Source organism: Sphaerodactylus townsendi, linkage group LG05 (genome assembly GCF_021028975.2).
Source record: "Sphaerodactylus townsendi isolate TG3544 linkage group LG05, MPM_Stown_v2.3, whole genome shotgun sequence".
Taxonomy (NCBI): Eukaryota; Metazoa; Chordata; class Lepidosauria; order Squamata; family Sphaerodactylidae; genus Sphaerodactylus; species Sphaerodactylus townsendi.
This window is the reverse complement of record NC_059429.1, coordinates 8,195,071-8,335,375: the sequence shown is the minus strand read 5'-3', so window position 1 is coordinate 8,335,375 and position 140,305 is coordinate 8,195,071. Positions and strand designations below refer to the sequence as shown.

The following is a 140,305-nucleotide window of genomic DNA, read 5'->3' as shown; positions in this document are numbered from 1 at the left end:
GTTCATAGAACTCAGTACACTGCTAGTAAGAGAGTTGTTCCACAGAGCGGACAGACTCCACCCAAATAACTGCCATCTTGTGGAACAACTCTCTTACTAGTGCTGACATAGATTTTGGACGTTAATGAGACATACCACTTGCCCTTGAAGTCTCGTGCTGCTTTCAAGACTTGCTCTTCTTAGGGTTTGGGGATTCCCGTTAAATATGGTCAAGCAGCTGATTAGCACCTGCAGAACCCTACCCGACGCAGAACTTTCTTAAGCTAGGTTTAAGGTTGTGCCTTCTGCGTTACTGTGTGGAAGGTATCATAATGTCAGGAAGAGAGGCTATGTCCCTGGGGTGGGGGGTGTTGAAACTGTAATGCACATTTTCTTTTGCTGTCCTGTTTATGATGAGAAATACATCAATCCCACTTTGATCTATAGAGCTGGAGTTCATGATATTCTAAAGCTGTCTTGTTTATCGAACACTTCTGACCAAAACGTATGGGAAGACGTAGCTAGTTTCTTGCAAGCAGCAATAGAGTTTCGTCGTCGTGTTAATCTATAGGACTTCTTAGTACAGTTTCCGTATTTCTTAGTGATTCCAGGACGGATTTGATGGGTTTCTTTCCTTTTTTCTTGTAATAATATTGTATTTCGGAGTTTTAGAACTGAATTTTAAATTGTGCGACCCTATTTTTTGTGACCTGTGTGTTGTTAATACTTATGTGATGCCAATAAAGGCTATGGAATGGAATGGAAGTCTTGTACAAATTGATCATATCCGGACACTGGCTGTGTTTAGGGCAGTGGTGGCGAACCTATGGCACAGGTGCCAGAGGTGGCACTCAGAGCCCTTTCTGTGGGCATGCGTGCACAGAGTTCATCATGGGGGGGGGGGGCGGAAAATCACACACACACCCCTACACACACACATCTAGGTTGGCCTGGGCACGATCGTTTACCTGGGAGTAAGCTCAGTTGCTGGCAATGGGGCTTGCTTCTGAGTAAACCCTCCTAGGGTCATGATTCACCCATTCGAAGCATTGCACGGTGGCTTCACCAAGCTTACTCCCGCGCAACGCGCGCCTCAGAGCCAACCGTTTTTGCCATGTTGACACTTTGCGATAAATAAGTGGGTTTTGGGTTGCAATTTGGGCACTCGGTCTCGAAAAGGTTCGCCGTCACTGGTTTAGGGGATGCTCTTATCTGTACAGAGAAAACAATATTTAATGAGGCATTTTAATTGTTGTGCTCTTGGGAGTTTTCCAGTATATTGAGTTCTAGGAACCGGTCGCTTGAAAAAGTATGATTATCATACACCACTGTTGGTGCGCTTTTGAGCTTTTTTACATAGGTTTGTAAATAGATTATTCACCAAAGAATTTTAGGATCTTGTCCTGACTACTTTTAAAAGGTTTTTCACCTTGTAAATATATCTCAACTTACACAGCTGTTGCTGCTTAGCTGTGTTCAGCGCACTTTCTCTGTTTTCGGTCATTGATTGGACTGGTGTAATATCATGGAATGTTCATGAACATTCCTAACTTCTGTCCGTGAAGGTACTGGCAGCGTTTGCAGCCCACTGTATGGGAGGGCAGGGGAAATTTTGTCCGTTCGGCTGAGCTTAAAACAATGGGCGTGATGCCAAATTGTTTTTGGTCCATGTTGTTGGTGATGTGGTCGAGGAGGGATACACCCAGCGTCCAGCGAGTCATTGGCTTTTCCATGACACGGAGTCGTCTCTCAGCCGCTTTCATTACGGGCCGGCACTCTGACCCATAGAGTACTATGGGGCGGACGGTGGTCTTGCAGATTTTTGACTTCAGGTTACAGCAGTGGTGGCGAACCTTTGGCACTCCAGATGTTATGGACTACAATTCCCATCAGCCCCAACCAGCTGCCATGAATTGTACAGCCCTGTCATCCAAGAGATCCGGGTGCTAAGGCTGGAGAAGAGGCTAGATGAGAACTTGATGTATTTACGAGATGCGCTTCCTGAATACAGCGCTGTTGACGTTAACATGGTGCCTGTACCAGTTGCAACTAATGAAGAAGTTCCTGTCAACAAGATGAAGGTCAAGATGAAACCCAGACCTTGGTCCAAACACTGGGAACATCCAAAATTTAACATCCAGGGCATCAACTTTGACTTTTATCTTACGGAAAAAGACCACAAGAAAGTGAAAGCATGGAGCATGCCTTGGAGAGAATTTGATATGATGAAAGAATATGATACATCAAAACTTGGAAAAAAAATTTGGGAAGAAGTGAATGCAGAAGTGAAGAACTAAGTGATGTAATCCCGGAAGACTTTCTCCAGAAAGACCAACTCTGTCCATTTTAGTAGACTGCTGGCAGGGGCTGATGGGAATTGTAGTCCATAACATCTGGAGTGCCAAAGGTTCGCCACCACGGGGTTATAGGCGTTTTCTTGTCGCACAGAACACCAGCGACTCCCTTCCACCTCAACCATGTTTCCTTGGTTTCCTCCCATGTGTCAAATTTTAGATCGTGACCCTATCAGGAAAGGGTACTTGCATTCTGCAAAGCAGGGGGTTTGCAACATTTTAGACCAGTGGTTCCCAAACTTATTTGGCCTACCCTGTTTCCCCGAATATAAGACATCCCCGGAAAATAAGACGTAGTAGAGGTTTTGCTAAAGTGTGAAATATAAGGCATCCCCCAAAAGAAAGACGTAGCAAAGTTTTTGTTTGGAAGCATGCCCGACCAACAGAGCACAGAAAAATAAGGCATCCCCTGAAAATAAGACATAGCGCATCTTTGGGAGCAAAAATTAATATAAGACACTGTCTTATTTTCGGGGAAACACGGTATTACCCCTTTGCAGAAAAAATATTACTTAGCGCCCCCTGGAAATTAATTTTTTTTTAAATTTTTAATAGCAATTAAACAGAAAGAGATATGTATTAATGTTTCTACCTGTGGCCATCACCGCCCCCCTGGATCGCTGCAGCACCCACCAGGGGGCGGTGGCGCCCACTTTGGGAATCACTGTTTTAGACCCTGTGGGCATTTTTGGAACTCTGACGCAGTCGGCTGGGCGCGGCCACCCGATGGTGGGGGCAGGAGGTGGAGCCAGCCACAAAATGGCTTCTGCTTACCTTCAAACGCACAGTGCAGATCCTTGAGCTGCAGTGAGCAGCTGCTGTCAACACGGTTTTTTAAAAAATCTGCACAGCTTATTCAAAACTTTGCTGGGTAAAAGAAGAAGAAGAAGAGTTTGGATTTATATCCCCCCCTTTCTCTCCTGCAGGAGACTCAAAGGGGCTGACAATCTCCTTGCCCTTCCCCCCTCACAACAAACACCCTGTGAGGTGGGTGGGGCTGAGAGAGCTCTGAGAAGCTGTGACTAGCCCAAGGTCACCCAGCTGGCGTGTGTGGGAGCATACAGGCTAATCTGAATTCCCCGGATAAGCATCCACAGCTCAGGCGGCAGAGCGGGGAATCAAACCCCAGTTGACCCCACCCACTTTCTAAAAACACTGGGTGAGCGCCAGGAAAAGCGGCAAGCCCCTTGGGCCCCAGAGCCACCACGTTGGAATCCCTGCGCCGTGCTGCATCCATCCCGAAAGGATCCGACAGGGCAGGGCTGCTCTCTGAAACCTTGGAAAGTAGCCCTCCCTCCACCGAGCCACGGCGCAAAGGTCTAGCTCTGAATAACACATCTTTAAGAACATAAGAACATAAGAACAAGCCAGCTGGATCAGACCAAAGTCCATCTAGTCCAGCTCTCTGCTACTCGCAGTGGCCCACGCAGTGGCCCATCTTTAGACTCTATAAGAGAGCTTCATCCACCCTGAGCAACCCTTCGTGCCATTTTACTGAGCAGCTCCCTACAGGATCCCGCTTGTTCTTTGGAGGGGATGAGTCTGCCTATCGGAGTGAGGTGGACCGTCTGCTCTCATGGTGCAGGGAAAATAACCTGGTTCTTAATACTAACAAGACAAAGGAGCTTATAGTGGGCTATAGAAGGAATAGCTCAGAAATTCAACCCTTGACTATAAATGGAGATCAAGTAGAGCGGGTGGCTAGTTTTAAATTTCTGGGCGTCATGATTAAAGAGGACCTGACCTGGGGCGTACAGACTGCCGCGGTGGTTAAGAAGGCCCAGCAAAGACTGTACTACCTGAGACTTTTAAGGAAACAACAACTGGATGGAAAACTCCTGGTGCCCTTTTACCGCTGTGCTATAGAGAGTGTCCTAACCTACTGCATCTGTGTATGGTTCTCCAGTTGCACAGTGGCGGATAGGAAGGCGCTCCAAAGGGTGATCACTACTGCACAGAGGATTATCGGCTGCCCTCTCCCCTCCTTGGAAGAACTCTATAATTATTAATAATAATATGGGATATTGAAAGGGCCTAGATGAGAAAAGAAATTTATTTAAATTAAAATATGAAGGACATATAGCAGTATGAAATACAAGATATATTTGTAGGTTAAATATTGAAAATATGGAATGAAAAAATAAGGTAGTATAGTATAGATATTTAAGTTTATTAAAGCTAAAGAATAAATTACCAAAGAATAGTGAAGTAACTGATTTGATTTAGATGTATTGAATTATATGTTGTTGTTATGGGTAGTTGGGGTAGGGATAGATTATGTTTGGGTAACTGTAAATGTGGGTCATTTGTGACATGTTAATATTTGTTGATGTCTTCTGTGTTTCAATGGTTTCATGTCTGTTTTATGTTCAATGTGTTTTTTAAAGAAGGAAATTAATAAAAAGTATTTTAAAAAAAGAACTCTATTAATTCCCGAAGCCTAAAGAAAGCCCAAAATATTCCAAGAGACCCGTCTCATCCAGCACACTCTCTTTTTGAACTGTTACCATCCGGCAGACGATACAGGCCTATCAAAACTAGGACAAAGAGGCTTAGAGACAGCTTCTACTCTAGAGCCGTGGCTATGCTAAACTCCGTGGCTTCGTGTGGATGTGTTTGGGGCTGTGTAGGGATGGGTGGAAGAAGGGGAAAGTGAGGATGGGGTATGAGTCTGAAATTGTGGGCATCGAGGAATGCTGCTGTGAATTTCGTTGTGCGTGCACAATGACAATAAAATGCTTATGCTTATGCAGAGCCTGCTGCTGAGGAGAGCTGTCAGCAGCGACGGCTGATCACAGCCAGAGAGGCAGAATCAGGGGGGGCTAATGGCTTGCCATTCCTAGCGCACCCCCCCCCTCCTCCCAGTAGGCACGTCCTATTAGGAAAATCAGTGTCCGTTTTAGCAGAGAGACGTTAACAGACGTCCCAGCCCATCTGTCCCCGTCAAGCCATCTGCGCTGGTGGCCGTCTTGCCTCTCTGGAAACGCTTTGGCATGAATGATGCATGGAAGAATTTAAAATGGTGTGTGTGTGGGGGGGCGGGGGAGTCTGGCTTAAACAACCAGGTTAGAGAGACCGAGCAGTATGCATGTGCCCTAAATTACATTTCTAGTGTTCTAAAGGAAGAAGAAGAGTTTGGATTTATATTCCCCCCTTTCTCTCCAGTAAGGAGACTCAAAGGGGCTTATAATCTCCTTGCCCTTCTCCCTTCACAACAAACACCCTGTGAGGTGGGTGGGGCTGAGAGAGCTCCGAAGAACTGTGACTATCCCAAGGTCACCCAGCTGGCGTGTGTGGGAGTGCACAGGCTAATCTGAATTCCCCAGATAAGCCTCCACAGCTCAAACGGCAGAGCGGGGAATCAAACCCGGTTCCTCCAGATTAGAGTACACCTGCTCTTAACTGCAGCGCCACTGCTGCTCCAGTTGTGTGTTCTTTTATTAGTGAGTATCTGTACCTCCCCATTAATCAACCAGTGCTTCCCTGCAACATATTTACAAATGTAGGGAGTGGGTGGCGTGGATGGAGCAATTGCCAGCAAGGCTTCCAACTGAAAGGCGTCCGGTGAAATACAGCTTCTGCCTGGAATATAGAAGAGTTCCTGTCAGAATTATATACAATCTCATGCCCTGATATTTTCAGGTTGGCTCCAGTTCCTGGGGTGGCCATTTTGTGACTGTGCTCATCATCACGCACCAGAATCCCAGAGGGGCCCCCAGGCTCAAGAAGGTTGGGGAGTCTTGGTCTAAATGTTGCGATAAACCCTGCTACTTGTGGATACAGAGGTGGAGCGCTCACGGGGACAACTTTAAATGCAACCCTTGCTGAGGTCAGGATCAAGCTGAACAGCTGGGACTGACCAACTCCAGCTGTATACTGTTGGCTCTGCCCTGCAAGTTTGGCGGAGTGAGGCCCAATGGGCAGCGTTCAACTGTGTCCCCACCTGAAACTTCGCATGGCGTTCAGGGGCAGGACGAGCCTGGCTGGTCGGTATTCAAACTGCACCCCTGCCCCAAATTTTATTGGGAGTTTGGGAGCAGCGGGGCAGTTAGAGGGGAGGGAGCAGCTGTGCAATGCACCCCTGCACGATCCCCCAGGAAGCGACACCGGGGCTGTAGCCCCTCCTGTCCCCCTTTGCTACGCCACTGTCGGCTTGCTCACACACAGGCCGTTCCATTAATGGCCACCAACTGAGTGCTTCCCCCCACCCTTGGCAGTGAGTTATGGTGAGCGCTGGAAAACTAAGGAGGGGAGATGAATCTCCATTAGCAGAGACAGGCCTGTCCGTTTTCTGGGCTTGTCTCCAGCATTTTCCTGGCCGCTTCCCGACAGAGGGGGGGAGGGGGAAGCCACCAATTGGATGGCCGCAGCCTCCCAGCCTGGCTGTGTCTCCGCCGGGGCTGGAGGTCAATAGGTGATGCTGAGATTCTTCATGCGCCACTTCTCAAAAGCCTCCGCTGCGGCATCTAATGAAGTGTGTGGGCAAGTTTCCTCCAGCACGGCTTGCTGTCTGTTCTTTTCACGCTTGCCTGCAGGGCGGCGGCGGGGAGGGGCCCCCAAATGTCTTCAAGATAATGCCTGTCACTTGAAATGACGGAGGTGACATTCAGAAATCTGCACTTAACGAATCGGCAAGGAGTGGCAGATTGAAACCATGCTGAAATCAGGCCCACGTGAGGGAAAGGAAACCTCACCGAAACGGAAGATTCATTTTGCTTTTCACAGAGGGGTGTGTGTTTGTGATTGTGTGTGTGAGGCAGAACAAGCCATATACTGGAAGGAGTGGCGTAGGAGGTTAAGAGCTCGTGTATCTGATCTGGAGGGACCGGGTTGGATTCCCAGCTCTGCCGCCTGAGCTGTGGAGGCTTATCTGGGGAATTCAGATTAGCCTGTACACTCCCACACATGCCAGCTGGGTGACCTTGGGCTAGTCACAGCTTCTCGGAGCTCTCTCAGCCCCACCTACCTCACAGGGTGTTTGTTGTGAGGGGGGAAGGGCAAGGAGATTGTCAGCCCCTTTGAGTCTCCTGCAGGACAGAAAGGGGGGATATAAATCTAAACTCTTCTTCTTTTGGAGCAAAAATTAATATAATTTTCGGGGAAACAGGTTCATGCATACATACACCTTTATTTAAAAAATATAGACCATTTATTTTAAAAAATAAAGACTTCTTCTTCTTCTCCTTTTTTTTCATAATAAATGTTTATTTTCTCAACATAACCCCCTGCACACACACATACCAATTAATCAATAAGCCTTTATTGACACATAATGTAGATTAAAACAGATACATATTTAAAAAAGGATTTAAAAAGACAGTTCTTAAAATTAGATACTGTACAACATACCAAAAATAAATCAACGGTTCGTTTCCATTATTACACTGCTTCACGTTAAGTTCTTATTGTTCAGTAAGACGATAATTTTTTGTTGGACTGACATTTCAATATACTGTGATGTTAGGAATATCAGAAAACCTCATATACCGCTACACAGTCTCACATCTTCCATTACATTAATACAAAATAAAAATACAAAAAAAGCACAGAGAAAAATGAAACAAAAGTTTTACAACATCTAAACACAACCTATTATAAATAGCTAAACTAAACACCTTGAAACCATATAATGGCTTCCCGCTGTTTCATTGTTGAATTCCAATCCATTCTAGGTTTGTGCATATATTTAAAATGAAACAATCAAAAACACACTATATCATTACTATAGCAGCAGTGGCGTAAGAGGTTAAGAGCTCGTGTATCTAATCTGGAGGAACCGGGTTTGATTCCCAGCTCTGCCGCCTGAGCTGTGGAGGCTTATCTGGGGAATTCAGATTAGCCTGTACACTCCCACACACGCCAGCTGGGTGACCTTGGGCTAGTCACAGCTTCTCGGAGCTCTCTCAGCCCCGCCCACCTCACAGGGTGTTTGTTGTGAGGGGGGAAGGGTAAGGTGTTTGTCAGCCCCTTTTCCTTACAGGAGAGAAAGGGGGGATATAAATCCAAACTACTACTCCTCGTCTTCTTCTTCTTCTTCTTCTTCTTCTTCTTCTTCTTCTTCTTCTTCTTCTTCTTCTTCTTCTTCTTCTTCTTCTTCTTCTTCTTCTTCTTCTTCTTCTTCTTCTTCTAATATTCTAATTCAATCTGCTGTTTTCTTTTAGATCTCAAATCCTGCAATCAATAATTCTTAAAAGGTTTCCAGTTTTCTGCAAACTGTCTCTTAATGAAGCTGTTTTCTGCAATCTCTTAATAGTCATTAATTTTGCTATTTCTAAGCACACTGTGACTTTCAGTATCCAAATTTTTCTGTCTCCTGAGGGCTGGAATGCTTTTTCCTCTCCATTAAATCTGCCAATGAGTAAAATGGTTCTTTGTTCCTGATGTGATAGAGAACGCAGGAACCACCTGGGTTCAAGAGACTGGTTTTTCCCTCCTGAATTGGCTTTAAGTTTCCATGGGCCAGCTCACGTGTGTGTAAAGCACCATCAATGCGGCCCTATGAATGAATGACCTCCAAAAATGTCCTATCGTTAATAGCCTTGCTCACATCTTACAAAATGAGGACCGTGGCTTCTTTTACAGAATCAATTCATCTCCAGTTGAGCCGTCCTCTTTTCCCGCTGCCTTTACCTTTTCTTAGCATTATTCTCTCAGTCAGTGCCTTTAGTTAGCATAAAACAATATAATGTAAGATAATAAAATATCAACCAGCAACAATCTGGAGAACTGGGTTTGATTCTCCACTCCTCCACCTGAGAGGCAGAGGCTTATGTAGTGAACCGGATGTGTTTCCGTGTTCCTGCAGGGTGACCTTGGGCTAGTCACCGTTCTTAGGAACTCTCTCAACCCCACCTGCCTCACAAGGTGTCTGTTGTGGGGAGAGGAGGTTGTAAGCCAACTTGAGTCTCCTTACAGGAGAGAAAGGTGGAGTATACATCCAAACTCCTCCTCTTCTTCTTCCTCCTCCTCCTCCTAAGCTAAGAGCAGGTGCACTCTGATCTGGAGGAACTGGGTTTGATTCCCAGCTCTGCCGCCTGAGCTGTGGAGGCTTATCTGGGGAATTCAGATTAGCCTGTGCACTCCCACACACGCCAGCTGGGTGCCCTTGGGCTAGTCACAGCTTCTCGGAGCTCTCTCAGCCCCACCTACCTCACAGGGTGTTTGTTGTGAGGGGGGAAGGGCAAGGAGATTGTAAGCCCCTTTGAGTCTACTGCAGGAGGGAAAGGGGGGATATAAATCCAAATTCTTCTTCTGGAGAATTCAGGTTAGCCTGTACACTCCCACACATGCCAGCTGGGGGACCTTGGGCTAGTCACAGCTTTTCAGAGCTCTCTCAGCTCCTCCTACCTCACAGGGTGTTTGTTGTGAGGGGGGAAGGGCAAGGAGATTTTAAGCCCCTTTGAGTCTTCTACAGGAGAGAAAGGGGGGATATAAATCCAAACTCCTCCTCCTCCTCCTCCTCCTCCTCCTCCTCCTCCTCCTCCTCTTCTTCTTCTTCTTCTTCTTCTTCTTCTTGTCATATGCATTTCTTGTTAATGTTCCTTCCCCCACCTTTTCATTCCACCTTCATGTAAATTTAACCAAGCTTTCTTTGTGTTCTGTTCTGCATACAGATGAAGTAGATAGGAGCCAAAATGCATCCTTGTGTGACCCTTTGGCCAATTGGGAACTGTTCTGTTTTGCCTTATTCCATCCTAACAGTAGCCTCTTGTCCAAAGTACAGATTGTGCATCACAACAATCCCATGCCGTGGCACGCCAGTTTTCTTCAGAACCAAACATAGCTTTTCAAAGTCAACAGCTTTGCTGTAGTCTGTGAAACACAAGCAGATTTTCTTCTGAAATTCTCTCGTTTGATCTGGTAACCAGTGCGAATTTGCAATATGTTCCGTGTGTAAAGGGAGATGTGTTTCCACGGCTTTCTCTGAGCAAGACAAAAGTGCAATTAGCAGCGTCTCCTTGCACAGCCCTTTGACGGTTGGGCGGTTTATCAAATCTAAGTTATACCCCCAAATACGAGGAAGCTAGGACCAGGCTTTTGACTTTCCTTCCTGCTAAGTTTAAGGAATACTCTGTTGCTGGGAAGGTTGCATTCCTACTAAGCAACTCTTCTTCTGTGATTTTAAATTCTGTAGCTAGGTTCCTTTTAGGAACTTTGGAATACCTGTGATGGTTTTATGTATGGAACATTTGCCTGGATAATGCTGGTTGTTATATTGGTATTATGCCTAGTAGAGGTTTTTTATATACATACATGCACACACACACACACACACACATATACACACACACACATATACACATACACATATACATATATACATATACATATATACATATACACACACACATATATACACACACATACATATACACACACACACACATATATATATACACACACACATATATATATATACATACACACACACATATATAAGTTATAAATAAATAAATTATAAATCAATATAAACTCTCTCATCTGGATGCACCCTGCTCTGGAGGAACATGGATGCTTGGGAGGTTGGACTTTATGCCATCATGTGCCGCTAAGGTCTCTCCCCAGACTCCGCACCCCGCCTCCAGGAATTTCCCACCCTGGAGTTGGCAACGCTGCCATTTACGCAGCTGGGCAAACTCCCCTGGGATTCTGGCCCCTTAAGCTGTTATGTGCTTTATTTGGACAGTTGGACTGTGTTTACAGGGCTGTGTCTCAGCTGCTGGTTGAGGCTTGCAAAACATCTGCATTTTATGTTCGGGCCAGTAGGTGGCAGCAGCTGGCTGCAGTTCCATCTGGTTGATTGCGCCCAGATGCGCTCAACCCCCTAAACCCCAGGGTTTTCCTTGAGTTCTGCCCCTTGTCTTCCCAATTTCTGCAAGTAGAACTAAGAGTATTTTTGACATTCTCTTCCTCCAGCTTCCTGCCCCCGCCCCCCAGGTTTCGCCATTCCAAATTATCGGAGCTAAGAAGCAGAATCATTGTGTTAGCGCACCCCATTATTTCCCCTTGTTTCTTCCAAATTTCATACGGCGCAACCTCTTCCCATTGGGCACAGCTTTCAAATCTGCTGTGTGTATGTATGCATGGAGACACTGCAAAAGCCATCTTTTTTTAAAATAATTTTTTTATTGTATCATTTGAATATTACATTGTATATTAATGCTTTTCTTCATTCGTTTTCAAACAATACATTTTCCCCTTTTTCCCCTCCCCCCTATATTGTTCATAGTCTTATCAAACAAACAGCAGAAAGTTCATTCTTTGTAATCTCTTCTCCCATTTCTCCTCACTGACTCCAGCTTCTTTCATCCAGTCCTCATATATGGTCCATATCGTCAAGATTTCGCTCTGTTTATCTTGCCACAGTTTATTCTTTGTTATTATTTCGAAATGTCCAGTGTCACTTGTTCCCAGATGTATTCCAACCATTTCTGGATTGTCCATTTTTTCTTTTCTTTCCAGCCTAAAGCTATTGTTGCATGTGCTGCTTTGATCGTTTTTTTTATACATATAGCTATATTTTTAATCTACTCTTCTATCCTCCATTACACCCATGAACATTAAATCATTATTTATCCCAATATTAATCTTGCAAAAGCCATCTTGAGATTTTGTGTGTGTGCAGCTATCAGATCAAGAGCACTTTAAAAAAATCTATATGCAGCTGCATGTCAATAGTGGGGGTAGGGTGGGATGGGTATAAAGGAACTGAGAGTAGATACAAACTGCATATACACCCATTCCAGAATTAATGCATTAATTGTCCTGGTCAAACTAGACTTCATGCAGCGGAGTGTGGCAAAGAGAGAAATTCTGCAACAGCAGCAGCTCGGAATGGGGGAAATCCGTTCCTATGTGCCACACGCTCTGTTTTAGCTCATGCAGGGGTGGTGGATTTTGAAAATAAAAACTTGCCACCTTGGATTCAGTGTGCTCAGAGGCAGCTTCTCATTTATAAACCTCTTCCCACCCCTGTATCGGGGTCCCTGACCTTTTGGAACCTGTGAGCACCTTTGGAATTCTGAGACACGGTAGAGGGCATAACCACAGAATGGTCTGTCATGATATATAAAAAAGAGGGAAAAGTTCACAAAAAGGTCATCTTCTAAGTTAGCAGAAGTTTGCGAAACCCAGAGGATGGAGACAGTCAGTCTAGGGGCAAAAGTAGCAACAATTGACTTTTAACATGATTGGTGAATTCAACAGTAATTCTAGACCAATGAGAGGTTATGGCCTGGGTGGGGGAAAATATCCTTGGATGTATGTATTGTATATGCTAAGTTCAGATAGAGTTCTGAGATAGAGTCTGAGTTCTGTGTGTGTTGAACTTTGTTCTTGCTGAAGAGTTCTGTATAGTCTGATAGTCTTGTATAGAATAGTCCTGTGTAACCTTGCAACTGCTAAAGTAAAAACCTTCCTATGGAAAGAACATCTTGCGTGGAGAGTATTCTTTTACTAAGTGTGGTAGGAGGTTGCAGTGAGTGCAAGAAGACTATAGACCTTCTCATCTTACCAGAGTGACTCCGCTTTAAACTCTGCTGATATGGTCTCCCTGGGAGGTGGGAAGGGAGAGAGAGACAGACAGACAGCAAAAAGCACCCCCTCTCCCCCCCCCCAAGTGCAGGGAACACAAGGAAATTTTTTTGAAAAATATACTGGGAAAAAGAGGTGTGAGAGAGGTTAAAAATCAACACTGTTATGACATCTGCAGCCAAAACAACATTGGTTTAATTTGTGTAGCCAATCAAAATAATTTAAATTATTTGAATCCCACCACCGGAACCGGTTGTTAGATTATTTGAATCCCACCACTGACTCAGTGGCCTCTAAGGCCCCATCCGGCGCTATGCCTTTCCCTTGCTCCCTCGGGCCCCAAAAGAAATCAAACCTTTCTGTTCTGCCCGCTGGAATTTCTCGCTGCTTGGGGATTTGACGGAGGATTTACGATCCTCATCAATACAAATTGAAACTTCCTCTCCTTCTGGCCTTGGCTGTGTTTTATGCATTCATTGATTCCCCCCTCTCCCCCAGAATGGCGGGCGGATCAGGCAGAACGAACCCAGGGCCGTGATGCCCTGGTGCCTCGTCTAGCTTCGGCCGCCAGGCAAGGAGGAAGGAGCTCAGTGCTCCAGACGGCTCAGCCATCCATCTGCCACAGCTGGGCTGCGTTCCTCCGGAGGCTGATCAATATAAACAGCCAGACTCCCTTAAATTCTGGGGCTTTCATGCTCCCAGCAAATGATGACTGGGGGTGGGACGCAAACAGCACAACGTGAAACCATGGCAGGTGTTTGCATTTCCCGAGCTTGGGTTGTATCCCCCAAATTTGGAAACGAGAAAGGGACTGAACCTGAAAATCCTGAAAATCCAAACTTCACATACACGCTACAGGGGTCAGTGCTATCAGTCACAGACCAGGAAAGGGATTTGGGCGTCTTAGTTGATAGTTCCATGGGAATGTCCACTCAATGCATGGCAGCTGTGAAAAAGGCAAACTCTATGTTGGGGATAATTAGGAAAGGAATTGAGAATAAAACTGCAAAGATTGTCATGCCCTTATATAAAGCCGTGGTGCGACCGCACTTGGAGTACTGTGTTCAGTTCTGGTCGCCACATCTCAAAAAGGATATCGAAGAGGTAGGAAAAAGTGCAGAGAAGGGCAATGAGGATGATTGAAGGATTGGAGCACCTTCCTTATGAGGAGAGGCTGCAGCGTTTGGGACTCTTTAGTTTGGAGAGGAGACGTCTGGGGGGGGGATATGATTGAAGTCTATAAAATTATGCATGGGGTAGAAAATGTTGACACGAGAGAAATTTTTCTCTCTTTCTCACAATACTAGAACCAGGGGGCATTCATTGAAAATGCTGGGGGGAAGGATTAGGACTAATAAAAGGAAACAATTCTTCACGCAACGTGTGATTGGTGTTTGGAATATGCTGCCACAGGAGGTGGTGATGGCCACTCACCTGGATAGCTTTTAAAAGGGCTTGGACAGATTGATGGAGGAGAAGTCGATCTCTGGCTACCAATCTTGATCCTCCTTGATCTGAGATTGCAAATGCCTTAGCAGACCAGGTGCTCCGGAGCAGCGGCAGCAGCAGCAGCAGGCCATTGCTTTCACATCTGGCAGGTGAGCTCCCAAAGGCACCTGGTGGGCCACTGCGAGTAGCAGAGAGCTGGACTAGATGGACTCTGGTCTAATCCAGCAGGCTAGTTCTTATGTTCTTATGAACCTCAGAAAAGTTACGCCCTCTGTCATGAACCCCAAATTCGAAAAGGTGCTATGCACTCCAAGGACTTGATAGTTACATCCTGTCAGTGGCGTACCGCCCATTGGGCAAAGTGGGCAGTTGCCCAAGGCGCAGAAATTTCTTGTCACATGGGGCGCCTGATTTCTAAGCCCCGCCCACTCTGGCTAAGCCTCTTCCACTATGTACGGTGGCCCACAGAGCAGGAGGACGGGGAGCTCCGCCTCCGGTGAACTTGAGCTGCTGGGGCTGTCCGGGAAGGGTGAGTGTCGCGGCCGGGCTGCTCCGCCCATGGGGGGGGGGCATCAAACTCAGGTTTTGCCCAGGGTGCCAGTTTGCCTAGGGACACCACTGCATCCCATGACAGTCTGTTTAGAGCTACACCGCTCTGCAAATCTCCGGTTTGAATACGGCCTTCTGCCTCCAAGTGGGGAAACATGCTTGGTGCCTTTCCTTCGCCCCAGTTTTAATATTGCCAAATCGGAGTTGGGGAATTCCTGGAGATTGGGGGGGGCACAGCCTGGGTGGGCGGAGTTTAGGAAGGGAGCTCAGCAAGGGATGATAATGCCATAAAGTCCACCCTCGACAGTGGCCGTTTCCCCCCCTTAAAAGCGATCAAGAGGTGTGCTATCTCCCTGGGGTGAAAATTCATGGGACTGGACTGGAGCACCTTCCTTACGAGGAGAGGCTGCAGCGTTTGGGACTCTCTAGTTGGGAGAGGAGACGTCTGAGGGGGGATAGGATCGAAGTCTATAAAATTAGGCATGGGGTAGAAAATGTCGACAGAGAGACATTTTCCTCTCTTTCTCACAATACTAGAACCAGGGGGCATGCATTGAAAATGCTGGGGGGAAGAATTAGGACTAATAAAAGGAAACACTTCTTCACGCAACGTGCGATTGGTGTTTGGAATATGCTGCCACAGGAGGGGGTGACGGCCACTAACCTGGATAGCTTTAAAAGGGGCTTGGACAGATTGATGGAGGAGAAGTCGATCTCTGGCTACCAATCTTGATCCTCCTTGATCTGAGATTGCAAATGCCTTAGCAGACCAGGTGCTCCGGAGCAGCGGCAGCAGCAGCAGCAGGCCATTGCTTTCACATCCGGCAGGTGAGCTCCCAAAGGCACCTGGTGGGCCACTGCGAGTAGCTCCGAGCTCCGAGAAGCTGTGACTAGGTGGGGCTGAGAGAGCTCCGAGAAGCTGTGACTAGCCCAAGGTCACCCAGCTGGCGTGTGTGGGAGTGTACAGGCTAATCTGAATTCCCCAGATAAGCCTCCACAGCTCAGGCGGCAGAGCGGGGAATCAAACCCGGTTCCTCCAGATTAGATAAACGAGCTCTTAACCTCCTATATAGACACCCATATAGCAGAAATCCAAAACAATAAATAATGTTGTGTTATCCAAAAACTTGCATCTTTAAAAAAATAAATTTTATTGATTTCCGATATAAATACATAGGAAAGCTACGCTACACAACACAATGCAAAACCATACAATATCAAGCAAAACACGGGACAAAATTGTGCAACGTAAACTGCTGTCTTAGCGAGTCACACATGTGGCGATCCTATCCTTTCTTCCCAGGAGTCTGTCAGACGAGGAGTCTGTGGACAATTAATTCACAAACATCACAAACATCGCCCATGTCTACAGAAACCCGCAAAAATTCAATTACACAACGCGAACCGGCATCTCAGCGAGTCAAGCAGATTATAAATAATTCTGTCATATCATTTCTTGCTGGGCTCAGTGGGACTAGCAGCCCATAAATAGGCAAGCCGCGGGACCCAAAAGTTGCTTCTGCGCAGCATGTTTAACATTCGCACGCTGGGTGCAAGCGAGCTGGTCACAAAGGCCTCCAAATTCTGAGCAAAGGCATCCTCGTCTTCTCCTGCTGTGTTCCGGCTGTCCCGTAAAGGTTACTTTCTCAAAGGATGAAGGTTTCCTTGCTGAGAGACGGCCACTTTGCCGGCGACAGCCAGGGAGTCTGCCGCAGCGCACGTAAGATTTATGCGATTAGGAATATGAGAAGGCAACCGGTTTATTAAGTTACTTAGTTCAACCTTCGGTCAGAGCCTCTTGTCTTCCTACACGCTTGCTTTTATTTCCAATTGTGTTTCTGCAAAAACAGGAATCTTTTGTCCTGGGGATCTTCATCGCAAAGGTTTGCAGGTTGGATTGCAAGAAATTGCAGCCCGAAAGGTCACACATTTTATGGCCAAGAGGCATAGGTATATTTATAGGGGTGTCTACCTAACAATTTCCTGGCTGTCGTTTGTGCGTCTGGAAAGACATCCATACAAGGGCAGCGACCGCAGGAAATGAAAATCAGAGGAGAATCCCAAGAGGGCCATTTAGGGAAAAGGACACTCTTTTTCTCTACCTTATATTTCAAGCCATGCGAGATTTTCCTCATGAAGGGAAAGCAAGCTTATGGGGCCGCTCTAAGCAGAGAAGCACTCTTTGGAGCTCGTTGTCTTCGATGCACTGTTCGTGAAACACTCATACAACCGTGTCTGGATGAGCCAAGACTTGCCCGATCTCTTCAGTTTTCAGAAGCTACGCAGGGTCAGCCTTGGCTACTACTTCGATGGAAGACCATCCAGGAAGCCCTGGGACGCTGTGCAGAGGCAGGCAATTGGAAACTGTTTCTGAACACCGTAGGGCAGCGATGGCGAACCTTTTCGAGACCGAGTGCCCAAACTGCAACCCAAAACCCACTTATTTATCGCAGTGCCAACACGGCAATTTAACCTGAATACTGAGGTTTTAGTTTAGAAAAAAACGGTTGTCTCCGAGGCGCATGTTACCCGGGAGTAAGCTTGGTGTGGCAACCGTGCAACACTTCGAATGGGTGAATCACGACCCTATGAGGGTTTACTCAGAAGCAAGCCCCATTGCCAGCAACCAAGCTTACTCCCAGGTAAAGGATCATGCCCAGGCCAGCCTAGTGGTGTGTGTGTGTGTGGGGGGGTGATTTTCCGCCCCCCCCATGATGAACTCTGTGCATGCATGCCCACAGAAAGGGCTCTGAGTGGCGCCTCTAGCACCCGTGCCATAGGTTCGCCACCACTGCTGTAGGGGATCGTTTTAAGTTGGCTGCGACTTGACAGCACTTAAGAACATAAGAACATAAGAACACGCCAGCTGGATCAGGCCAGAGTCCATCTAGTCCAGCTCTCTGCTACTCGCAGTGGCCCACCAGGTGCCATTGGGAGCTCACAGGCAGGATGTGAAAGCAATGGCCTTCTGCAGCTGTTGCTCCCGAGCACCTGGACTGTTAAGGCATTTGCAATCTCAGATCAAAGAGGATCAAGATTGGGAGCCATAAATCGACTTCTCCACCATCAATCTGTCCAAGCCCCTTTTAAAGCTATCCAGGTGAGTGGCCATCACCACCTCCTGTGGCAGCATATTCCAAACACCAGTCACACTTTGCACGCACACGGAGAGCCATTGTACCCCAAGTGGACCTGGATTCCACAACCTGTAACCACAGAGCGTGGACGACAACGATAAACAATACAGTCTGGAAGGGACTTGAAATTCAGCTGACTCCAAATACAGGGCTCTTCAAATGCTTGGCACATATGACCGAACACCATCCTTCCTTCCTTCAGCTCGACCGTGTGCTAGACGAAAGGCCCCGGGTCTCGAAATGACATGGTTCCCCACCGTGGTCCTTTGTACTCCCCGCATCTCTTCATTACCTCTGGCAATCTCTGTTCCCGCTGTTCCAAATGGATCCCCCCCCCGCCCCAATCTGCGCTGTATTCCCTCTGTGGCATAGCTGCCGGCGGCTTAGCATGCCGCGTAATAAACCAGTATGTTCTGTAGATTTTTTTTTTATCGCACCGGCTGGCGGAATTGCATTAGTCCCTGTTAAAAACGGCTTGTGGCGGGGTAATAAATTGGATGTGTCAGGTCCGTTTGCTTCTTCATCTCCTTTCATTACCTGGAGTGGTAATCTATCTCCACGGAGGCTCTAGTGGCCGGGAGAACGGCAGACAGCTCAGTCAGTCACCGGTGCCTTCCGGGGCATCAGGGGTTTGGGCCCACAGGCCGGGAGCAGCCGGGCGGGACAGGGGCTGCTTTTGAAACGAGAACTGAAACCAATTTGCTTGCGACCATTCAGGTTAATATTTGCCTTATTTCTTTTTTTAAAAAACCAGCAATTTAGTATGTGGTTTAATTTAAGCCTCTCTCTTGTTTAAGCAGGAGAGAACCAAGGTGACACATTTTTTTTGTAGGGAAAGAACCAATGGTGCCACCGCAGCAGTGGTGCAGTGGTTAAGAGCAGGTGCACTCTGATCTGGAGGAACCGGGTTTGATTCCCTGCTCTGCCGCCTGAGCTGTGGAGGCTTATCTGGGGAATTCAGATTAGCCTGTGCACTCCCACACACGCCAGCTGGGTGACCTTGGGCGAGTCACAGCTTCTCGGAGCTCTCTGAAGATGTTATATTTTGCCGGGTGGAATCCAGCATAGCCTGTTAGAAGACTTGAAGAACGGCACAGATGTGCTGCATCAGCAAACATATAAACCAAGCAAAACCAAGAGTCTCAAAGAATTTTCCAACATGTAAATAATATTTAGTTTATGACACCCAATAATAATTGAATAAATATGGTTTACTTCCTAGAAAATTTGCAGCTCAAAATGCTTCAGATGAGTGCCGTATCTCTCCGGCAGAGGCGTATGGGGGGGAAATGGCACCCGGAGACAGCCGTTCTCTGGGCGCCTCTTCAGCTATGCCTGGGTTGGGGCTCAGGGGGTGGGTCCCACTCCTAATCCCTGCACCCTGGCCTCATTCCCCTCGTGGCTTCCGGCTGGCAGCCAGCAGTCTCTTCTGCCTTCCCTTCTGGGGACAGCAGATGCAACTTCAAGGCCCCATCCTCGTCTCCTTTGCTTTTATAAGCCTGGGGGCGGGGCTTGGGGGAGGGCAGAAGGGACTGCCAGCTACCGGCTGGGAGCCAGGAGGGTGTGAGGCTTGGGGGGGGTGTCCTTGGGCTTCCTTGGCCCTGCCCACGTCAATGACAACATGGGTGGGGCTGAGGGCGCCCAAAGATGATGAGGTAACAGGACTTCCTGCTGCCTTGCCGTTTTCCTGGTCACGTGGGAGGCCGATTTTGTGCCCCGCACGTGACCAGATTAGTGGCACCTGGGGACAGAGGGTAATCCCCCCCTGTCCCTAGGAAGATACACCACTGCTCTCTGGTCATAAGGAAGCCTGCCACTGGTGTCAGTGTGAGACCTGTTAGGGAAAGATTTGCTTCAGGAAGTGCATAAGATTGGCAGATATCTACTACTGTGTTTTCCTGAAAATAAGACAGTGTCTTATATTAATTTTTGCTCTCCAAGATGCACTATGTCTTATTTTCAGGGGATGTCTTATTTTTCCACTCCACAGCTGCATGCTCTGGTGTTCTGTTCGATGGGCATGCTTCCAAACAAAAACTTTGCTACGTCTTACTTTCGGGGGATGCTTTATATTTAGCACTTCAGCAAAACCTCTACTATGTCTTATTCTCCGGGGATGTCTTATTTTCGGGAAAACAGGGTAGCTATTTGAAAAAGCTCCCAAAATGATGGCAGAAATTGCCATCAAGTCTCTACCAACTTGTGGCCACCCCTCACGGCGAGAGACAAACAGAATCGAAGCTTACAAGATCTGAACAAGATTGGGTTAGCCTGGGCCGTCCATTTTCAAACATTTCTGTTTGAGACTCCCACGAGCATTTGCAAGACCAACGAGAGAAACTATTATTTTAATAGACTTCGCTTACGTTTTGTATCTGATGGTAAAAAAACAAAAGGAAAACAGCGGGCCGTTCTAGGGGAGCATTGTTCTCCAATGCGGAAGCAATTAAAATAGTGGATATTAGCAGAGATAAAATTCAATCAGTTATGACTTTCAGTGTTGCACTCTCCTACTGTTTTTCTGGCTAAACATTTGAATTATCCGTTACTCTGATGGCTCCAGGTGCAATTTATTTTCAGTTGGCAAACATACACCCACCATCAGTGATATTCTGTGGGTTTAGACTTCCTCCCTGAAATCTTCCTGCTCCGTCTTTTCCAATTCCTGGCTGCTGGTGAGCCTCGAGTTCAAAAACCGCCCTATAATCTCTTCCCTTGGCCTTCTTCTTCTCTACAATGCAGGTTTGGTACAAGTTTTCAGCCTCTTGTATTGAAGGGTAGTGCTACTGTTATCTGAGTGGTGTGGTAAGATAAACCCAACCATTTTCTTTCTATTTCATTGGCCCAGCAAGGATATGGCTGGCTGGCTGGCTGAATTGGGGGTGGGGGGTAACTTACAGAAAAAAACCTCACAGTGTATGAAGTCACAAGAACATAAGAAGAAGAAGAGTTTGGATTTATATCCCCCCTTTCTCTCCTGCAGGAGACTCAAAGGGGCTTACAATCTCCTTGCCCTTCCCCCCTCACAACGAACACCCTGTGAGGTGGGTGGGGCTGAGAGAGCTCCAAGAAGCTGTGACTAGCCCAAGGTCACCCAGCTAGCGTGTGGGGAGTGTACAGGCTAATCTGAATTCCCCAGATAAGCCTCCACAGCTCAGGTGGCAGAGCTGGGAATCAAACCCGGTTCCTCCAGATTAGATACACGAGCTCTTAACCTCCTACGCCACTGCTGCTCCAAGAAGAGCTTTGCGGGATCAGAACAGTGTTCTGTCTAGTTCAGTATCCTGTCTCATATTATATCATATCATATTGGCCGACAGCAGTGGCGTAGTGCCCACGGGACAGGAGGACGCAATGCCCCAGGCGCAGCAGAGGTGGAGGTGTGGCCAGGCCGTCAAGGGGGCATGGCAGGGGCATGGTGGGGGTGTTCCAGAGCGGGGGCAGGCGACGCCGTGGCAGGGGTGCAGTTTTCCCTCGCTCTGGCTTCTGGTACTGGGATTCAGAGAGCAGTGTCGTGAGTGGTTAAAAGCGGTGGTCTCTAATCTGGGGAACTGGGTTTCATCCCCCACTCCTCCACATGAGTGGCAGGCTCTTATCCAGCGAACCAGGTTTGTTCCCCCACTCCTCCACATGAAGCCTGCTGGGTGTCCTTGGGCTGGTCGCAGTTCTCTCAGAACTCTCTCAGCCCCACCTACCACCCAAGGTGTCTGTCGTGAGGGGAGGAAGAAAAAGGCATTTGTAAGCCTCGCTGAGACTCCTTACGGCTGAGAAAAGCGGGGTATAAACCCAAACCCTTTTTCTTCTTCTGGGTGTGTGGAGGTTCCCTTTAGTCATGGCGGCTGGTATCACTTCTCCATGAAGCCCTTTTAAGCTCTTTTAAAAGCCATCTCTGTGTAAAGAAGTGTTTCTCTTTGGCTGTCCTGAATGTACAACGCATCAGCTTATGAGACAAGAGCAGGGTTAGCCTAACCCCCCAAAAACTTGCCAAACCACAAGGAAGCAATGAAGAATTGTTAACTATAATAAAACATTGTACTCATAGACTAGCAAGCAGTAAATGAACAGATAATAATCATATCATGAGTCCATGAAGTTCTTCTGATCGACTTCATACGTTTCTATTCATTCATAGTTCATTGGAAAAATAAGTCGAAGTATGGTGGAGTTGAATTCGTAGTAGCCAGAGGTAACATCCGGTGAAGGATTCGTAGCACAGACTGGTAGCTAGTAGCAATAATTGAATGATTGGTTGGAAAGAAGTATTACTGCAACCTATTTGCACTGAAGAAGACTTGCGAAAACGCACGTTAGCGCACAGGCGTTTTTAACGCTGCGTCCTTGGACTACCACCGCCGTTCAACGCTGCGTCTTTGGACTTACCAACTGGCGACAGATTTCTTAGTCATCGGTGCTTATTGGCGGATTGGTGAGTGGACCGCGGCTCCACCCTACTTCGACTTATTTTTCCAATGAACTATGAATGAATAGAAACGTATGAAGTCGATCAGAAGAACTTCATGGACTCGTGATATGCTTATTATCTGTTCATTTACGGCTTGCTAGTCTAGGAGTACAATGTTTTATTATAGTTAACAATTCTTCATTGCTTCCTTGTGGTTTGGCAAGATTTTTTGGGGGGTTAGGCTAACCCTGCTCTTGTCTCATTTATTGTATTCTTGCCTTTGCTTCGTTTTCCAACGCATCAGCTTCACTGGGTGCCCTCGAGACTTCTAGTGTTTCGGGAGACGTGAAAAAAGTTCTCTCTTCCCACTTTGTCTACCGTATGCGTCGTTTTATACAGTACAATACAATAAACCTTTAATGGCATATTATTGCACAAAAAGAAATATAAATGAGTTAGAAAAATGACCTGTATATTACATACATAAATTAAGATCGCTTATTGACAACCAATTGGAAAAACCTTGCAGTCTGTTCTAGTGTAGGCGCAGAAGGCATGAGAGGGATATATTTTATTATATGCAGAGGTTTTCTTCTTGCCCCCCATTGCTTTCTTTCTGTAATGGGGAGTTGGCAACCATAATGTAGCTGAGCAAAGAAAAGATGCAGGCCTGAAAGTCTATTCTCTTTCTGTTACTAGGCAAGCTTGATAGTTTAAGCAGAGTGCCCTTTGTCCAGAGTTATACAAAATGTGCAGAGCCAACTGTTTTAAGGTCTTAGATGCCTTGAATTTGCCCTTCTTCTGGAGACAGAAGAAAGAAACATGAAAATGTTTAGGCTCTTTTCCTAGGAAGAAGGACTTAACAAAGGTGAAATAGAGATAGGAAAAGAGAACAGGTCCCTAGTTCATCTTGCGTCAAAGGATCAGATGCTCCCATCTTCCAATAAGGGTCTTAGAATACTCAAATGTTTTAGGGAAAGGGAAAATCTCCACCTTTCTTTATGACTGATTGATGATGATGAACTTTGGGGTGTATTCTTTTTACTGCTATTCTGAGGTAACCTATAAAAGTAAGAACACCCTGTCATCTTATGTGGTTCCCCTGATGCTGTTTGCCCGGTTGTTGGCATGAATAAAATATTAAATTTTATTCCTTTGTTGGCTTAAGCTTTTTGGCTTAAATATTTTGAACCTGTTACCCTGCTGTAACACTAGGATGACTCCGGAGTTGTTGTTTAGTAAATACAGTCTTTTGCTGGTCAGTCCAGCTGTCTGTGCCAATTAAATAGGGCAGTAGTCGTGACATTCTTGCCTCTGTATAAAGGGGGCAGTGATGCAAAACTTGGTCCACAGATTCTTCACAGTGCGTCTCACAGACGCACAGTCTTTCGTGGTGTGGTATTCCCCCCCCCCTTCTTCCCTGTCTTAAAGAGGAGGGCAGGATGTTACAGCCGGCTAAAGAAAAGACCCGGCGGAGTTTGGGATCAGGAAGGACAAACAGATATTCAGCCATGCCTGAGGAGCCATACAGGATACCAAGGAAAAGAGGGAAGCAAAATTTTCTGGCCTATGGCAAGGAGGGATCAATGTTCAGACTCATACAATCTGCGCATCACAGTGTCACAACTTCGAACAGTGGCTTGGAACATTCGCCCTGCAGGATTCTTTGTTCAGCCTCCCTCTTCTTTATAGTACTTACTGAACTCGGAGGATTTCTAAAAATGTATTCTGGGTATCAGACTGTGCACATCGTTTCCTGTTTCTCGAGATCACGCATGCCTTTCTGCTCTCCGCTGCATTCCTGATGCACACAAGCGAGTCAATGCCATCTCGAAAGAGTGGCACCTGGATGTGATTGCACTGAGATTCTTTGGATATTCTGGTTTTTAGATACGGAGGTGTGCGTATCAGTGGAACGCCACACAAAAAGAATCTTGATGCAATCACGTACAGGGGCATGAAAATTGCCTCCTGGCTGCGTTTGATCAGTGCTCGTGATAATGCAGAGGGAGGGAGATATAAAGGAGCTGAAAGGTAAGCTCGAATAGTGCGCTGTATGCAATTGGGAAATAAAAGAATGAACAAAGGGGGATTTTTAGTGCACCACTCCCCCTTAGAAAATGAACCCAGGTAATTCAGAATGCATATGAGGTAGCATTCTTTTCTCATAGTTTCTTTTGTTAAAGCGGTGTAGTGGTGAAGACCAGGTGGACTCTCATCTGGAGAACTGGGTTTGTTTCCTCCACATGAAGCCTGCTGGGTGACCTTGGGCTAGTCACAGTTCTCTCGAGACTCTCTCAACCCCACCTACCTCACAAGGTGCCTGTTTGTGGGGAGAGGAAGGGAAGAGGGGTTTGTAAGCCAAAGTCTCCTTACAGGAGAGAAAGGCAGGGTATAAATCTCCCGTATATACTCGAGTATAAGCCGACCCGAATATAAGCCAAGGAACCTAATTTTACCACAAAAAAAACCTGGGAAACTTATTGACTTGAGTATAAGTCTTCAAACTTGACTCAGTCGCAGCTAAAAAGAGAAGATTTGGGAGCAAGATGAGATAGAGTTGCTTAACAGAGTTTGCATTAGGGATGAGCAGCTTTCCAGCACTCTAGGAACACAAATGAACCACTGTTTTCCTCCAAATGTAGAATAATTCTGGGATTCATAGCCATGCCAGACTAAACTTTGCTCCAAAGAAAATCTTTGTCTTCAGCAACATCAGTATTTGGCAGTAAACTACTGTATGAAGAATTGTATTCATCTAGAATGCAACGCACCAATCACCCTTAGGAGAGAAATGCCTCGGTTTCTTTTACCACACACACACACACACACAACCTAGTTGTAATGCTTTGCAGTCTGTCCTTACAGCTTGTTTTTATGGCTCTCTGGTGAGTTAGAAAAAAACAGCAACATGCTTACCTGATCCCCACAGAAGCACCAGCTCCGGCCACCATCTTGGAATAACTGTATATACTCAAGCATAAGCCGAATTACCATATATACTCGAGCATAAGCCGAATCACCGTATATTCTCGAGCATAAAAAACGTGCTGAAAAAGTCAGCTTATACTCGAGCATATATGGTAAATTTCAGCCATCTTTCACAACAAACCTGTGAGGTAGGTCAGGCTGAGAGAGATTCACAGACCCAGAAGCATTTTAGGGCTGATCGGGGATTTGAACTGGAGTCATATCTATCTGTCTAATGCACATTTCTTTCTGTAAGAATTCAGGACAGTATATACCGTCTCCAATCTTTCATTCTACCCTCACATCATCCTTCTGAATAGGGTAGCCAAATCCTGGTTGGGAAATACCTGGCTCTTTTTGGGGTGGAATCTGCAGGGGGTGGACTTTGAAAAGAGGGTGAGCCTCAGTGCAGTTATTTTTTCTAAGGGAACTATAGTTTGGACATCAGTTGTAAAATCCTGGGAGGTCTCCAGGCCCCATGTTGGCAACCCTATGTTCTGAATGGCTACCCCCAAGGTTACCCCTCACAGTTCACATCAATGCAGGGGTTGGAATCTGGATCTCCTTGATCTTATCCTCCATGCTATCTTGTACCCCACACTAATTCTCCTCCCCCTTTGAAGAAACTCTGCACATGTTCTGAGAAAACAGCCCTAAGCGTCAGGGTTTTGTGTGTGCGTTTGAATCAAAGATGCCAGTCCTGTTGGTGCTGAAATTCGGGATGAGCCGTGCAAAGTGCCGGGAGCATCGGAAACATTGTTTACGGATGCAAACAGCATTCCCCAAAGATAGCCATCTGAAACGACCATCAAATATTCCATCCACTCAGTAGGTAAGGCGAGATGTGGGCTGCGTTATTGATCCCAAGTCAATGCTATCAAGTCGGAGTATTGATACTTAGGTTTTAGAACGTGGCCCCTCGCCCCCAGTGTGAGCCACTGGGTTTCTAATTAACAAGCCACTTTTTTTTTCCTTTGAAAAAAGAAAAACCCTAATTAACCTTCATGTAAACCCCCCCAGCAAACAGGGACCCCTTTCCAGCTGCGTCTGAAGAAGAAGAGAAACAGACAGGTGTTTGGGGGATGCAGGAGAAACCATGTTAACTGCTCGTGTTAAATGGGGCGGGAGAGAGGGCGAAGCGTGGCTCCAGATAAAAGGCAGATAAAATCCTCGATGCATCTCGATTTTCCTCTTAGGCAAACGATTAACATTCTCGACATACAAATTATCATCAGAGTCCTCTTCAAATATTAATGTGTTAGAAGTTGGGGTATTTATACAGGGCTGGCATTTATATTTGATGAGGACTGTCAACAAGGATATGAGGATCTCTCGCTTCCCTTTCATTCTTTTGATCCTTTCCCCCCCTCCACCCCATATTTCCAGCCGCGCACATAAAATATAACAATTAGCCTGCTCTTGCTTTTTATTCCCCTCAGAAAGACACTTAGTGCTGTGCACGCCGTTGTCGATCGGTGGGAAGGAGGGAGGGAAGATCTTTGTTCGCAGCAAAAGAAATATGAAGATGAGGAAGGAATATGTTATTGTCCCGGGGGTGGGGGGGGTGGCAGGCAACAGTGTTCTTTTATGAACGTGAAACACAAAAGACTACACGGGGGTCGTGACTGAGGCATATAGAAGCTAGATTGCTGGAGGTGGAGGGGAGGGAATCTCTGCCTTTAAAGAACGTGTGTCTCGATGGAGGAGTCTGGAGAGGCAAACAGACAGAAATATATTCACGTTTGAGGATTCTGAATTGAAAGGGAAAGGCCTGGCATTTTACTTTTAATTTAATGTAATTTTAAAAAATCAAGTGGTCTACGTATATATATATTTTGTGATTGCTATACAAGTGTAGTTTGGCTTGCTCCAAACTGCTGTTTCCGTCAGATGGTCGGCAAGCAATGGGATCCAAGGAAGAAGATGCTAACCATCATCATTTCCTTTATTAAAAGCTCTGTTGAACAGAATCTTTAATCTTAAAATGGTTGCACTTTTGGTAAAATGCCAACAGAAAAAGGGTCCAAAACTTAACTTCAGTACCAGAGGAAAAGAACCAAAAGCTAGGACCAAATTGGGCAGATAGAAAATGGAAACTGCTGTGCAGCAAAAATGCAAATGTGTTTATTCAAATTAAAATCAACACATCATAGGAAGAAGAAGAAGGAGGAGGAGGAGGAGGAGAAGAAGAAGAAGAAGAAGAGGAGGAGGAGGAGGAGGAGGAGGAGAAAGAAGAGTTTGGATTTATATCCCCCCTTTCTCTCCTGCAGGAGACTCAAAGGGGCTGACAATCTCCTTTCCCTTCCCCCTCACAACAAACACCCTGTGAGATGGGTGGGGCTGAGAGAGCTCCGAAAAGCTGTGACTAGCCCAAGGTCACCCAGCTGGCGTGTGTGGGAGTGCACAAGCTAATCTGGTTCCCCAGATAAGCCTCCACAGCTCAGGCGGCAGAGCTGGGAATCAAACCCAGTTCTCCAGATCAGAGTGCACCTGCTCTTAGCCACTTCGCCACTGCTACACACATGCTATTTGCATCCGTAAAAGGCGGGCTTTTTGTTTTGATTTTAATTTGAATACACACATTCTATTTTGATGCAAAACAGTTTCCATTTTAAAAGGCCCAATTTTGTCTTATCCTTTTGCACTTCTAGTAGCACAGGTGGCTCAACCCCCCCCCCCCCCGAAATTTTGCTTTCTACATTCGAGTAGTTGCACCAACCAGGTTTTCAGGATATAAAGTTATGAGCGCTGAACCTCCCCTTGAAAGTTTATACCCCGAAAATCTTGCTGGCCTCTGAGGTGCTACTGGACTCGAAACCAGCTATTCCACTGCAGACCAACCCTCTGAAATGTTGTCCTATAACCGTGGTGGCGAACCTTTGGCACTCCAGATGTTATGGACTACAATTCCCATCAGGGGCTGATGGGAATTGTAGTCCATAACATCTGGAGTCTCGCCATGTCTTCACCACCGCGCGTTGAGGTGAATTGGCCATGCTGAAGTAGGCTGATGGGAAATTTAGTCCATAACATCTGGAGTGCCAAAGGTCTCGGCTTGCCACCACCGCGTGCTGAGGGTGAATTGGCCATGCTGGCAGGGGAGCTGATGGGAATTGTAGTCCATGAACATCTGGAGTGCCAGCGGTTCGCCACCACTGGCGTAAGGAGGCGGAATTGGCCATGCTGGCAGGGGGGCTGATTGGAATTTAGTCCATAAACATCCGGTTGCAAGGTTCGCCACCACTGCGTGCTGAGGTGAATTGGCCATGCTGGCAGGGGCTGATGGGAATTTTAGTCCATAACATCTGGAGTGCCAAAGGTTCGCCACCACTGCGTGCTGAGGTGAATTGGCCATGCTGGCAGGGGCTGATGGGAATTGTAGTCCATAACATCTGGAGTGCCAAAGGTTCGCCACCATCAGCGCAAGCTGAGGTGAATTCAGCCAGCGCTTCGGCAGGGCTGATGGGGAATTTTAGTCCATAACATCTGGAGTGCCAAGGTTCACCACCACTGCGTGCATGAGGTGAACTGGCCATGCCAGCGGTGGGGCTGATGGAACTGTAGTCCATAACATCTGGAGTGCCAAAGGTTCGCCACCACTGCGTGCTGAGGTGAATTGGCCATGCTGGCAGGGGCTGATGGGCATTTTAGTACATAACATCTGCGGTGCCAAAGGTTCGCCACCACTGGCGCTGCTGAGGTTTGAATTCGGCCATGCTGGCAGGGGCTGATGGGAATTGTAGTCCATAACATCTGGAGTGCCAAAGGTTCGCCACCACTGCGTGCTGAGGTGAATTGGCCATGCTGGCAGGGGCTGATGGGAATTTTAGTCCATAACATCTGGAGTGCCAAGGGCACGCCACCACCGCGCACTGAGGTGAATTGGCCATGCTGAAAGCGAGGGGCTGATGGGGAATTGTAGTCCATGAACATCTGAGGTGCCAAAAGGTTCACCACCACCACTGCGTGCTGAGGTGAATTGGCCATGCTGGCAGGGGCTGATGGGAATTGTAGTCCATAACATCTGGAGTGCCAAAGGTTCGCCACCACTGCGTGCTGAGGTGAATTGGCCATGCTGGCAGGGGCTGATGGGAATTTTAGTCCATAACATCTGGAGTGCCAAAGGTTCGCCACCACTGCGTGCTGAGGTGAATTGGCCATGCTGGCAGGGGCTGATGGGAATTGTAGTCCATGAACATCTGGAGTGCCAAAGGTTCGCCACCACTGCGTGCTGAGGTGAATTGGCCATGCTGGCAGGGGCTGATGGGAATTGTAGTCCATGGACATCTGGAGCACCATAGGTTGGCCACCTCTGATCTAAGGCAAACCCCTCTTCTGTGCTTGGATGGAGTCTCCTCTCACATGCAAGGGGAGCAATTTTCTGCAAAGATAAATCTGCATTTTTAAGGACCCCTTCCTGGGAATTAATCCTCCTGAATAAAATGAGGCTTATTTTGGAGTAAATTTGCTTAGCATGGTTTCCCTTAAACAGACTGGGCTTTCACGTTTAAGTCACTCAGTAATCAAGGGTGTAATTTCTGAGAGCTGAATGCCAAATGTGATGCACCCTATGGTCAATGTGAAAGTTCAGTTAATCTGTGGCCCACACAGCATGGCTAATGGGTAGAGAATCATTAATGGTCTAAATGCCACCGGTCAAGAGTAGCCAAGCGTGACGTAGTGGTTAAGAACGGATGGACTCTAATCTGGAGAACTGGGTTGGATTCCCTGCTCCTCCACATAAGCGGCGGACTCTTATCTGCTGGACTGGATTTGTTTTCCCCTCTCCTCCACATGAAGCCTGCTGGGTGACCTTGGGCTAGTCACAGTTCTTTGGAGCTCTCTCAGCCCCACCGGTCTTACAAGGCATCTGTTGTAGGGAGAGGAAAGGAGTTTGTAAGCTGCCTTGAGTTTCCTTACAGAAGAGAAAGACAAGGTGTAAATCCAAACTCCTTCCTTCCTTCCTTCCTTCCTTCCTTCCTTCCTTCCTTCCTTCCTTCCTTCCTTCTTTCCTCCTTCCTTTCTTTCCTTCTTCCTTTCCTTCCTTCCTTCCTTCCTCCTTCCTTCCTTCCTTCCTTCCTTCCTTCCTTCCTTCCTTCCTTCCTTCCTTCCTTCCTTCCTTCCTTCCTTCCTTCCTCCTCCTCCTCCCTCCCTCCCTCCCTCCCTCCCTCCCTCCTCCTCCTCCTCCTCCTCCTCCTCCCTCCCAGGAAGGGCTATTCCCAAGGCAAATGAGGAGGCAGAGTGGTTTGCCATTGGCCTTCCTCCTGGCAGTGGCTGTGAGGTGGCTAAGAGCAGTGGCTAAGAGCAGTGCCACTCGGATCAGGGAGGAAAGCTTGGGCTTGATTCCCAGCTCTGTTGCCAGAGGTTGTGGGAGGCTTATCTGGGGAATTCAGATTAAATTAGCCTGTGCACTCCCACACACACACGCCAGCTGGGTGACCTTGGGCTAGTCATACACAGTTTCTCTGAGTTCCTCTTCAGCTCCCACCCACCTCAATAGCAGGGTGTTTGTAGAGCAGGGGAAGGGCAAAGGAAGTGGGATTGTCAGCCCCTTTGAGTCTCCTGCAGGAGAGAAAGGGGGATATAAATCCAAACTCCTCCTCCTCCTCCTCCTCCTCCTCCCTCCTCCTCTTCTTCCTCTTCCTCTTCCTCTTCCTCTTCCTCCTCCTCCGCAAGAGGGCTTTCCTTTGTGGTCGGTCCACTCATCCAGGGGCCAACCTGTAGTAGCTTCTAAAGATCTCATTAGGAGCTGCAACCAGACCAGGAGCTGGAACCTCAGGGATTTCCAGATGTTCAGGAACTACAATTCCCATCAGCCCCTACCTGCATGGCCAATTGGCCCATGCTGGTAGGGGCTGGGATGGGAATTGTAGTTCCTGAACATCTGGAGAGCCACTGGTGTCTCCCTGCTACCCCTGGCTACATACCACATGCTGCCTTCCTTCCCCTTCAGTATTAGGGTTATAAACATATAGTTCCAAGGGGCGGGAGGGAGAGCATGACACATCAGGGCACGCACTCCTAGCCTGTGGGGGTGTGGCTAGGTGGTGTTCTGGGGGGCTGCCTCCGGCACGCCCATGGCGGAAGTGCCTCTGGAGAGGCGCCTGAGGCGGGATGCAAGCTGAGGCCACTTCACTGCACTCCGGTTTTCCCCCTTGCTACACCTCTGGTTATACATATGTAACAAATAGGGCCTCCAGCTCTGCCCCAGTGTCCCACCAGTCAGAGAGTTGAATGAGGATCAGGGAGATCCAAGTTTGAACTCTGATTCAGCCAGGAGCTGATAGCCTATAAAGGTATTCATAGAAACCTATAAGATCCTGGGTATAATAAGCGATTTCAGGTGATTCAGTGAGAATGTGAATCTCAACTACTATGAGGACTATGCACAGGCGTGGCTGCAATGAGCACATCTGGGGCAGTTCCACTGCTGGCACGTTTCGGGGGGGTGTCCAGGACGGGGCGGGACATGTCGGGGGTGGGGAGGGAGGGGGCGCTCGGGCAGTCCATGTTTGGTATTTCTGTGACTCACTGTGGCAAAGAGGTCACAGCGCCAAATGCCTTCATAACAGGAATGCCTATTGCTTTAAAAGCTTTCCTGGACCCAGGGGTGGGATCCAGCCTTTACTAACAGGTTCCTATGGTGGTGGGATTCAAACAGAGTGGCGTAAGCGCCAATGGGAGCTGGGCGCGCACAACTTGGGGGCGGGTGATTCCGGGAGCGGGGAGCATTGCTGCTTGGGTGCGGCTGTGGCAAAGTGACGAGCTGCGCTTCAGTCACTTGAGGCGCGGGAAATGAATGCACGCAGGTGCAGGCTGCCACGCACGCCGGTGCACCTCCTGCTAGACTGCTTCAAGTTCTGCGCTACTGCTGAGGAGCGTGGAAGGGCATAACTAAGGCCAAAATCACCAATTAGTAAACCCCCTCTCGGCACACACAAATAATTAGTAACCTACTCTCGGGAACCTGTGAGAACCTGCTGGATCCCACCTCTGCCTGGACCCTAAACACTCGAATTAACCTGCATAATTCAGAGTCAGGACTTACAGCGCTGGCCATTACTTTCCTGTGCTTTAAACGGGGATTAGGTCATTTCTCGGAAGAGCGGCTCATTCACGGCTGCTCTGCCTCAATGACTAAATGGAACTGTCATGATCAGGGGAAGTATATCTCAAGATGTCAGTTGCTGGGGGAGGCAGAGCGGTAGGGAGAGGCGTAGGCCTCCTTGCAGGTCTTCTGGGAACACCTGTGAGGTGTACTGGTTACGAGCAGGTGCACTGTAATCTGGAGGAACCGGGTTCCCATTCCCCGCTCAGCCACTTGAGCTGCAGTGCCTTTGGTCTGGTGAACTAGACAGCCTGGTGCACACCAACACACGCCAGCTGCAATTCTTTGGGCCTAGGGTCACAGTTCTGAGGCCTCTCTCCCCTTCCACCTCAGTTAGTGGGTGTTTTGTTATGGGAGGGAGTGAAGGAAAAGAGGAGATTTGAGTCTCCCTTTAGAAGAGAAAGGGGGGGGGATATAACCAAACTCTTTTCTTCTTCTTGAAGAAAACAGGATTCCTGCTTGACCAAGAAGCTGTATGCCAGATACAAACAATTCTCTTTTGCAGGTAGTGCTTGAGGAGGAGGAGGAGGAGGAGGAGGAGGAGGAGGAGGAGGAGGAGGAGGAGGAGAAGAAGAAGAAGAGGAGAAGAAGAAGAAGAGGAGGAGGAGGAGTTTGGATTTATATCCTGCCTTTCTCTCCTACAGGAGACTCAAAGGGGCTGACAATCTCCTTGCCCTTCCCCCCTCACAACAAACACCCTGTGAGGTGGGTGGGGCTGAGAGAGCTCCAAGAAGCTGTGACTAGCCCAAGGTCACCCAGCCATGCAGTGTGTGGGAGTGCATAGACTAATCTGAATTCCCCATTAAGCCTCCTTTACTATTCTGTATGCAGAGCTGGGAATCAAACCCGTTCCTCCAGATTAGATACATATTAACGAAGCTCTTAACCTCCTAATGTTTTACTGCTGCTCCTTTCAAGCCACTAAAGTGAGTGGCCATTGTCCATCCCGTGGAAGTGAGTTCCACAAGCTCCACAAAGGGTTTCTTTTTATCTTTCTGTGCTCTACTGCCCAGGAGCCTCTCGGGATACCTCCAGTTCCTAGTACTGGGGTGGAGAGTTCTCTGCCATTTTTTCCCATGCCACGCACTGTTGGATAAATACAGGGCGCCTGGGTCATTGTGACAGGGCATTTAATTTCTCTCTGCCTGATCACTTTCCCCACCCATGCCAAACAGCTCTATGAATATCTTTCTTCACATGACGCAATTCTCCCCTTTCCTGCTTATCTTTTAAAAATCTCCGTATTCTTTGTATTTCTATCACCCTATGTTTGCTCATACATCAGGTATGAGGGAGAGGAAACTCGTTTCTCAAGTACTGACCCACTCTGCCCTCAGGTTCTGTGATTCACCCATGCCCGTCCTGGGAGGGGGCCTGGGGAATGATTTTCCACCTCCACGACGCCACTGAGCCAATAGAAGCCCGCGCCAGCAGAGCTCCCTCCCTGTCCTATTGCAGCTTCATTTAATGTCATGCACATACTCTTATATTTCTCACCATCCCTAGGAACATAAGTAAGAACATAAGAACAAGCCCAGCTGGATCAGACTAAGAGTCCATCTAGTCCAGCTCTCACATTTCTTGCAGTGGCTCCACCAGAGTGCCATTGGGAGCTTCACATGCAGGAGGTGGAAAGCAATGGCTCTCTGTGGCTGTTGCTCCCGAGCACCTGGTGTGCTAAGGCATTTGCCGTCTCAGATCTAAGAGGATCAAGAATTGGTAGCCATAAATCGACTTCTCCTCCATAAAGACTTCTCCTCCTAAAGCTAATCTATCTTTCTTCCTTCCTTCCTTCCTTCCTTCCTTCCTTCCTTCCTTCCTTCCTTTCCTCTTCCCTTCCTCTTCCTTCATGCCCAGGGGTCAAGAGAGCCATGGTCAAAACTTGTTCCTCCAGGGGCAGGCATTGTGACTACAATAACATCTGTACATGTATGGGGGCTTTTAAAGCGCCCCACCCCACGGAAAAGGAGGAAGAGGAGAGGAGATTTGTTTATGCTCTTCTTTTCTCATATCTGTTAAATGCCTCCACCAACTTTTCTTTCTGCCGGTCAATATCCCAACCCCCCTTTTCCCAACCAGGGAGAAATCGAAGCTATAAAATGGCCATTAACTACAGTAGAGAGAACGGGGGGGGGGGGGAGATAATTTATTCTCCAGGGTTTACTGGTAAGGGAGAAAGGGAAGAAATGGCACCCCCCCCAACACACACACACGCAATCCAGTCAATACTCGCTTCCCCCCTACCTTGAGCAAATCAATTCCATCAGCCGCTTTTAAGAGGGAAAACGAGTGCCACCAAACAGAGATGGAGAGAATTGCCTCTGTTTTCCCCGTTTTTTGTTTTGTTGTCCCTTTGTGATGGAGAAAGGGCAAGAAATGTCCTTGCCACATTGTGCCACTCATTAAATAAAAATTGCTTCCCCTCTGTAACTTTGATTCCCCCCTGACTCAAAAACCAAACACATCAAGAGACTGTAAATTCAGTCTAGCTCACAAAAGAGAGTTTGCAGTGAGTGGAAGGTGGGTTCTTGTTACTGTTGAATTGGAGAGAGAGGAGTCGGGGCGCTAAAGGTGGGGGGGGGTGCCATCTTTTCTCTCTCTGGCAACATCTGTTCCTCTGGTGTGTGGGTGGTGTTGTGTGCGTGGGGGAGTGCATTTTCTCTGCTTGCCCTTCCTGATTTATTTCATCACCTCCCCCCCCCCCCCCCCTTCATGCCAGCCAGAGTAATTGAAAGTATGCAAAATAGATGTTCCATCAGCAGATACTTGTTGGGAAAGAGATTTGGGGGAGGGGAGGGGGCGGTATTCCTGTTTTTCTTCCATCTTAATTGGGGTGGGGAGAGAAAGGAGCAGAAACCCCCCCTCCCCAATTCTGTAGGAGAATAACCAAGAAGTTTAAAAGTTGATAGTGAAATAATCTTTCTTTGTGTTAATTTAATAATGCTGCATTTTAATGGGGTAGGGTTTATATTTATTAGAGCCTGTATTAATTGATATTTATCAGATTTTAATTCCGATATATGCTCTATTTATATAGTTGCTCACTGCCCTGATTCTTCGGGGAGGGCGGTCTAAAACCTAAATAATACACACAGAAGAAGAAGAAGAAGAAGAAGTAACCTTGCTAACATGGTGCACGTCCTTATAGTTTCAGCATTAAAGGAGGAAGGTGGGAAAGGTTTGCTTAACCCCCCCCCCCCACACACACACAAATTTAGGTAGGTGCATCTTTTCAGAGCATCTTTGATACCCAGACAGGTCTTCAGTTCAGCCCTTTTAAAGGAGGGGGGGGGGGGGCTGAGACAGATTGAGGAATGCAGATTTTTTTGAAACCGCTTATTTGCATTAGGAATATATATATTTTTAAAAAACATCCTTAAATCATGCAAAGAAATAACCCACTGGGGGCTGAAGCAGCCCCCCCATATGCCCCCCCCAAAGCACTCCCTAATCCCCCCCCCCCCAAAAGCTAGCCAGGAAATAAACGGGAAAAGGGGGAACACCTTTGCAAAGAGTTCCAGAGAGAACTGGGTTTCTGGCTGCTTGTATTCCTCCCCCCCCCCACAAAAAAAATTGGGGGCCCCTTTCCCTAAATGTCTCTCTCCACCTCCATGTTTTCTTCAACCTGTGCACTCCTTTGCCAAAACCTCTCGGTTAGGTGAGAAAAACAGGGCAAAAGCGGTGGCTGGTGCTTGGTGGATGGGGCATCCTGATTTTGGTTTTCTTCTTCCCCGGCGCAATTCTGCCTCTTTGCCAGAAAATCGCTGCTGGGATCAGGTTTGCTGGTAGCGGGGGGTCGTCCTCCTTGGACTGCTGTCTCTTCTGTCGCTAAGGGAGGAGCATGCTCAAGGGGAAGGTTTTGCTGCTCCCACACAAAGACGGGGAAAGAGACCCCCCCCCCAGCAAAGCCTCACTCTTTTTGGGTGCAGCAGGGGAAAACCCCCCGGGAGCGGGCAGCCAAACTCTTCCCCGCCGCTGCGTTCGTTGCAAACCTTTCCAAGGGGGTGTGCAGATCCCCGGGCTTGCAAACAGCCCGGCTTTGCGTCGCTTTTGGCTCATCCCCCCCCCCCCCCCCCCCCCCTTTCCCCTCTTCTTCTTCTGGCCGGTTTTATTTTTTTGTTCGGGCTCTTTGTAACAGATCAATAGAGCACCAAGCTACTTTAAACTGGCAAAATACCTATGGATGGTGTGCTTCGCCCCCGCGCGCATCCATCAAGCGCGGGGTTGGGGCTTAAACCCGTCTGCAGCCTGATTTATATATTTTGGGGAGAGGGAAATTGAAGCAAGGCAAGCAAGCGGGGAAGGGGAGAGGGGGGGCGTGCGCTCGGCTTCCTCTCCCGAGGAATCTGCGGTGAGGGCGATCCGATGCAAACAAAGGAAGGGATCTTGATCACGACTGGCCACACCCTCCCTCTGCAACTCCAGCGATTAAATCCCCGCCGGCTGCTCTGCCCTGAACTTTGAAGGCTGGGCTGGAAGGAGGCGCCTCGGCTCCTGGCGGCGGAGGGGAGGAGGAGGGGGCGCTTTTTGGGGGCGGCGGGGGCGACCCCACAAGCTTTCCTCCGCAGCCGGCAGAACCGTTTGGGGCCGAGTTCCCCGCTGGAGAACGAACGGGTAAATTGCATTTCTTCCATACCCTTCTCTGCAAGGAAATACTTCTTTTTGTAAAAAAAAATGTGCAGGGTTTGGACGCCGCTGCAAGAAAAATCTCCGCTGGACTTTGTTGGTGTGTGTGTGTGCGTGTGCGCGCGGTTGACCCAGGCAAAAAAAGTGCATCTGTCCTTATTTTGCTGGACCAGCAACCTGAAGCTCTTGCAGGTTTCTGAGCAAGTCCTGCCATCTTCCCAGGGCTGTCCCGGAGGAAACTGCACACTCCGGGCATGCTTGCTCTCAACGCTCATTCCCACTGTGACCTCGCAGGGAAAGGTGCATGGGGGCACGGAAGGTTGCGGTATTTGTTGCACGTGTTTGTTGCACGTTCCTGTTTCTGAGTAGACCTGTGCAAAGCAGTCCCATGCGCTGCATGCTGGCTCCGCGCCGTTGCAGACCTGGCTCCTCAAGGGGCTTGCTCCTCAAGTTGATGCATGTTTTTTCCTCCAGCATCTCGGTTTCTTCGCGGGTAATCCTGTCCTGCCTCTGCTCAGCCATTTGCCGAAACTGCCGGTGTGTTCCGTGGCGCTTAATTCCTGGGAAGTGTGCACGCTACTTTGCGGGATCGCAGCTCGGAAACGGGGCGGGGGGGCGTGGGGATTGTCTAGATCAAGCAGATGCGAATAAATGAATATTTCCACTTATGGGTAGCTGGGCACAAACCATTTTTTTTTTTGCAAGTGCTTTTAAGGGGGTGGCATTCCGCAACTGGTTAATGGGGATGTAATTGTATATTTTGAAAGAGTTGGGAAGGAAAGGGGGGAAGAGTTGAGCAGTGAAATCCTGGCACCTGAATAAATACTTTCTCGACTTCCCTCGCTTGCTTCCCCACCTAGACTAGGCTAGACTGCCTTTGGGAAGCGTGCTGACCAGCGTCCCAAATGCACTAAATAATGCATTTCAATTCTAGCATTGATGGCGAGTCGAAAGAACTGCATGGGCGTTATCCTGTTTGCCACTAAACCGCCCCTGCGAGGTAGGCTGGAGGCCCAAAGGTGGATTTATTGACTCTACGCTCTTTGATTGACATCCCATCTTTCTTCCGCGCAGGGACCCCTGAGTGACTTGGCCTCGTGTTCCTCTCTTCCACTTCATCTCCGCAGCTCCACTCCACTTCGTGTATCTAATCTGGAGGAACCGGTTTGATTTGTGCCTCCCGTCAGCCTGAGCTGTGGAGGCTATCTGGGGAATTCAGATTAGCCTGTGCACTCCCACACACGCCGGCTGGGTGACCTTGGGCTGGTCACAGCTTCGGAGCTCAGTGCCCCGCCTTAATCTCACAGGGCGTTTGTTGTGATGGGGAAGGGCAAGGAGATTGTATTCCCTTTGGACTCCTGCAGGAGAGAAAGGGGGGGATATAAATCCAAACTCTTCCTCTTCTTCTTGCACCAGCCCTGTGAGGGAGGCTGGTGCATCTAGCCTGCTTCCATGGCAAGGTAGGGTTTTGAACCGGGGTCTTGTGCCAACAATTGTACCCCCCTGGCATTAAGCCTGACTTTCCCTTGCAGAACACAAGCAATCGAGTTCATAGGTCCCATGTAGGAGCGTTGAGAGGTTGCTATAAATATCTTGCTGGCTGGTCAGGCAGCTAAGGACGCAGGGTGAAAACCAACACAAGGAGCCGTCCGCTACAGGATAAGATGAACCGATGTCGGAGGTTTGCTCTTTCTTCTTTGCAGCAGGCCTAGCGGAGACGGACGATTCTTAATTTGGATTATAAACTGCATTGACCTGTGACGGATTATCTGGTGGCGGTCTGAGAATCCCTTTCTCGCCCGGCTTCTCGTGCCAAGAGATACCGGTGGTTTGGCGGGAACTAGAAAGGACCCAGAGAAAGGGGTGGGGGGGACACCACCGATGGCCAAGTGGCTGAAAGACTACTTGAGTTTTGGGAGCAGGAGGTCTCCCCCGCAGCCCCCCAAGCCGGACTACACGGAAAGCGAGATCTTGAAGGCCTACCGGGCCCAGAAGAGCCTAGACTTTGAGGACCCTACGAAAATGGACAACAGCAAATCGGAACCAGCACCGGCGGGTCCTCTCGGCAAAGGCCGGCAGCTGTCTGGAAGGAAGTATGGCTCTCCCAACACCGCCTATCAAAGTGGACTCCTCCGATCTCAACCGGAGCAAAGCTCTCTTGGCTACTGCCGGGGAGGAATCCGGAGCGCTGCTGGATCAGGTAGGTTGCTGGCAGCTGGCGGAGCACCCCGCAGGGCAGGAGGGTGTGGGAGGCGTGGCTCTTCCTACCTGGATCCCTGCACTTCAGGGTCAGGATTCAAGCCGCTTTGTGGTAATTTCTGTGGGATGGTTAAGGACTTCAGGGTGCTTCTCCTGTTTCCTGCCAGAAGACAGGGTTTTATGGTTGTTCTTTTATTTATTTATTTTTATTTTATTTATGGTTGTTTTTTATTATTGTTTTATGGTCGCTTATTTTCCGCTAAGTTTTGTAGCTCTGATGGTTTCAGGGTGCCTTTAAGTAGAAAGCAGTGGGGAACCAAAGGGTTGGAAGCGAGAATCTTTATTTATTTTATTTTATGTATAATTATTTATATACCGCCTTCCTGGCGTCACGGTGAACAACACCATAAAACAACAATTACATTAACACCCCATTAAACAATGAATTCAACAAAATTACATTGGCGCCCAGCATAAAACTTCATAAACCCAATTCCTGGAAGAAAATAACAAGATAAGAGAGTGGAGGGCCCCATAAGTATTAAGAGATCCAGAGTGTAAAAAAGGGAAGAAAAGGGGAAGGAGCGCCATCGACGGTCGCCCCCCCAAAGGTCTTCGTGGAACAATTCGGGTTCTACAGGTCTCCGCGAACTCTCCAATAGCTGATCAAATCCACCGTATTCTCTTTGCTTGCTTCTGTCCCTATAATTGTCTCAAGGTGGGCGCCCCAACGCTGGAAGGAACCTAGAGGCCATCCAGCCTGACCTCTCCTGGTGAAATTGAACGCTTGACATAATACTCTTGTGCAGGTGGCCGCTTGGCCTCTGCCCAAAGACCCTGGCAAGGGAGACTGCCTAGCTGATTCTATTAGATCCCCTAGGAGATTTCTCCTACCTTCCCACCTTGCTGCAAATTCCAACCCTTTACTAGACCTTAGCTGTGAGAGCACATAAATCTGACTTGTGCAGGCTCAGACGATCAGCCTATCTGGATTCGCCGGTGTATACTGAGGCTATCTGATCCTCTTAGCCAGGGGTCTTCAAACTGTGGCCCTCCAGATGTTCATGGATCATAATTCCATCAGCCCTGCCAGAAGGCCAAGTGGGCAGGCTGGATGGGAATTGTAGTTCATGAACATCTGGGGGGCCATAGTTTGAAGCCCCCTGCTCTTAGCTGTAGATACTGCCAAGGGTTGAATCAGCATGCGAAATGGATGTTCTTCCTCCATTCCTTAAACATCCCTTGATGAACGCATGAACAAATTATGCTTCAGAGCGTTGTGCTGTCTGTGATGCAAAAGGTTAACTGGTGGTTGTGGTGGGGCTTCTTCCCGGCCGCGGGTCGCGGTCTGCGGATCTTGTTCTGACGCTTCGCTTCGCATCTGTATCGGCATCTTCAGAGGTGCATCACAGAGAGACTTCAGGTTACACACTGTGTCCAGCAAAAAAGATGCTGGGTGCGTGTGTGCGTCACACATCCAAACGACCTTTGGGTGCTCCAGCTGGAGCCACATACACACCCACCCAAGAATCCAAACTCGGCCTCAGAGGCAGTCGGTGAAAGATGGGCTATTCAAATCCACGGCGAGGATTGCTTTTGATGCTCTGCTTGCCATGATAGTTAGATGATGGGGGGCGGGGGGGGGGGGCCTTTATGTATGTTCTGGTTCTGGGAAAATCTGGTTGGCTTCTGTCAATGACATGCCGGACTACAGTGACCTTTGGGAATAATTCTGCAGGGGGCTGTTGCTGTCTAAGTATGTTTCTAGTCCTCACTGCAATTGAAGAAGAGTTTGGATTTATATCCCCCCTTTCTCTCCTGCAAGGGGGTGACAATCTCCTTGCCCTCCCTCACACAACAAACACCCCAGGAGGTGGGTGTGGGGCCGAGAGTCTCAAGAGCTGTGACTCAGCCCAAGGTCATTCAGCTGGCGGTGTTGGAGTGCACAGGCTAATCTGAATTCTCTCAGATAAGCCTCCATTGTGCTCAGAGGCGGCAGAGCGGGGAATCAAACCCGGCTCCTCCAGATTAGAATGCACCTGCTCTTAACCACTATGCCGCTGCTGCTGAGACATTTTGAAGCTTCAAAATCCCAAGACATTTTGAAGCTGTGGGGGAGGCACATGTCAAACAACGAAAGTTTAAATTAAGGATTGTCTGGTGCTGAGACCCAGAATCAGACCTGAATTTTATGTTATCCACTAAGGGGGAAGTGGTTGTCCGCTCTCCCAGGCTGAAAGATCACAACGGCACACCAAACGCGACATTTTCAACCGACCTAATCTGGTTTAATTTTGTTTTGAGGGCCAGCTCTCTAGTTTTCCAGTGCCCTGCCCATGTTTGTTAGACAGAGAAAAGCCATCCCATTGAACCCTGCTAAAGGGGCAAACTGTCGTTGGTAGTCAGTATAAGGCGGAGCCTTCACCCAGTGCAGGCTTGTTCTCTCCCTGACTCTGTCCTGGACAGTTGCCCCATTTTGTGAGCCACTGGCTGCCTTTCGTGACTTCCCTAAGGGTGCCATTGTTTTCAAGTGCAGGGGGAGTTCTTTGTCCTCCCACCTATCAGCAGTGGCGAGGGCTAAAGAGAGCAGTGGCAGAGCAGGTGCACTCCTGATCTGAGGAACCGGTTTGATTCCCAGCTCTGTCAGCCTGATGGAGCTGTGGAGGCTTATCTGGGAATTCAGATTAGCCTGTGCACTCCTGGGCACTCCAGCCGGTGACCTTGGGCTAGTCACAGCTTCTCGGAGCTCTCTCAGCCCCACCTACCTCACAGGGTGTTTGTTGTGAGGGGGGAAGGGCAAGGAGATTGTAGGCCCCTTTGAGTCTCCTGCAGGAGAGAAAGGGGGGATATAAATCCAAACTTCTTCTTCATCATCATCATCAAACCAAAGTTGTCATCTTGGCTGGTTTTTGGGACAGAAGTCCCCAGTTCATGTGCTTAGCAGAAGAGTTTCAGCGGATGGATTGTCAGCTCCGGTTTGGGAAATTCCTAGGGAGGGTGGGGTTTGGGGAGGGATCTCCGTGGGGCACAATGTCAGACAGTTGCCACGCTACCGGGGCAGACTTCTTCCCCTTGCAAGCTCTTTTGAACAGAGCTGCTCAAGACGTGGGAGTTAGAGGGGGGACTCTAACCTGGAGAACCAGGTTTGATTCCCCCGCTCCTCCGCTTGAGCGTGGCCCCTTCTCTGATGAACTGGATTTGTTTCCCCCTCTCCTCCACATGAAGCCTGCTGGGTGACCTTGAGCCAGTCACAGTTCTCTCTGAACTCTCTCAGCCCTACCTACCTCACAAGGTGCTTGTGAGGAAGGGAAAGGACGGGGGGCCGCTGGAGATTCCACAGTTGGAGAAAAGCAGGGTATAAATCCAACTCTTTCTTGCTTTTGTGTAAAAATGCACGAAATAGGTTATACCAGAGGTCTGCAACCTATGGCTCTCCAGTTGTTCATGGACTACAATTCCCATCACTCCCTGCCAGCATGGCTAATTGGCTCTCCAGATGTTCATGGACTACACCCCATCACCCCCTGCCAGCATGGCCAATTGGCTCTCCAGATGTTCATGGACTACCATTCCCATCACCCCCCTGCCAGCATGGCCAATTGGTTCTCCAGTTGTTCATGGACTGCAATTCCCATCCCCTGCCAGCATGGTTAATTGTTTCTCCAGGGTGACTACACCCTTATCACCCCCCCTGCCAGCATGCTGGGAATTGTAGTCCATGAACATCTGGAGAGCCTTGTATTGCAGCCCCCGATCCGGAACCAACCCCACTATTAACTCAGAGGGGCATTTCCAAGAGCAAGATGCAATTCCTTTCCATCGTCACAACTTCGAGGCCGGTTCTCAAACATCCCTCGGCAGGAGAGACACTTCTCTTTCTGCCCTTCCTATATCAACTCCTGCGATCACTTCTTGCTCTTCTGCCCGAAGTACGACAGGCCTGACTTCTCTGCCTTAACCGCGGTTGGGTTCTCGGATCTTTCCACCAACGCAAAGATGCTCAACGATTGCTCAACAATCCTGAGGATGAAATAGCTGAGACGGTCGCCAGATTTTTACTGCGTGTTTTGAACTAGATATCCTGGGCTTCTGCTCTCATGACCTTTACTGTTTTTTTACTGGATTTGCTTTCCAATTCTGTCCTTTGTTATGTGATATACCTATCAAAGGTCTCTTGAATTCTGAAGTCTCTGCTTACAAGCACTAGTAGTGTAGTGGCAGTCCTGCAGGTACCAGTATGAGGGACCTACGTGAGGAAGGTCTTTGTACGTGACAGCCAATACCATGAATTGTACCTGGGAACTGATGGACAGCCGGGGGAGTGATTTGAACGGATAGACCTTCACACAACTTAGGGGAGTGAGATGACAGGGGGTCTCTGATCATCAGAAAAAGGGAAATAAGTAATTCTGTGACGCTGTGAAGGCTTCCTAGAGAACACTGGTCTTTATAGAACCAGGGGGCATTCATTGAAAATGCTGGGGGGAAGAATTAGGACTAATAAAAGGAAACACTTCTTCACACAACGTGTGATTGGTGTTTGGAAGATGCTGCCACAGGAGGTGGTGATGGCCACTCACCTGGATAGCTTTAAAAAGGGCTTGGACAGATTTATGAAGTTGATCTATGGCTCCCAATCTTGATCCTCCTTGATCTGAGATTGCAAAGGCCTTAGCAGACCAGGTGCTCCGGAGCAACAGCAGCAGCAGCAGAAGGCCATTGCTTTCACATCCGTAATGCGATTCCCAAAGGCACTCCAGGCCACTGGCGAGGGTAGCAGAGTGCTGGACCAGATGGTCTGATCCCAGCAGGCTTATTCTTTATGTTCTTAGTTGATTGTGGTGGAAGTAGTGGTTCATAGATCCTTTGACGCCAAGCCGCATCCGCATGGGTATCTTCAGAGGTATATCACAGACTTCTCGCTGAAGATGCCAGCCACAAATGCAGGCGAAATGTTAGCAACAAGATCTACCAGACCACGGCCACACAGCCCGGAAAACCCACCGAAATCCGAAGGTTGAATCTTAGCCGAAAGCTCTTCTGACAATACACTAATTGGTCTTTATTGACATGTGTAGTGTTGTGCTTGACACATGTCTGCACGTTGGCACTATGGATATCGAATTCATCGACAGCTACTTTTGAATGGAAGAAATGAGTTATGAAGGGCCAGATCCAGTGTTCCTGTGTTCAACTGCTTCAGTGCCAGAATCAGATCTGTACTCTAGTAGATCAGAGCCCGTCCGTCTCCACGCCAGTTTTTAATCTGTTTTGGCTCCTGTCTCCACCGCCTCTTCTTTAGTATCTCCCACGATTTCATCTCAGAGTTCAAAGGGAAACATCTTGCAGGCATGTGGATCAGGAACAGTGACATGGCTAACCTCGGTCGACCGAGTACCCAAATTGCAACCCAAAACCCTCTCTTATTTATCGCAGTGCCACCACGGCAATTTTAACCTGAATACTGAGGTTGTAGCGTTTGTAGAAAAATGGTTGGTCTCCAAGGCGTGTTACTCAGGAGTAAGCTTGTGGTAGGTCGGTGGTTTTGCTTGAAGCCAAATCCATGCAACTCTTTCCAACAGGTGAATCACTTAATTCTAGAGGGAATTTTACTCAGGAGCAAGCCCCATTGCTAGTTAAACCGAGCTTACTCCCAGGTAAAGGATCACGCTTTAGTTCTTCACATGAAAATCAGTGGGGTATAACAGCACAACAGGGTTACCTACACTGATTCCCCAAAACTAGGTCTAGGTTTAATGCTAATAATCGAGCCCAGCTGTCCAGGCTACAGCCTAGATGTAAGGCACTTCTGGTTTGTGCTGCGTCTACAGAGAGGGCTCTTGAGTGCTGACCTCTGGCACTCCGTGCTATGGGTTCGCCTACCATTGATTGGAGGTTTTTCAAGACATTACGTAGAATAACGTACTTCCAATCCACCTTCCAATGCACTTTTGCAGCTGATTTTACTGTGCGGGAAGAGCAAAAAATCCACTTTTTTGCAAACAATTATGCGAAGCGATTGAAGTAGCGTTATTCTTGCATAAAGGAAATGGCTCTCAGCTACACATCTGGGGACGCAAAATACTTTGAGCTGGGGCCCCCCCCCCCCCCCCACAATCTTCCTAATTCCCTCTTGCAAAAGTCCATAGTCCCTCGGCATTGTGTGTATGAATAGCCGCTATTTTAGAGCAGCCGGATCCATTATGAAATTACATTTTCTCTTCCACCTTCCTTAACTCACGCAAAAAAGGAAATGGCAGTAGATAATGAATGAAAACTGGTCTTTGGAGTTGAATGAGCCAGCTCGGAATTGTCTTCTGTGAGTGGCAGCAGCTGTCTGGGGTCTAAGGAACGGTCTTTGCCAGTTAAAGGAACACACACCGCTACACTTGGGATTGGACATGGGTCTTTCTGAGACAAAGGGCCCAGCTTCCAATTTTGAAGTGTGAAAGGGTGGAGGACTCATTAGTCAGCCCCGCTACTATTAAAATATTATCGATTTTAGCCTGGTTTTAAAATATCAACTCAGAAGGCTCTTTATTATAGTCCGTCTCAACAAAATTGCAACAGAAAACTCTAAATTAAAAGAAAATGCTAAATACTAAGAGATAAAACTACAAAGGGTAGGAGAAATTTAAAACTTATCTTTAAAAGGTGGAGGAGCTCAACGAAGAGCAACCGCTCGGCACCAACTCAGGCACCAACTCATAATTAACCGTCTGCAGCATAGCAGTTTTGTGACGAAACCTTTGCCTCGATATTGTAAGTTTGTTTGTGCTGAAAATATCCTTTTTTAAAAAAAGTATCTCAGACAATCTGTCATGGTTAGCTGAGCCCTGAGATCATGTTTCAGATCCCAATAGTTTGCTCGGGTTGCAATGCATACCCATGTTTCCCCGGACATAAGACCGGGTCTTATATTAATTTTTGCTCCAAAAGATGCATTAGGGCTTATTTTTCAGGGGATGTCTTATTTTTTCCCCATGATTTTGCGGCCCCCACGAGACCAGATCAGCTGCGCCGGGGAATCTGTAACTAGGGCTTATTTTTGGAGTAGGGCTTATATTTTAAGCATCCTCCAAAAATCCAGAAAAAATCACGCTAGGGCTTATTTTCGGGGCTGATCTTATTTTTTGGGGAAACAGGGTAGCCGTAAGTCCTGTAGACATCTGGGGTTACCCACTCTGGTTTGAGGAATTTATGGAGCTTTTCGGGGTGGAACCTGGCAAAAGTGTGGCTTACGGTGGCGTGACCTTAGTGATGCATAATGTCATAAAATCAATCCTGGCTATAACTGATTTTTCAAATACGTATATCTATATACATGAGTTTATATCATTGTTCATATTTTTTATATTTCATTAGTTATAAACATAATCATTTCTTGCCAACAACATCCAACAGGTAAGTTCAACTTATTTTTAACAATTAGAACAGATAGATTCAAGGTCATCCATATTAATTCAGGTAAGTATTTAGTTCATACTCTCCCATCAGTTCAACATCCATAAGGTACCCTGTTTCCCCAAATATAAGACATCCCCGAAAAATAAGACATAGTAGAGGTTTTGCTGAAGTGCGAAATATAAGGCATCCCCCGAAAGTAAGACATAGCAAAGTTTTTGTTTGGAAGAATGCCCGAATTTAACAGAACACAGAAAAATAAGACATCCCCTGAAAAAAATAAGACATAGCATCTTTGGGAGCAAAATTAATATAAGACACTGTCTTTATATTAGAGAGCTCAGTTCATCTTTGACTATCAGTATTTATATAAACTACAATTGTGTAAGTATTCTACTTGAGTGGGGATTTATATAAAATGTTGATGAACCAAGATGGACTGAACACATATATTTATGTATATACGTGCTTTCGCATTACCTTATAGAGTATTAATATGGATGATCCTGAATCTATCTGTTCTAATTGTTAAAAATAAGTTGAACTTACCTGTTGGATGTTGTTGACAAGAAATGATTGTGTTTATAACTAATGAAATATAAAGAATGTGAACAATGATATAAACGCTATTTTACATATAATGTATTTGAAAAATTAGTTATGGCAGCCCCAGAGTGCAACAGTAGCTGTAGTCCTATTATTAATATTTACTGTTGCCCCCCCCCCCCCCTTTCTTATATAAAATCAACCCTCCCAAACAGACATTTTGTCCAGATCTCTTCAGTCTGGAGATCAGTTGGGATTCCAGGAGCGCTGGCAGCCCTCCCCCAGTCCATTGAAGCTTGCTGTCCAGGGACCCACTGAGTGCATTTTCAATAAGGTGATACAAAAGGAAAGGTTTATTCCTACAAGTGATGGATTGCCTGCTGCAGGTATGTGTGAAAGAGAGAAATCACCAGCAAATCCTGCAATATGTTTCCTCTTCTCCCGTCTTCCCCATTTTTGATTTGTTTCTGCTCTTTCCAAACAGGGATGCATAGCAGATTACATTTGCATAATGCTGAATCCTAGCCTTAGGAGAGCCATATCAATAGCTAGCTTCAGTGTTCTGCCCTCAGCGCTGCTACCGGTATATGGTAGATTTTTAAAAATAGAGGGTGCGAAGAGATTCTGCTCCTGTAACTTAATTCATCTGGAAACTTTAGCCCACTCCCTCTTCCGTTGCACTAAACGCAGGAATTAGGGGAAAATAGACAAATGCTCTTTTCCTGAACTGTGAGAGGATATCAGATGCTCAAAAGATCTTATACTTGCTAAATAATTCCGACCCTGTAGTTTGTGAATCGGTGGCCAAGTTTCTACTAGAAATTATATACTCTAAAGGACAGGTGTCAAACTCGCAGCCCTCCAGATGTTATGGACTACAGTTCCCATCATCCCCTGCCAGCATGTTATGGACTACAGTTCCCATCATCCCCTGCCAGCATGTTATGGACTACAGTTCCCATCATCCCCTGCCAGCATGTTATGGACCACAGTTCCCATAATCCCCTGCCAACATGTTATGGATTACAGTTCCCATCATCCTCTGCCAGCATGTTATGGACTACAGTTCCCATCATCCTCCGCCAGCATGTTATGGACTACAGTCCCCATCATCCCCTGCCAGCATGTTATGGACTACAGTTCCCATCATCCCCTGCCAACATGTTATGGATTACAGTTCCCATCATCCTCTGCCAGCATGTTATGGACTATAGTCCCCATCATCCCCTGCCTGCATGTTATGGATTACTGTTCCCATCATCCCCTGCCAACATGTTATGGATTACAATTCCCATCATCCTCCGCCAGCATGTTATGGACTATAGTCCCCATCATCCCCTGCCAGCATGTTATGGACTACAGTCCCCATCATCCCCTGCCAGCATGTTATGAACTACAGTCCCCATCATCCCCTGCCAGCATGTTATGGACTACAGTTCCCATCATCCTCTGTCAACATGTTATGGACTACAGTTCCCATCATCCCCTGCCAGCATGTTATGGACTACAGTTCCCATCATCCCCTGCCAGCATGTTATGTGATCTACAGTTCTTATCATCCTTTCTGTTGGTGATAGTTAGAGGATCATAGTTCCCATCATCGCTGGCATAGGATGATGGGAACTCTGTAATCCATAACATCTTGGAGAGGTCATGAAGCTCTGACACCTGTATGCAAAGCAAGGATAGCTCTGTTCTTTTTAATTTTGTCGTGTCACTCTGTCATTAAGAGATTCTCTGCTATTATTTTATTTGGGGATTGTTTAAAATTTGGTTTTTGCATCCTACCTGTATCGTTCTCTATGCCGATAAAGGCGTGGGGGTGGTTTGTTTCTGCTCCATGTTGCTGCCTCCCCCCCTTCTACGAGTAGCAGTGATCCACGGGGAGGTGTAAATTGCTCCCCCCTTTCCCTGCTTCCTGGGATTTTGCAAACCCCTCTTCTCCCCTTTCCCTTTCCCTGCGTGCCCTCCGTTCAGGCAGAAGTTGCTGTTTGACAAATAATTTTGCACCCTGCTAACAAGATCGCAGCTTGAGTTTTCATACCTTCTGCTTAACACATTTCTGGTGATCCAGCCCTCTCCCCCACGCCCCGCCAAGTTCTAATGAATGCAGCCATAGAACAGTTGATGTGTTAGTGAGGCTCGGGTGGTACAGGTAGGCATGATACACCACCCTCGACGCTTCAAAGCATTTGCTTGCTGAAAACTGAACGCGGTAATGCGACTCAAGTTGCTACCAGTGGGTTCTACCAGACTAGGGGTCTGCAACTCAAGGGTTCGACAAGCATGCGGCTCTTCGGCCTTATACTGCAGCTCCACGTGGCTGGGAGGCCGGAGGGTAGCGTGGGCGTGTCCCTCCAGCCCTCCAGAGCAGTGCTGGAAGGAAAGGTGAGTGGAGGCGCCGAACCGCTTGAGCGGGTGGGGAGGCTGGGGAATTCAGATTAATAATCTGGGGAATTCAGGTTAGCCTGGGCACTCCCACACACGCCAGCCGGGGGACCTTGGGCTAGTCACAGTTCTTCAGAGCGCTCTCAGCCCCACCCACCTCACAAGGGGTTTGTTGTGAGGGGGGAAGGGAAAGGAGTTTGTAAGCCCCTTTGAGTCTCCTTACAGGAGAGAAAGGGGGGATATAAATCCAAACTCTTCTTCCCGTTGGATCCTCTCTCACATGCCTGATTCCACCCACCACAGCCTGCCTTTCCCCCAGAGTCAGAACTAATGGGACCAGTTCTGCCCATTACCAGAGACAGGCCTAACCATCGAGCCCTCTCTTCTCCAGTGGATGCTCCTGCTCTAGGGACAAGGTACCTCTATAACTCCCCGGATGCCCCCCCCATTTGGTCACGCAATGCCAACATTTCAGGGTCCTTTGTGTGTTTTAAAAATTTTAAAGTGTTTTTTCACGTTCCGGCCTGCAGGGGGCGCATTTTTAAGGCTAGCGGCACCAAAATTTCAGGGTACCATCCAGAGAGTGGGAGGTGTTTTGTGAGCTGGTACAAAAAAATCATTGTTTGGTCATGGTGAGGATGGGTGGCCGCCCATACGCTGGGCCGGGGCGGGGGGGGGGGGGCGCCAAAGGATTTGTCCCCGGGCCCTAGTTTGCCTGGGTACGCCCCTGCTCTTCTCCCCCAGAGATGGAGCTCAGCTACTGTGCCCTTCTACCCGGCAGAACGGCCCTTCCCTCTGGCTGATTCCCCACGTCAAAAGTGAAAGTAGAGGCAAACCGGTCTCTTAAGAATTGGGTGCTTGTGAGCGCGCCTTCATCCTCCCCAATGCGGCTTGTCTGTTGGTTTGCAAAAAGGTGCACTTCCGACCGGGACCCTAAATGATGTGTGCTGAGGGGTGGGAGGAGCGGCAGAATCGGGGTGACTGCGCTGTCGCTGCTGGTGCAGAGGGGAGTTCTGCAGGACCCCGGGATATTTGTCGTGAGGAGCACGCATCAAATTGTGAGTGGGGAATCGACCTCTGTCTAGTCCTGAGCTATTGCTGCTGTCTCTTCCTGAGGCAGACCTGAACTCGGCTCTCTCTCCTCCTGTGTTCCCTCCAACATTTCATCCCCATTCTCAAAGGTAATAGGATACGGACAGTGGTGGGATCCAAACATTTTAGTAACAGGTTCTCATGGTGGTGGGATTCAAACAGTGGCGTAGCACCAATGGGGCTGGGCGGGGCACGACGGGGGCGTGGCCGGGCATTCCGGGGGCGGGGCATTAATAATTTCTCTGTTACTGTAAAAAAAAAGGTTCCTAATTTCCAGCTGGTATCTTTCTGTCCATAATTTAAACTCATTATAGCAAGTCCTATCGTCTGCTGCCAACAGAAACAACTACTTCTCTAATTGACTGCCTGTCAAATACTTCATACTTTCAAATACTTAATGTTGTTTCTAGAAATCAAAAGAAGGAGACTTTCCTTAAAGAAGGAACTTTACCATATTACTAAAACGTATTTTTAAAACAGCCCAACAGGGAGAATGATCCCGTTTTCTCCCTTCGCTAACCAGCCACATAGGAAACAACAGGACTGTATGATTTTTGGACCTAACGGAATTTCTAACGGAAAAGCGGACCCAATTAGTAACCCCCTCTCGGCACACACAAATAATTAGTAACCCACTCTCGGGAACTGGTGAGAACCTGCTGGATCCCACCTCTGGATACGGGAGCTTCACTCTTGTGATCTCAGCTCTATGGCTGATTTCCCCTACGAAACAGTACTATAGAAATAAACACTGCGTCATTGATATTTATTTATTCAGTCTTACCGTTAGTTGTTTGCCTGTCTCTTGTCAGATCAGCTGTCGTGGCCGCTGATCTGTCTGGATCGACGGCAGTTTGCACGGGCGCCTTTTTGCACAGCTTCCAGGGAGTTCTGGAGAACCACCCCAGGTTGCACAACAATCAGTCTCAAGAAATGTCTACGGGGGCATTATCACCACTCTGATTTTCACGTTCAGAAACGGTTCCTTTGAACAGATTGGAACTGTGAGGAGTAAGCCTGGGCCAACATTCCCTGTAAGCCGCAGTGCATCGCCACGCAATGCGGCCACCATGTTACTGCCATGTCAAAAGGGCACCTGAGAGAGCCTCCAGTCGGCCTAGGGAAGAATCAGAATTTTTTTGATTTGGAGTAGCTTGGACTTTAAAAATCCCCCCCCCCCCACAAAAAAATATGAAATGCTGGGTTTCAAACATTTCCCAACCTCTAGCTCAGTGGTGGCGAACCTATGGCACGGGTGCCAGAGGTGGCACTCAGAGCCCTCTCTGTGGGCACGCGCAGAGTCCCCCCCCGTCCCACATATCTAGGCTGGCCTGGGCCACTGGGCTCAATTATTAGCATTAAACCTAACACCTAGTTTTGGGGAGGCAGTGTAGGTAACCCTGTTAAGCGCTGTTAAACCCCACTGATTTTCATGCGAAGAACTAAAGCGCAGTCCTTTACCTGGGAGTAAGCTCAAGCTGTTAATGGCTATGGGGCTTGCTTTCTGGAGTAAACCTCCCAGGGTCGCGGATTCGTCAGAGTTGCACGGGGCTTCGGGGCTTCAAAGCCACGTACGATCACCAAGCTATATTCCCCGAAATAACGCGATCGCTCAGAGCCAACCGTTTTTTCTAAACTAAAACCTCAGTATTCAGGTTGAATTGCCGTCGCGGTCGGCACTTGCTACGACAAATAAGTAAGGTGGGTTGCAATTTGGGCACTCGGTCTCGTAAAAAAGGTTCGCCATCCCTGCTCTAGCTTTTGTATTAAGAATCCCACGCCACCTTCGATTTCAAGGCGGTCACGCCTTCAAAAGTATGGTGTTGCATTTTTTAGGAGAAATATTCCTCTTCTGGATTTCAACAGTCTGCATTTTTAAAAAAGTGTATTTAAATTTTAAACATTTTGGTTGTGGTTTCTGCTCATTTTTTTTAAAAAAAACACACCCTGCTCATTTCCTGCAAAAAAATTTCAATCTTGCATCTATTATTTATTTATTGCTGGTAAAAGGGAAGCCGTTAACTGTGAAGTACGCCAGGTGGAAAGACAGTTGGTGGTTGTGGTGTCAGCGCACAAAGGCTCCCTGGCAAACAAATTGTGTTCCCTAAACGCGCATACCGCATTTGTACTGTGTGGGAGCATGTTGCAAAACTGTGTGTCTCCTCTGTATCACCGCCTCTCTGTTTTAATTAAAATACCGGGCGGAGGATTCGTAGCCCCTGCGTTTCTGGACATACAGTGAATTCATAGGTGATAATAGATCAGCAACAGCTAATATAAATTGTGATGAATGCCGCCTCTCGGGTGGGTAGAGCAAGCAAGCGCGGTCCGTGAGCTGCAGAGCCGGGAGACGGGTTATTCCGCTATTGGCAGGCAGGAAACAAACAGGGAAAAGCCGTGGAAGGTTACGGGCGGCTGTGGAAGATCTTTCTATTCAAGCACGCAAGGATCTGGACTTGGATAAATACCTTTTCTATGGTTTCCAGCCTCCGGTAGTGGCTTGGAGATCTTTTCGTAGATCTATGCCTATTAAAGGTTATTAATAAAGATAAAGAAAAGATCTTTCAGAATCACAATAGATCTCCAGGACTTTATTTTCCCCTGCAGAAAACGGCTGCCTGGGAGGGTGGATTCGATGGCACTATATACCCCCTTCCCTCGGATCCATCCTAATTTTTTAGGGATTTTCTAACCTGGAGAGAAGAAGAGCTTCTGATTTCCTACCTCACCTTTCTCTCCTGTAAGGAGTCTCTTACATGGCCAGTTTAAGCCAACCTCTTTACTCCCCTTCCTCACCCCACCTACAGACACACCTGGAGAGGCAGGTGGGGCTGAGAGAGTCTCTGAGGAGAACTGTGACCGGCCATCCAGTTAAGTGGGCTTCATGTGCAGGAGAGGGGAAACAAATCCAGTTCACCAGGATAAGAGCCCCACCACCTCATGTGGAGCGAAGCATGAGCATTTTTTTTTATTGCCTCATTGTGCACTATCAACTAAATTTTAGGAGTGGGGGGAATCGAACTCCGTTTCTCCAGGATTAGAGTCCACCTGCTCTTAACCACTATACCGCTTTAGTTGCACTCCATTCTGTAAGGAAGGGGAAACTGTGGCAGGTGACAGTTTTATGGAAGAAGAAGAGTTTGATTTATCCCCCCCCTTTCTCTCCCTGTAGGAGACCTCAAGGCGGCTTACAATCTCCTCCTTTGCCCTTCCCCTCACAACAAAACCCCTGTGAGGTAGGTGGGGCTGAGAGCTTCCTCGGTGAAGCTGTGACTAGCTCAAGGTTGTCACTCCAGCTGGACGGTGTGGGAGTGCACAGGCTAATCTGAATTTCCCCAGGTGAAGAAGAGTTTGACTTATATCCCCCCTTTCTCTCCTGCAGGAGACTCCAAGGGGCTGACAAACTCCTTGCCCTCCCCCCTCACAACAAACACCCTGTGAGGTAGGTGGGCTGAGAGAGCTCCAAGAAGCTGTGATTCAGGCCCAAGGTCACCCAGCTGGCATGTGCGTGGGAGCGCACAGGCTAATCTGAATTCCCAGATAAGCCTCCACAGCTCCAGGCGGCAGAGCTGGGAATCCAACCCGGTTCCTCCAGGATTAGGATACACGAAGCTCTTAACCTCCTACTTCACTGTTGGGGACCGTTTCTTCCGGAAGACATCTTGATTTCTTTTATTGCTCGAATGGGTTGGTGTGTGTGGACTTGCTGCAGGAAACCATGAGACTCTCCTAAGCCCACAAAACCTATTTATGCAGAATAAATGTGGTACGATTGGCACTCCAGCAAAAAAAAGAGCTGCCCTCTCTTTTTTTGCTTTTGTTGTCTCGAATGCACGCTAGGCGCAGGCTGCCATGCATGTGCCGGGTGCACCTCCCAAGGCTAGACTGCTTCAAGTTCTGCTGCTTGCTGCTGGAGAGAGGAGGGGCGAATTCAAGGCAAAAAAATCACTGGGCAAAAAATCACCCATTAGTAACCCTCTGCACACACACAAATAATTAGTAACCTACTCTCGGAACCTGTGAGAACCTTGCTTTCGGGATCCCACCTCTGCTCTATTATCTTATAGGGTCATAGTGAGGATAGCATAGGGAAGAGAGAACTGTTTTATTCTAGTAAGGCTTCGGGCCTTGCTACACCTGGGACCTAAATCATTGGGACCGACTTGAGTTGTAAACGTGATGCAAGGGAAGTATCACGATAGGAAAGGGTTCCAGGAGTTATGACCTCCTTGGAGACTAAGGTCAGGACCCATGAATACAAGACCAAGTGAGTTGCAGAGAAAAAATAACAAGAAATGTTTCCTCTTCCTTCATATGTGGACTCTTGAAAAAAACAGACAGGAAACGTGGGAACCAGTGTGGCGTGAGTGGTTAAGAGCAGGTGCACTTCTAATCTGGAGAACTGGGTTTTGATTCTGCCTCAGCCTGCCTTGAGCTGTGGGAGGCTTATCTGGTGAACTAGGTTAGCTTTGGGCACTCCAACACACATGCCAGCTGGGTGACCTTGGGCTAAAGGTCACAGTTCCCTAGAGCAGGGGTGACCAACCTATGGCCTCCAGATATCCATAGACTACAATTCCCATCAGCCCCCTGCCAAAGCATAGCCTAGAGGATGTTGTATCACACTCCCTCCCAAGCTTCAACCCCAAATCTCCAGGAATTTCTCAACCCAGAGTTGGGAAGCCAGGCGGATGAGTACCACTGATGCATGCTACTGTGGAGCACCTTGAAAGAAGAAGAAATTAAAACACACAGTGCCAGATAGATCTTAGAAGAGGAATACCTGACATTGTCATGCCCTTTATATAAAACACGGAAGATGTTACGACCGCACTTGGAGTACTGTGTTAAGTTCTGGTCGCCACATCTCAAAAAAGGATAATGAAGAGATAGAAAAAGTGCAGAGAAGGGCAACGAGGATGATTGAGGGACTGGAGCACCTTCCTTACGAGGAAAGGCTGCAGCGTTTGGGACTCTTTAGTTTGGAGAGGAGACGTCTGAGGGGGGATATGATTGAAGTCTATAAAATTATGCATGGGGTAGAAAATGTTGACAGAGAGACATTTTTCTCTTTTCTTTCACAATACTAGAACCATAGGGGACATACATTGAAAATGCTGGGGAAGAATTAGGACTCATAAAGGAAACACTTCTTCACACAACGTGTGATTGGTGTTTGGAATATACTGCCACAGGAGGGGTGATGGCCACTACCACCTGGCTAGCTTTTAAAAGGGCTTTGGACAGATTTTGTGGAGGGAGAAGCTTCGCATCTATGGCTACCATAGATCTTGATCCTCCTTGATCTGAGATTGCAAATGCCTTAACAGACCAGGTGCTCGGGAGCAACAGCCGCAGAAGGCCATTGCTTTCACCTCCTGCACGTGAGCTCCCAAAGGCACCTTTCCGGTGGGCCATCATGAAAGTAGCAGAGAGCTGGACTAGATGGACTCTGGTCTGATCCAGCTGGCTTGTTCTTATGTTCTTACATCTCTTTTTTTTTTTTAAAGAAGGTTGTCAGGTCATGTCAAGTGTTTCCTATTGGCATAAGAGAAAGAAAAGAAAAAAGGTTACAATACATAAGAAGTCAGGAAATAATGACAAGAAGTTAAAATACAATGTATTAATCAAGGCTTTCAATACCGCCAGATTCAACTGGTTGTGGTGGAGTTTTCTCTCAGTAGTTAGGTATTCAGGATTATTTTTCGCTGAAGACTTTGAACGTATTGGTATCTTTTCAGAGGTGTACCACAGAGGGAAGTCTGTACAAGGTCTGGACACGTGTGTGTAACAGACTTCCCTCTTTGACTACACCTCTTGAAGCATGCCAGCCACGGATGCAGGCTTAAAACGTTAGGAAACAAGATCCACCAGTGACCACTAGCCACACACACAACCGGGTTAAAATACAGTTTGTAACTCTGAGCCGCTTCACTGAGTCTTAAAGAAGTTTGTCTCTTTTCAGATGTTTGGCCAGCGCCATCTGAAAATGGATTGTATACTTTTCAGTGACCTTTAGCCTCTCTTTCTTTATTTTTAGATGGTTTGGGTGAATAGTAAGATAAATCTGATGTAGTAGGTTAATATACCAGAATTTAAAGCTAAATAACGCTTTTAATAATTGTGGGACTTTTGAAATGTTTGTTTTCTTGGATCTGGCCTTAACTATATTGTAATGAGATAAGATTCAGTGTGTATATGTATGTATACATATACATATATATACATACATATACACACACACATATATATACATATTTAAAGCAACATATATATATTTAAAGCAAATAACGTTTAATAATTGTGGGACTTTGAAATGTTTGTTTTCTGATCTGCTTAACTATATTGTAAATGAGATAAGTATTCAGTGTGTGTATATGTATATGTGTGTGTATATATATGGGGAGCAGTATATGAGCATATGCGTGCAGGTATGTAAGTGTGTGTGTGTATGTATATATATACACACACACACACATATACATACATACATACATATACATACACATATATACATATACATACATACACACACACACATACACATATATACACATATACATACACATATACATACACATATACATATACATATATATATAGTTGTATATTCATTTATACTTATCTAATTTTAAAAATGAAAACAGAGGGGGCTTTTTGCTTCTGAGCAAGACTGGATTAGTTTCACATTTGCCCTCTTACCCGACTCGGATTTCTTTGGCTTCATTCCAGGGCCTTCCATATCTTTTACGCCTGTTGGGGAAGATGGGGCACAAGCATCTTCGTGGTTTTGTGGGGCAATCGGCCGGCATGCCTTTGTCATCGGGTGGGTATCGGTTCAGCGGGCGAAGTTGGGGCGGGGAAGGGGAGATGAATTCTTGCAGAACAATCGCCTTTGTCATTTTGCAGTCAAAACATTGCACATCAGGCATCGGAGAAAGCGTGATAGAAATCGACGCTGCCCCCCCCCCCCCACACACACACAATAATATCAATCGAATCACCTTTTTTCTCCCCCAAGCACCTCAATGGGCACTTAATCTCAAAGGCTAGGAGCAGGGTAATTGCTTTGAGGAGAGGCTGATAGCTTATTTCCATACGCCTGTCTCATTTGCTTTCCCGCAGCTTCTCAAAACATTTCCTCTGTGCTGTTTGAGCGCATCTAATGCGCTGGCTTAGCAAGTGGGGAACAACGGCAATTAGGAGGAAATGGGGGAAGCGGCGGGGGGGGGGGCTTCAGGAAAGCACAGCAAATGGAGGGGGAGCGGGAAACCCACTCAACCTTGTGGGTGTCCTCTCCTTGCCAGCCCAAGGCACGTAATGAGAGGGGGGGAATGTGCAATGGCTGGACGGTTGCGTGCGAGGACAAACCATTAGAGAGTGGAGCAGACTGGGAAATGGCCCTCGCCTCTGGAAATCCACCTGCAACCGGGGCCTCTCCTGCTGGGATCTCATCCTGTCTTGTCAGTTAAGCAGAGGAGGTTTGGGTTTAATGCCCGAGTGGGCAGTCCCCTTCCCCTGGCTTGACCCTGCAGCCGTGCATGCTGTGGCACTTCAATCCCAGCAGGGATTTCAGAGCTTTCGGCCACCCCGTTTCCCGCATCTGAAGCTCAGAATGTATATATACCGTATATACTCATGTATAAGTCGAATTTTTCAGCACATTTTTAATGCTGAAAAAGCTCCCCTCGACTTACATGCGGGTCATTAAATTTTTTTTTGTGTTTTTACTTTGCCGGCCAGCAGGGGGCACAGTTTTAATGCTAGCGACACCAAAATTTCAGGGTACCCTCAGAAGACACTCCTGATGGTACCAGCCACGTCTGGTAAAGTTTGGTTCAGGGGGTCCAAAGTTATGGACCCCCAAAGGAGGGTAGGCCCCCCATTCCCCATTGTTTTCAATGGGAGTTATTAGTAGATGAGGCTACCATCTTTTGAGGAGTTCATAACTTTGGGACCCTTTCTGAATTAGTCTTCATCAAACCTGGCTGGTATCATCAGAAGAGTCTCTTTATGATACCAGCCAGGTTTGGTGAAGTTTGGGTCAGGGGATCCAAAGTTATTGATCCCCAAAAGGGTGCCCCATCCCCTATTGTTTACAATGGAAGCTAATAGTAGATTTTCCATTTCTGATAATATCCCTCTTAAAATCTAAGTTGGGTTACATTTGGACATACAGATGATGATGAGGAATCCAGTTTTGAAGGATTTTAATTCCTGTGTTTTAGCTTGGTTGCTGATTGAGCTAAGGTTTTTGTACTTTTAAAGTTACTGTTGAGACCATATTGTTCTTGTTGACCCTCTTTTCCACTTACAGAGCCAGTTTACTGTTTTTCTTTGAAATAAATATTCAAAAACATTTAACCTACTGATGCCTCGATGTAGTTTTATTGGTATCTATTTTTATTTTTGAAATTTACCAGCAGCTGCTGCATTTCCCACCCTCCACTTATACGCGAGTCAATAAGTTTTCCCAGTTATTTGTGGTAAAATTAAGTGCCTCGACTTATATGCGGGTCGACTTATACACGAGTATATACGGTATATAAACCTTTGTTAGGCATAGAATCCATATAACCGCCAACATTGTCCAAACAAGTATCCCATATATGAGAACCATCGCAGGTCATCATTTCAAAGTTTCTATAAGGAACATAGCTACAAAAGTTAAAATCTTGGAGGCGGAATTGCTTAGTAGAAACGTAATCTTCCCCACAGTAGAGTGTTCATGAAAGATTACAGGACAAAGAGCAAAAAGTCTGGTCCTAGATCCCTCGTATTTGGGGCAGTCGAGCAATATATGTTCCATGGTTTGAATCGCTGCGGTACAATGAGGACATTTCCGCTCTTGCAGGTCGATTCTTTGGAACCTTCCTTGTAGCATAGAGCAAGGGAAGGAGTTACATCGAGCCCTAGTGATTATCCATCTATGCTTGGGCTCCTGAAGTAAACTCAAATAATCTGCCATGTGATTAATTTTAAATTTGATATTGAAAAAGAGGGGGGAGCAATTGCTTCTTGCCTTGTCCTGCAGAACTTGAAACTCTTGATCTAGCAGTCGCCTTTTTAATTGAGAGAAGATTTCAGAAGCAGGCAGCATTTGCAAGGCTCCCCAGGAAAATCCCAGGGAAAGTATTTTAGTTTCCACTGCCCGCCACCACTTGGATTCATGAAGCTGGGGGAGGAAAGCTCAGAATGTGTAAGAATCACACAGCCTTGGGAATCCCTCCCTTACTGACTGCTGCCTTCTTGGGACGGGAGTCTGGGGTCCGGGGACACTTCGTAACTTTAAGGCTACAGACCAATCGCAGTGCGAGCCATTGAAGCGAGTCAGGAACTTTCAATATTTGGCCCGAAATTGCCATAGTTCAGGCGCCCGGTCTATGCATAGGCAGTTAGCCCCGAAGAAAGCCAATATTGATCTGCCTTCCCTTCTTCGCTTGCACTTTAGTGTAGGAGGTCATTATGCCCCCCTTGCCCTGAAAGCATTTCATAGAAAGATGATGGCGCAGTTGTTCTGTTCTGCACCAGTTTGGATTAGTGGAGTATCTCAGGAGATGGATAGGCACCCGGCCATATTCTTAAAGCTGAGTCTAAAATTTTCTAATTGCGTCTCCAATGCAGTACAGTAGAACCTCGGTTTTCATTGCCTTCGGTTATCATCGGTTTCGGTTTTCATAGATTTTTTCAGTGAAAAATTTGCCTCAGTTTTCATAGATTTGCAGGAAGGTGCAGGGGTTTGTGGAGAAAAATCACCCAGACAAAGCTGTTGCGGGCCGTGTCTGCAGCTTGTTTCATGACAGCTTTCTGGTGCGACATTGGTCCACTGGCTCTGAAGCTGGTCCTAGTGTTATTGTTTGTTGCTGTTTTCAGCATTAAACACTATGTTTATTCACCAAAAAAAGTGTGCTTTTGGTATGTTTTTTGGAGTGCCTAGAACGGAAGAATTGGATTTACATTGATTCCTATGGAAAAGTTTGCCTCGGTTTTCATTGATTCTTTTCCGACGGATTACCAACGAAAACCGAGATTCCACTGTACTTGTGTTAGAAATGGGAGAACATCCCCTGACCAATGAAGCATGACTTGCATCCCCTGAGCATGTGGCTCAAGATTAAGATCTTTGCACAAGATCCAGGCTTATCAGAATTCCTAGCCCCAGGTGACTATTCTAGTGCAGGGGTCTGCAAACAGTGGCTCTCCAGGTGTGCATGGACTACAATTCCCATCAGCCCCTGCCACTTGGTCATGCTGGCAGGGGCAGATGGGAATTGTAGTATATGAACATCCAGAGAGCCAACGTTTGCAGACCCCTGTTCTAGTGGATGGATGAAAATGTCTGCACAAAAAGCCACCTGGGGTCTCTGCCCCTTTTCTTACTGTTTTGTGGCATGGAGGAGTCCTCTTCCCTCAGATGGACCCAGAAGACAGACAGGAAATGCGGAGCCCCGACTATTCTGACGCACGTGCACTAGCATTTGGGTCATGATCTAGCTATTCAATCACTGGAGCAGAGACTGGGGGATATAACATTAGCAGATCTTTGACCCTGTTTGCCCCAGTTTGCAATCTTTGGAGCATTGCCCTTTTAAGAAAGTCATAGAGACAGGCTGCCCGAGCTGCAGCTTCCTTAAAGCCGAGCCTCAGAGCCTGCGGGGAAAGGAAAAGATGAGTGAGTGAGGGGTACGACAGGCGGTGGCAGGCAGGCAGGCAGGACCCTGCTGGGCGCCCCACTGGCATGCGCCCGGCATCATGGATGGCCCCGGCTCTTCCCTGCCCCCGCCTGCTCTGGCGTTTCCTTGCTTGAAAGCAAGGAAGGCGAATGCTCTGTCTGGGGTTTCCTTGCTTGCAAGCAAGGAAACGCCAGAGCAGCCAAGGGCTGGGGCTGCTGTGGGGATCCAGGAGACGGCTGGGAGGGGGAGCAGCAGTGGCGTAGGAGGTTAAGAGCTCGTGTATCTGAAGGAACCGGGTTTGATTCCCAGCTCTGCCATTTGAGCTGTGAAGGCTTATCTGGGGAATTCAGATTAGCCTGTACACTCCCACACACACCAGCTGGGTGACCTTGGGTTAGTCACAGCTTCTCGGAGCTCTCTCAGCCCCACCTACCTCACAGGGTGTTTGTTGTGAGGGGGAAGGGCAAGGAGATTGTAAGCCCCTTTGAGTCTCCTGCAGGAGAGAAAGGGGGGATATAAATCCAAACTCTTCTTCTTCTTCCCCCCATTCTTTGGAGTTTCCTTGCTTGCAAGCAAGGAAACCCCAAAAGCAGGCGAATGCTCTGTCTGGCGTTTCCTTGCTTGCACGCAAGGAAATGCCAGAGCAGCGAAGGGCTGGGGCTGCTGTGAGGATCTTATAAGATGCCTCAATTAATGTGATTTTATCGGTATCTATTTTTATTTTTGAAATGTACCACCCTTGACTTATACACGAATCAATAAGTTTTCCCAGTTTTTGGTGGTAAAAATTAGGCGCCTCGACTTATATGCGGGTCGACTTATACACGAGTATATACGGTACTCCTCTTCCCTCCTCCTCAGTTGTCCTGCGGTCGCAGAGAGAGGCACCCCTGGTGGCTATGCCTCTGGGTGTGATGCTTCCAACTGGAGTATGCGACACAATGGTCCCTTCCGCACATACAGAATAATGCACTTTCAATCCACTTTCACAATTGTTTGCACGTGGGTTTTGCTATTCTGCACAGCTGCAAAGTGGATTGAAAGTGCATTATTCTCCATGCGCGGAAGGGGCCGACGTCTGGCTGTCTGATCTACTGCCAACCACTAATTTAGTTAGCTCTAATTGAGGGGCTAAGCACATGAGCAGAGACGGGAAGGGCCGTTTATGTCCATTACGAACGGACGGATGGAACCTTCATGTTGAGAGTTCGTATATCTCTAAAGATCATTTTGTGCAGGGAGCGAAACCGTACAATAGGATGCTGGAGGATTTGAACACTTGGCTTGATTCTATGTAGCTGCCGTCACATTCTGGCCTTCCCTTAATCTGCCGGCCGATCAGATCAAATGAAGTAATGATGTTGCGTGGTCAAGTCAGCAACAACGACTTTTATTTATTTGTTTGTTTGTTTGTTTATTATTTTTCAAACTTATAAACCGCCCAGCCCCCGAAGGGCTCTGGGCGGTGAACAACATAAAAATTCAAATACAGATAAACATTAAAAAATCAAATATTTAATTTATTTATTTATACTTTAAGCTTTTATACCGCCCTATCCCCGAAGGGCTCCGGGCGGTGTACAGCATGTGACAGAATACAGTCATAAAACCATCGTAAAACCTATGAAAGCAGCGGAAGACTAACTGTAATACTAATAATTATAAATGTAAGTGGCGCCCGACTACCCATTATTAAATCCTTTCCCAAAGGGAGGAACGGCGAGTCCCATCAGATAGTATAAGGCCCAGATGTAAGAGCCAAGAAAAATACAAATTAATCTCTAGATAATATAAATTAAAATGCAGCAATTAATACATCACAATGCCCGCAAAATCCCTCTTAAACCCTCCCAAGAGGAGAAAGAAAGGATAGGTCCTACAGATGGTAATGGACCCTAATTCCATAAGAATGGAAGGAGGGGGGGGGCACTTTCAGCGGCTGGACACTCCAAAAGCCCGGCGGAACAACTCCGTCTTGCAGGCCCTGCGGAAATCGCCAAGATCCCGCAGGGCCCGGACAGCTGGAGGAGGAGTGTTCCACCAGGCAGGGGCCAGGGCTGTAAAGGCCCTGGCCCGAGTGGAGGCCAGCCTTTATTGGCATATGGAAAGGTAAAGTTTCCCCTTCAGTCGTGTCCGACCCTGGGGTACCACTGCGAGCAGCGATTTCATAGGCAAACTGTTTTTGTGGGGTAGTTTGCCATTGCTTTCCCAGGCTGTTCTTTACCCCCGAGTTATGTGCTAGGTCAGTGATGGCGAACCTATGGCACGGGTGCCAGAGGTGGCACTCAGAGCCCTCTCTGTGGGCACGCACAAACAGAGTTGCCCCCCCCCCACACACACACACACATATCTAGGCTGGCCTGGGCCACTGGGCTCAATTATTAGCATTAAACCTAAGACCTAAGCTGATTCTGCATGGGCCAAAAACAGCGGTGTGAAAACAGTGTGAAAATAGTATAAACCCTTTTACACTGTTTTAAACCCTTTTACACCATTTTCACACCGTTTTCACACTGCTGTTTTTGGCCCATGCGGAATCAGTCCTAGTTTTGGGGAGGCAGTGTAGGTAACCCTGTTAAGTGCTGTTAAACCCCACTGATTTTCATGCGAAAAACTAAAGTGCGATCCTTTACCTAGGAGTAATCTCGTTTGCTGAAAATGGGGCTTGCTAGGGTCGTGATTCACCTGTTGGAAGAGTTGCACGGTTGCTTCAAAGCAAAGCCACCGACTACCATCAAGCTTACTCCCAAGTAATGCATGCCTCGGAGCCAACCGTTTTTCTAAACTAAAACCTCAGTATTCAGGTTAAATTGCCGTGTTGGCACTTTGCGATGAGTAAGTGGGTTTGGAGTTTCAATTTGGGCACTCGGTCTCGAAAAGGTTCGCCATCACTGTGCTAGGTACTCATTTACCGACCAAGGAATGGATGGATGGCTGAGTTGACCATGAGCCAGCTGCCAGGATATCTGACCCACAGGGGGCTCGAACTCCTGACTCCTGTGTGAGTGGCAGTGCAAGCACTTAACCACTACGCCACACAGCTCCTTTATTGGCATATAAGATGATACAAAAACGGTACAAAAACAAATTTGAAACGATCTGAAATATGTGAACTTGAGATAGGCTAGTTTGACGAAGCCTCATGATCATAATAAACTTTATTATGGTCTGCTGATCCAAACAAATAAAAATAACCCTGTAAAAATCATACAAAATAATGCCTTGGTTGAGTAGCCGAATAGCAAATAAAATATTATAAGCTTGCACAAGAAACAAACTTTTAATACAAGAGGAAGCGTCAGAGCATGCTGCAGGAACTTTGTAGCCTGTTCTGTTGAAGTTGGGTTCTGATTTGCCAAAAGAAATAATAGAAGAAGACTAGTTTGGATTTATACTGCCTTTCTCTCTTATAAGGAGTCTCAAGGCGATTCACAAACTCCTTTTTCCTTCCTCTCCCGACAACAGACACCTTGTGAGGCAGGTGGCTGAGAGAGTTCCGGGAGAACTGTGACTAGTCCAAGGTCATCCAGCAGGCTTCATGTGTAGGAGTGGGGAATCAAACCCGGTTCTCTTGATTAGAGTCCTCCTGCTGCTAACCACTATACCAGGGGTCTGCAACCTGCGGCTCTCCAGATGTCCATGGACTACAAATCCCATCAGCCCCTGCCAGCATGGCCAATTGGCCATTAAAAGTTTGTTTCTTGTGCAAGCTTATAATATTTTATTTGCTATTCGGCTATTCAACCAGGCATTATTTTTTTATGATTTTTACAGGGTTATTTTTATTTGTTTGGATCAGCAGACCGTAATAAAATTTATTATTATTATGAGGCTTCGTCAAACTAGCCTATCTCAAGTTCAGATATTTTAGATCGTTTCAAATTTGTTTTTGTACCGTATTTGTATCATCTTATATGCCAATTGGCCATGCTGGCAGGGGCTGGTGGGAATTGTAGTCCATGAACATCTGGAGAGCCGCAGGTTGCAGACTCCTGGATTATATCATGTTCACCATGCCAGTATGCCATTTTTCTTTAAAAAAGGAGGGCAGTTCAAAACTTGAGCCCAGATGTTAACATAGAAAAGGACAGCAAAAAAGGATGTCTGATATAGATTCTATGCAGTTATGCCTAGAGACAAAGCCTACCGTATATACCGGCGTATAAGCCGACTGGGCGTATAAGACGACCCCCCCACTTTTCCAGTTAAAATATAGAGTTTGGGATATACTCGCCGTATAATACTACGTCAATTGCTTATGACATGCAGCTGCTGGACGTCTCTAGGAGAACTCCAAAGAATCGTGCCCCGAACAACTTGGAGAAATTTTTCCACTCAGAGGAAGAGGAGAAACTTTCACATTCACCAAGTTTCCAGATCATCTCTCCCTCTGGGGGGGGGGCACTGACAGGGGCGAGGGTCTGGGGGGGGGGGGGGGGGGGGGGGGTTGCACTAGGATCATGGCAGGTGGTGGTGACGGGCTGCAGTTGCACAGGCAGAGAGGCAGGCAGGCGGCTGGCCAAGCTAGAGTAGGGCAAGTTTCAGGTTCAGGAGTGAGGAACTGAACCCAGTGCACGGGGTAGCGGTAGCAGCAGCAGCAGCAGCGCTGCTGCTCCAGATCCTGGGCGCTCAGTACCACCCGCTCAGTACCCCGCATATAAGACGACTCCAGACTTTACAGATGATTTCCCAGGGTTCAAAAGTAGTCTTATACGCCAGTATATACGGTAGCTGATTTTTTGTTTGGAATCTCCTGCATAATATAACTGAAGGTAGAGCATTAAATCTAGCTGACATAAAAACTCTGTGTTGCTACAGAACAGCTAAATGGCAAAAGCATGGATCTAGAGACCCTGAACTTGGAAAGATCCCTTTCAGGGGAGAACAGATTTTCCAGGCAGCGCCAATAGGTTCCTATTGTTCTGCATCTAACTGTAATCCCCTTTTGGGGCCGAGCTTGAGATCCTGGCGTTCCGTAGTTCCAATAGAATCAGGAACTGAGAGGTAGAAAATCAAAAGGGCTTACTTGGACTGCAGCATGAATAGGCTCTACGAGGCAGACGCATTGACATATTCAAGAATCAAAGGTTTTACAGGTACAAAACTGTCAGTCAAATCTGTATTATCAATTGCCTCATAAGAGCAACACTTTTACATGACACAGCAGGTTACCCCTATAACAAGTCACTATAGGGTGGAGGTTTAGCATCAAGGGGTTTTCATCTTAACATTTAAATGAGAACGGGGTCAAGCATTTCACCCAGAGCCTCCTGGCCCCATCCTTCAGAAGGACCCTACAACAATACCCAATCAGAACCAAAGTAATCTCCTGAAACTTGGGTGCTGTGTGGTTTCCGGGCTGTATGGCCGTGTTTGAGCAGCATTCTCTCCTGACGTTTCGCCTGCATCTGTGGCTGGTCCTCTGAAGATCCTCTGAAGATGCCAGCCACAGATGCAGGCAAAACGTCAGGAGAGAATGCTGCTCGAACACGGCCATACAGCCCGGAAACCACACAGCACCGAAGTGATTAAGGCCGTGAAAGCCTTCGACAATACAATCTCCTGAAAGTGAGAAAAAAACCTAATTCTTTGTTGGTTGTGGTGGGTTTTCCGGGCTGTGTGGCCGTGGTCTGGTGGATCTTGTTCCTAACGTTTCGCCTGCGTCTGTGGCTGGCATCTTCAGAGGTGTATCACACTGTGTCCAGAGAGAAGGAAATGTTTGGGGTATATATTGTCCATGTCCCAGGGTGGGGAACCAATCAGTAAGTGTTTGGGTGGAACTTGTTGTGCAAAGATGTGGTTGATAGTATTATATTGCGGGTGGGGCTTGTCAGTCCCGGGAGTGATTCACATTTTCATGCCCTGCAGCAGCAGTAGTATTGGCGAATGCAAATCCTGTGTTTGGATGGAGTCCGTTGTTCATGAACTTAGCACGCCCTTGGGGTTTGCTTTTGGTGTTTTTAAGTACTGGTAGCCAAGCTTTGCTAATTTTCAAACAAGATCCACCAGACCACGGCCACACAGCCCGGAAAACCCACCAGAACAAGTTGAATCTGGCCATGAAAGCCTTCGCCAATAATTCTTTGTTGTTCGTTGAGGAGCAGCAGTGGCGTAGGAGGTTAAGAGCTCATGTACCTAATCTGGAGGAACCGGGTTTGATTCCCAGCTCTGCCGCCTGAGCTGGGTGACCTTGGGCTAGTCACAGTTCTTCTGAGCTCTCTCAGCCCCACCCACCTCACAGGGTGTTTGTTGTGAGGGGGGAAAGGGCAAGGAGATTGTAAGCCCCTTTGAGTCTCCTGCAGGAGAGAAAGAGGGGATATAAATCCAAACTCCTCCTCCTCCTCCTCCTCCTCCTCCTCCTCCTCCTCCTCCTCCTCCTCCTCTTCTTCTTCATCATCACTTCTGCACATGCCGAATAACGGCACTTTCAATCCACATTCAGTGCACTTTGCAGCTATGCAGAATAGCAAAATCCACTCGCAAACAATTGTGAAAGTGGATTGAAAGTGCATTATTCTGCATGTGCGGAAGGGGCCTTGTCTTGGTGCCTGATTTCTCCTGCAACATCTCCAGAAACAAGGATGTTTCTCCCGACTGGGTTATTGTCTCAAAGACAGCTGAAATCATTGTGGTAGGAAAATTCCATTCTAACACTGCTCAGCTCTGTACTGTTAGATGTAGCGTGATTTAGTAAAATCTAGTGAATATCACTCAAAACGAATTCAGTTAGTAAACTACAAATCCTCTGAAGAGGCCAGCCACAAATGCAGGCAAAACATCAGGAGAAAATGCTACTAGAACACGGCCATGCAGCCTGGAAACCACACAACATCCCTTACTCGAAATACGTTTATCTCTTAAAAGTGGCTAGGCGTGGCACCAACGGGGCTGGGTGTGGTGCGACACCCCGGGTGTGCGGTGTTCCGGGGCAAGGGCAGACGGTGCCGCGCGCGCCTCGGGCGGAGTTCCTCCTCGCCCCGCCCCTGCTCTTAAACATGGCTACATAACAACCTGCTTTTTATTATTTCCTACACTGATGTTTCAGCTGCCACAATGAAAGGGTCCAAAGATTGTTTTAATTTGATGCTCGATACGGGTTTAATTCAAAAGGGGACTGATCTCCTCCGAGCAAGTGGGAAGTAAAGTGAGAACGATCAGACCTATTGAGTAGACGTGTCGCGAGCAGGGTCAAGTCAAGACAGTGGCGGGAAATGTTGCCCTTGGTCTGAATAGGCTTCGTAATGTTGCTAGGTAACCAGTCAGGATGTACAGCAAAATCACAAAGCCAAATCCGAGTGAGATCTATGTTTCTTGCTCTTGCTAAGTGAGAAGTTTTTGCTCTTCTTTTGCATCTTCAAGGTGGGAGGAAGGCAAAAAAAATGGTGGGATTGGGTACAGGCGCTGGTGGTGCATTTAATGCTAGCATGCTTTGCCATTTCTGTTGGGCCTGGGAACCCCAGCTATGATGAGCCAAAAGATCATGGAACTGTTACTACGGGGTCACGGTTTAAATAATAAAAGCTTAAAGAAGCTCACGTCGAAATGAAATAAAGTTCTGAAAGACTTTATTTAGCCAACTTGGGGCAGAGACAGGATCAGGGGAGCCACACAAAATGGCAGTGGGTTCTCACTTTTATAGTATTAATGACAGGTTACATCAAAATGGCAGCAAAGAATACACCCCAAAGTACCTACATCATCCATCAATCATACAAAAGGTGGAGATTTTCCCTGTTCCCACAGTATTTTGGGGTTGTCCAAAGTCCCCATTGGAAGATGTCAGCATTTCACCCTTTGACGTAAAGTGAACTAGAAACCCTTGTTTCCTCTTATCATTAATGTTTCTTGTTGCCCTGTTCCTTAAACAAGGAGTTTGAACATTCCCATAGGCCTTTCTATTGTTTTAGGAAGAGGGCAACTTTAAAGTATCTTCTGGGTACAACAGGGTCTCAAAAACAGTTTAGTATGCACATTTTGTATAACTGTGAACAAAGAGGCATCTTTGGAGCTATTTGGCTGAGTTAGCATTATTAGTAAAAAGAATAGGTTTGAGGCCTGCATGATTTCTTTGGTCAGCAGCTTTTATGGTTGCCAGCTCTCCATTATGAGGAAAAATAATGGAGGGAAAGAAAAGTTTATCTTTCCTTTATGAATCCAAAATTCTTTTCCCTTTCCCTTTCTGATATTTTCTTCATTGCTCTCACTTTCTCTCACTTGCTGTTTCTTTCTTTCTTTCACTCTTTTCCTTCTGCGCTTACAGAATCAGGTTGCTATTGTGTGTGATCCCTTCATTAACTGTTACTCTTTGTTAACCTACAGCCCCCTGGCGAGAGTGAGTATTCAGACCCCTTTGATGCTCATCGAGAGACGAAAGAAGATGGGGAGGAAGACGTGGGGTTGGAAAACAATGGCTACATGGAACCCTACGATGCCCAAAAGGTGGTGGTTGGTAAGTGTGAGTCTTCCAAGTTCAGGGGGATATGCGGGGGTGTGTGTGTGTGTGTGCGTGCGTGCGTGCGTGCGTGCGTGCGTGCGTGCGTGCGTGCGTGCGTGCGTGCGTGCGTGCGTGCGTGCGTGCGTGCGTGTGTGTGTGTGAGACACGGCGAAGGAAGAAGTGGATAATGCAGGCGACAGAGCCGGATTTTGGGAGTTCAAGGGCCAGTTTCCAGTGTAACCACATTTTTGTGTAGTCCACCGCTCTGTCGGAGAATCTAGCATGCATAGATTCTCGGCTTTTGTTGACGACCGACCTGTCAATTGCCTGGATCAGAACCCCATAAACCAGTGATAGCGAACCTTTTCGAGACCGAGTGCCCAAACTGCAACCCCAAACCCACTTATTTATTGCAAAGTGCCAACACGGCAATTTAGCCTGAATACTGAGGTTTTAGTTTAGAAAAAACAATTGGCTCCAAGGCGTGCGTTACTCGGGAGTAAGCTTGGCGGTAGTCGGTGGCTTTGCTTTGAAGCAACCGTTCAACTCTTCCAACGGGTGAATCACGGGGGGGGGTGGGGGGGGGGGGGGGTGGGTGGGGGGGTGGGTGGGGGGGGGGGGGGGTGGGGGGGGGGGGGGGTGGGGGGGGGGGGGGGTGGGGGCGGGGGGGGGTGGGGGGGGGGGGGGGGGGGGGGGGGGGGGGGTGGGGGGGGGGGGGGGTGGGGGGGGGGGGGGGGTGGGGGGGGGGGGGGGGGGGGGGGGGGGGGGGGTGGGGGGGGGGGGGGTGGGGGGGGGGGGGGGGGGGGGGGGGGGGGGGGGGGGGGGGGGGGGGGTGGGGGGGGGGGTGGGGGGTGGGGGGGGGTGGCGGGGGGGGGGGGGGGGGGGGGGGGGGGGTGGGGGGGGGGGGGGGGGGGGGGGGGGGGGGGGGGGGGGGGGGGGGGGGGGGGGGGGGGGGGGTGGGGGGGGTGCACTCTAATCTGGAGGAGCAGGGTTCAGTCCCCTGCTCTGCCACTTGAGCTGTGGAGGCTTATCTGGGGAACCAGATTAGCGTGTGCACTCCAACACATGCCACCTGGGTGACGTTGGGCTAGTCACAGCTTTTTGGAGCTCTCTCAGCCCCACTAACCTCACAGGGTGTTTGTTTGGGGGAGGGGGGAAGGGAAAGGAGATTGTAAGCCCCTTTGAGTCTCCTACAGATTGTAAGCTCCTTTGAGTTCTCCTACTTAAATTACCTTAGTTTTTATGTGTAAAATGTTGTTTTTAGCCTGCTGTGTTTAAGGTTATTATGTATTGTTGTTGCAGGCCTGCTGTACGCCGCCCAGAGCCCTTCGGGGATGGGTGGTTTAAAATCGAAGGAAGGAAGGAAGGAAGGAAGGAAGGAAGGAAGGAAGGAAGGAAGGAAGGAAGGAAGGAAGGAAGGAAGGAAGGAAGGAAGGAAGGAAGGAAGGAAGGGGGGGTATAAATCCAAACTCTTCTTCATTTGAATGTGGATCTCCATTTTGTTGGTCCCCAATTTGCGAGTTATATTTTCATACCCTGAAGCCGCTTCCATTTGATTTCCCAGAACCTAATTTTTTGTCTGCCTTGGCTTTTCAGATCTCCAGCGCAAAAATGACAGGGAGGAGCACCAGGTGAAGAAGTCCCGGAAGGGTCTACAGCTGTACGACACCCCCTACGAGGAGAAGGAACTGGAGGCTGACCCGGAGGGCGCCTCTGCCAACAAACCCCGCGAGAGCCGTCTGCCCCAGGATGATGAGCGGCCAGCGGATGAGTACGACCAGCCGTGGGAGTGGAAGAAGAATCACATTTCTCGAGCTTTTGCAGGTGAGGATCTCGGGTTGCCTGTCCTTTGGAGCGGGCCGTGTCCGAAAACTGCAGTTCTTGAGGTGGGGTTGTGTGTATGTTGCGATTCTCCAGAGAACAAAAGGACAGCACTAAATGTGTTGTTTTGGTGCAGAATTGAACTTCTTAGGAACTTTAGTATGGTTTCTCATTAAGAGTACATCAGTTTCTAGTCCTCGTGGATTCAGAGGTATGCTCAAAGGCACGGTGGGAGCCGATCACTGAAAGTATGCAGTGATTTCTTTAGTAGGCGCACAGGGCATCGTGTTCAAGTTCCTGAGCATCTCTTCTGTACATGTGAGCTTCTAATACTCAGGATTATGAAGAGGTATTTGAAAGTTGGAGGCATCTCTGCCAAAATCTCAGAAGAGTAGCTAGGTCAGATTTCGGAAAGCTTGATGCTCAGTTCACACACAGAGACAGCACCCACGCAACACACACAGCAAACAATACTTTATAGCTGTGAAAACACAGCATAAAATATGTGAAATGTGTCCAGTGGCACAGTTCGCTTATTTACTGCAGCATCCTTATCCCACTTGTTTGCCATAAAAGACTCAATAATCGTTATGCACATGGCAGAATCTACAATAGAACAACAACGGCCTAAAGCACGGATTAGAGAAAATGCTGTAACATTGTTCTCGCAATCGGGGATTGGGAAAGGGTGGCGGTCGAACAGAAATAAAATCTGGGCAGTTGGATGCATGTGTCGTGAGGCTGGGAGCCTGAGCTGAGAAATCTTTGCGTGCGAAAGATTGGGGAGGAAGTTGTGGTTAAAGCAATTCCAGTTGTGCTCCGAGTTCTACCATCGAAGATCAGTGGCTTAAATCTGAATCCAGTTGAGTCCTTTTCTCCTGTTGGGCTTCTGCGCTGTCTTTTCCTCAGATCAGAGGTGTAGCTGGTCATACTGCACTCAGTGCACACACTGTGTTTTCTGCCCCCCACCCCCTTGCCTTAGTTCATCCTGAAAGTCAGGCTTGGAAAAAGCGGCCTGTTCACTTGCTTGCAAGGTCTCCTGGGAAGTGTAGTTCCCACCAGGCCATTTTCAGCCTCAAGTGAACAGGCCACTTTTCCAGCATCCACCTTCAGGTTGAACTAAGGTAAGTGTGTGTGGGGCGGGGGGGGGGGGGTTTCTACCCCCCAGGCACACCTGGTGCAGTGAGCACCCCGCTGTCCCCTTGTAGCTCCGCCTCTGCCTCCCAAAGATCCTCTGTGACTGCCTTTCCAGCATTCCTTAGCTCCCCTAAAGTCGCTATTTATGGCTGTCACATGTCTCTGCCTCACTAAGCAAAGTTCCCTCTAGGAAGAAACTGCAGTTTTTTGTGCGAAAACCGTGTACTCGGCATTCGAGAGTCCCTTGTTTGTACAGCTCACTTGGACTGAAAAGGAACACCTTACCTGGATGCTTGAAACTGCCTTCTACTGAATCAGTGCATCTACACTGAGTAGCAGTGACCCTCCAGGGGCTTAAGCAGCTGTCTCTCTCATCACTTACTACCTCTTTGTTTAAACTAGCCCTACTGGGAATTGAACCTGAGACTTTCTGCATGCCAGTCAGAGGCTATGTCACTGAGCTGTAGCCCCTATTGTAAGGAACCAGTAAAGTCCAGGCCAAAAGTAACTTTTCAAGTTCTTTATTGAGCTGGCATTCTAAGTCGATCACAAGCAATGCGGGAACTGATCTCCCGACATTCGAACAGCCTCTTTTACGGGCACCCCACCAGTTCCCGCCAAAGTTAGATAAACACCTGTAGTTCCCATCCGAAAACCACATTGAAACTGTTTCACACAGACAGGCAAAAGAAACAGGAGATACAGATACTAGAAACTACAAATACTAGAAACACTCCCCAATCTGGGCGTCCCGCCAACCTTGTCAGACGAAAACCTTCCAAGGCTAAGCAGCAACCTTACACCTATCCATCTTCATGATGTGCTTATGTTCCAGAGTAGGCAGCCCTGTGCATAGTTTTGCATCTAGGCAGATGTGGCATTTGGCATGGTGGCTTCCTGTGAACGTGTGTTTGTGCAATTGAGGGCCAACTTGGGAAAAGGTTTCTGGTTTCTATTGTCTTCCCTGTTTATTTATATTCCCCGCCCTTTACCCTGATCTCCGTGTGAGTTAAAATAAAACCCAAATAACAGTAAAATCACCACAATAAAAATCCAACAACAGCACAATCACAACAATAAAAATCCAACAACAGTAAAATCACAACAATAAACATCCAACAACAGTAAAATCACAACAATAAAAATCCAACAACAGCACAATCACAATAAAAATCCAACAACAGTAAAATCACAAAATAAAAATCCAACAACAGTAAAATCACAACAATAAAAATCCAACAACAGTAAAATCACAGCAAAACTCCATCCTAAAAACTCAATACAATCTAAACTCTCTGACACCCACCCTCAAAAAAATGGAGGGGTATATGGACATCTTAGGGGGCCCCTCCCAGCTGGAGGAGTCAACCAAATGCCCTGGTTAAAAGGATGATCTTTGCCAGACGCCGAAACTCCCAAGAGAGTAGGCGGCCGGTGAACTCTGGAGGGAGAGCATTCCACGATGTAGGGGCCATTGCAAAGAAGGCCATCCTGGCTGCCTGCACCTGGCTATTGTTGCAGGGGCCCTGAAAAATCAGGTACCACAGCTTGTGTTTCAGGGTGTGAGATTTTAAGTGTTAAAGCTGAAGGGAGCATTTTCTCTCCAAAGCTCAAACACTGAAAATCTCGTGGGTCTCAAATCTGACTGTTGGTGTTCAATGGCATTCACGGTGTGCTCAGAAGCGACTGAATCTAATCGGCTGTTTATTGTTTGGGGTTATTTATCGTCCCCCTTTCTCACCGAGATTTAAGGCGAATTACATAGTGTAAGTCAAGCACGACCGACAGCATGGGGCATCCATTACAACAGGGAAATTGAAAACAAACGGACACCTCAAACCGAGGTGAGATAAGGTAGAAGCTTTTAGAAGAAGAAGAGGAGTTTGGATTTATATCCCCCCTTTCTCTCCTGCAGGAGGGGCTGACAATCTCCTTGCCCTTCCCCCCTCACAACAAACACCCTGTGAGGTAGGTGGGGCTGAGAGAGCTCCAGAAAGCTGTGACTAGCCCAAGGTCACCCAGCTGGCGTGTGTGGGAGTGCACAGGCTAATCTGAATCCCCCAGATAAGCCTCCACAGCTCAGGCAGCAGAGTGGAGAATCAAACCCAGTTCCTCCAGATTAGATACACGAGCTCTTAACCTCCTACGCCACTGCTGCTCCTTTTAAACATGAGATGTTAAGTGGGGTAGAAACTACCTAGTCTGGAGCAGACTTCCAGGGACAGGCAGCAAGCTTGTAGCGTTGGCCATCATTTCTAGCCCTTTCCCAATGCATCTTTTTGGCAGTTTCATTACAATACAATCCTATTTACTTGTGCAAAAAGCCCTCTTGAATAATTCCATTTTGCATAGTTTGTGGGAAATCACCCTCCATCCATCCCTCTCAACGGCACCCCAACGCTTCCCTCTGACCCTCCGAGAACAGTCCTGGCCGGGGCTCCAAACCTTCCCATCTCCTTGGCAGGAATCCCGAGGCCCCCACTGGGAACTACCTCCAACAGACTGGGGGAATTGACCCCTCCACTTAAAAAAAATAAAGTTCTGCCAGGGTAACATCCTTGAATCTCCACCCACCATGCAGTGTTCTCCCCCCACACACACACACCAGCAGAATCAAAAGACTTTTTAATTTTTGTTTACTGTTCCGATTATTTTTTAGCACAAGGATGGTGGAGGACATCTGGGAATGGGGAAATCCTTATGGGGACCTGCATACATAGAGCATTTTCAACCCATTTTTCAAACGTTCCAGGGGAGAAAAAAGCAAACGCTCTTTTCAACCCTCGACAGCTGTGTTTGCAGTTTGTATCCGGATGGCAATTTGAATGGATGGGAGACCAAGGGTCCCCGCGGCTGCGGCTGACAATGTATTTGTACACTGGGATGATTCATTCCTGATTCTTCTACTCCAAGTTTACAGCGTCCTTTAAAAAAATATGGCTCAGGCAAACAAATTAAAATCCGTGACTAGGGTGAAAAACAAATAGAGGGGGGGGGGGGGGGATGAAAATCTGTCGCAAAAATTCAATTTGAAAAAACTTGAGATGCCTGCCTTCTCAAAAAGAATCAAAACAGCGGAGCAGAAAATTGGATAAAACGGCATCACAAAAATACTGTCTGCCTCTCGAGCCCTGCTCTCTGTGTTCCCCGGCTTCAAGTGTGAGGCGGGCGGTGACTTGGGGCCGGGTATTTTCTGTGAGGACCCCCCCCCCCACCTTTGGAAGCCCCCCTCCCTTCAGGATTCACCTGGTACCTGCTTTTCTTTCTATCAGGTCTCAGGCTACAACCTTTCTTACCCGGATTTTTCATTTGGGGTTTTATGTTACCTGCCTTTTAATGCTTGGCTTCTGTTTTATGGATAGTTTTTATATTGGGGTGTTGTGTGTTTTCCGGGCTGTTTTTATATTGCTTTTGACCAAGGGGCTTGTGTTGTAATAGTGTGATTTCTAATTGAAAACCTCCCCTGTCTTGTGACAGCCAGCCTTCTTTGGCCTTCCTGGAGGTTGACAATTGAATGGGTGGAAGGGCCACTGTCACATACCAGTGTTTGGGGGAAAGACCAGAGGAGGGGGGGCTCGAACACTCTGAGTGATTCCTCTTAGAAGAAGAGTTTAGATTTATATCCCCCCTTTCTCTCCTGCAGGAGACTCAAAAGGGCTTACAATCTCCTTGCCCTTCCCCCCTCACAACAAACACCCTGTGAGGTAGGTGGGGCTGAGAGAGCTCCGTAGAGCTGTGACTAGCCCAAGGTCGCCCAGCTGGCGTGTGTGGGAGAGGGGAAACAAATCCAGTTCACCAGATAAGAGCCCCGCCACGCATGTGGAGGAGTGGGGAATCGAACCCGGTTCTCCAGATTGGAGTCCACCTGCTCTTAATTACTGTACCATGCTGGTTGCACTCATTCTGTAAGGAAGGGGAAACTGTGGCAGGTGATAGTTTCCATGAAGAAGAAGAAGAGGAGGAGGAGGAGTTTGGATTCATATCCCCCCTTTCTCTCCTGCAGGAGACTCAAAAGGGGCTGACAATCTCCTTGCCCTTCCCCCCTCACAACAAACACCCTGTGAGGTAGGTAGGGCTGAGAGAGCTCTGAGAAGCTGTGACTAGCCCAAGGTCACCCAGCTGGCGTGTGTGGGAGCGCACAGGCTAATCTGATTTCCACAGATAAGCCACCACAGCTCAAGCTGCAGAGCTGGGAATCAAACCCGGTTCTTCCAGATTAGAGTATCCTCATTCAGTCTCTGCTCTTTCTGGGTTTTCCACGCAAAGGAGTTGGGCTTTGAAATCCCAGGGATCTTTTTGAAAAGGCCTTCCGTGATTTGAGAGAAGACCCCCCCCCCCCCCCCCGCCTCACACACACACACAATCCCTCCCTCCCGAGCCATCTTCATCTTTCCTGCATTTCAGAATTGCTTCTTGAGACTCCTACCCTCTTCTCCCCTCGGAGTGACTTATCAGGGCCACCGACGACGATCGATCTGGCTCCTGCTGGTGATCAGAGAAGCATAAACAGTAGTTAATAAAGTCGGAGGCGTGGGGGGCATCTGGGGCCAGGTGGCTGGTGGCTGGAGGCAGGCGGCCACTGAACGGCTGGCCTTCCTCGGGAGGGAGGCAGGCACTTGGGAGCTCTTCTCTTTCCTTCTTACATCTCATCACGTCAAGTGGCTGTCTCTGCTCTTCACGTCACGGTGGAATGAGCAGGAAAGCTATGCAAAACCCCCGGCTGTTCTGGAGGTGGATGAGCCTTCTCAGTCCCTAACGTGCCAGGGAGAGGGTACACTTATAGGACAAGGAGAGCGCGGCCCTCCAGCTGCTTCTCCCAATGTCGACACGGGCGCATTATAAATTTCTCCCCCCTGCTTAGCAAATCTATACAGGAAAAGGGGCATCTGAATTCGAGCCACCCAGGGACGTAGGTATAGATTATAGAGCTTATAAAAGCAAGGAGATTGTAAGCTCCTTTGAGTCTTCTACAGGAGAGAAAGGGGGGATATAAATCCAAACTCCTCCTCCTCCTCCTCCTCCTCCTCTTCTTCTTCTTCTTCTCCTTCTTCTCCTTCTCCTTCTTCTCCTTCTTCTTCTTCTTCTTCTTCTTCTTCTTCTTCTTCTTCTTCTTCTTCTTCTTCTCCTCCTTCTCCTCCTTCTCCTTCTTCTTCTTCTTCTTCTTCTTCTTCTTCTTCTTCTTCTTCTTCTTCACTGAGGACTTCAGATTCTCCCTTTAAATCCATGCCAAAGGGGGTGGATTTAAAAGGAGAATCTGGGGAAATTTTTTTTGGGGGGGTGCCTGCTGTCAGGGGTGCAATTGTTAAGCTAGCAGCACCACATTTTTTTTAGGAGGAGCTTTGGGAGACTGTCCTAATTGCCACCATCCAAGGTCCTGGGTGAAGTTTTGGTTCCAGGGAGGGGGTCCAAAGTTATGGACCCTCAAAGGTGTAGCCCCCATCTATTAGCTCCCATTGGAAACAGTGGAGGATGGGGCACCCCCTTTGGGAGTCCATAACTTTAGACCCCCTGAACCAAACCTGGTTAGTATCATCAGGAGAGTCCCCCAAACAATCCCTGAAAGTTTGGTGCTGCTAGCCCAAACAATGCGCCTGGTGCAAACCAAAAACAAGAAACACTAAAAAATGTTTTTCGGAAAACCCACAAACTTGGTGGTGAGGTTCCAGTTGACATGAATGGGGGGGGTTGAACCCAGTTACCCCACCTACGTCCTTGATAGCCACCACCAGGCCACTTCATCCCTCCTGTGATTTGGTGAAGGATGTGACTTCCAAAATTTATCGTAATTGATAGTTAATGGAGCCTGTGTTATTTATTATCCTGCATCTTGCTTATTTGCTCCACCTGTTTTGGTTGCATATTGTTGTGAAAGTGTGTTGTGCACTGCCCAGAGCCCTCCGGGGGGGTACGGCAGTATATAAAACCCGATAATTAATTAATTGATTGATTGATTGATTGATTAATTAATTAATTAACTGTAGATCACAGCAAATAAATGTTTGCCCGCTCAGTCTCTGCACAAGTTACTAATTTGGGTCTTGTCTCCTTCCAAGCAGACTAGGTTAGGTTAGGGTGGGTAATATTTTGACCCATCTCTTTGTCAGGTGTGAGGACGCTGTTCATTTTCTCCCAATGCAGAGGGTCTGCAGAAGCGCCCGTCCTCAGAGGAGGCTGCCCGTTCTGACTCCGCATGAGTCACTGTTCTGTCTTGCCTTACTTTCCAGTCAGCCTCTGCGCACACACCCTCTCTTTCTCTCTATATGCAAATAGATTGGCTGGGTCTTCCCATCAGATCATTTAGTCACTCCTAATGCAGGCAATGGAATTACCCCACTTCAGACTTCCTGTTGAAACTCTTTCATAGGCCGTTTCTCCACTTTTAAAAATGACGGTTTCATCCGGTGTGGACCTTTTCACCGCGGGGATTGTGTTCCCCGGCTTCCCCATTGCCCCGTGGAGAGGGCGGGGTCATCAAAAGGCTCCGTTTTCCCAAGCCAGGCGCCATAAAATGACCAGCTGAGAGGTATGAGCAGCAGAATGCGAGGCTGACTGCATTGGCCAGCCACCCTGTGGTAGAGGGAAGTGCCAGCTCTGGACCCCGCGCTACTTGGCAAGAGTAGCGCGCAGCAAACGGTGAGTGGGGAAAGGCCCAGAGTCACTGTCTCCTTTGAAATGCGCAAAAAGATGCTTAATTCTTATGCATTCCTAAAGTTAACTCGTGTTCCTGTTTAGAGTGGTACATCTCTCCAATTGGAAAAGGGGTTGGGTGTGGACCCTATATCAGCTATCAGCGATTTGGGGGAAGTGTGTCACCGGAGGGCCTCAGCCAGTGGTGGGATTCAAATAATTTCACAACTGGTTGTTTGCAAACATCATTTTAACTGAGGCCAGTGGTGGGATTCAGCCGGTTCACACCACTTTGGTGCTTATAAACAACCAGTTGTTAAATTATTTGAATCCCACCACTGGCCTCAGCATTTACTGCTTTGACTTTGAACCATGCCAGTGTGGGCAATAAACTGATGTCCACTTTACTTAGCCAAAGAGATTCAGTGGAACCTCGGATTTCGCCAGTAATCCGTCCGGTGATTATCGACGAAATCCGAAATGGGCGATTTCCGAAACTGCGCTGTTTGCGCGTGTGCGACGTTCGTGCATGCACAAACAGCGTAGTAAATTGCGTAATTTACGCAATTTACGTTGGCGAAATCCGAGACTATCGGCGAAATCCGAGACGTTCTAACAGCTGGTGGCGACCGCTGAAAACCGAAATCGGCGATTTCTGAAGGCGCCGATTTCCGAGGTTCCACTGTAGTAGGTTTTTACACTTGGGTTTTGCATGTTTGTGGCCGCATGCTGTTTCAGCTTATCCCATGATTGTTTGTTGTCATCCTGGGTTTCTTCCAGCTGTTTTCAGACCACTTTCACTCCAATATTTTCGGAAGCTGATTTTGAATGGGCTTATTCTGAGCACGCAAGGCTTCTGTTGGTTTTCTTTGTCCTGCTCACATCCTGCCCGATTTCAAGTGATCTCATCATCTTTAAACTATTCTCTCCTCTCATGACTAGTGATTTCACTTTTTAAAAAATGGCCTGAACATATTGATATGCTGCCATATTGTTGTGATTGTAATTTCAGAAAGTTCTCTGCTTTTCCAGGTTTCTTTTTTTCTTTTTAAGTCTCCCATCTCCTTCCTCCCCAGAGATCTAAGGACAAAGGCTTGAGGGAAAAGGCTAGAGACTTACTTAAAAAAAAATTAAGCTAGGAATTCAGAGAAACCTGTCGAATGATCCTTACTACACGATGACGTTATATAGATGTTTTAGGGCCTTTAAAAAAAATAAGGGGGGGATGTATGACACCCCCAATAATGATACTGATGAAGACAGCCCTCTCCCTTGAAAATCCTCGTTACTGAAGGTACATGTGGGGAAAAAATAAACTGACTCTACCACAATAAAAATTCACATGGCGGCAGATATGCGGGGAAAAACTTTCCCAAACCAATTCCAATACTTGTTGCTGAACTCACAGGAAAATGTGGAGTAACTTGAGCATTCCCGAAAGATTAGTGTCTCAGCAGAAGTTGCCGTAGCGTTGGTGGATTTTCAGACAATGTGCACTTTCCCAGTCAAGCAGTGACGGACCCTGATCGGATCCTTCAAAAGAATTATGGGATAAACGCAGCAAGAACTATACCTCCTCAGTGGGGTGCCTGTTGCATCTCTACACGAGCCACTGCCGTGAGGTGCTTATCATGAGTCTTCTGCTTAACTTTGGAAGAGGCTGCCCGATGTATCTCTGCATGTGTCCCCGCTGTCCTCTTGTCTCTTTCCAGCAGATCCTTCAAGGACATGCCTTTTTTCCCCTATTTTGCACTGCAAGAAAGAAATCTATTGTTAATTCATACTCTCCCCCCCCCACTCCCCCCCCCGCAACCAATTATGTATAAGGCAGGGCCACATACAGCAAGATGGTATCTCATGGCAGGACTTTGTGGGGAAGGGGAGTCACTGGGGTTCGTGGCAGCGCAGAAGTCACCCCTGAACATTTGTGGTGAAGCTTTAGTGCAGTGGTGGCGAACCTTTGGCACTCCAGATGTTATAGACTACAATTCCCATCAGCCCCTGCCAGCATGGCCAATTGACCATGCTGGCAGGGGCTGATGAAAATATGAATCCTGGAATTATAAAGATCACTCACCACTGCCTACACTAGTAACTGAACTTCAAGCCAAGATGGTGAGGGTCTTGCTTGACCTTTTGAGCGCCACACCCCTACAGGGGTGTGGTGAGGGTTTTCCAGGGCGAGGCGGGGGCATAGCAGGGATGCAGGGCACACACGTGCCCTGGGCGCCGTTCCCCCTCGCTCCGCCCCGCCCCTGTGTGACTGTGAAGGAGGGAGGGACTGGGGAAGGGGAGGGCACTTGCCTTTCTTCCCTTGTCTGTCTGTCATTAGGTAGTTTCTTTTTATCATGTCTGTTTTGTCTCCCCCTTTCCTCTCTCATCTCTCTTTTCCCCCGCCTCATCTCTTCCTTCCTCTTGTCCCTTTTCCTCCGCCTTCTCTCTCTCCTCCTCTCCCGTGGTTCTTTCCACCTTCTTTGCTCTTGTCTTCCTGCAAACATCTCTCCCCTTTTCCGTCCTCGCTGGCATTCCCCGCTCAACCAACCCTCTCCTCTTCTCTCCTGCTTCCCACTCTTCCTGTCTCCTCTCCTGTGCAACCCCCTTCCTCCCTTCTCGTTCTCTTCCTCTCCTCTTTCCTCTGCCCCGCTCCCACTACAGTAGACGTTAAGGAGGCTAAAGTATTACCCTGGCCACCGCCGGTGGGACAGCTGCCGGGTACAGAGGAACCCCTAGATCCAGAAGGTGACTTCTTGTTTTACTCCTTCCCCAATGTTGCTGTCGATCCGTTTTTCTCACCTTCTTCCTCTTACATGCACGCACGGGGGAACACAAAAACGGCAATAGGTGGGAGGTGTGGAGGCAGCTATTACTGAAGTGGCAATTGCTTGACTCCAGTTTTGGAAGGTGACAGCTAGAGTGCTGTTTTACGCCCAGAGCTTTTATCTGAAGAGGCAGGGATTCAACAGATTCAACAGCTTTCTCGTGCTGGGTAAAAGGCAGAGGGCCTTTTATCGTTTGTCTATAAAGTTCTTTATTTTATTTATTTATCTCTCTATATATAAAACTAACAGTGTTTTTGTTGATGATAGTATAACTCAGTAACTGCTGGGCCAATTCCTCTGAAAATTCCCAGCCACTATAGTCAGCCAAGTGAGAGTGTTTTTAGATGTTCACATACCTGAAATTTCACACCTGGCCCAGGTAAAACGCCTTTTTCCTGGCTCTCCATGGTGAAGGACATGCAGCTGCCTGTGTGTAACTGTCACCCTTAGAAATGTGTTAGGAGTGCTGCTTAGGGGAGATGTTCTACTCAGACCCAGCCAGATATGAGCAGTGGAAGCAGTACATAGGCAGTAACTCGAGTGGAAGTGAAACACATACACACACATACACACACCGAGGGGAGAGGGAAGGGAGGGAGAGGGAGGAGGAGGGTGGTAACAATGCAAAGAAAGGAAGATAGGGGAGAGGAGAGGAAAGGGGGGGGCGAGGAGGAGGCATGCAAGGAAGAGAAGTGAGAGAGGGGAGACAGTGAGGGGTGGCATGCAATGGAGGAGGAGGAGGCAGGGGGGGCCCAGCATCTTGATATGACCCACCCACCCTAAGCGGAGGGAAAGGGAAGGGAGAGGGAGGGAGGGAGGGAGTGGCATGCAAGGGAAGAGAGTGAGGCGACATGCAAGCAGGGAAGAGGGAGGGAGGGCAAGGCACCCTAGATTCCCTGAATACTGCAGTTACAGTTAAGAAAACCAAGGCACGCATTACTCAGGAAGTAAGAAACAAATGGGTACAGCAACCGTGACATACTTTGAATGGCTTCATCACGCCCCTCAGAGGGTTTCCTCAGAAGCAACACCCATTGCCACCAACCAAACTTACTCCCAGGTAAAGGATCATGACCAGCCAGCCTAGATGTGTGGGAGGGGTGCCTTTCCATTCCCAAGGAATCGCGGGCACACACACATCAATGACATCGCATACAGTATCCAGGCCTCGCGTGTTTGCACATGAAGCACGTACGCTTGCTTTTGGCCTCTGCAGTTGATTTGCTGCTGCTGTTCCTTTCCCATTTCACCACAATAAGCCACAGCAACACGTGGCCGGGTCCTGCTAGTTTATATATTAAATTTGTTAAACCGCCCACCCCCAAAGGGCATGACGCCTGTGGGGAATGGGAGGGGCTACTTAAATAATCTTAAATAATCTCGGCATCCCCATGGAAACATGTATACATGCCCTGTTTCCCCAAAAATAAGACCTACCCTGAAAATAAGCCCTAGCATGATTTTTTGGGATTTTTCGAGGATGCTTGAAATATAAGTCCTACTCTAAAAATAAGCCCTAGTTATGGATTCCCCGGCGCAGCTGATCTGGTCACATGGGGAGCACAAAATCATGGGGAAAAAATAAGACATCCCCTGAAAATAAGCTGTAACGCATCTTTTGGAGCAAAAATTAATATAAGACCCTGTCTTATTTTCGGGGAAACGGGTTCATGCATACATACACCTTTATTTTAAAAATATAGACCATTTATTTTAAAAAATAAAGACCATTATAATAATTAAAAGGAGACACAGTTGATTAACATTAAAAAATAAAAAATAGAATGAAACACAAAATTAGATAAATGCATGTATTATATATTTTAAAATACCTAGATCAACACCTATTTCTTAACAACATGAAGGCTATTTAATAAAAAGGACATCAAAGATGCGACAGAGGAGTCGGCTCTCAGTGCAAGAATAGGGGTTAAGAACCGAACCCGAATCTCAGCACAGAATGAACAGAAGAATAAAGTGTGTTGTACTGTTTCAATAGTCCCTGAATCACAAGGGCGGACTCTTCCTGTATATGAGTCAGGGCAGATGGCATAGTGTTAAAGCTCTCAGCTCCACCCACTTCACCCACATAAGCTCTCAGCTCCACCCACCTCACAGGGTGTTTGTTATTGGGGTGTGTGTGTGTGGAGAATAAAGAGAATGTAAGCCCCTTTGAGTCTCCTTACAGGAAAGAAAGGGGGGGATATAAATCCAAACTATTCTTCTTCTATTTGGCCTGGTATGCTTGAGACTCTCAGACTCAATGGGAAACATGTCTTCGAGGTAGCACAAATTAAGTTTTGAGCCTCAGTTTGTTATTTTGGGCAACATCAGAGGATTTTTATAAGCAGTGAATTTGGGGAGTAAGTATATCTTGCCTCGGAAAGATTTCAAATCAGTTTTCAGAAAGGGCTCCTCGATCAAGTTTGGTCATGAAATGCAAGTATCGTAGAGCATTCGGTCAAGGAAGCTACCCTGTCCAGGAATTAGCCTGTAGAGTCCGCATCTCTTACTCTGGCTACGTGGACAAGCAAAAGGCTAACATGTCCACTTTTCCCTAAGGTCTCCATGGGGTCCTACTTCAGGATCCGCCTCCATTAAAGACGTGGAGGGTGGTTGCCTAGGATGGGTCGGGATCCGGCACAGAGTTTCCACCTGCTCTAGAGTTCTAGGGCTCAACAGAAATGCAAGGAGAAAGCACTAGGATGGGTGTAGTAGTTGCTTGTACTATGACAAATTCATTGCATTGTTCTTGTTTGCACAAGACTGATCGATCAATTGATTGATTGGTTATTGATTGGTGTAGTGGTTAAGCATAGGGGGACTCTTAATCTGGAGAACCGGGTTTAATCCCGCACTCCTCCACATGAACGGCGAACTTTTATCCAGTGAGCTGGATTCACAATCACAATCACAATAGACCTTTATTGGCATAAGGTATACAAGCGTGAATATAGACCGTTATTAAATTTAAAAGAATTGTACTTGCCGTCTATGAGTAATTTTACATTCTAAGATCACACTTCATTTATAAATATATAATATAGATTTAAAAAAATTGACCATTCCATTGCACACGGAATTGTGAACAGATATAGTACAACTACACTTAAAAGGCAGGATTAAGATATTTCTAGGCATTTCGTTATTCACAGCCTATTTACTAAAAAGGTATAACCTTCCCCAGGATCTATAAATGGTATATACTAATTAATGCTATAAATTAATTAAATGTCCATTAAAATGCAATAAATAACTATGAGCTCCTTGTGTACATCTTCTATAACAGTGGTGGCAAACCTATGTCACGGGTGCCAGAGGTGGCACTCAGAGCCCTATCTGTGGGCACGCGCAAACAGAGTTGCCCCCACCCCACCACACACACATCTAGGCTGGCCTGGGCTGCCGGGCTCGATTATTAGCATTAAACCTTGTTTTGGGGAAGCAGTGTAGCTAACCCTGTTAAGCGCTGTTAAATCCCACTGATTTTCATGTGAAGAACTAAAGTGCGATCCTTTACCTGGGAGTAAGCTCGGTTGCTGGCAATGGGGCTTGCTTCTGAGTAAACCCTCCTAGGGTCGTGATTCACCCGTTGGAAGAGTTGCACAGTTGCTTCAGAGAAAAGCCACCAACTGCCACCAAGCTTATTCCCAAGTAACGCATGCCTCAGAGCCAACTGTTTTTTCTAAACTAAACCCTCAGAATTCAGGTTAAATTGCCATTTTATACTTACGTATTTTACAGACCTCTCAAGGACATGACTTGCAGCAAATAATTGGCTATTCTCCCAAGTGTAAAAGGATCATTACTGTTTAGCAATTTTGGGATTGATATTTTGGGAGGCACATTTCCCAATATCGGTAGTAATAAAGCTTCCCTCTGTGGGTTATATTTTGGGCAATAACATAAAATGGGGTCCAATGTTTCCACCATGGTGGGAGAGCTGGATTCATTTCCCTGCTCCTCCGCGTAAAGCCTGGCGGGTGATGTTGGGCCAGTCACAGTTCTCTCAGAACTCTCTCGGCCCCACCTACCTTACAAGGTGTCTGCTATCCGGAGAGAAAGGGAAGGAGTTTGTCTGCCTCTTTGAGTCTCCTTACAAGAGAGAAAAGGGAGGGGGTTATAAATCCAAACTCTTCTTCTTATAGCCACCTTTCCCTGGTGGCTCAGGGCAGCTTCCAACTGTTCAATAAATACATAAAAACAAACCATAAACAATTTATGCATCTAAGAGCCTTTTAAAACTGGCTGGCACCCATAAAACCTAGCGCTGTATAAAATTACTTAAAAGCAGGAGGGGGAAAGTGTAGGGCAGCGATGGCGAACCTTTTCGAGACCGAGTGCCCAAACTGCAACCCCAAACCCACTTATTTATCGCAAAGTGCCAACATGACAATTTAACCTGAATACTGAGGTTTTAGTTTAGGATAAATGGTTGGCTCCAAGGCGTGCGTTACTCGGGAGTAAGCTTGGTGGCAGTCGGTGGCTTTGCTTTGAAGCAACCGTGCAACTCTTCCAACGGGTGAATCACGACCCTAGGAGGGTTTACTCAGAAGCAAGCCCCATTGCCAGCAACCGAGCTTACTCCCAGGTAAAGGATAGTGCTTTAGTTCTTCACATGACAATCAGTGGGGTTTAACAGCGCTTAACAGGGTTACCTACACTGCTTCCCCAAAACTAGGTCTTAGGTTTAATGCTGATAATCGAGCCCAGTGGCCCAGGCCAGCCTAGATTGAGGGGGGGGGGCACTCTTTGCGCGTGCCCACAGATAGGGCTCTGAGTGCCACCTCTGGCACCTGTGGCATGCTGCTGGCAGGGGATGATGGGAGCTGTAGTCCATAACATCCGGAGGGCCGCGAGTTTGACACCTGTGGTGTAGGGGAAGCCAAGTTTGGGGGGGGGGGAACGTAGCTGCCTCAACCATCTGCAGCCTTCTCCAAGACCGCCTCCAACTACTGCCAGATTCCTCATCCCCAGGTCTGTAGAGCACCCCTGTCAGTTTCCCAGCTGAGCTTTGCTCCGAAATTCTCCCACGAGGGATTCCGATCCCAGCCCAATAAGGCTGAATCCCTTCCGGGCGAACTGACGGAGAATCTTTCTCAGTTCCACCCGCCGATTTACAAACTTCAGAGTTAGAAGAAGAGTTAGGGTTTGTATCCCGAATTCCTTTCTCTTCCTCTCCTCATTACAGACACCCTTGGGAGGCAGGTGGGGCTGAGAGAGTTCTGAGACAACTGTGATGGACCCCGCAGGCTTCGTGCACAGGAGCAGGGAAACAAATCCAGTTTGCCAGCTTAGAGTCCACCTGCTCTTAACCACTATATCACGCTAGTCAAAATGGTCCTCCCGCTCCCCCCTGCAAGCGTGGCCATCCAATTAATTGCTGGCACTGGGCAAGGCGAGAAACCGGACTGGGCAGATTTCACACTTGTGCTCCTATCTCTCAGATATGCGAGGCTGTTAAGCTCGGTCCGCTTCCTGCTCCTTGTTAGTCACGAATCCCAGGATTGCTTGCAGCATCTCCTCTCCCGCGTTCACGGGTATCCCTTGCCGGCTGCGTGTCTTTTTGGGTGCCGCTTTGTGCTATAGAGTTCAGCATTCATGCAAGCCGGATGGATGGATGGGTGGATGGGTGGGTTGGGTTCGGGTTCGGGTTCGGGTTCGGGTTCGGGTTCGGGTTCGGGTTGGTGGATTGGGTTGATTGGTTTGGTTTGTTTGGTTTGTTTGTTTGTTTGTTTATTGTTTAGTTTTATATACCGCCCTATCCCCGAAGGGCTCTGGGCGGCGTACAACACAGTTAAATCATAATACAGCTAAATACAATCAAAAACTAAACAATTAGATTCCAATATAGGTTGCCACTTGCAGCCTGAAAGGGGTGCTGCCTAGGACAGGTAGCATTGCTTGGATTTTACTCCACAGGTAACCCAGTCTAGCCGCTGACAGCGTGCCTGATTGCAGCGTGGGCCGAGCCTCTGGCATTCCTATTCATTGGAAACAACAATAGCTTCATTATAAAGTGGCTCGTTTTTGGAAGAGAGGACCACAAACGTCTCCATTTTTCTCTTTGGCCCTTTCTTCCCCCTGCTCCCCGCACAGTGCAGTTTGAGACCCCGGAGTGGGAACGGACATCCTCGGTTTCCTCCTCTTCAGGGCACCTGGAGCGTTGGCGCCAGACAAAGCACCTGCCAGGGAATTCCAAATTTGGCCGCTCCCAAAGTCCAGAGGGGAGCCCCCCTGCGGCAGAACGTGTGGATCCCTCGCTATCACTGGAGAAGCAAGCGTAAGTGATTTGGGCGGGGGGTCTGGTTGATCTGGGTGGTGGTGAGATGAAGCAGCGAAGCTCAAAAACATTTTCAGGTAAGACGAGAGAGAGCTCAATGCAAACAGACAAGGTTGGACGTCAACCAGAGAGGCTTGAGTTCAAATCACTTTGGGACTGTCGCTGTCTCTTTTCTTGCCTTATCTCCTTCCCAATAATTTGTGAGAATAAAATGGCGGGGTGGGGGGTGTTTGCCAGTCTGATGTCCTTGGACAGGGAGCAGTTCCACAGCATGAGGAACTGTATTAAAGGGTCGCGGCACTAGGAAGGTTGAGAACCACTGGCGTAAGCAGAAGAGATGTCCCTGCCCTCAAGGAGCTTACAATCTGGTTTCCGGATTTGACTTTTTTCCTCAGAGAGAACAGTTCTTTTACTACAAGGGTGGGGAGAGAGAAAGAGGGGAGAGCATGTTTTGTCCTGCAAGCGGCCACCAAACGCTTTCAGTCCCCAAACGGGAAAGGCTTTCCTCTTGCCTCGGTTGAAACCAGGCTTCGAGCCAAAGCTCTCCATTCATATTGCGGCCCGTGGAAACAGAGCATTTCAAGGGGTGTCCTTTGTATGAGGCGCTCAATGCAAGGAGACATGTTCATGGGTTGCCAATTGCAGACGCATCTCATTGTGCCTAGCGGGGAGTGCAAATCGCTCTGCGTTCCTGTGAATTAAAACGGCTGGCCACAGGCACTCTTTGAGTTTTTGCTTCCTGCTAATACAACAGCATGGCTGTCTCTTCTGAGTATCCATGCTGGATTCGGCAACCACACGGAGACATTTGTCCTTTCCCATGCCAACGGCCTGCTCTGTGTTTCCTCAACTGTCCAAGCTACAGTTATCGTTTATGCGGGATGAGGCCTTCTCTATGTTAGCCGCAGATAGGGTTGCCAACTCTGAGGTGATATAGAGGGCGGAGCTTGGGGATGGCAAGGTTTAGAGAAGGGAGGGACATTGGCAGGGTATAAGGCAGTGGTTCTCAACCTTCCTAATGCCGCGACCCTTTAATACAGTTTCTCATGTTGTGGTGACCCCCAACCCTAACATTTATCCATTTCACAGATGGAGAACACTGATGCAGAGAGTCTTAGGCAGTGGTTCTCAACCTTCCTAATGCCGCGACCCTTTAATACAGTTCCTCATGTTGTGGTGACCCCCAATCCTAACATTTATCCATTTTACAGATGGAGAACACTGATGCAGAGAGTCTTAGGCAGTGGTTCTCAACCTTCCTAATGACCCTTTGAGTTCGAAACCATAACATTATTTCCGTTGCTACTTCATAACTGTAATTTTGCTACTGTTCTCCGACGGTCTTAGGCAACCCCTGTGAAAGGGTCGTCCGACCCCCAAAGCCACAGGTGTCAAACTAAGGCCCTCCAGGTGTTCATGGACTACAATTCCCAGCAGCCCCTGCTAGCATGGTCAATTGGCCCTGCTGGCATGGGCTGACGGGAATCGTAGTCCATGAACACCTGGAGGGCGTGAGTTTGACACCTATGCCCAAAGGGGTCGCGACCCACAGGTTGAGAACCGCTGGTATAAGTCTAAAGAATCCACCTTCCAAAGCGGCCATTTTCTTCTGGGGAATCGATTTCTATAATCTGGAGATCAGTTGTAATTCCAGAAGGTCTCCAAGCCCCAGCATGGTATAGAAGAAGAAGAGTTTGGATTTATATCCCCCCTTTCTCTCCTGTAGGAGACTCAAAGGGGCTTTCAATCTCCTTGCCCTTCCTCCCTCACAACAAACACCCTGTGAGGTAGGTGGGGCTGAGAGACCTCCGGAAAGCTGTGACTAGCCCAAGGTCACCCAGCTGGCATGTGTGGGAGTGTACAGGCTAATCTGAATTCCCCAGATAAGCCTCCACATTTTAGGCAGCAGAGCTGGGAATCAAACCCGGTTCCTCCAGATTAGATACACGAGCTCTTAACCTCCTACGCCACTGCTGCGTGAAGAGCAGGTGGTGAAGAGCAGGTGGACTCTAATTGGGGTGGACCCCAATCCTCCGCATGAGCAGTGGACTCTTATCTGGCAAACAGGATTTGTTTCCTGTTTCCTCCACATGAATCCTGCTGGTGACCTTGGACTGGTCCCAGTTCTCTCCAAACTCTCTCAGCCTCACCTGTCTCACAAGGTAGAACCTCGGTTTTCATTGCCTTTGGTTTTCATCGGTTTCGATTTTCATAGATTTTTTCAGTGAAAAATTTGTCTCGGTTCTCATCGATTTGCAGTAAGATGCAGGGGTTTGTGGAGAAAAATCACCCGGACAAAGCTGTCGCGGGCCGCGTCTGCAACTTGTTTCATGACAACATCTTGCCCCATTTCAGACAAATCTTAAAGAGGCATCAGAAACTGACCTCTTGGGACAGCTTTCTGGTGCGACATTGGTCCACTGGCTCTGAAGCTGGTCCTCATGTTATTGTTTGTTACTGTGTTCAGAGAGGGAGCTGGTTTTCTGAAAACAAAAAAAACTAAAAACCCCAGTACGTGCACCAAGCCCTGGAAATCCTCTAAAGTAGATCTTTGATACGAGCCGTTCGTGTGTCAAACAGGTTTTCTCCTTCAAGGAAAGGTTTTGGAGCAGTGTTGGAGTATGTTGTGTGCTGTATTGATTATTTAAGAAGCAGAAGAAGAAGAAGAGTTTAGATTTATATCCCCCCTTTCTCTCCTGCAGGAGACTCAAAGGGGCTTACAATCTCCTTGCCCTTCTCCCCCTCACAACAAACACCCTGTGAGGGGCTGAGAGAGCTCCGAGAAGCTGTGACTAGCCCAAGGTTACCCAGCTGGCGTGTGTGGGAGTGTACAGGCTAATCTGAATTCCCCAGATAAGCCTCCACAGCTCAGGCGGCAGAGCTGGGAATCAAACCCGGTTCCTCCAGTTTAGATACATGAGCTCTTAACCTCCTACGCCACTGCTGCTCTTAATGCATGTGTTTTGCCATTGTATCTACAGGAAAGGGTTGATATTTTAATTATTTTTCAGCCCTCATAATTTTTTCTTGTTAGCCATGTTATTGACCCAATTATCGGGCAGACCCGGTGCCAATAAATCATCATTCTAAAGTTGCAGGAAAACATCCACTGATGGACGTAGAGGGAGGATCTCAAACCTGCTGTCAATTTTGCCCTGTTGTATTATTGCGAGTCTTATTTTACGAACACTTTACATTGATTTTTTCCCCCTTTCGTTCAGTTTTTCCCCCAGTCTGCCAACTGCCTTCAGTATGCCAATAGAAAGTGAAGATGGAAACGACATAAATGAAGGCACGTTTTATAGTTGTACGCTACTTTTTCAGGCAAACGTTGGTAAAGCAGATTAAAGCCGTTAAAAAATGCAGCCCCCCAAATATAGATCTGGCCACTTTTATTTTTGGTTTTGTGTACTTTTGTCTCCATTGTGGTGACTGCTAATTCTCTGGTTTCCTTTCCATGGCAAGCAAGCTTGGTGTGGTGCTTAGAATAGGACCTGGAAGATCTGGATTCAAATCACTGCTTTGGCATGAAACTTGATGGGTGACCTGCAGGCGGTTGCTCTCTTCCTGCCTTTCTTACCTCACAAGGTTGTTGTGAGGATGAAATGGGGAAGGGTCACAATCTACTGAACTCTATATATTTATAGAGAGGGATCTATTTATAGTCTGCCTTTCTCGATGGGACTGTAAGGAACCAGTAAAGGCCAAGCCAAAAGTAACTTTTCAAGTTCTTTATTGAGCTGGCATTCTGAGTCAATCACAAGCAATGCGGGAACTGACCCCCCCCCCCAAATGTTTGAACAGCCTCTTTTACGGGCTCCCAACCAGTTCCCGCCAATGTTAGGTAAACACCCCTAAGTTCTCACCCAAAACCTCTTTGAAACAGTTTCACACAGACAGGCAGAAGAAACAAGAGATACTGATAGTAGAAACATTCCCCAGTCTGGGCTCCCCGCCAACTTTGTCAGAAGAAAACCTTCCAAGGTTAAATAGCAACCTTACAGGGACTCAGGGTAGACTCAATGGCGTAGCACCAAGGGGACGGGGGGGGGGGGCGTGATGCACCAGGTATGCACCGATACAGGGGCATGGCAGGGACGCAGGGCGCTATCAGAACCTCCTTGAACCAAACAATTGAAACAGTTGTGATGAACAATGAATTGTTTATTGTAGGTCAGATAAGTTCCATACACGGTCCAAGATGCCTCTGGCTTGACTCAGCCGAGACGTCTCAGTCATAAAGCACCCAGACATCCCTTCCCCCTCCCACCATACAGTTTCTCAGCAGTACTACTAAGAACCAAAGCATTTGGCCTTCAATAAGGCTGTTTCCACATGGGGGGAATACAGCGCCCCAGGGACGGGGGAAAAAAACAGTCCCCGGGGCGCTGTTCGCACAGGAGGCGCTGTTGCGAACGAAGATGCCGCTTTGAAACCTCGCTCCCTAAGCGAGGTTTTTGAAAAGCGGCGACTTCCCGCCGACGCGGTGTGAACCGCACTGGTGTGAGGGCGCCGCTTTTCGCCCCTCCAGTGCCTGCGAGGGACTTACCTTGCGTTCCTCTGCAGCTCCGAGCGGCTGGAAAGACACGCCCACGCTGCCTTGTGACCCCCGAGGGTTGGAGGGCAGCGTGGGCTTGTCTTTCCAGCCACCCGGAGCTGCAGAGGGACGCAAGGTAAGTCCCTCGCAGGCTCCCTGCGCGGCTCCATTTGGAGCCACCCCTGCAGGCAGTGGTGGCGGCAGGACTACCCGCATGGGACCATGCGAACGGTCCCGACGCTCCACCGGCTTCATCAAAGCCGGTGGGAAGCCGCTGCCTCTGGCCGTGCGGAAATGGCCTAAGAGCGGGAGAGATCAGCAGAGGCAGAAAGAAACAGCGGAATAGTTTCACACAGCAAATTCACACCAGGCAGAGATCCCATCCCCCAATACTCAGGCCATACCGACAGGCGCACGCGTGCCCTGGGCACAGTTCCCCCTCGCTACGGCTCTGGGTAGACTCGCAGCCAATAAAATCAACAGGGTGGGACATTCAGTAAAGCACAATGTTATTTTAAGATAAGAACATATTCCACAGAACTGGATTCCGCATAGTAGTGGGATCCAAAAATTTCAGTAACAGGTTCCTGTGGTGGTGGGATTCAAACTGGCGTAGTGCCAATGGGGCAGGGCGGGGCATGATGGGGGCGTGGATGGGCATTCCAGGGGCGGGGCTGTGGCAAGGACGCAGCTGCTGTGCCGGTCCTTGGGCGGGAAACAAATGCACGCAGGCGCAGGCCGCCACGCACGCCGGTGCACCTCCTGCTAGACTGCTTCAAGTTCTGCGCGCTACTGCTGAGAGGAGGGGCGTAACTAAGGCAAAAATCGCGTGGCAAAATCACCAATTAGTAACCCCCTCTCGGCACACACAAATAATTAGTAACCTACTCTCGGGAACCTGTGAGAACCTGCTGGATCCCTCCTCTGATTCCGCACAACATACGTATAACGGGTTGCAGTCGTTTTAAAGGAACCTGTTTTCCTTTTTCCCCATTCACCTGTATGCCCTTCACCTGTGTAGGCAGCGATTGGAGTCCACTGAAACAATCCGGGTTGTGGTTGCACCTTTCTTTTTTAAAAAATTCCCACAACACATGTGTAGCTATACAGGCATTCAGAAATGAACCCCTGCAGCCAAGCCGATCGCCCCACCGTACGATCGGCTGCACGTGTGTAACTGCGCATGTGCAACACACAAAAGAAAAAGGAACCTCCCTGCAACAGCATGGGTAATAAGAAACGTGTTGCTGTGGATCAGTCGTACTCACTGCCAGGGGAGAAAACGTGGTTGGGGGACTTTGTACCCTTTCAGGCGCTCAGAGAATCTGCCCACTGTTGGAATAATAACTCCTGGTCGTGGAGATTATTCCTGTTCACAACGAGCAGAGTGCACGGGAGGCTGAGAGCACAGCAGAAGTCTTACCTCGTGTGTGTGCAAGAGAAGGATCCCATGTGCATTCAAGCTAGCACAAAAGAAAGTTGGAGCCAGTTGTAGTTTCTGATCTAATAAAAAGAGTATTTATTAGTGAACTCCATTCTGGATAGAAAGGTAGGTAGATAGGTTCACTAATCTATCCTAATCTAGCTGGATGGTGATGGATGCACGGAGCACCCATCCTCCTTCTAGGTATGGTGAAAGTAAGATGGAGACGTCTCAAGAAGAAGGCGGAAGGAAGGAAGTCCTTCCCCCCCCCCCCTTTCTCTCCTGCAGGAGGCTCACAGGGGCTGACAATCTCCTTTCCCTTCCCCCCTCACAACAAACACCCTGTGAGGTAGGTGAGGTAGGTGGGGCTGAGAGAGCTCCTTAGAGCTGTGACTAGCCCAAGGTCACCCAGCTGGCGTGTGTGGGAGTGCACAGGCTAATCTGAATCCCCCAGATAAGCCTCCACAGCTCAGGCGGCAGAGCTGGGAATCAAACCCGGTTCCTCCAGATTAGATACACGAGCTCTTAACCTCCTATGCCACTGCTGCTCCTCAACATCAAAGGGATAGAACCAGCATGATAAAGGTGTCAATTCCTATGTCCCTATCTTGCCACTGGCTATCTAGTAAAACCCCCTCTGTAGGGTCAGGCAGGAAACAGCGTAAAGTCCTTCTCTTCCAACACCCAAAACCTGCTGGGTGACCTGCGCAGAATGGTGGACAGGTGGATTCTCCCAGACAGTGGACGGCAAAGAACTTAAAGTGAACAGGTGGGAGGGAGGGATCCTAGGTTGACGCTCTAACCGCTACACAACACTGCCTCTTAAGAAGCTTCCAAGAGGGGCATGGCTCTCGTCAGATAAGATCAGAGACAGAAATCTGCACCAGGTGATGTTTCTCTCTCCCCGCTCCCAACCAGGTGGTTCCACGGCACAATCAGCCGAGCGGAGGCTGAAGCCCTCCTGTCCCTCTGCAAAGAAGGCAGCTACCTGGTACGGAACAGCGAGACCAGCCGGAACGACTACTCCCTGTCGCTCAGGTGAGTGGACAGAAACCAATCCTCCCTGGTCTCTTTCCCACTGTTTCCCCTTTTCCTATATTGCCTGGCCTAGTTTTTCCTACCTTGACAATTCCTGCTGAATTGGTACAGTTGTGGGGGGAGGTTTGGGGCCAGGTTAAGGAGTGGACTTGCCAGCTCTGGATTGGGAAATTCCTGGGGAGTTGTGGGTGGGGCATGGAGCCACCTAGTGGTGGGATTCAGCCTGTTCGCACCAGTTCGGTAGAACCGGTACCTAATTTTTTGTTGAATTCAGAGAACCGGTTGTTAAAAGTGGTTTTCAGAGCCCTGGAGCAGCCGGGCACCTTGCCGCCCCGCTGCTCTGAGGCGCTAAAAGCCCCATCACGCCCTCACCCAGGGGAGCGAGGGGGCTTTTAGAGCAGCGGTGGCAAGGCCCTATTGCCCCTCTTTACCCCCGCAAGAAGTTCCTCTGCAGCAGGTAAATGGGTGGTGGGGGCGAACTGGTTGTTAAATTTATTAGAAACCCACCACTGGAGCCTTCTGTCAGGCTCTGGAACGTGGAAATAACAGAGACCGTAGGAAAGTCCTAAAGCAGTTTATTTCTACAACGCGTAGAGTAACAGAGAAAGCTGAATCTAAGCTCTCCCGCTTAGATCCAGAGATTATATCCTTCAATCCCCCCCCCCCATTTGATTCCCGCCAAATGTGTTTCACAAAGTGTATAACATTTGCACTACAGAGCTTCAAGAAACCTGGGAACATTCGCACCTTCCCGCAGGAGGGCTGGCGCCAGGGAATTGCCAGGGAGGGGAGAGGGAAACAGGAAAGCATTTACAGGAAACATTTGCAATTCTTACACAGCAAGACAACTGGGCATTGATAGGCTTGGTCCTGACACCTTCCAGGGGTTCCAGTCACCCAGTCTGGCCAAGTCACTTTCACCAGCAGCCATGGAATCAGGGACTGGTCATGTCTGGATGTCTAAGTAGCAGCCACCCTCGCAGTTGCCATCCCAAACTCAGCATCCAACGCCACAGCAACATCAGCATACATAAACCACACTGAGTAGTGGCTGGAACCTTCAGAGGTGTATCACACTGTGTAACAGACTTCTCTCTGTGATACACCTCTGAAGATGCCAGCCACAGATGCAGGCGAAATGTTACCCTGTTTCCCCGAAAATAAGACATCCCCGGAAAATAAGACATAGTAGAGGTTTTGCTGAAGTGCGAAATATAAGGCATCCCCTGAAAGTAAGATGTAGCAAAGTTTTTGTTTGGAAGCATGCCCGCCGAACAGAACAATAAGACATCCCCTGAAATTAAGACATAGCACATATTTGGAAGCAAAAATTAATATAAGACAATGTCTTATTTTCGGGGAAACACGGTAGGAACAAGATCTACCAGGCCACGGCCACACAGCCCAGAAAGCCCACCACAGCCAGTTGAGTCCGGCCACGAAAGCCTTCGACAATACATTGAACAGCCCATATTTTGTTTGTTTGCATTTATTCCCTGCTCTTTACTGCAGTCTCAGAGCGAGTTGCACTAAAAACCAGACAAAATCCAACAAACAGTAAAATCACAATAAAACCCCAAGTCGTGACCCCGGGACTGTCCAATAACAAGATTCTGTGTTCAGAGGATTTCTTTGTCATGAAACAGGATCAGGACTTCTTCTGCCAGAACTGAAGCATAAGCGGCAAAGCCCCTGATTATACCCCACCTCACACCCCGTCACCCCAACTACCAGTTCCCAAGGAGGGGTGGCACCCTGCCAGTCCCACAATCCAGAGGCAAGGCAGCCTCCCCTGGGGTCAAAACAATATGATTGAAGTCTATAAAATTATGCCTGGGGTAGAAAATGTTGACAGAGAGAAATTTTTCTCTCTTTCTCACAATACTAGAACCAGAGGGCATTCGTTGAAAATGCTGGGGGGAAGAATTAGGACTAATAAAAGGAAACACTTCTTCACGCAACGTGTGATTGGTGTTTGGAATATGCTGCCACAGGAGGTGGTGATGGCCACTAACCTGAACATAAGAACATAAGAACATAAGAACAAGCCAGCTGGATCAGACCAGAGTCCATCTAGTCCAGCTCTCTGCTACTCGCAGTGGCCCACCAGGTGCCTTTGGGAGTTCACATGTAGGATGTGAACGCAATGGCCTTCTGCGGCTGTTGCTCCCGAGCACCTGGACTGTTAAGGCATTTGCAATCTCAGATCAAAGAGGATCAAGATTGGTAGCCATAAATCGACTTCTCCTCCATAAATCTGTCCAAGCCCCTTTTAAAGCTATCAACCTGGATAGATTTAAAAGGGGCTTGGACAGATCCCATCGTTTCCAATGGGAGCTAATAGGAGATGGGGGGCCCCTGAACGAAACTGCGCCAAACCTGGGTGGTGTCACCAGGAGAGTCTCCTAAAGATACCCTGAATTTTTGGTGTGGCTAGCCTAAAACTGCGCCCCCTGCAGGCCAAAAACTGGAAAAAAAACACTAAACAATACAAAAAACACAAATGAACATGGGGGGAGGGAGACGAGGCACAAAACTCAGATTTTGCACCGGACTCCATTTCCCCTAGCTACGCCTCTGCCCACAAGTGAGAGCGCAGCTCGAGCGCAATGAATACTGCATCACGTTCATCACAAGCAGTGCACGGGGCACGGGGCCCCTTTGGGGGCCGCCTCCTGTTTTGCAGCTGACGATCAAATATTTATCCCAGTGCAATAAGGTCAGAGGAGGAATGTTTGCTTACTTGGAGCTGGGCGCCTCTTGGGACTCCTGACGGGACCGGAGAATCTCCTCCCCCTCATGATTGCTGGGTTGCATGTGAATGACTGGCTTCATGGCACCCCAGTTATTTTCTTTGAGCACATCTCCCTTCTTGATAGAGAAAACGATTCCCTCTGTCTGGCTTTGGGGTAACATTGACTTTTGTCATTTCATTGCTCCAAATTTTGTTAACTGCAGGTGTGTGGGTGGGTGAGGGGGTAGAACAGGATGTCAACACCGTGGCCTCCTTGAACAGAGTTCTGTTTGGGGAGTCCAGTGTTCAAGTTCTCCCCCTTCTGACTTTTTCTGCACAGTGATTATGCATAAAAGTTGTGTGTGTCTGTGTTCGTTTGTTTTGTGGTCACCCCGGGGTGTCCCACGAGGATCAAGACAAGCAAAGAGAACATTCTGTTTCCATTTCCCACAAAAGAGACAGGTCTGCGTCCCCTCCTCTCCCTTCTCCTACTCACGTGCTTTGATCGCACCAAGCCAGCCCCGCCGATCCTTTCATCTCCTCTTTCTTCTGTCAGATCAAAACTGCTTCTCCATCCCACACGACCTCCCCTGCCTCATGATCCACCCCCCCTCCCCTTTCTTGGATGCAGGGTGCCATTTGCTACAGCTCCGCTAGTGACCAGCAAACGTGAAACGAACGCATTTTTCCTCTTGGATCCCCAGTCTGTGTACATCTTTTGGAATGTCTCCAAAAAATACATGTGCAAAAATGTCTGTATGATTTCAAGCGTGCCGCCAACAACCATGAGGCCCTCCTACTTATATAAGAACTAGCCTGCTGGATCAGACCAAAGTCCATCTAGTCCAGCACTCTGCTACTCGCAGTGGCCCACCAGGTGCCTTTGGGAGCTCACACGCACGATGTGAAAGCAACGGCCTTCTGCTGCTGCTGCTCCCAAGCACCTGGTCTTCTAAGGCCTTTGCAACCTCAGATCAAGAAGGATCAAGATTGGTAGCCATTCATAGACTTCTCCATAAATCTGTCCAAACCCTTTTAAAAGCTATCCAGGTGAGCAGCAGTGGCGTAGGAGGTTAAGAGCTCGTGTATCTAATCTGGAGGAACCGGGTTTGATTCCCAGCTCTGCCTCCTGAGCTGTGGAGGCTTATCTGGGGAATTCAGATTAGCCTGTACACTCCCACACACGCCAGCTGGGTGACCTTGGGCTAGTCACAGCTTCTCGGAGCTCTCTCAGCCCCACCTACCTCACAGGGTGTTTGTTGTGAGGGGGGAAGGGCAAGGAGATTGTCAGCCCCTTTGAGTCTCCTGCAGGAGAGAAAGGGGGGATATAAAAATCCAAACTCTTCTTCTTCTTCTTCTTAGTGGCCATCACCACCTCCTGTGGCAGCATATTCCAAACACCAATCACACGTTGCGTGAAGAAGTGTTTCCTTTTATTAGTCCTAATTCTTCCCCACAGCATTTTCAATGGATGCCCCCTGGTTCTAGTATTGTGAGAAAGAGAGAAAATTGTGAGAAAGAGAGTGTGAGGTGCCCTTCTTGTTCTGTGAAATCCCAGGTGGTTTGGATATTAGATTTTGTGCTTCCCTGTCTCTGATCTTGTGCTTTCTGAAACCCTCCACAGGAGCAGCCAAGGATTTATGCACATGAAGTTTACCCGGACCAAGGACAGCAAGTATATCCTGGGCCAAAACAGCGCTCCTTTTGACAGCATTCCAGAGGTGATCCATCATTACACGGCCCAAGATCTGCCCGTCAAGGGTGCCGAACACCTCTCTCTGCTCTATCCAGTCACTGTTCAGACTCTGTAAAACCACAGTTGCTGGGAATAGGGGAGCTGCTTTCAATCCAAAGAGACCGGCAGGATGATTGTCCGGACCGCAGGGGGTATCTAGTTGCGCCAACTGACAGACAATCTCTCCTCTCCTGTTGGGAGAGCTGCGTGCTTCTGCTCTCTCTGATTTTTCAAGCAATAACAGTGCCAGATGCTTCCTGACAAACCCCTTGGCACCCCTTCCACCCACCAAGGAGCAACTTGTCTCCAGCAGGCTAGTGGAAGAAAATGGGGACAGTGTTCCGGGTTGGTCTAGCAACTCACCTCTTGCAAAGCTTATGTTGTTTGCGTGAAATGGTGGAGGAGGTGAGTTTTTGCCAACATGAATGGGCCCGGGGTAGAAACTGTGCGTATGGGGGAATTACTCCTTTATCCTGAGAAGACGTTCCATATAGCCCTTGCAGCTCACCTCTTGCAATGTGTATCTTGTTTTTGTGAACTGAGATGTTGAGTTTTTGCAACGAGTCCTGGAGTGATTTTTCCCTTCTCTCCAGAGGCCTTCCAGACAGTCCTTCTAGCGCTTGTCAAGCCCAGGTTGGAATATACCTGGAGATTTAGGAGTGAAGGGGAAGATTTTGGGGAGGAAAAAGAGCTCATCAGGGTATAATGCCACACAATCCCCTTTCAAAGCAGCCGTTTTCTCCAAGGGAACGGATCTCTGTGACCTGTAATTCTGGAAGATCTGCAGGCCCCTCCTGGAAATTGGCAACCCTAGTTTGCCTTAGTGTGCGGCAGAACGAGACTCTTAAAAGGAGATTTGGACTTAGCAGAAGCCCTTCTCCCACGACCCTGTTGTCAAATCTTCTCACATCCTCCTCTTCACGGTTTTTCAGTTTTCCATCGCTGCTCGGAGGCGGGGGGGGTGGGGGGGGGAGGGCAGACTGTGCATTTTGATAGCCCCACACAAACCTTGTCCTAGGAAAGTGCATTCCAGCACTCCTCCTCAACCTGCAGTAGTCTATCTGAATGTACACATCGGCCTTCAATTGAGTCCCGGGTAAGTCAGATGGTCCAGCTATACCACATAGCTGCTGAGCCCCAGAGAATGCCGTGGGGCCGGGGGAGAGAATCTGGAGCTGGTGTTGATTCCCACTCCCCCTGAACTTTGCAAAGCATTGCCGGCATGCTTTGGAGTCACGAGGACTAGGAACCTAGGAAGGTTTTCGCTGGTTTTCTGTGATGACATGTAAGGTTCCTGAGGATGCATCAAGCATCCCTATTTTGAACAGTTCTCTCCCCCACCCACAACACAAGCCTTTACTGGCATATAAAACAGGACAAACCTTTAAAACAAAACAAGGTTAAGAAATGCAGTTAAATGTATTGTCGAAGGCTTTCACGGCCGGAATCACTTGGGTGCTGTGTGGTTTCCGGGCTGTCTGGCCGTGTTCTAGCAGCATTCTCTCCTGACGTTTCGCCTGCATCTGTGGCTGGCATCTTCAGAGGATCTGATGTTGGGAAAGCAAGTGGAGTATATATATCTGTTGGAGTGTCCAGGGTGGGTGAAGAAACATTGTCTGTGAGTAACAAAGAAGGCAAAGAAGGTCAATAGTTGAGGGCATCTGAATAGAAGTATGAGTAACAATGAAGTCTATAGCATGGGAGTAACAATGGAGATAGCAAGGTCACTGGTGGGAGCATCTGACTAGAAGTATCCTGGCCTTTGTTTCCTTTGTCTATGGCCATCCTGTGTTTGTGTGGAGCTGGTTAGACACTGTCTTGACTCTAGTACTCATACTTCTATTCAGATGCCCTCAACTATTGACCTGGTTGCCTTCTTTGTTACTCACAGACAATGTTTCTTCACCCACCCTGGACACTCCAACAGATATATATACTCCACTTGCTTTCCCAACATCAGATCCTCTGAAGATGCCAGCCACAGATGCAGGCGAAACGTCAGGAGCGAATGCTGCTAGAACACGGCCATACAGCCCGGAAACCACACAGCACCCAAATGCAGTTAAAATTACTAATTTCCAGTATAAAATTTGCAACAGTTTCACAAAAGAGCACATCAGAGCTGTTCAGGAGATTGGGTATCTTATAACACTCATGCCACTGAGAACGTTGCAAGAAAATGGAATTCATGTATTTCATGCGTATCTCTCCACAGTCATTCTTACCATCTTTGTGACCTGTTTGCTCTAACATCTGTACGTGGGGCCGTTTTCCTCTGTTTGTCTGTGTTCTGGTGCAATATATGCCCCTCCCCCCCGCAATAGTGTTGCTTTTGCATTAAAACTCTACAATCCTTGTGTGTCTTTTTTGTTTGTTTGTTTGCATTTGCTCGTTACATGGGATGGGGTCTTCTGCTGCCTTGCAGAGTTCAGAAACCGGGCAACGGCCTTCTCTGCAACAGGGTTTCTCTCGCGCTTGAAATGAGGATGGGAGCGAAAATGCAGGTCTCTCCATGACTGTTAAAGACTCCGAATCCAGACAGAGGCCAGGACGCCATCATGAAAGGGGCTACAGCTGTCAATGAACTGGACGTGAGTTCACAATGCCCAGTGGGCACATGGGGCTGAAAAGTTTCTACCTGTCAAAAACTGCCCCCTATTGCCGATGTTACTGCATTTCATGGCAGCGGTGGTTCAATTGGAAAGTGTAAATGTGTGCAGTGGCGTACCACCAATGAGGGGAGGTGGGATGCCCCGGGTGCACACTGGTGCGTGGGTGTGGCGGGGGCGCACGAGTGCCCTGGGCACCGTTTCCCCTCACTCTGCCTCTGAATGTGTTGTACGGTTGTTGTTTTATTCAGACGGCAGTCTTCCTTTCCTGGGGGCCTGGTCTTTCTCAATTGTGCATCAGTGAAGTATAAACAAGGGTGCGTAGAATAAAAATGGCATTACGATGCCAACGTGGTGTAGTGGATAAGAGCAGGTGGATTCTAATCTGGAGAACCGGGTTTGATTCCCCACTTTTCGAGGCTTATCTGGTGAACCAGATGTGTTTCCACACTCCTACATTCCTGCTGGGTGATCTCTTTCAGCCCCACCTGGCTCATAAGGTGTCTGTTGTGGGGAAAAGAAGAAGAGGAGTTTGGATTTATATCCCCCCTTTCTCTCCTGTAGGAGACTCAAAGGGGCTCACAATCTCCTTGCCCTTCCCCCCTCACAACAAACACCCTGTGAGGTGGGTGGGGCTGAGAGAGCTCAGAAGAACTGTGACTAGCCCAAGGTCACCCAGCTGGCATGTGTGGGAGTGCACAGGCTAATCTGAATTCCCCAGATAAGCCTCCACAGCTCAGGTGGCAGAGCGAGGAATCAAACCCAGTTCCTCCAGATTAGAATGCACCTGCTCTTAACCTCCTACGCCACTGCTGCTCCCCAGGAAGGGACAGGAGAGAAAGGTGGGGTATAAATCCAAACTCCTCTTCTTCTTAAAGGGAACAAAAATGGGGAAATAGACAAAGCAGGCAGGGTGAAAACGGCATCCAGCTTGAAAATCAAAGGAACAAAAGTACATATTCACAAATCTCTCCCTAAATGTGTGTAAACACATTCTGAGCTGAGCTAAATTGTGCATACAGCCCATATGTATTAATCTGAATGAATTCGCACGTGATTTTTGTTTCCGCTGCTCATGTGCAGTTGTACAGAGGACTCAAGCGCTGGCTGAAAATTATGCGGGGAACATAGTGCCATCTGGATTCTCCGATCTTAATGAATGCTTTCATGCACTCAAATGTATCATTATAAATTTTGCTGTCTTTTTTAAGGACCTCACCACACAAAAGGACACAAAAATCATGAAAAAGGACGCAGGGATCTCTTGATTTATATCCTCAAATGACGCAGTGGTGAAAAATGCAGGAGTCTGGTCTTGTAAAGCTCCATTTGCAGATACAAAACTTGAGATATTAACTATGCCCATTTCCCTTGTTTTGGTGATTTATTTATTTATTTATTTATTTATTTATTTATTTATTTATTTATTATATTTATATACCACCCTCCCCTGGAGGGCTCAGGGCGGTGAACATGAATATACGAATAGAGCACAAAATAAAATCAATAAATCTCAAATAATTAAATAAATCATAATAAAATGGCTCTATACACTTTGAATAATTAAAACCCCATTAAAAGCAGCGTATTAGTATCAAAGTACAATAAATAATACAACAGGAGGCGATATAAGGTCTTTAAGAGTGAGAGTATGATTTTTCCTTCTGCTCCCCTTACTTGGAGTTAAAAAGCCAACCTTTAACTTGAAGGAATGTAAAACAACTGCTGTCGGTGAATTGGAAGGAAGTATCCTAGCAACTGGCCATTTTCCTTGATTCTGTTTCTTGGAAGGGATTGGGAGAAGCAAGCAGAAGTTTAGTAAATCTGCAGCCCCTCCGCACTGTAGGATTCGACCTTAGTTCGACTTGGGTCTGACCCGGGTACTCCGCACAGCCATAGCGTTGGACTTGTGTCTGACTCGACTCACCCCCCTCTCACCGTTAAATTTTTGAGCTCGACTGGGAGGTGCAACTTCCTGGTGAACTCGGGTTGCACTCAAGCCGAAGCCGGCGGAGTGCGGAATCTCCCTCGCCTCGACTCTGCCAGCCAGCCAATCACAGTGCAGTATTTTCGGCCATGCGCAGAACGGGAGACTCGTGGCGGCAGCCAGAAGCGCGCCTTTTAAAAAATCCTATGTAGCTCCTACGTCAGTAAACGAAAAAAAAGGGATGCGCACTCACGTTTCCCACCATAGAACGGCAGCCAATTGGGAATGAGGAGCGGAAGACGCGAGGAGGTAATCCCACCCTCTGAACTCGGTTCCGGAGACACGAGTCAGCTGCTGTGCGGAGAAACGGAGAAGTCGAGCTCAGGTAGCGATGTCTGCGGACACGAGTCAAACCTGAGTCGCCTTGTGTGTGCGGAGAGGGCCCTGGAGTGTCAGTGGAGCCTTACGTTGGCAATCTCAGAGAGGGTTTGGAGAAAATCTTTGGTGCACAGTTGCAGCCTGCAGAACTCCCTGCCACTCAGATTAATCGCAACAGGATCCATCTATCAAGTGCTGCCAGGGGCCTGCAAACTGCGGCTCTCCACATGTTCATGGATTACAATTCCCATCAGCCCCTGCCAGATATTCTAGTCCAGTGGTGGCAAACCTATGGCACGGGTGCCAGAGGTAGCACTCAGAGCCCTCTCTGTGGGCACTCGTACAGAGTTCATCATGTGGGAAGGGGGTGGAAAATCACACACACACACCCCACATACACACACATCTAGGCTGGCCTGGGCATTATCCTTTACCTGGGAGTAAGCTCAGTTGCTGGCAATGGGGCTTGCTTCTGAGTAAACCCTCCTAGGATCGTGATTCACCCATTTGAAGCGTTGCATGGTTGCTTACTCCTGAGTAACGCGTGCCTCGGAGCCAATCGTTTTTTCTAAACTAAAACCTCAGTATTCAGGTTCAATTGCCCTGTTGGCACTTTGCGATAAATAAGTGGGTTTGGGGTTGCAATTTGGGCTCTCAGTCTCGAAAAGGTTCGCCATCACTGTTCTAGTCAATGTTTATCCCTCTCTTCTTCCAAAGAGTGCAGGATGGCATACGTGATTCGCCAATCCTCTTTCAGACTTAACAACAACCCTGTACGATAGGTCAAGTAGAGAGAAATAGTGACAGTCCTAAGCTTCCTGTCACAGTAGGGATTGGAGCCAGGGTTTGCTAGACCCAATCCCCACCAGTACGTTGTGCATACACGAAGAAATGCCCTGTCTACGCTTGCTCGAAAGCTGTGGTCGGTTCCTGCGTCTTGCCTACGGCTGCTAAGGATGAAAATGGATAAAGGACGTTCCCAATGGCTAAGAATGAAAATGGATAAAGGACGTTCCCAACGGGTGTGAATCTTCTCGAGGGCTGTAATTGGCTAGTGGGATTCTAACCTAGCTGGACCACTTCACAGCCGATTCTTTTCAAGGTCACCCTCCCCTTTCAAAACCTGCTTTTCTGTTTGCCTCTTTTCTGCCATTTCCCCTGAGACTGGCGGCCGGGGGCGGGGGGGGGAGCGGGGGGCTGACCCAGCTTTGGCAATCAGAAAGGTAACGGGAGAGGGAGGAATGTGCATACAGATGCTAGTCCTTTTTAACCAACCTCTCTTTTGTGGGGGGGGGGGGGGCATCCCAAGGTGAGACTATACCGCACACGGATATGTGACACATCAGATGGGCAACAGGCGCCAGCCTTCCTTTCCCAAAGAAATCAGCCGTCTGTCTCACCTCCATCTTTATGTGCCCCCCCCTGCCCTGGCTCTGTCCCCAGTCTTGTCTCCTTGAGGACACCTGTCTCCATAGAAACCGGCAATCCCACCAATCGCCTCTCCTGTCATTTCAAGGTGAAAGAGGTACAGATCAGAGTTATGGCAGGCCTGGAGCTCCCTCGGTTGCAGGCTGAGAGCCGGCCGGCTCTTTATTTACTGGCAAGGAGCGGTGGTCTGCGTTGCGTCTCTCCCCACCCCCAGCTGCAGCTGTGAGACACGGTGTGCTTTTTCCTCCAGCAAAATGCTACCGAGGCTGCAGGCGTTATGAGTGCCAGCAATAATGCGGACGATTTAAGTGCAAAGAGCTGCAGGCTTCTAGGAGCTGGCGGAGGAGGAGAGCCAAATGACTCGGCGGGTTCTCGGTTTGAATCAGAAGAAGAAGAGAAGAGTTTGGATTGATATCCCCCCTTTCTCTCCTGCAGGAGACTCAAAGGGGCTGACAATCTCCTTGCCCTTCCCCCCCTCACAACAAACACCCTGTGAGGTAGGTGGGGCTGAGAGAGCTCCGAGAAGCTGTGACTAGCCCAAGGTCACCCAGCTGGCGTGTGTGGGAGTGCACAGGCTGAATTCCCCAGATCAGCCTCCACAGCTCAGGCGGCAGAGCGGGGAATCGAACCCGGTTCCTCCAGATTAGAGACACGAGCTCTTAACCTCCTATGCCACAAAGCAACTCCAGGTTAAAAAATCCCTGGAGACAGAGCCATAGCAAGGGGAAACTGCGCCCAGGGCACACGTGCGCCCCCGCCCCTCCGCCGGAATGCCCCCGCACCGGTGCGCACCCGGTACGTCACACAGACTCCTTCCCCCTTGGCACTATGCCACTATGGATCCTGAGGAAGATGGAATTTGGGGAGAGAAGAGACCTCACTGAGATATAATGCTGTAGAGCCCACCCTCCATAGCAGCTATTTTCTCCAGTGGAAACTAACCCCCGTAGTCTGGAAATCAGCTACAGTTCTCGGCGATCTCCAGGTCTCACCTGGCCGTTGGCAACCCCGACTGTTGTAGATTGGCAGGCGCTGCCCTTCCCAAAGAAAGGAGTGAAAAACACCAATAACAGAAAAGACTGTCCTCTTCCAGAGGCTCCTTCCGCACATGCAGAATAATGCACTTTTAAACTGCTTTCAGTGCTCTTTGAAGCTGTGCAGAATGGCAAAATCCACTTGCAAACAGTTGTGAAAGTGGTTTGAAAACGCATTATTTTGCGTGTGCGGAAGGGGCCAGAGTTAGAGTGTCAGACTAGAACAGGGGTCTGCAACCTGCGGCTCTCCAGATGTTCATGGGCTACCATTCCCATCAGCCCCTGCCAGCGTGGCCAATTGACCCGCCTCACAGGATTGTTGTGAGGCCAAAATGGGGGGAAGGGATGGTATGGGTGCTGCCCTGAGTGCCATGACTAAAAATGAGAGCTGTCTGTCAAATGTTATCTAAAGGGGCTTAAAAGACAGAATTGTTAAAAACAGCCAAATATTGAAAGCTTCAACTAATTTAATTCCTGCCAAGCGGTGGAAAGTTCTAGGGTTCCTCTCTCCCTCTCCCTCCAAGTCATTCAGGTGCAGGGTGTTAGAAGTAATAATGCTGAATTTCAAAATGAATTTCAACAGAGATAAATGTAAGATTCTACACTTAGGCATAAAAAAAATGAAAGGCACAGATATAGGATGGGTGACACCTGGCTTGACAACACTACATGCGAAAGGGATCTGGGAGTCTGAGCAGACCACAAACTGAACATGAGTCAGCAGCGTGATGCGGCGACCAAGAAAGCCAATGCGATTCTGGGCTGTATCAAGAGGAGTACAGCGTCTAGATCAGGGATGGGCAATTATTTTTTCCATGGGGCCGCATAAGAAACAGAAAATATTGTGGAGGGCCGGGCCAAAAGGCAGGGGGGCGAGGCGCTTTTGAAAGCCCCGCAGAAGCCGGCAGCCAAGGCAACCGGCTTCTGCGGGGCTTTCAAAGGCGCCTCGCTCCCCAGCAAGGCAGGGGGGCCAGTCAGGGTCATCCAGCGGGCCGGATGTGGCCCGCGGGCCGTATAATGCCCAGGTCTGGTCTAGATTGAGGGATGTATTTGTACCTCTCTATTCTGCATTGGTTAGACCCAGAGGTGGGATCCAACCAGTTCTCACCACTTCTCTAGAAGTGGTTACTAATTTTTTCTTGAGGGCCGAGAAAGGGTTACTAAAGCAACCTCCCTGCCCAATAGGGACTGGAGATGCGTGTGTGTGGCGGCCCCACTGTTTGAATCCCACCACCATCGGAACCTGTTATTAAAATTTTTGGATCCCACCACTGGTTAGACCTCACCGGGAATATTGTTTTTAGTTCTCGGCACTGCAATTCAAGAAGGATGTTGACAAGCTGGAACGGATCCAGAGGAGGGCAACCAAAATGGTAAAAGGTCTGGAATCCATGCCCTACGACGAGAGACTTAGGAAGCTGGGGATGTTTCGTCTGGTGAAGAGAAGTTTAAGAGGTGACATGATAGCCATGTTTAGATATTCGAAGGGATGTCACGTTGGTGATGGAGCAAGCTTGTTTTCTGCTGCTCCAGAGACTAGAACCAGGAGTATTGGGTTCAAGGTGAAGGAAAAGAGATTCCATCTAAACATCAGGAAAAGCTTCCTCACAGTAAGGGCTGTTGAACAGTGGAATGCACTATGTTGGAGTGTGGTGGAGTGTCCTTCTTGGGAGGTTTTTAAAGAGAGGCTGGACGGCCATCTGTCAGGAGTGCTTTGATGGTGTGTTCCTGCATTGCAGGGGGTTGGACTTGACGGCCCTTCCATCTCTTCCAACTCTATGATTCTATGTCTAGCATGCAAAAGGATTTAGAAGACGGTCCAGCAGGGGGCAGGTAAGTGGTCGGCTAAACAGGGCTGTAAAGTTAGAAACCTTTCTGTCCGTTCGTGTCACCTCTTGTCTGCCTTACACTTATCATCTCAAGGCTAAGTTCCTCCTTGGAAGTCTCCTCTCCCTCCTTCCCTAGCTAGTAAGGTAGCTGTGGGGCCAGGGGTCTGCAACCTGTGGCTCTCCAGATGTTCATGGACTACAATTCCCATCAGCCAATTGGCCATGCTGGCAGGGGCTGATGGGAATTGTAGTCCATTAATATCTGGGGAGCCACAGGTTGCAGACCCCTGCAAGCATGGGCTATCCCTGTCTCTCAGCCCTCTTATCTGAAATTTAGTTCCCCAATAAACATTTAGCTGTAAAAGGCGAAAGATTTATGCGATCTGAAGAGAAACCAGAGTATTGTGGATTGATAATCAATATTTGCTTGTGTTTTTTATATCTTCGGTCTTAGGCAGTTGGTTGTAATATTCATTTTTTTCTTTGAGATTAAATAACAGAACATATAGATCAAAGTTTGAACGAGAAGTCTCACTATCGCCAGGAATAATTCCAAACTTAAATATTAAGATCAACATTGCTCCTTTTTAATTTTTTCTTCTTTTCCAAGAACTTAATGTTAATATATGACAACAGTTTGTTAACTGATGAATATACCCTTTCTGTTCTTTTTTTCTTTCTGTAATTGCTTTTAAAACTTCCTCAATAAAATATTTTAAAAAGAAAAGGAAAAAAAACATTGAACTGGATTAATAAACATTTAACTTTACCATTAATCTGTGAGTTTGCGGCTCCTCTGCGTATCTAGCAATCTGCCAACTTTGGCTATGGACTCAGGGTCAGCTATACAGGAGCAGCAGTGGCGTAGTGGCTAAGAGCAGTGGCTAAGAGCAGGTGCACTCTGATCTGGAGGAACCGGGTTTGATTCCCAGCTCTGCCACCTGAGCTGTGGAGGCTTATCTGGGGAATTCAGATTAGCCTGTACACTCCCACACATGCCAGCTGGGTGACCTTGGGCTAGTCACAGCTTCTCGGAGCTCTCTCAGCCCCACCCACCTCACAGGGTGTTTGTTGTGAGGGGAGAAGGGCATGGAGATTGTAAGCCCCTTTGAGTCTCCTACAGGAGAGAAAGAGGGGATATAAATCCAAACTCTTCTTCTTCTATACAGATTAAGGGAAAGTTTGCTCCGAGACTCAGGAGAGCTAGCAGACTAAGGAACTGAGATGACCACCTCCAGTGGAGATCGATATGGCCCCTGCCTTGAGGCATTAATAGGTTTGAATGATGGCAGCTGGCGTGTTGAGATGAAAGCCTTTTTACAAGAAGAGAAGCTATGGAGTGTGATCTCTTTGGACAGACACGCACAAGAGGTCTTCCAAGTATTGTGGGACAAGAGAAACGACCAGGCCAGAATATTATAACTTCAGCTCTCTACTGGCTTGCTTATGGAAATAGCAGATGTTGAAACAATCAAGGAAGTCTCACATGAATTAGAGAAGGTGCTAGGAAAGGAGTCATCATGAAGAAGAAGAATAGTTGGAGTTATATCCCCTCTTGCTCTCCTGTAAGGAGACTCAAAGGGGCTGACAAACTCCTTTCCCTTCCCCCCCTCACAACAAACGCTCTGTGAGGTAGGTGGGGCCGAGAGAGCTCAGAAGAACTGTGACTAGCCCAAGGTCACCCATCTGGCGTGTGTTGGAGTGCACAGGCTCATCTGAATTCCCCAGATGAGCCTCCACAGCTCAAGCGGCAGAGCGGGGAATCAAACCCCGTTCCTCCAGATTAGAGTACACCTGCTCTTAACCACTGCTGCTCAAGAACAATAACGTTCCTCCAGCAAGAGTTATTTACTCTGCACATGCACAAAGGAAGTTTCATGATCAGATCCTGTCCAATCCTGTCATTTCTCCTGGCTGGGATGGGAGCTTGCACCCCCCATCCTGGGAAAGCACGCCCAAAAGGAACTGTGAAAGAGATAACTGTGGTAGAGATGGCCAGGCACTGACCTTGAGCAGCACCTGGTACAGTATAACATCACACAGAAGACAGTTAAAAGTCAGTTAGAAATGCAATTAACCCATTCCTCCACCCCCAGCATACAGAAAGCAGCAATAGCAAAATCCCCATAATAACAGGCACTGGCCAATCAGCGTTAGGCCCCTGCTGGCTTTTACACTTCAAAGTTGTGGGATATATGGGTTGTTTTGCTCTGGTGAAGGCCGTGCCTCTGCCTTCCCATGGAGAAGTGCAGCTCCCCCCCTGGGAAATGGTGCTGAGGGGTGGTGTCAAGCAATGTGGAGTGGGGTGGTGGTGGTGGAATGGAGTGAGGGTACAACGGAAGCTGTTTTGTCGCTTCATTCTTAGTACTGTCAATGGAAGTCTAAGTGCTTAATCCTGATGCTGTTTTCAATAAAGGAAATCATTTGAACACGAAGTCTTGTAACCAAACAACAGGGGCAGAGCTGCAGAAACATTTAAACCAAATGCTTAGCCTGGTTGACCAGCTTAAAACCTTAGGAAAACAGATTGTCTATGAGGACAACATTATTATTATGGTAGATTTCACAGCTGCCAGATCTTTAGCTGGTTGTTGGCCTTCATTATAATTCGAGCTTCACCCAGAGGCCTAGGAAGTTGCAATATATCAGCTTAGTATTCGTGCAGATCCCAGCAGGGCTGCCTTCTGAATATTATTATTGTTGTTGTTGTTGTTGTTGTTGTAGATTTCACAGCTGCCAGATCTTTAGCTGGTTGTTGGCCTTCATTACAATTCGAGCCTCACCCAGAGGCCCAGGAAGTTGTAATGTATCGGCGTGAGTATTAGATTGCAGAATCCCGGCGAGGGCTGCCTTCTGATCAATGGCCATTATTGCATTGTTGTTGTTGTTGTTGTAGATTTCACAGCTACCAAAAGATCTTTGGCTGGTTGTTGGCCCTTCATTACAATTCGAGGCCTCGCATTTGGGAAGTTAATAAATGTGTCGGTAGTATTAGATTACCCGAATCCCAGCAGGGCTGCCTTCTGAATTTGACAGAATGTTAATTTTGTCAATTCGAAGATGTTTTCTCAGAGTGCTGCCCTAGTGTTTTTTGGGATGGCTAGACAACATGCCGATTACCACTCGGGGCGACCTCAGCTTAGGTTTGTGCCATAGACGCTGAAGCCTCGATTTTTTCAAATCGCCGTATCTAGTTGACCTTCTCCTGTTGGCTTTTTCAATGACCCTGCTGTCACTCTTTTGGGGACTCGCTATAGCCGCATGATGATGGTCACTTTCTTGTGATCTTCGATCCGCCGGTGATGTCTGGTGTATTGTGTTTCAACACTTTGTCCATTTGGATTCGAAGAGTCCCACAGGATCTTGACCTTCTCATCTTGGCCACTGAGTTGTGTCTCTGTTTGTACTCAGTCTGGGCAATCTTTGCAGCAGCTGAGGACATATTGATCTACAGTTTCTTACTCAGCTTCCTTGCATAATCTGCATTTTGCATCATCTGAAGATTTTTCGATTTTGGCCTTGATCGAGATTTGTTCTGATGGTATGGCTTGCTCTTGAAGCGTGACTAAAATCGAGGGATTCAGTTTCCTTTTTCAGAGTTCCAGTTGTTAACCACGAAGCCAGGTCTTTTCGTTATCCACCTTGTCTTTGATTTTCTTCCAGAAATTACCGTGCAGCTTTGTTGTGCCATCTTTCAGTCCTTATTTTAATCACATTTTTTCTGTATTCTTGTTTGGTTTTCTGGGTTTTGCGAAAGCAAAAAATGTCTGTTCTTCACTTCCAATCAATGCACCTGTTCTTAACTTTCCTTCACATAATTGGCCCGAGTGCATAGCTTCTCTTCTTCCACTGCTTCTGCTGTACTTGCGAGTAAGCCCCTGCCTCCAGATCTCCGGGGAAGATATAATCTACCAGTATCATCCTAAGGCAAGTGTAAGGCATGGGGCATTGTCTTAAGCTTCCGTAGGGTTGTTCTATCTAATGCTTCCAATAACTCAGCCTGTGTCCAGTTGATGATTCCTGCAGTGTACCTGATGACCGGAGTAGGTGGCCGGAAGGTGTTAAAGATGGCCTTGATGGTATTCCCACCGTTTAATTTAGATTTTCAACAATTTTCCTGAACTCTCTGGTTATTAACTCTCTGTCGAGCAACAGTCTTCATACTCTGCCCAATGCTTGATGTTATCCAGCTGCAGAAATGCCCAGGTATTGTTATAAGCGGCCTCTTGGTTGCACTCCTGATGAGTTAATGCCATCCAGGGCATTCTCAATCCCATCACTCTCGGTGATCTTGCCCTCTTTATTGCCACCGTGGCACTTTTCCAGGCCAGAACTCCATCGAAATGTTCACCGGCTGAAATATTCAGACTGGATTTTACTAGGTATGGATTTCTGCAATGATCTGATTTCCCATACAGCTGAGTCCAAATTCATCCATGTACATTATTATTATTATTATTAATTATTATTATTATTATTACATATTATTATTATTGGTATTATTATTGGCCATTATTAGGCTATTATTATTATTATTATTAGTGCTAAATGTAGCCACTTCGACAATGCATTTATTATTATTGGCTACATATTATGCCATTATTATTATTATTATTATTATTATTATTATTATTATTATTGCCTGAAAACAGTTATACACACAGCAAACAAAGATCAATATGCAGAGGATTTTGTGATACGCATCTGCACGTCGGTTACTTCCCAAGCATCTGGGACACAGTGTGTGATGTATCGTGACTTAATAATGCGTGCAGAGCCGAGTAGGTAGATTGCCTTTTGCAGCTGACATATATGGGTGATTTTGTCAGTCAAGCGCTAGTGTTTTTTAAGTGCCGTCACCAAGATCTTTAGCACTGCGCCCAGATGTGCCGCATCACCACTGGGACCACCTTTTACTGGTTTGTGCCAGAATAACTTTGTAGTTCAATCAACTTAAATCCTGGTATCGTGTAAAGTTTTTTCCCAGGTTGCTTCTCATCAATCCTGCTGTCACCAGGAATTGCAACACCAACTATCCACACTGTCGCCTTTTTTTTTTCCACAATCGTGAGGTCCAGAATTATTATGTTCCAAAACTTTTGTCCCAGTCCTGAATTGTCGGAAGTCCCAGAGTAGTGAACATTACGTGTTCATTTTACCAGTGACCTTTTTCAGGTTTATTGATTCCACCAGTTCTTTGTCACAGGCAGATGGTAGATTTGTGGCACAAGTTCCAGTTGAATCATCTGAGCAACGAGTATTATGCCTAACTGTAATCCATCTCGCGTGGACTACAACAAAAGCAACAACAACAGCTTAAACCAACAAATTATTATTATTACGGTATTATTATTATTATTATTATTATTATTATTGTGTGCATTATTATTACATTATTATTATTATTATTATTATTATTATATAAAGGAAACAGTTATGCACAGCAAACTAAGATCAATATGCTGGATTTTTGTATTACATCACACGCCGTGGACACTTCCCAAGCATCTAGGACTGTGTGCTGTATACGACAAAATAATGCGTGCGGAAGAGCCGAGTAGAGGTGGCCTCTTTGCAGCTGACATATGGTGATTTTATCAAGCGCCCGGTGTTTTTTAAAGTGCCGCTTCAAGATCTTTAGGCACTGCACCCAGTCAATGCCGATCACCACTGGGACCACCTTTACTGCCTGGTTTGTATTGCCAGAGTCTTTAGTAGATTCAATCATGTAAATCCTGGTATCGTGTATGGTTTTCCGGTTGGCTTCTCATCAATCCTGCTGTCACCAGGAATTGCAACACCAACTATCCACACTTCCTTTTTTTCCACAATCGTGAGGTCAGGAGTATTATGTTCCAAAACTTTGTCAGTCTGAATTCGGAAGTCCCAGAGTAGTTTTACGTGTTCATTTTCAGTGACCTTTTCAGGTTTGTGATTCCACCAGTTCTTTGTCACAGGCAGATGGTAGTTGTGGCACAAGTTCCAGTGAATCATCTGAGCAACAGTATTATGCCTCTGCTTGTAGTCCGTCTGCGTGGACTACAACAACAACAACAACAACAACAACAACAAATTATTATTATTATTATTATTATTATTATTATTATTATTATTATTATTATTATTATTATACAAAACAGTTATACACAGCAAACAAGATCAATATGCTGGATTTTGTATTACATCACACGTCGGACACTTCCCAAGCATCTAGGACACAGTATTAACAACCCATCGATAAATAATCGTGCAGAGCTTCTAGTAGGGTAATGCCTTGCAGCTGACATATGGTGATTTTGTCGGCGCCGATTGTTTTAAGTGCGGTTCAAGATCTTTAAGGCTGCTTGCGCGAACTCAATGCCGATCACCACTGGGATACAACCTTTACTGGTTTTGTGCCAGAAGTCTTTGTAGTTCAATCCTTAAATCCTGGTAGTCGTAAGTTTTTTCCGGTTGCTTCTCATCAATTCTTCTGTCTGCCAGGAATTGCCAGCATCAGCTATCCACACTTCGCGCCTGTCCAATAATTGAGGTCAGGAGTATTATGTTCCAAAACTTTGTCGGTCACCGAGATTGCAGGAGTCCCAGAGTAGTTTTACGTGTCTTTTCATTTTCAGTGACCTTTTCAGGTTTGTGATTCCACCAGTTCTTTGTCACAGGCAGATGGTAGTTGTGGCACAAGTTCCAGTGAATCATCTGAGCAACAGTATTTTGCCTCTGCTTGTAGTCCGTCTGCACGGACTACAATTATTATTATTATTATTATTATTATTATTATTATTATTATTATTATTATTATTATTATTATTATTATTATTATTATTATTATTATTATTATTATTATTATTATTGATTTCACTCCCCAAGAGTTATTAAAATTTGGTTGCTATAATACAGACAAGGGAAAACCACTTTTGGCAGAATCATAGGAAGAGCATATTAGAAGATAATTCCTTCAAGCCCCAAATAGTCTCAGAATCTTAGTGGTGCTGATCAGCAAGCATCAGACAGCCATTTTCCTCTACAAACAAAGGGCAATAAATCTCGAGGAGAGCAACTCCCGCTGTGAATAACCATGCTGGATCCAAAGACAAACTCTATTAAAGAAAACTTTCATATTAATACCAGGAGAAATAAAATCAAACGTGTGGATCCTTGACAGTGGCTCTACAACTCCTTTATGTGGAGATAAAAATTTATTCGACAGTTTGGAGGAAGGTAAAATAGAAATGTTCTGTGTAGCAGATGATCACCCTGTAGAAATGGTGGAAGTAGGATAAGTTACCCTTAAGTGCTTGTTACCAGGAGGATTTGTGTGAGATATTAAAATCACAAACGGTCTTTTTGTCCCATAACTTACAAACAACTTGATTTCAATGCATTGTCGAAGGCTTTTGCAGTTGCAGAACATGTGTTAAACAAAACTGGACATAACATTTTATTTGAGAACACTGAAATTCTGGACAATTCGGAAGGTTACTGTGTCAGACTGCACAGGGAGGCCATTGAAATTCACAAACACCAAGACGACTTCAACAAGAAAGAAGAGACTTTGAAAATTAGCAAAGCTTGGCTCCTAGTACTTAAAAAATGGACTGATAACCCCATCCGTAATACAATGCACTCAACCACACCTTTGCACAGAAAGTTCCACCCAAACGCTAACTGATTGGTTCCCCACCCTGGAACATGGAGAATATACCCCACTAAACTTTCCCTTCTCACTAGACACAGTGTGAAACAGACTTTTCTCTGTAATACACCTCTGAAGATGCCAGCCACAGATGCAGGCGAAATGTTAGGAACAAGATCTACCAGACCACGGCCACATAGCCGGGAAAACCCACCACAACCGACTTGATTTCAATTAATGGTTTAACAGACAAGGGCATGATTAAAATGCATTATAAAGGAAGGGGCAGAAATGATTGGCACAAGAAAAGATGTTCTGGGGTGCTGTGTGGTTTCCGGGCTGTATGGCCGTGTTCTAGCAGCATTCTCTCCTGACGTTTCGCCTGCATCTGTGGCTGGCATCTTCAGAGGATCTGATAGTGAGTTTGCATTTTAAGATCCTCTGAAGATGCCAGCCACAGATGCAGGCGAAACGTCAGGAGAGAATGCTGCTGGAACACGGCCATACAGCCCAGAAACCACACAGCACCCCAGTGATTCCGGACGTGAAAGCCTTCGACAATAAAAAAGATGTTCTGTTTAAACTCGATCTATATGTGCAGAAAGTGGGTCTTATATTCAGAGATGCACTTATAGACAGTGTATAAATGTATGGCATATAGACCCTACGGACACATGCAATCAAGTAACTTGAAAGCCAGAATCTAGCTAAGAAGGTGCAGTTATTGGAATATTTTGTGTGTGAATTTATTACAGATTTATAATGGCATACTTTTATATACATCCTCCTTATCATTTCCCCTTTCTCCCTCACTCCAGCTGGCTATTTCTCTTGTAACGCGGCTTGGCGGTCCATTCTTTTCAATCTTCTTGTCCATTTTTCTTCTGTAATTCCAATTTAAAGGTTTGCTTGGTCAATAACGTTCATCGAAATACGCCAGTATCAACGCTCTTGCCGCTTATTTGATTTCTTGACATTGTGTCTTAGAAATTTCTGGTATGTTTTCATACACCATTTCCAGTACCATTTCTGGTACGTCCAGATTTTTTATTACTTCCACTTTTAGTATATTACTGCATGGACTCTAAATCATATGAATTTGAAAGTTTTCTTTTTTTCTTTGTTCTATTATGGTACCGTCACTATACCTAGAAATAGTAAATCTATATTTATCTTTATTTTTACCTTTTGCATATTTTTCTATATGATTTTTATACATTTTCCTGTTTTTGCCTATACATTCACAGCCACATATGGGTATATTGCATTTCTCTAATGCCAACATTTTAGGACTGAGCCACTTATCATATATGCCAACTGTTTTGATTGTTCTATGCCATTTTAATATTAATTTCTTCTCTAGTTCTGCATATTTATCTATTTTTTATTTTATTCGTATTATCATATAATCCTTTAGCCAGGTCCATATGTCTTTCACTCCATCTTGCCATTTTCCGTTATGATTCTTATGTGAATTCTTGATCTTCTATCATGTTTTTGTATATAACTCCTAATATTTGTCCTTTCTTTTCCTCATATATTTTTTATACAACTTTTCATTATCCTCTTCCTCCCTCTGGAGGCTTTATCTTTTCCGTTCCATAATAGTAACCAGTTTTCTTCCTCCCTTTCTCCTGCAGAATTGGAAGCGGTATTAATTCTCCTCTTTCATTGTACAGTTGTGCTACCTTGTATATTCCTTGTCTGTGTAGAGATCTTATTGTTTGAAGTATCCTTCCTGTCCAACCGTATACGCCCAGTGTACGCTACCAATAGCCCTAATGTTTTCTTCATTTCTGAATTTCCGTGCTCTTCTTTCTAGGGCCTTTTCATTTTTGTCTTTCTATTTTTGAACAACTTGAATATATTCCAAAGCTACCCGTGTTCAAGTTTATTTCATTTTCGAACTTCATCCATCTGTCTCTTTTATCTATTTGAATTCCCATCAAACTTTTTATTTGAGAAATGCCATAAGTATTCCTGTAATTTTGGAGCCACAAGCATTAGTTGCACTGGAACATATATAGGCTATTTTATTCATCACTCTTGGTTTCTTTTGATTAAATGCCCATAGTTTAATTTTCTTGTCCCATTCTTCAAATTGTTTTTTCTTAATCGCCAACTGAAGGTGCAAATTATTAGATTCCCCCCAGAGCAGAACTGTGCAATTTGCATTAAAGCAATTGTTGCAGCAGGAGGTTTTTCAAAGCTCCCAAACAAAAGCAGAACCCAATGGCATCTGAAATTAACAACAGTGATTTCTGTGGGCAGTTTAAAATGCAAATGTAACCCCTAACTGTGGGTTCTGTGGGGCAGTACTTGGAAGGAGTTGCAACAACAATTTTTTAAACAACAAAACGGTTTACTTTTCTTTACAATTTACACTTTTAAAACATCAACATTTAACGTTACAATTCAAGGTCCTGTTCAGGTTGCGTTTCAAGTCCTTCTATTTACAGTCTACTGATATTGCCAAGTCCCAATTCTTCTTTGCAAGTGGGCTGGCTCCTGAAGACTCCAAGGGCTGGATGAACAGGTTGCAACATGATGAAAGGTTTCCAGGAGAACTCTCACCCATTACAACCACACAAAAGAAAACCCTGAAACAATAAACTCCAACATTTACAACATAGCAAAAACAACTACCTTCCCAGTAGTTCCCAATAATATTGCAATTACCTTAACAAGGTGTTAAGGGCTTATAGAAATCAAGGTCCGAGTCTGGTAGCCTTGTCTTCTCCAAAGAGCTCTCTCCTGCAGCCTCTTGCTGCTCTGAGTCTCCACCCCTTACTGGGTCAACCCATTCTGGGCCAACCCATTCTGGGCATGGGGGTTACACAAACTCCATGTGAAAACAAATTTTTGCAAATGTTTATAGATGATTTTTCAAGATATACTGCGACCGACTTCATTAGACAGAAAAAGCAAGCACTGGACAAGTCTAAGCTTATATTGCACTGGTTAATAACAGATTTCAGAGAATACCAGTTGCAGTACACACTGATATATGAGATATGGAGGAAAATATGTGGGAAATGAGATGAAGAACGGGTTGGCTGGATATGGAAAAGACTCTCCATTTTTGACCAGAAATGAATGGAGTAGTCAAGTCCAAAAATTACTCCCTGAGATGGCTAGATGCTGCGTGAAGCAAAATGACCAGAAAAATATTGCAACTGACTTGCAAAACAGACTACTTACAAAAGATGCAAGTAGCACATCCTATGAACAGTGGTTTGAGCACAAATGGAGTATGAATCATTTCACAGTGTTTGGATCCAAAGCGTATGCTGACATCGCAAAGAAAAAGCTCTCCAAGATGGATCTTAGTGCGGAAGAAGGGATTTTTGTAGGCTATGCACTGGGATGCAAAAAGATTTCTTTAAAAATCCTCAACCCGCAACAGATATAATAAAAATCTGCAACGTGATTTATATCAGTGGTTCTCAACCTGGGGATCGGGACCCCTTTGGGGGTCGAACGACCCTTTCCCAGGGGTAGCCTAAGACTCTGTGCATCAGTGTTCTCCATCTGTAAAATGGATACATGTTAGGGTTGGGGGTCACCACAACATGAGGAACTGTATTAAAGGGTCGCGGCATTAGGAAGGTTGAGAACCACTGATTTACATTGATGAAAAGGAGACAGCAGATTCCAATGAATCTGCTTCAACAGAGCAAAATGAAGCACAGCTGCCAGACACAGTCTATCTGAGTACCATGGACAGTGTGCTTGAGGCACCTGCAGGTCAGTGCGCTTGAAGCATCTGCACGAGGCTTCCTACAGAGCCTGCGCAGCCAGAAGGGGGTGCAGAGCTGTGTGCCAGACGCTGAGCAAGATCAAACAAATGAGTATTACCTTTGAGATTCACTTATCTTGCAAAGGCTTTCCTATCTGAAATGTAGTTCCCTAATAAACATTTAACTTCAGTTTAATCCGTGAATCTCCTGCTTCTTTGCATAATGAGCGAGCCACCGGCATTAGGTTCTTTCTTTTTATTTTAGCCTCACAACCACCTGGGATATTAAGAAGAGAAGAAGAATTTGGATTTATACACCCCCCCCCTTCTCTCTTGCAGGAGACTCAAAGGGGCTTACAAACTCCTTTCCCTTCCCCCCCTCACAACAGGGGTGGGCAACTATGGCCCTCCAGATGTTTGTGGACTACAATTCCCATCAGCCCCTGCCAGCATGGCCAATTGGCTATTCTGGCAGGGGCTGATGGGAATTGTAGTCCACAAACATCTGGAGGGCCACAGTTGCCCACCCCTTCGCTGAGAGAATCCTGAGAGAATTGTGACTAGCCCAAGGTCACCCAGTTGGCGTGTGTTGGAGTGCACAGGCTAATCTAGTTCCCCAGATAAGCCTCCACAGCTCAAGTGGCAGAGCGGGGAATCAAACCCGGTTCTCCAGATTAGAGCGCACCTGCTCCTCACCACTATGCCACTGCTGCTCTTAAGATTGAGATCATCCTGGGAAACCAAATACTTGGTGTCCCCAGGGTGAGTTTAGTGCTACAGCCTCCACGCCATTCTAGCTCACAGCCACTCCCTCGCCACTTCCCACGGAGGCGTCCCGGTGGCACGGGGACGGTTAAAAAGGAAAAATGCCTTTCCGCCGTCAAGAAGCCTGCATGGGAACTGAGGGACCCAGCTGCCAGTGTAACCTCAACTTGTGGGTTCTGTGGGGCAGAACTTGGAATGAGTTTGCAACAACAACATTTTAAAAAACAAAATGGTTTACTTTCTTAACATATAACATCAAACATCAACATTTCACATCACACTTCAAGGTCCTGTTCAGGTTGCATTTTCAAGTCCTTCTAGTTGCAGTCTTCTGATACTGCCAAGTCCAATTCTTCTTTGCAAGTGGGTCGGCTCCTGAAGACTCCAAGGGCTTGATGAACAGGATTCAACATGATGAAGGTTTCCAGGAGAACTCTCACCCATTACAAACATAAAAAACCCCTGAAACAATAAACTCCAACATTTACAACATAGCAAAAATAAACAACTACCTTCCCAGTAGTTCCCAACAATATTGCAGTTACCTTAACAAGGTGTTAAGAGCTTATAGAAATCAAGGTCCGAGTCTGGTAGCCTTGTCTCCTCCAACTACATGAGGTCTGCAGCCTCTTGCTGCTTTGAGTCTCCACCCCTTTCTGGGTCAACCCATTCTGAGCACAGGGGTTACACCAGCACAGCAGAGTTAATGGCCAGGAGGAAACTGAGGCTTGTCGGCTCCTCCCCCGGCTTGCCCTTGTTATGCTGGCAGCACGGGCTCTGGGAATCTAGTACTGCATCCAGCGCCGTACTGGAGAGTCACAGCAGCCGCACACCAAAAGAATTGACCCTCCACCAGGGTAAATGCCCCCGGGAGAGCAAATCTGCCAGCGTGTCATGTCCAGTATATGGCCCTGTCCATAATTCCCCTCCTGGTGTCAGGTCCAAGCCTGTCAATGCCCAGATGTCTTTCTGTGTAAGAATTGCAAGTGTTTCCTGTAAATGCTTTCCTGTTTCCCTCTCCCCTCCCTGGCAATTCCCTGGCGCCAGCCCTCCTGCGGGAAGGTGCGAACGGTTCCCAGGTTTCTTGAAGCTCTGTAGTGCAAATGTTATACACTTTGCGAAACACATTTGGTGGGAATCAAATGGGGGGTGGGGATTGAAGGATATAATCTCTGGATCTAAGCGGGAGAGCTTAGAGTCAGCTTTCTCTGTTACTCTACGCGTTGTAGAGATAAACTGCTTTAGGACTTTCCTACGGTCTCTGTTATTTCCACGTTCGAGAGCCTGACACCTGGTGGGAGGTGAGTATGATAGTTTGTGTGCCCCCCCACCCCCGCCTCATGTGTTGTCCTGGGCATCCACAGCCTGTTGTTTAGTAAAACACCTGGGGCATTTCCTGTGTTGACTTGGATGGAGTAGTCTGCGATAAGGAGAGGACAGTCCCGTTCCTTTCCGGCTGAGAGGGACGAGTCGGGTTTTGCTGGGATAAGAGTGACTTGGAGGAGGGCGAAGCGAAGCAAGCCTTTATAGGCATAGACAGCAGTACAACAATAATAAAAAACGGATTGAAAAGCATATACAATACAGGAAATACATGTTAGGACGAAGGAAATCTACTGGCGTTTGGTAATTTCCAGGAGAAAGTCTGCCACTATCATACAGAGAGAAGGATCAGGGTTGTCCAACAAGTAGTGTAATCTAATTAAATTGGGGAGATGGGGTAAATGTAAAGGAGTAAGATTCACATACTTGGATCTGATTTCCTTGAATCTGAGACAGTGTAGTAATTGGTGGGCCAGAGATTCAACTGAGCCATCGTTACATGGGCACAATCTTTTAGCCTTTTCTTGCTTATTAAATCTGCCATGCAACAAGGCAGAAGGCTTGGAGGAGGGCGCCGAGTCCCCTTTCCTATTTGAAAGGGAGCTTTGGTGGGGTTTCCCATTTCTGTCAACAAACCTCTGATGCCAGATCTTTCCCTGAGCTTCTGTAACTAAATAAAGTCTTTTGCTCACATGGAAGTGCTTTGCTTGAACAGAGATCCTGGCATGGCATGGCTGCAAGCCACGCCCACAGGCAGATTCACGCCCCCCCCCCACCACCAGTGGCATAGCTACAGAGGCGTAGCTACCATGGGGACATCCGGGGACAAGTGCCCCGGGCGCCACCTTGTGGTGGGCGCAAAAATTGCAGGTTCGTTAGTGGCTTTTTCTATTTTTCAGGGTTTTTCCCATTTCTGGCCTGCAGGGGGCGCAGTTTTTAGGCTAGCAGCACCAAACTTTCAGACTATTGCCAGGTGACTCTCCTGATGATACCAGCCAAGTTTGGTGCAGTTTGGTTCAGGGGGTCCAACGCTATGGACCCACAAAATGGGTGACCCCATACTCCATTATTTCCAATGGGAGCTAATAGTAAACGGCACTACCATTTTGAGGGTCCATAACTTTGGATCCCCTGAATCAAACTTCACTAAACCTAGGTGGTATCATAAGGATAGTCTCCTGCTGATAGCACCCAGGTTTGGTGCAGTTTGGTTCAGGGGGTCCAAAGTTATGGACCCCCAAAAGGGGTGCTCCATCCTCCATTGTTTCCAATGGGAGCTAATGGTAGATGGGGCTACCCTTTGAGGGTCCATAACTTTGGGCTTCCTGAACCAAACTTCACTAAACCTGGGTGGTTTAATCAGGGGAGAGTCTTCTGAAGATAGCCTAAAAGTTTGGTACTGTTAGCTTAAACATTGCTCCCCTGACAGGCACCCTCACATTTTCCCCAGGTTCTTTAAATCCACCTCCTTTGGAGTGGATTTAAAGGGAGAATCCTGGCTCCCTAGATTAAAAAAAACATTAAAAGTATTGTTGAAGGCTTTCAAAACCAGATTCAACTGGTAGTTGTGAGTTTTACAGGCTGTGCAGCGTGGTCTGATAGATCTTGTTCCTAACATTTTAGCTGCATCTGTGGCTGGCATCTTCAGAAGTGTATCACAGAGAGAAGTCTGTTATAAGAGAAGGCTGGACACAGTGTATAATAGACTTCTCTCTGTGATACACCTCTATACCAACCACAGATGCAGGTGTTCATTAGGAACAAGATACACACTACTCACGGCCACAATAAGCCCAGAAAACTCACAATAACCAACATTGAAAATGATGCTGTTTGGGTGGGAATCTACCCTGAAACAGCATCATTTTCAATGTTGGTTAAACTAGGGAGCCCAGAGTATCCCCTTAAGGTGGATTTAAAAGGAGAATCTGGGCTCTGTAGTTTAAACAACATTAAAAGTGATGCTGTTTCAGGGTGGGTTACCCTCATGAAAAAAAATAGCATCACTTTCAATGTTGTTTAAACTAAGGAGCCCTGGGTGTGTTCAGATTTGTGTGTTGGGCCATGTTCTATAATGCAATGGTGACTTTGAGATGACCTGGTGCAAAAAATGTTGTTTGGTCGTGGTGGGGGAGGGAGGCTGCCCAAATGGGGGGGGGGGCGCAAAACTCAGATTTTGCCCCGGGCTCCATTTACCCTAGCTACACCCCTGCATAGCTATAATGGGGACATCCAGTGGTGTGATTCAAACATTTTAACAACAGGTTCCGATGATGGTGGGATTCAAATAATGACTGTTAAAAAGCATTTTAAAAATATTTTTAATATCACTTTTTTATTTTAAGTATTAAAAATATTAATACTTAATAAAAAACATTTTAAGTATTTAAAAAGGGATATTTTAAATTTTAACAACAGGTTCGACAGAACTTGGGTGCTGTGTGGTTTCCGGGCTGTATGGCCGTGTTCTAGCAGCATTCTCTCCTGACGTTTCACCTGCATCTGTGGCTGGCATCTTCAGAGGATCTACAGAACCTTTGGAACCCCCTGAATCCCACCTCTGGGGACAACCAAGAACAAATGCCCTGGGCACATAAGAACATCAGAATGAGCCTGCTGGATCAGACCAGAGTCCGTCTAGTACAGCACTCTGCTACTCGCAGTGGCCCACCAGGTGGGAGCTCACCTGCAGGAGGTGAAAGCAATGGCCTTCTGCTGCTGCTGCTGCTCCCGAACACCTGGTCTGCTAAGGCATTTGCAATCTCAGATCAAGGAGGATCAAGATTGGTAGCCAGAGATCGACATCTCCTCCATAAATCTGTCCAAGCCCCTTTTAAAGCTATTCAGGTTAGTGGCCATCACCCCCTCCTGTGGCAGCATATTCCAAATACCAGTCACACGTTGTGTGAAGAAGTGTTTCCTTTTATTAGTCCTAATTCTTCCCCCCAGCATTTTCAATGAATGCCCCCTGGTTCTAGTATTGTGAGAAAGAGAGAAAAATTTCTCTCTGTCAACATTTTCTACCCCAGGCACCAGGCACCTCCCCCCCCTCCGCCCCGTGAGTCACGTGCAAAGAGCAGCCGGCTGAAGTAAACTAAGTGGGCGGGGGCAAGGAACCCAGGGGGGCATCCCCACACCCCTCCCTCCTCCCGGCCCCGCCCGGCCCAGCGGGCTAGGGGGTTAGGGGGAGGGGGTACGATGCCATGCGGGGGCCCCCACGGGGGGCGCCATTTTGCCCGCCCCCATAGGGCTCTAAATAAGCCAAGCTGATTTTTCCTCATGCCTGAATATCCACAGCTTCTTTCGAAGATGAAAGTTCAAATCGGGGGATTTCCAGACAAAGAGAATCCCTAGTACTTTCTTTTGTTTAAATGCCAAAACAGGACCTCTATATTTGGGTGCTGAGTGGTTTCCGGGCTGTATGGCCGTGTTCTAGCAGCATTCTCTCCTGACGCTTCGCCTGCATCTGTGGCTGGCATCTTCAGAGGATCTAAATAAGCCAAGCTGATTTTTCCTCATGCCTGAATATCCACAGCTTCTTTCGAAGATGAAAGTTCAAATCGGGACCTCTATATTTAGAGGGCATTTGTCTCTGAATATCAGCTACCTCGACAAGGGACGACTTTGGCCTCCATCTCATGCTGATAGACTTCTGGAGGACATCTGCCTGGGCATAATGGGGTAAACATAATGGGGTAAAGGAGCAGCAGTGGCGTAGGAGGTTAAGAGCTCGTGTATCTAATCTGGAGGAACCGGGTTTGATTCCCAGCTCTGCCGCCTGAGCTGTGGAGGCTTATCTGGGGAATTCAGATTAGCCTGTGCACTCCCACACACGCCAGCTGGGTGGAGCCTTTGGGCTGAGTTACACAGTTCTTCTGAGCTCTCTCAGCCCCACCTACCTCACAGGGTGTTTGTTGTGAGGGGGGAAGGGCAAGGAGATTGTAAGCCCCTTTGAGTCTCCTGCAGGAGAGAAAGGGGGGATATAAATCCAAACTCTTCTTCTTCTTCTAAACAGAAAAGATCTGACTAGGCATGGATAAGTCAAAGTAAACCAACATCAATTGGCTACTCCACAGGAATAGCAAAATGAGAGTATATTAAATATTTACGTAGACATATACCCAATAACAATTAGCCACAGAAGTCTTGGTAGTATCAGTCTTGCTCGCTTCTCTAAAAGTTCATCTTCCTATTAATAGCATCCAAATTCATCACGATCTCTTACAACAAGGAGCTGTTCCATCTGACATGTAGCAAGGTACTATACTGAGGAAATGGACAATAATTAATTCGTTGGGTGCTGTGTGGTTTCCGGGCTGTATGGCCGTGTTCTAGCAGCATTCTCTCCTGACGTTTCGCCTGCATCTGTGGCTGGCATCTTCAGAGGATCTGATGTTGGAAAAGCAAGTGGAGTATATATCTGTCCAGGGTGTGTGGGGAGTGTCCAGGGTGGGTGGGGAAACCTTGTCTATGAGTAACAAAGGCGGCAACCAGGTCAATAGTTGAGGGCATCTGAATAGAAGTATGAGTAACAATGAAGACTATAGCTTGGGAGTAACCCTGTAGATAGCAAGGTCACTGGTGGGAGCATCTGAATAGAAGTATCCTGGCCTGTTTCTTTTGTCTATGGTCATCCTGTGTTTGTGTGGAGCTGGTTTGACACAGTCTTGACCCTAGTATTTTTCAACACTGGCAGCCAAGTTCTGTTCATTTTCAGAGTTTCTTCCTTCCTGTTAAAATTGTCCATGTGCTTATAGCTTTCAATTTAGCTTCTCTGTGTAGTCTGGCGTAGTGGCTTTTCAGAGTGGTCCAGAATTTCTGTTTTTTCAAAATAATATTCTATGTCCAAATTGGTTTATCATGTGTTCTGCTATTGCTGATTTTTCTGGCTGAAATAGTCTGCAGTGCCTTTTAGGTGTTTCTTTTGATGTCGTGTCTGTGCGCTGCGTTTGGTGGTTCCTATGTAGACTTGTCCACAGCTGCATGGTATGCGATAGACTCCTGCAGTAGCTAGAGGATCCCTCTTATCCTTTGCTGAACGTAGCATCTGTTGAATTTTCTTAGTGGGTCTGTAGATTGTTTGTAGGTTGTGCTTCTTCATCAGTTTTCCTATGCGATCAGTGGTTCCCTTGATGTATGGTAAGAACACCTTCCCTCTAGATGGCTCTTTATCTTTGTTCATGTGGCTTGTTCTTGGTCTTGCAGCCCTTCTGAAAGCCTTCGACAATACAATAATTAATTCCACGAAATGAGCAGACGCCAGGGCGCTCGTCTGTTTGTACAGATGAACTGATGCGTTTTTGTATTTGAGCACCAACATTGGATATGTACAGTCTTCTTGCAAGACTTCTGTGGCTAATGGTTATCGTGCATCTGTTTATGTAAACATGTCATATACTGTCATCTTGATAGCGGAGTCAGAAATGAATTATTCCATTTCTGATCTTCCTGTTTAATAAAGGTGAAATTCTGTTTTATTTCTTTGTAAGTTAGATAGGAACAAGTTGTATTAGGTAGAATGTAGGAATGGCAGTTTTATTTTGTATTTGTATCTGTACGGAACCTCCTTTGCTCAAGGCAGGAATCCACCCCTGCTCCACCTGGGCATGTCCCTTTCATTTGCTAAAACCATGAATGGACGTTTGACAAAAGGGACCCCGGAAGAAGCGCCTCCATCTGCCTTAATCCCACCAGCAGGCAGATAAGGGTGACGTCGTCGTTAGGTTTCAATTCCTGGCCCCAAGCACCCATAGGATTCTTTTGTGTTTTTCCCGCCTGTGCCTACGTCATCGCCTCGCCCCGTTTCTGCCTTCAAGATTCAGGAAGGGACTCTTATTGGTTGCTACCCTGTTTCCCCGAATTTGAGACATCCCCTAAAAATAAGACATAGTAGAGATTTTGCTGAAGTGCAAAGTATAAGGCATCCCCCGAAAGTAAGACATAGCAAAGTTTTTGTTTGGAAGAATGCCCGACGAACAGAACACAGAAAAATAAGACATCCCCTGAAAATAAGACATGGCGCATCTTTGGGAGCAAAAATTAATATAAGACACTGTCTTATATTCGGGGAAACACGGTATGTATCTGTAAATGAATGGTCGTGGGCTGTCCTGTATTCCCCCGGACTCCCGGGTGGGAAAAAGTGTATAAAGGTTGTTGTAAAGCTGCTAGGCAGCTGCAGTTGCCGTGGTGCAGAGATGCTGACACGTAGGTCAGCATCTCAATAAACTCATTTTTATTATTCTTGCTGTGTTGGGTCCTGTTTCTGTTCCTCTGCGCTGCTGAGAGCTGGCAGATCTGGGAAAATAAAGTTACCCAGGCAGCGCGGTAACAATCTTGCACCACCAGTTTGCTGTTTCTAAAAGCCAAGGTATAGATTTTTCTGTTTTATGTCAGCATAATCGGGAACAGGACGAACCCTTGGTCTAATCCAGAGTAGCTGCTGTAAAGTTTACCATTGTGAATAAATTCAACGCACGCTCTCCAATGTTCAACAGAAAAAGATGGATTGTCGAAGGCTTTCATGGCTGGATTCAACTGGTTGTGGTGGATTTTCCAGGCTGTGTGGCCGTGGTCTGGTGGATCTTGTTCCTAACGTTTCGCCTGCATTCGTGGCTGGCATCTTCAGAGGGGTATCACAGAGGGAAGTCTGATACACCTCTGAAGATGCCAGCCACAGATGCAGGCGAAACGTTAGGAACAAGATCCACCAGATCACGGCCACACAGACCGGAAAAACCACCAGAACCAGAAAAAGATGGGTTTTAAAAATTAATTTCCTGAGACAAGCTCCTTGGCAGAGCCCGGGGAGGATCGCAGCAGGATTCGATTCCATAGAGCCCACCCTCTTAGCGGTCATTTTCTCCATGGGGGTGGGTCAATCTCTGTCCTCTGGAGATCAGCTGCAATTTATTTATTTATTTCTTAGGCTTTTATACCGCCCTATCCCCGAGGGGCTCCGGGCGGTGTACAACATATAGATAAGATAAGATAAGATAGCTAAAACATTTAAAAGCAGCGATAAAAACAATGAAAACTGACTCTAATTAAATATGTAATAGATACCAATAAAAATATGAGTGGCGTCCAGCATTCTATTTTCAAAATCCTCTCCCCAAAAGGGAGGGATGGCGAGTCCCGTTGGATGACAGGCGGCCCGAATGTCAGGGGGCCAAAGGAAGGGGGGCACCATCAGCAGCTGGTTCCTTCAAAGGCCCGGCAGAACAGCTCCGTCTTACAGGCCCTGCGGAACTCACCGAGGTCCTGCAGGGCCCGGACAGTTGGAGGAAGAGATTTCCACCAGGCCGGGGCCAGATCCGTAAAGGCCCTGGCCCGTGTGGAGGCCAGCCGCATCACGGAGGGGCCAGGAACCACTAGTAGATTGGCCTCAACTGATCGAAGAGGCCGTACAGGGACGTATGGGGTGATGCGGTCTGGATATCTCTAGGCTCCATTTGGAAGCTGGCAGTTTCCTTCCATATTCTCAGGCACAGGATCCTACGATGCTATCTTAAAAGCAAAATAGGCCATTTATTTATTTGAAAAGTTGTCTTGTAAAATCCTGTCCAAAGCAACATGGGGGGAGGGATTGGGTAGACCAGACAGATGGTATTTGTAGTCTTTGGTGGGCGAACAAGTGGGGGGGATCAGCTGCTACTAATTCCTGCCACCAGCCCACTTCTAAAACACAGCTCTTGGGAAGTTTTTTGAAAGCAAATACTGTAAGTTACAATCTCCATTATTCAAAAACGTTCTTTGATGGGGTCAGGCAGTGATCCACAGCCTGCAAACAGCTATGGGGATTCTATTGATTCCCCTGGAAATCACAAACATTTTCCGTAAGCCTGGATCCCCTGACTCAGCTATTCCTGCTTTGAATGCATTAACAGCAACTCGGACCATAAAGACTTGGCAGGGTGACGGGGAGGTTTGGGCTTCTGCTTCTCACAGCAATTAAATTTTGGATCTGATCAGTGTTCTAAACCCTCGTTTTAAGAGTTGTTGTTTAGTCAAACGTAGAGGATGGGTCACAGTCCAATCTGGAATGTCTCAAACGTCTCCCCTGAGTTACAGCAAGTCAAAAAACCAAACCACGCCACAGAACCAGCCAACCGAGATAGCAAATGGAAGGAAAGATGTATTTGAAATTGACGCTTTGAAATTGAAATTGATCCCATGTTGCCGAAGCGCTCCCAACAGTATCTGGTGCCAAAACAAGTGGATCCTGACCCAGAGGGGTACCTTTGGAACTCACTGCCACAAGATATGGTGGTGGCCACTAGCCTTTCTAAAGCATGTCCAGTTCCCAGGAGAATGGGTCTCATGACATCTATTAGTCATGAGAACTGGTTGGAACCTCCACGTAGAGAAGTAGACCACCTCTGAATACTCAAATGGGAGGAACCCAAACATCTTCAGGAAACAGCATACTGGAGCAGCTGGACCTTTGAAGAGCAGCAGTGGCGTAGGAGATTAAGAGCTGGTGTATCTAATCTGGAGGAACCGGGTTTGATTCCCAGCTCTGCCGCCTGAGCTGCGGAGGCTTATCTGGGGAATTCAGATTAGCCTGTGCACTCCCACACACACACCAGCTGGGTGACCTTGGGCTAGTCACAGCTTCTCGGAGCTCTCTCAGCCCCACCTACCTCACAGGGTGTTTGTGGTGAGGGGGGAAGGGCAAGGAGATTGTAAGCCCCTTTGAGTCTCCTGCAGGAGAGAAAGGGGGGATATAAATCCAAACTCTTCAAACTCTTTCTCTTAGGGAAATCTACAAACTGCAATTAGCACTGTGGAGCTTCCACGTTCAGAGGCAGTATACCTCCAAGAGCCAGAATTATAATGGTAGAAGTCTATTACTGGTGGGTTCAGGGTGGGCATCTGGCTGTGGGAATAAAGAGGCTGGGTGGGCTGCCAACCTCCTGGCAACACCTGGGGATCTCCTGGGATCAGATGTGATCTCCAATGCAACAGAGATCCGTTCACCTGAAGAATATGGCTGCTTTCGGAGGAGGGTTTTGTGACATTATACCCCGCTGGGGTCCCTCCCCTTTCCAAGCCCCACCCTCCTCAGGTGCGCTCCCAAAAGCGCCAGGTATTCCCCAAATCAGAGCTGGCAACCCAAACTGCTGGAATAACCCAGCAGATCTCTTTTGATGTTACGTTCATTTCATTTTAACCTTTAATGGCATATAAATTATAAGCATGTTTCCATTGAAAAGAGAAAACTTTTAAAACCTTTAAATACGGGTGTTTAAAATGCTTTCCAAGAATTTAGCCACTGCCAAGGTGATCGATGGGTTACAGTCACTTAGCAGAAAGCGAGTGGTCTGGAACTTGGAGTGCTCAAGTCTTGGAAGCAACAAAGGGTGAATTAAAATCGTGCGCAGGTTACTGTGAAGACAGCATTCCAGAAGGATATGAGTTATGGTTTCTATAGATCCACATCCGCAACGGCATAGTCTCTGATGTTTAGGGATCTGGAGGTATCTCCCGGAGGTTTCCGCTGATGGGAAAATATTGAGGCGTGCTAGCATGAATGCACGGCGTTGGTTCATGGATAACGGAGATGAGAGATATTTAGCTCTTGCTCTGTAACTTGGTTGTATCCCGAGGGAGCGAGGAGAGCATACAGCCGCCTTTGTTGGATAGAAACGATGATGTTCCAGATCCCTCAGCCTTTCGCGGATCTGATTGAAAATATGCAGTTCGCTATCAGTCCCAACATTGTCCAAATCAAATCCTATGGTTCTGATTTTGTTCTCGATGACTTTGAACCAGTAGAATTGAAAGCTGTCTTTTAAAAGGTTGATGTTATGTTGTTCTGCTGCAGAACGTGAACCCAGCACCCAGACTTGTTTCCAGATTTCATTCATTCATTCATTCATTCATTCATTCATTCATTCATTCATTCATTCATTCATTCATTCATTCATTCATTCATTGCTTCAATTTTTATAAGAATTCAGATGCATTCTGCTTGTTCAAGCACACGTCCCCCGATAATAGTAGGAAGTGAATTATTCCATTTCTGATCTTACTGTTTAATAAAGGTGAAATTCTGTTTTATCTCTTTATAAGTTAGATTGGAACAAGTTGTATTCGGTAGAAAGTAGGAATGGCAGTTGTATTTTGTATTTGTATTTGCATGGAACCTCCTTTGCTCAAGGCAGGAATCCACCCCTGCTCCACCTGGACATGTCCCTTTCATTTGCAAAAACCATGAATGGACGTTTGACAAAAGGGGACCCCGGAAGAAGCGCCTCCATCTGCCTTAATCCCACCAGCAGGCAGATAAGGGGGACGTCGTCGTTAGGTTTCGATTCCTGGCCCCAAGCACCCATAGGATTCTTTTGTGTTTTTCCCGCCTGTGCCCATGTCATCGCCTCGCCCCGTTTCTGCCTTCAAGATTCAGGAAGGGACTGCCCTCCGGACTCCTCCTCCTCCTCCTCCTCCTCCTCCTCCTCCTCCTCCTCCTCCTCCTCCTCCTCCTCCTCCTCTTCTTCTTCTTCTTCTTCTTCTTCTTCTTCTTCTTCTTCTTCTTCTTCTCCTTCTTCTCCTTCTTCTCCTTCTCCTTCTCCTTCTCCTTCTCCTTCTCCTTCTCCTTCTCCTCCTCCTCCTCCTCCTCCTCCTCATCATCATCATCATTATCATCATTATCATTATTATTATTGTTGTTATTATTGTTATTATTATTAATTCGATTTGATAAGCCGCCCTACCCCCAAAGGGCAAATTGGTTGCTGTGTATCTGTAAATGAATGGTTGTAGGCTGTCCTGTAAATGAATGGTTGTAGGCTGTCCCCAGACTCCCAGGCGGGAGAAAGTGTATAAAAGTTGTTGCAAAGCTGCTAGGCAGCTGCTGTTGCCGTGGTGTGGAGGTGCTGACACGTAGGTCAGCATCTCAATAAACTTGTTTTTATTTTCACTATTCTCGCTGTGTTGGGTCCTGTTTCTGTTCCTCTGCGCTGCTGAGAGCTGGCGGATCTGGGAGAATAAAAGTTACCCAGGCAGCGCGGTAACTCTCATCAAGGAACCCCCCACCCCACCCCTGGGCTCACCCCTGCCCCCTTTTGTCAGCCACAGTCAGGCCTGAGATGCCCCCACGACCCCCTTCCTTAAGGCTTCACAGGGGTCGCCTCTTGTCAGTTAATTGGAGCTGAAAAGCAGTGACAAGACATCAGAGCAGAGCCGTGGGTCTCTTTAGTTCAGCACCCCGGTTGTGGGGCTGAGCAGGGCACAGCTGCCTGATGCATTATTAATCCGACATGGCCCGGCACTTCTCCAGTCTGAATTATTGATAGGTTGCGGGGTTCACCCGTCAATAACGATTAGCCTTCCTCGACTTACTGCGAGGGGTGTTTGGGGGTGTTTCTCACCTCACATCCAGTGTTGTTCTCTATATCTTGTTGTCTAGCCTGGAGATGTATGGATCGTGGTGGGGTGGGGGGTTTGGGGGGGTGATCTTCTGGCTTCTGTACGCTGTTCATCTCACCCTGGTTCACCACTGGTGTTCATTTACAGCATTTCAATGCTCTTTAGAAGCTAGTGCTGTGAAAGAAAAGGGATTGACATGGGAAGAAATTTGATGTGAAGGTAAAAAGAGCCAGCGGGGTGGAGTGGTTTAAGAATAACGAACTCTAATATGGAGAACCGGGTTTGATTCCCCACTCCTCCACATGAATGGAAGACAATTCTGGGATTTCACAGCCGGTCTGCTGCTTCAGTAAGTCGATCAAGCAGCTGCAAAGTCCAGTTCCAGGATCTCCTAGATCATGTGGACGGGGCCAACATGTGTCAATTCAAAGTTCCAGGGTTTTAGCTCCCTTTTCTGGATCTCCTGAAGAAAAATCTTAGGGTGAGAAGCCAAAATCAAGTGAAGAAGAAGAGTTGGATTTATATTCCCCCCTTCTCTCCCGTAAGGAGACTCAAAGGGGCTTACAATCTCCTTGCCCTTCCCCCCTCACAACAAACACCCTGTGAGGTGGGTGGGGCTGAGAGAGCTCCGAAGAACAGTGACTAGCCCAAGGTCACCCAGCTGCATGTGTTGGAGTGCACAAGCTAATGTAGTTCCCCAGATAAGCCTCCACAGCTCAGGCTGCTCCAGGTTTCTCCAGATTAGAGTATACCTGCTCTTAACCACTATGCCACTGCTGCTCCTAGTGAGCAGACAGAATCCTTTAAGCTTCTCCTGAGCCATCAGGTCTTGCAATTAGACGAATGACACACCATCCTCTACCTCCACCAGGTATCTCCCATCCCACCTCCAGGTATCATCTGCGTCACCCTTCTCTATCTAAGGCGATGGATCATCAGAGGATTGGACAGTTCACCTTTAATGGTTCAGTAAGCTCTGCTCCTGAGCTCTGAAGTATAGCCACCTGCTGTCAGGCCCAGTGGCGTACCTAGGCAAACTAGTGCCCTGGGCAAAACCGGAGTTTGATGCCCCCCTGGGTGGAGCAGCCCAGCCGCAGCACTCACCCTTCCTGGACAACCCCAGCAGCCCAAGTTCACCGGAGGTGGAGCTCCCCGTCCTCCAGCTCTGCCTCTGGTGGCTTGTGGGACACCGTACAGAGTAGGTGGGGCTTAGCCAGAGTGGGCGGGGCTTAGAAATCAGGCGCCCCCACATGACTTAAAATTTCTGCGCCTTGGGCAACTGCCCACTTTGCCCAATGGGCAGTACGCCACTGGCCAGGCCTACGCCAGTCTCATTCTCAGCCTGGCAGCTAACACATCCGTTCCAAGGCCACAGTTGGCTGTTCCCATTATCATTGCCCCGGGCTAAGGAGGCCTCCCCTGCTTGTGGGAAACTAATCAACAGAACTTCCCGTTCATTCTTATCTGTCTTCTTCAAGGGAGTGAACTGTCTGTCCTAAACAAGGCCACTATTCCCACCGTCCTTTCAAATGCTGATATTAAGGGAATGCGAGAGTGGGGGGATTATGGGGGGATTATGGGTTGAACCATGGGCTGAACCAGCAGTGGCGTAGGAGGTGAAGAGCTCGTGTATCTAATCTGAAGGAACCGGGTTCGATTCCCCGCTCTGCCGCCTGAGCTGTGGAGGCTTATCTGGGGAATTCAGATTAGCCTGTGCACTCCCACACACGTCTGGGGGGGGGGGGGGGGGGGGGGGGGGGGGGGCGGGGGGGGGGGGGGGAGGGGGGGGGCCGGGGGGGGGGGGGGGGGGGGGGGAGGGCGAGGGGGGGGGGGGGGGGGGGGGGGGGGGGGCGGGGGGGGGGGGGGGGGGGGGGGGGGGGGGGGGGGGGGGGGGGGGGGGGGGGGGGGGGGGGGGGGGGGGGGGGGGGGGGGGGGGGGGGGGGGGGGCTGGGGAGGGGGGGGGGGGGGCGGGGGGGGGGGAGGAGGGGGGGGGGGGGGGGGGAAAGGGCGGGGGGGTGGGGGGGGGGGGGGGTGGGGGGGGGGGGGGGAGGGGGGGGGGGGGGGTGGGGGGGGGGGGGGGTGGGGGGGGGGGGGGGTGGGGGGGGGGGGGGGTGGGGGGGGGGGGGGGTGGGGGGGGGGGGGGGTGGGGGGGGGGGGGGGTGGGGGGGGGGGGGGGTGGGGGGGGGGGGGGGTGGGGGGGGGGGGGGGTGGGGGGGGGGGGGGGTGGGGGGGGGGGGGGGTGGGGGGGGGGGGGGGTGGGGGGGGGGGGGGGTGGGGGGGGGGGGGGGTGGGGGGGGGGGGGGGTGGGGGGGGGGGGGGGTGGGGGGGGGGGGGGGTGGGGGGGGGGGGGGGTGGGGGGGGGGGGGGGTGGGGGGGGGGGGGGGTGGGGGGGGGGGGGGGTGGGGGGGGGGGGGGGTGGGGGGGGGGGGGGGTGGGGGGGGGGGGGGGTGGGGGGGGGGGGGGGTGGGGGGGGGGGGGGGTGGGGGGGGGGGGGGGTGGGGGGGGGGGGGGGTGGGGGGGGGGGGGGGTGGGGGGGGGGGGGGGTGGGGGGGGGGGGGGGTGGGGGGGGGGGGGGGTGGGGGGGGGGGGGGGTGGGGGGGGGGGGGGGTGGGGGGGGGGGGGGGTGGGGGGGGGGGGGGGTGGGGGGGGGGGGGGGTGGGGGGGGGGGGGGGTGGGGGGGGGGGGGGGTGGGGGGGGGGGGGGGTGGGGGGGGGGGGGGGTGGGGGGGGGGGGGGGTGGGGGGGGGGGGGGGTGGGGGGGGGGGGGGGTGGGGGGGGGGGGGGGTGGGGGGGGGGGGGGGTGGGGGGGGGGGGGGGTGGGGGGGGGGGGGGGTGGGGGGGGGGGGGGGTGGGGGGGGGGGGGGGTGGGGGGGGGGGGGGGTGGGGGGGGGGGGGGGTGGGGGGGGGGGGGGGTGGGGGGGGGGGGGGGTGGGGGGGGGGGGGGGTGGGGGGGGGGGGGGGTGGGGGGGGGGGGGGGTGGGGGGGGGGGGGGGTGGGGGGGGGGGGGGGTGGGGGGGGGGGGGGGTGGGGGGGGGGGGGGGTGGGGGGGGGGGGGGGTGGGGGGGGGGGGGGGTGGGGGGGGGGGGGGGTGGGGGGGGGGGGGGGTGGGGGGGGGGGGGGGTGGGGGGGGGGGGGGGTGGGGGGGGGGGGGGGTGGGGGGGGGGGGGGGTGGGGGGGGGGGGGGGTGGGGGGGGGGGGGGGTGGGGGGGGGGGGGGGTGGGGGGGGGGGGGGGTGGGGGGGGGGGGGGGTGGGGGGGGGGGGGGGTGGGGGGGGGGGGGGGTGGGGGGGGGGGGGGGTGGGGGGGGGGGGGGGTGGGGGGGGGGGGGGGTGGGGGGGGGGGGGGGTGGGGGGGGGGGGGGGTGGGGGGGGGGGGGGGTGGGGGGGGGGGGGGGTGGGGGGGGGGGGGGGTGGGGGGGGGGGGGGGTGGGGGGGGGGGGGGGTGGGGGGGGGGGGGGGTGGGGGGGGGGGGGGGTGGGGGGGGGGGGGGGTGGGGGGGGGGGGGGGTGGGGGGGGGGGGGGGTGGGGGGGGGGGGGGGTGGGGGGGGGGGGGGGTGGGGGGGGGGGGGGGTGGGGGGGGGGGGGGGTGGGGGGGGGGGGGGGTGGGGGGGGGGGGGGGTGGGGGGGGGGGGGGGTGGGGGGGGGGGGGGGTGGGGGGGGGGGGGGGTGGGGGGGGGGGGGGGTGGGGGGGGGGGGGGGTGGGGGGGGGGGGGGGTGGGGGGGGGGGGGGGTGGGGGGGGGGGGGGGTGGGGGGGGGGGGGGGTGGGGGGGGGGGGGGGTGGGGGGGGGGGGGGGTGGGGGGGGGGGGGGGTGGGGGGGGGGGGGGGTGGGGGGGGGGGGGGGTGGGGGGGGGGGGGGGTGGGGGGGGGGGGGGGTGGGGGGGGGGGGGGGTGGGGGGGGGGGGGGGTGGGGGGGGGGGGGGGTGGGGGGGGGGGGGGGTGGGGGGGGGGGGGGGTGGGGGGGGGGGGGGGTGGGGGGGGGGGGGGGTGGGGGGGGGGGGGGGTGGGGGGGGGGGGGGGTGGGGGGGGGGGGGGGTGGGGGGGGGGGGGGGTGGGGGGGGGGGGGGGTGGGGGGGGGGGGGGGTGGGGGGGGGGGGGGGTGGGGGGGGGGGGGGGTGGGGGGGGGGGGGGGTGGGGGGGGGGGGGGGTGGGGGGGGGGGGGGGTGGGGGGGGGGGGGGGTGGGGGGGGGGGGGGGTGGGGGGGGGGGGGGGTGGGGGGGGGGGGGGGTGGGGGGGGGGGGGGGTGGGGGGGGGGGGGGGTGGGGGGGGGGGGGGGTGGGGGGGGGGGGGGGTGGGGGGGGGGGGGGGTGGGGGGGGGGGGGGGTGGGGGGGGGGGGGGGTGGGGGGGGGGGGGGGTGGGGGGGGGGGGGGGTGGGGGGGGGGGGGGGTGGGGGGGGGGGGGGGTGGGGGGGGGGGGGGGTGGGGGGGGGGGGGGGTGGGGGGGGGGGGGGGTGGGGGGGGGGGGGGGTGGGGGGGGGGGGGGGTGGGGGGGGGGGGGGGTGGGGGGGGGGGGGGGTGGGGGGGGGGGGGGGTGGGGGGGGGGGGGGGTGGGGGGGGGGGGGGGTGGGGGGGGGGGGGGGTGGGGGGGGGGGGGGGTGGGGGGGGGGGGGGGTGGGGGGGGGGGGGGGTGGGGGGGGGGGGGGGTGGGGGGGGGGGGGGGTGGGGGGGGGGGGGGGTGGGGGGGGGGGGGGGTGGGGGGGGGGGGGGGTGGGGGGGGGGGGGGGTGGGGGGGGGGGGGGGTGGGGGGGGGGGGGGGTGGGGGGGGGGGGGGGTGGGGGGGGGGGGGGGTGGGGGGGGGGGGGGGTGGGGGGGGGGGGGGGTGGGGGGGGGGGGGGGTGGGGGGGGGGGGGGGTGGGGGGGGGGGGGGGTGGGGGGGGGGGGGGGTGGGGGGGGGGGGGGGTGGGGGGGGGGGGGGGTGGGGGGGGGGGGGGGTGGGGGGGGGGGGGGGTGGGGGGGGGGGGGGGTGGGGGGGGGGGGGGGTGGGGGGGGGGGGGGGTGGGGGGGGGGGGGGGTGGGGGGGGGGGGGGGTGGGGGGGGGGGGGGGTGGGGGGGGGGGGGGGTGGGGGGGGGGGGGGGTGGGGGGGGGGGGGGGTGGGGGGGGGGGGGGGTGGGGGGGGGGGGGGGTGGGGGGGGGGGGGGGTGGGGGGGGGGGGGGGTGGGGGGGGGGGGGGGTGGGGGGGGGGGGGGGTGGGGGGGGGGGGGGGTGGGGGGGGGGGGGGGTGGGGGGGGGGGGGGGTGGGGGGGGGGGGGGGTGGGGGGGGGGGGGGGTGGGGGGGGGGGGGGGTGGGGGGGGGGGGGGGTGGGGGGGGGGGGGGGTGGGGGGGGGGGGGGGTGGGGGGGGGGGGGGGTGGGGGGGGGGGGGGGTGGGGGGGGGGGGGGGTGGGGGGGGGGGGGGGTGGGGGGGGGGGGGGGTGGGGGGGGGGGGGGGTGGGGGGGGGGGGGGGTGGGGGGGGGGGGGGGTGGGGGGGGGGGGGGGTGGGGGGGGGGGGGGGTGGGGGGGGGGGGGGGTGGGGGGGGGGGGGGGTGGGGGGGGGGGGGGGTGGGGGGGGGGGGGGGTGGGGGGGGGGGGGGGTGGGGGGGGGGGGGGGTGGGGGGGGGGGGGGGTGGGGGGGGGGGGGGGTGGGGGGGGGGGGGGGTGGGGGGGGGGGGGGGTGGGGGGGGGGGGGGGTGGGGGGGGGGGGGGGTGGGGGGGGGGGGGGGTGGGGGGGGGGGGGGGTGGGGGGGGGGGGGGGTGGGGGGGGGGGGGGGTGGGGGGGGGGGGGGGTGGGGGGGGGGGGGGGTGGGGGGGGGGGGGGGTGGGGGGGGGGGGGGGTGGGGGGGGGGGGGGGTGGGGGGGGGGGGGGGTGGGGGGGGGGGGGGGTGGGGGGGGGGGGGGGTGGGGGGGGGGGGGGGTGGGGGGGGGGGGGGGTGGGGGGGGGGGGGGGTGGGGGGGGGGGGGGGTGGGGGGGGGGGGGGGTGGGGGGGGGGGGGGGTGGGGGGGGGGGGGGGTGGGGGGGGGGGGGGGTGGGGGGGGGGGGGGGTGGGGGGGGGGGGGGGTGGGGGGGGGGGGGGGTGGGGGGGGGGGGGGGTGGGGGGGGGGGGGGGTGGGGGGGGGGGGGGGTGGGGGGGGGGGGGGGTGGGGGGGGGGGGGGGTGGGGGGGGGGGGGGGTGGGGGGGGGGGGGGGTGGGGGGGGGGGGGGGTGGGGGGGGGGGGGGGTGGGGGGGGGGGGGGGTGGGGGGGGGGGGGGGTGGGGGGGGGGGGGGGTGGGGGGGGGGGGGGGTGGGGGGGGGGGGG

At 48.9% G+C, this 140,305-nt stretch overlaps 1 protein-coding gene and 1 long non-coding RNA gene across 2 annotated transcripts; both read left to right on the top strand.

Annotated features, from left to right (window-relative positions):
* The first annotated feature begins 39,202 nt into the window (after positions 1–39,202).
* On the top strand, positions 39,203–101,448 carry LOC125432325 (SH2 domain-containing adapter protein F-like). The gene is made up of 7 exons (XM_048495761.1): positions 39,203–39,307; positions 69,729–69,858; positions 71,440–71,667; positions 82,084–82,167; positions 88,347–88,530; positions 95,409–95,528; positions 99,887–101,448. Exons 1-7 carry the CDS (start codon positions 39,203–39,205, stop codon positions 100,071–100,073), a joined length of 1,038 nt encoding a protein of 345 aa, XP_048351718.1. The 3' UTR covers positions 100,074–101,448.
* A 12,730-nt stretch (positions 101,449–114,178) lies between these two features.
* On the top strand, positions 114,179–135,156 carry LOC125432328. Its single transcript, XR_007244457.1, has 3 exons — positions 114,179–114,189; positions 124,622–124,628; positions 135,050–135,156. It is a non-coding gene; the product is annotated as an uncharacterized LOC125432328 (long non-coding RNA).
* Positions 135,157–140,305: the final 5,149 nt, after the last annotated feature.

Coding starts and splice junctions, on each gene's coding strand:
- LOC125432325 (XM_048495761.1), top strand. CDS start 39,203: ATGGCTCTCCCAACACCGCCTATCAAAGTGGACTCCTCCGATCTCAAC. Junction 69,859..71,439: donor TGCCCAAAAGGTGGTGGTTG/GTAAGTGTGAGT, acceptor TTGGCTTTTCAG/ATCTCCAGCGCAAAAATGAC. Junction 71,668..82,083: donor CATTTCTCGAGCTTTTGCAG/GTGAGGATCTCG, acceptor CTCCCACTACAG/TAGACGTTAAGGAGGCTAAA.